Source organism: Limanda limanda, chromosome 17 (genome assembly GCF_963576545.1).
Source record: "Limanda limanda chromosome 17, fLimLim1.1, whole genome shotgun sequence".
NCBI classification, from domain to species: domain Eukaryota; kingdom Metazoa; phylum Chordata; class Actinopteri; order Pleuronectiformes; family Pleuronectidae; genus Limanda; species Limanda limanda.
In genome coordinates, this window is record NC_083652.1 from 10,177,303 (window position 1) to 10,321,481 (window position 144,179).

Genomic DNA, 144,179 nt, shown 5'->3' on the forward strand with positions numbered 1-144,179 from the left:
AACTGCACATTTTCTCGGAGCCAAACATCCAAGTCAACGTTGGCCACAAATGAGGGGTCAACCTAAAGAAAAAGACATGATCTCCAAAGGGCTGGTGAAGACGGAGGATGAAAGATTTATATGCGGGACTGAGCCCATGATTTACAGTCCTGTCTGGGTTTCGAACTTTGTCTGTCCTGTCAAGCGCCGCGCAGCTAAATCCCTCACGATGAAACACGGCCACATCACACTGCCAGCGCCGATTGTTTGTTGCGTCTCGAAGATCAGAGCACGACCTTAATGATCCGCACGACGCCGAGAGTCGGATTACCGGGCTACTTGAGTCAACCACTGTAGAGGCTGGCTGCATGTTATATTTTGATTGTGTGGGCAGGAGCTGATACCCTCTCGCCCCCCCTCCCTCTCCCCTCACAGACCCTGACGCCAGCAGCAGGACACTCTGGGGGGTGCAGGAGGCGGCATTCAGCCAAACAGCAACGCCACACCGCGCTGCAATTTGTCTTCTTCCTCCCCTGGACACACCTCATGAAAACAAATGAACTCTCACCTTTGTTGCCACAGCCAGGAAGCGAGCAACATTGTTAGAGGCAACAATTCATTGTAGGATGCCCGGGTTGTTATGGGCTCTTGAGCACCGCTCCCCCAGGGGGCGGGTCCGGACCCCTCTTCACTTGTGATTGGATTCAACTAAAATTGGCCGCAGTGAGAAAAAAAAAATAAAAGTGAATGAGACCGCTGATGTCTCGAGATGTTAGGCCTGTAGGGTTTGTGGACTACATAAAAGACGGTTACACGAAGCAAGTGTTGGAAATTCACTTGAGGGTCAGAGGCCAGATGCTACATAAGCACTCCTGCTCCACAAAGATCGTAAAGCACTAGGTGGCCTATTGATTTCGCAGTCTTTATCAATGTTTCCATGTGGCCGGTGGCCGACACACCGCGGGATAGACACTTTTGTCATCTTTGTGTATGTTTCTACCGCAGAGGAGAAACAATGATTGTCAGCGCCTCATCTATCCATTTCTGTCACGGAGTAAAAATGTGTCATTTTAATTTTTTTGTCTTACTCGTTTACAACGGTGATTTAACAGATCTTTTTCTCCCTGCTCGCCGACAGCACAGTAAAGAATAATAAATACACCGTGGGTAAAATGTAAATCGATATCCAGCATCTGTATGGGAACAAAACGGTTACAAGGGCTTTATTGGCTAATTTCAGTTTATTATACTTTGGGTTTTATCTCCATAGCCTTGGTCATCATCTCTGTCACTTATGATAACATTGTCCGCACTGTTAATTGCGGAAAACGTGGCAACAGAGCGACAACAAACAATGACAGGAGAGGAACCATGAGCCGTCAGGTTCAATAAAAGTCTCGCGGGTTGTAAAGCAAGACGACAGATTATCTGGGCCACTTTATGTTGGAGGTAAAAGGGAAAGTAAGAGCACTTTATGTTGCTCATAACATTTCATTGCAAATCAAAATTGTGAGTGCACAACCATGGTAAGTATAGTCGATGTAGATCTTTACATGTTTGGTGTTAATTGTTAAATTTGTCTTATATCTTCCACATGTAGTTTGCATAACCTTTTTATTTGTAGAAGCCTTTCGTGTGTTTTTATTCCACTGATATGATGCCACCAGTGTCACAGTAGTTACTCTCTTATGCAATTATCCAAAGCAACAGCAGCTTCCTCACAACTATTTTATTTTTAATCCATGTGACTTAACCTCTATAAAATGGTCCTTGATTTCTCAGAGACTAATGTGGGAATCTTATAAAAAAATGACATCTTGGGGGTTGGTATCAATGAGTGTCTGCAATTACATACAGCTCCAAATAAAAATCGTGATCTAGTGGATTTAAATGGCGTTTAGGTAGATGTACACACTCTACTGAGTCCAGTTCTAGTTAAATTAAGTCATCAGTTAATTAATGTAATTGATTTTCCAGATCCAATCTACAGAGTCATAACCGGTAGAAATAATATACAAACATGTCAAATGATGTTCTAAGCTGTAAAAAACAGAATCCTTCTTTGAGATTTGTGTGTAACTGTTGGGCTACATTTGCTTCTCCATTGATTTGTTCTGCGTTAAGCTACGACATAATGTCAAAGCTCACAATGGATGCCTTTTTTTATTATATAGTCAGCTGTGAAGACACAGAGAGGTCAGTGAGGGTCTCAGTGTTCCAATATTTCCATCCATAGTGGATTAAATGTGGTGTCAGACTTCTATCAGCGAATCAGTTCACTCGGCAGCTTGAGCTCATCTCAGCGTTGTCTGAAACCGAATGAGTTCAATAACCCAAGTTCATATTCAGGTTAATTATGTCTGCGTCTGTAAATAAATGCAGGGAGTGGCCTCCGTAACCTGCAGCTGCTGCACCTACTCAATGTGATTGACTTCCAGTGTAGGCTTTGGGGATTAGGTTGACCCAGTAGATGAGTAGATGAGCCGAGTCTGTATACTTCTGTGGTGCATGTATACGGGGGGGAGCTCAATTTACTGAAAACTTCAACGCTGTCATAATTATGCAGCGATTAAATGGCATGACTTCCTTTCTCACCAGCAGCCTCGCAATCAGTTTCTGTTTTGTACTCGCAAATCACAATGTCATTGCTTTTTTTTCCCCCATCACCCGCTCTGCATCTCGTTATATCTTTTCATTACAAGCCATGAAAGGGTGTATGAAAACAACATTATGCACATTTCACTGTAATGGTTGTGTTTAGGTAAACTGCACTGAATTAATGAACTCGCAGAAGTGAATGTACAATATAGTTCTACCCCTTGGAAATTATAGATGTGGTCTTAAATCTTCCAATTGTTTTATATAACTGTGTTTTTACTTTAAATATTTGTCACTATTTCTAATCTCTAATTACTCAGATGAATGTATTTTTCATTTAAATGTTGCTAGGTCCTGTTTTTACCTTACATTGTGATATTCTTGATTGTTTTCATTGTTGTAATGCAAAAGTTCTTTAATACCCTTTTAGTCAGGGGAAATTGTAGAGTATGCCCCTGATGTATTTGTTGTTGTTGCTTTTTGAAATAAAATTATACACTTTAAGAAAACTGTCCATTTCAAATCTACAGTATACGGAGACAGGCACATAAACGTGCATTACATCACACCAGCTTCACTTTGTATCACTCTGTGAATGTATCGAAGGTGAATGTCTGAGTAAAAGTGCACCACAGCAAAATAATTGTGTTTTCTGTAGATTTCATTACATAGATCTCTCTGATAGTTGTCTCCTTGACCCTGTCGCAATTCTATATAAGTAATGGATATGCTCTGAGTCCCATTAAGACAGCAGATAAGGTGCTGAGGGTTCCACTGCTATCGGCTTCTAATCCTCCTCTCCTTTTGTTGTGAGGTAGCTACACTGCCGGCTCGGTAACAGAAGTGGATAGATTAAGAGTGACAGTAAGTGGTTCGTGAATGTCTAATATGTTATCTGTCCAAGCCTTACAATTATAGTTTTGTTGGTTAAATAGTGTGCTCGAGTAAAACAGGTGATGATTTTGTCAATTTGTTTAAAAATTGGAAATTTGAATGCGTTTGATTTATAACTGAAAGAAGTAAATTATCTTTAAGAAAGGAGGATAACGTTGAGGAAACACAGCAAGTTTTATTAAGGAAGTCTGAATAGAATAAGGAGAGATGACTCAGCACATTTATTTAAATCAAACGAAGACAAGCTGTGATGCTGTTTACCAAGGAGGTTACGTTTCCTCTGTTGGCTGCATTGTGAACAAGATTTCACAAAAACTGTTGTACGTATCAGTACGAGTCTCGATTGAAAGATGCACTATGAGTCAGGAAAGAACTGATTGAATTATAGCGCATATCCTGATCACAAGGCGGATCCAGGACTTTTCTTAATTCCACTTTCTTTAACGCAGCATTTTTCAACAACAAGAGCAGAGACTCACAAGCAGGAATCAGGAAAAACTCAATGTTCAAATCAAAACAGTCTCAGTTTCAATGCAGGCAGAGTTCATACACAAGAATTTAGTCAGCAGTGTTGAGGGTACAGGAAATCCACAGGCAAAAAAAAACAAACACAAAATCCCCAAACAAACCAAAACAAGGCAGCAAAACTTTTAGGGCATTAGCTGTCTTGGAAACGGCAACAAACAATGGTGTGACACAAGGAGTGACTGCTGGAAAGCTCAACACACAGTACATGGCCAATGTGGCAGGGAAGTGTGTGTGAGAAGGTTTATATATACTGGGCGACGGATTGGGTGATTAGGTGGAGGTGTGGTGAGTGACGTGGCGGGAATCTGCCCAATGGGAGGAAGTGAAGCTGGAGTCCATGAAGAGAGGAAGTGTTAAACTATGATGGTGATGGTGTTTGATATCATCCACTGAAGAGGTTATGTTTTCGCCCCAGTCCATTTATTTATTGGTTGGTTTGTATGGGGGTTCATTCGTGAGCAAGATTATGCAAAAACTACCATGACACTCAGTGGAAGCCTATTTTGATGAAAAAAAGGCATATTGAGGATATGAATGAGTGGGTGCTTCTGGTGCAATTTGATGTGCTCCACTGAGTGCCATTTTAGTTTTTCGATTGAATCGTCTAAATAAGACAACAATGCTACTCTATAAAATTGCATTTTTCTTACAGTAAAAATTCCACTGTGTCTTTGAAGTTGTTTGTTTCCTCTCATCAGTACCAGTTTATTTTATTGGTTGGTGATGTATTTGAGATATTGACAGAAGAATAGTTTCAGTTTTCCAAAAACCTGAGGAAGAGAAATCAAGGAAACCAAGAAAAACAAAGGCAGGCTCCCTTGAGTCTCCATCACCTTGATTGTAGATGCAGACTTCTCGCGGTGCTTTCTATGAGTCAAGTCTTTAACCCCACAGTCTAATCAACTTGTTGACTGAAAAGCGGCTATTTGCGACTCTGAGAGTTACAAATACACCTCCCTTCGTTGCGAATGTGCGTTTTTGAAAAAAAAACAGAATGATTTTCCTCGGGCTAAAAAAAAAATCGCACTCGTGACTAACATGGGTTTGAAAAGAGCACGCAGGGTAAACACATTCAGATATTTTGCTTCGCTCTGTCTCGTCCCCTCGCCTCGGAGTCGGAATGAATGGGATTGGAGGCAGAGGAGTGGAAGGTCAGTGGTAGTGAGCGTGCAGGTGTGCATGTGTCAGAAGTTAATAGAGGCAACGGTGGCTCTGTAACAGATTACAGCGGCTCTGTCAAAAGAAGACGGGAAGGCAAGGCCCGCAGCCCATTCATCACCAGCGCTGTCTTCTCCTCAGCCTCTGTCTCCTTAAGCCATGTGATAAAGGTGCATGTCAGCTCCTCTCTGCTGCTCAACTGCATCCGGGCTCCTGCACAATCCATACATAGAGGATCGGGTGCCTTCACAGCTTGACACTGTAGCAATAGGAATACTAACACAGCTGTCTGGCTGCTCGAGTCATGTATGCTGGAGCGGGACTGCTTCATATACACGGGACTTTAACTCTCGAAAGCACTTTACTCGTTTTAATACCTTGAAGTTGCTGCAAATGTGCACAGACTTATTTATAGAGCACCTAATATTGAACTCAGCAATCTTTATTTCACTATGGGAGATTATATACGCCTGAGCTTAAAGTATAGAAAATCCCCCAATCAGCTCTAGCCTCAAATACACAGACACCGTTTTTCTCTATGGTTTTCTCATGGCATTAAAATCAGAACTATAACTTCATTCACACTAACAACCACTTGCAAGTCATTTCTGTTTGACCTAGATTGCAACATCAGCGGATATATCCCCCCCATTAGTGACACAGGCTTATGTTTGCTCCCAGCTGGATGTGTAGGTGGCTGTTGGCGGAGTCATTTCATGAAAGAACAGCCATTCAATCGCACCATGTTTCCATTTTAAGTGTCGCACTAGCATATATTGAGTACAGGAAAAAACACTGTTGTGCTTTTTCTATTATGCTCTGTGTTGGAAAAGTGTTTGCACAAATGTGGAAATACTGTATCTCCTTAAAATAGTGAGTCGCAACAAAGCCAATATGTAGAATCAACCAATAATATCAACAACACAATCTGTGACTTTGTGTAAACCAGCTTTTGTTCTGTCTATGATGCTCAAGATGTTTTCTTATCTCAGATTCCTAATTTGATTTCACCGCTTGAGGAAAAACTACCGTGACCTCCCATGTGATCGCTTGCAACAATGGAGATGCATACATGTTTTATCTTTTAACAAGATAAATTGTTCCAAGATAAAACACAAAGAACCTCTTGTGTTTTCTAAGAAACTGTTATAGCTTCTAGAGAAAGAATTATATTCCATAAATCATGGAGGAGGGGGTGTTCGGTGTGTCGCAGCGCTGATGGCGGAATAACAAGCCCACATAATAACTGTGCCTACCACTTCTTTATAATTCCACGCTCCCTCATTTGTAAAGGTCTTGACATTAATCAGGGAGTTCAGGGTGTTTTGATATTTAGCAGCGAGCGATAACACCGGGAAAACATGAAAACCTTGCTCAGTGGCGGTGCCCTCAAACTGTATATGGTGTTTCTTTTATCATCAATTGTAAAGCGTTTTATCTAAAAGCTGAGGCGCTGTTTGATATTTTCAACATCAGTGTTTGAACATTCGAAATGTTCAGAGAGTTTTTGTATTTTATTGTTTCACCTCTTTTAATTAGTGGCTCTGTGACACGTTTACTTTGCAGCAAACATCTATCAGCTAATCCCAGAAATCTCTGTCTGTCTCTGAATTTGATGTAGTTAGACACACTATTTGTTCAATAGTCTTTGCCTGAACAGTAGACTAGCCCTGTGTAGCAGAATAGCAGCGTCTGTGACTCATCAACGAAAGTGATGTTGTCACTGCAACAGCACACTGACGACAGCAGCAACTAGAAATGATTTGCCAATTCGATGTTCAGCATACTGAGTCGGACTTCACCTAACTTTGTACAAATAAGTGAATAGCTTTTTTAGCTGCAGCTGTGCCAAGACATCATGCTCAATTTTTGCAGGTCACTTTTACAGTTTTGGAAGGAAAGCTGCAATCGGCATCACCACAGTCCAGGCAATCCGCCCATTCCACATAGACATGTAGAGAACGGCCACTGCTCTAGTTTGTAGAACAGCAATATATGTGTGAGCCGTCCAGTCTTTGATTAACGTTTCAAAAATATCAAAAAAGAATCTTTGGAGCTGCTTTAAATCCATGCTATGAAAAGGGTCTATAAATAACATGAACAGCTTTATTGTATACGTCAAAGGAATATTAATAGCCATTGATTAGCACACACTGCAGCTCCCTACACACAGGTCTTCCTTAAAAATACGGCTATAACATGCGCCCACACTGTTTAAATTGCTCGGTGCTTTGATTAAGTGCACGGAAAAAACAATCAATACCGTCCAACTTTGCTGTTTAAAAATTGAGATCGCCCATTCCGACACATAATTTCCACAGCCATTTATTGACCGAGGCCTTTAAAATGATTACAAGATGACCAACACGCCACAGACCCTGTTTGGTCTGTTTAACGAATGCATCTATTTGTTTTAATCCTCAGTTGCTGCCTTTGCGTGATGTCTTTCCATTAAGTCTGAGAAACGTGGACATTAAGTTTGGTGCATTTCGGGAATCATTAAAAGACATGTGTCACGGCTCCGGTGAATAAGTAGTGCTGAATTGATTAACAGAAAATAATGAAGCTATCTTTATAACAGGATAAAGAGGGAGTGGAGGCAGGAGGAGCAGCACGATCTAATATTTCAAAAGAACAACAGTGTCTGGCATAAAGGCAGACGGCGATATGATGCTCACACCTCATAATGAAACTTTACTTTTCATTCTACAGTCCATTTCATCTTCAACCCCTCCACTCTGTCCCAGGTCCTTGAGGTGCGCTAGATGAAATGTTCCCCCAGAGTGAATAAATCTCGGGCAGAAACCTGGTTAGGCCTGCGTTCATTTTGCAGTCAGTTCCCTTCTGTGCCTCCAACACAAGAGGGGTACTTCTGTTAACAACCCTGCCAGCTGAAATCTAATCCTTGGAAGTCGGCTCTGAATTGATATTCCCTCCTCCACCTTACAACACATAGTCATAGAAATGGAGCTCATATCAAAGTAGTGAGTGCAATAGAGACATTAGAGGAGAGGCGAGGTGTACTGTCCTCCAGAGACGGCAGTTTTTTGGGACTGATGGGGATTAAGCTTGAGGAAACTATTTCTATGATGATGGAGATCAAGCAGATTGCATGAATTATTAATCACGGGCATTTTGTCCCTGATACCCCGAGGAAGAGGCAGCTATTGCTAACGCAATCCACATCTCATTTATTTGATGGAGAGTTATTAAAGTATATACTTGAAATCAAACTCTTAGTGCAAGGAGGGAAACATGAAAATAATGACTGTCACAGCTCCGGCATCAGATGATATGGCTTTGAGAAAACTGTGATTTATTACTGTCTTTGGCTAAAATAATACAACATATTTGTTGGTGTTTGGCTTGATTTATGCAGAACTCAGAACAGTAAACAGCGGCATCCTTGGGGTCCTTCATGGACAACTGGGACTCAAACCTCTATAGCGATGATTCCCAGCATGTCCCACCTTGGCTCTCCAGGTACCACCAATATGGTCAATGGTGTGTAGACCTGTTCTCCAGGGTCCAACAGGAGGCAAATTTGTTTCTTATAAGATTATACTTGGTTGTTGTTTATTGTCGGCCACAGCTACAGTTTGCAAAGGGGGTAACATAACAGCAGAACAGTTTCTGAGAATTGAGAGTTACGGTTACCATATCTAGTTGCCTAACCCTACCCTTAACCGCTGAGCCAAAACCTTTGAGGGTCATCCCTAAATACTTTAAACAGGAGGCGGGGTATACCCTGGACAGATTGCCAGTCCATTGCAGAACCAGAAGAGAGAAACAACCATCCAAGCTCACATTCACACCTATAGGCAGTGTAGTCTCTAACTAAACTAACCTGCATGTCTTTGGACTGTGGGAGGAAGCTGCACCTCCCAGAGGAAAACCCACGCAGACACAGGGAGAACGTGCAAACTCCACACAGAACCTGCACCACTATTTCATCCTCCCTGACGAGGATGCAGATCTAAAAGCAACGGCATTGGCTATGTGGACGGGTGAACACCATACAGGGATTGGCTATCCTTGATTCAGTGTGGATGAGTGACTATGTGGTCTGTGTGTTTAATTCACAACAGAATTAGGGGTTGGGTCGCTGGATGTTTATTGAAGGATTGGGCCGGGTCTGGGTTTGATCTTGAGCCTATTGTGGGTGAGGGGTTGTCTCTGGTACTGAGCACTGCAGAAGTGGACAAGGACTCTCTACCATATCAGCCTACATGGCATCTTTTAAGATTGGTAGGAGAGAAAAGACACGAAATCAACAAAATCAGTGAATGAATGTCCCTGTAAAATGTAATCTGTGTTGAATGTCTTCTGTCTGGACCAATGTGCTGCAACAATTGACCGACTCTGCAAACCCCAGAGCCCCGGCTCTAGTATGGCTGGAGGGCAAAATTAATTAAAATTGAACAGAAACCATTCAGCAACAAGATGACAAAGCAGGTAACTTCAAAGTCCTTCAATCAAAGCAGCATTCTGCTTCTGATGATACAGGCATTCAGATCATCTCTCTTGAGAATTGTTGCTGTTTTCAATCATTTTACCGTTGCCGTTACAAATGCACTTTATCTAGATACACACTTGTGTTTATTGTGGAAAAAATAAAATAACCCAGAGCATGAGAGCAAACCTTGGCTGCATCTCTGCTGCAAAACATATCTGAAAACCATTAAATAAAAATTGCTGCCGTCTCAGGGAATTATCGTCATCCTGCATAAACTGTGTGGAACTATATACAGGCTGTAGTTTTCTTCCATATTCATTAATATAATAGCCTTGAGAGGAGTATTAATGTGAACCAAACATCCAATCATAGTGGCCCAGCTTGCTTTTGTTGATAAAAGCCTGTGCCACATTACAGTGTGATGTAAACTCGCTGCAATCAAATTTTGTTTTTTTACCTCGCTGCCGGGGGCACGTCGGGCCTAAAATTTGCCAAGGAAACATCACCGCAACTCAAAGCTTTGCACTCCAGAGTAAAGAGCTGTTTTCTGTCGGCGAGAGAGACTTTTGGTGCTCTCCCTCCAGTGGGGATGCGGATGGTGCCCTCAGCACTCGTCTGTGATGGGGGGAGCTGATGAAGAAGTACAATGCCATGGCCAGCGGTCAGCAGTGTTTATGAGAAGTGTCATCACAGCTGACAGCCTTCCCGCTCTATGATTTATACACTTCCAATTGCTACAGGCACCTGCCGAGAAGTAACAACTCGCCGGCGGAGGAGTGTGGGATTGTTTCAAGCGAGAGGAGTGTCCTTGATGCCAGCAGACGTAATGACATCGTTTGATGTGTGGAATTCAACACCTGGAATACTGTGCAAACATTTGCCTGGGACATATTTCAAACTCGTCCATCATCTGACGACGATGCTGTCTTATTTACAACTGGTCATTCTCCTGCACTCATTTTTTGATTCGAGTTACATTGCCATCGCTCATAAGAAAAGACATCCCCTCATGTTCCAGCAGGCTGAATATTTGTTACATTTCAGATGGAACTTGATACAGACATGCTGGTGAGTAAAATTGGTTCTAATTTGTCTCTCCTTTTACATTACAGTGTGAGTCAAACCAAACCCGGTCATAAATACTCTTTTCTGAATTTTTGTGCCGCCCATTAGGAGGTTGATTCATCTCAGCATCCCTTTCATATGACACCTCCTCCTGCGGTTTGATGTGGCACTAGGGATTAAATAACACACCTACTGACTCTATAACACTGTCTATGACACAGACCAGTATCATTTTCATTTTTGAAAGCCATCTTTAATTGAAATCTTTGTTTGTCATAGTGGGTGCCATGGGTGGCAACCCATAAAATCGGCACTGACGCAAGCAGAGCTTTGAAATTATTATATAATTAGGTATTAAATAGGTGATATATCCTGTTCCTGGTTCTTTGAATAGTTGAATTCACACATTTCCGTCTCATTTTTCTATTAAAATGACACATTTTTGTTCTTGCAAAGCGCAGATAAGACTAATTGGACAGTTGAGTGGCGCGTGAATTGATGGAATGTCTTGTGTTGCTTTTCATTCAGAACGTGGCGTGAATGGATAAGGGTTTCCTCTGCAGCTTCTCAAGAGTTCCCTGTGACCTTCACCAGGCTTCAGAATAATGTTTATGTTTTTCTTCTTCTTCTCACTTTCAATTTGTGAGGGCATTCAGTGAGTGTTCCATTGACTTCACCCACACATGCAAAGTACAGGTATTAAGGTCAGGTATTTAATTTCCCACTATGTTACTATGACATCTAAATTCAGCAGTGGTTGGTTGGATTTGATTGATTAAAGGTCTTTAGAAGTTTCTGATGTTGCAAGAAATATTGAAATTATGCCCTAATCACTGATTTGATATGTGGGGATCATACATTTATTAATAATGATCATTAACAGCTGCATAAGAGGGGGTTCAAATAATTTTTGGATCCGTTTCTGCTTGGAACAAATTAATTCCTGTTAAAATAAGCTGATTAGCAAATTTTGATATTTACCCAAAAATATTTTTCTTTCGCTTCTGACAGTTTGTATTTTGCAGGGAAGCCTTCAATGCCCAAGACACTGTGGGGACAAAAAGCACAAGGGGATATCTTTGAAAATGTAATGCAAATATATGCAAATGTATGTATATTTCATGTTTCTTTACATTTAGATTCAAGTAATTTGTGCACATCACCCTCAGTGATTCCAGACACTTGGGAAGATTGCAGAGGTCTGTAAAATAAATCTGTATGTGTACATGTGTTTTCTCCATATTGTGGTCTTATAATAACCGAGAGAAAAACAACAACACAGCTTCTTGGGGGACAGTGCTGACAAGTTTAGGGCTCTCTGTTTTTCCACCATGTCCCTGTTTGGCGATAAGAACTCGGTTTATCCTGGAAGAAATGGAAAAACCCAGCCAGCATCTTTATCTCTCGACATAGTGGATAAACTTAACCTCTGTCCGAGTGTTATCAAACTCCAGTGAGCAGGAACATATTTCTTGTCCATGTGAACATTTACCCTCTGGTCCTCTCTGAATGGAGAGGTAGGGCTTCTGGTATCCCCAATCTCACATCTGGACAAATGTTCCCTTAGTACCCAACATGTCCTGCCTATGATAAATCCTTTAAATTACTCTACGCTTGTTCACTCAAGAAAAAAACCTTGCAGTTTTCCATTTGCACGGAAAAGAAATATCACTGAAATGTGGTGCAAGCATTCGTCCAGAGCAGCAACATACATACAAATAGCTACAGGCAGATGGAAAAAAACAACAACACAGACATATACACCTTCAACTCATCAACACTGAATAATTTGAAAAGTCTACTTTAAAGGCAAAGAGACGGAGGATTTCAAACTCCAGCAGAGTAATTAAGACATGACGGTTAAAACTCATCTGGGTAAAAGCTTAAAAAGGTACATCAGGGAAAAATAAGAACATACTAGACCCAGTGAAACGCTAATGACTTGTAATAGGGTTTAGGAACAATTTAACCATCGGTGGATCTGCGTCTCCGGGGACCGATTTTCTATTAAACAGTCTCAGGGCTGCCACAGTTAAAGCTTCATCACCCATCAGTGTTCACCGGAATGAGAGGAGCACAGAGGTTCTAGCTTTAAACCCTGATTAAGAAGTAACGTGAGGAGGGTCAGGGCACATTGATTTGACGTCATCCCAGAGAAAGCACGTCTTCACTTTGTATTTTTCATGCCCAACCACTCTGTGTAACATGGAGGAACGGCAGTGAGGAGGAGGTGTTGAGAAGGCTGAGCTTCGGGTTGATGATGAAAGCACCCAGGGGTAGACTTCAGTCTGATGCCTGCAATAAACACTCACCCTCTTGTTTTTTGGTGTGTTTTTTTCCGGACATCTAACGCAATCTGTAAAACTAAATCCAAGTCCAGAAGAGCAGAACAATTGTGCACATACCCGCTCCGCATGTCAGTTATTGGTAAATCAGGTGGAGAATCGGAGAGAGGCTGCCTCCGCTATTCTTTCCTTGCATTAAAATATGCAGCGCTCTTCACGGCTGATCTCCGCCCCTGTCTCTCAGAAAACGACGGCCATGTTCACATTCAAACAGATAAGAAGATGTGTCACTTCGGTGACAGCTGCACCATGATCTTTCCAGTGAACTGTATAAACACATATTAAACTGGATCATCATCATATGGTTATTATTATGAGTTTTTTAAATGTAAGCCAAGACTTTATCTTCAAACCCTATGCAACAAACGGAAAAAATAAGCAATGATTTTATGCACAATAATGCTTTGAACTAAATGCTAATGTCAGAATGCCAACTTGTTCACAAAGAGATACATTATGGGACAGTCAAACTAAATTTAGCCAATAAATGTTGAGACATTTGACAAAAAAATTTAAATTTAAATGGATAAAAATAGTCAGAAGAATGTGTTGTCAGACCTCTCATGCTTGAAATGTTTACTGCAGCAGCAGAACATAGGGTTTTAGTGTCTATTCTCCAAATTCATCACTCCTCCAGATATAATTACATGATATAATAAGAAGTGATGAGCAAATATCTTTAACTCCCCTGTCGCAGCCTGCAGGTGGATGCTGGGGGGGGTGTAGGGGCTGAATCGACAGGCAGCCACGCTGACGCAGGGCAGCAGAGGCATCGACAGGCAAAGGGAGCGATGGGAAATCTTTGCAGCTTAAATACGACCGCCAAATTAGGAGAGCGTTAGGCATGTCACATGATTAGAAAATTGCACCTTGCGTGGAAAGCTTGAACAAACTCACAGGCATCGCTACACTCATTATGTAAAATGAATGGAGGCATCGACCCATCAACTAGGTTGGTATTTCATTGGATAAGTGAAAACGTTGACCTGATGGTGGTGCTGGAGGAAAGGTTAAGGGTGGTCATCATGATTATCCCTACACATTAAATTAAAGTCTCATAATTTTCAAGGTGTTTCAGTCTGGACCAAATAAAAAAAAAATCATTATAGTTCCACTCCAGTAGCTTATTAGTCCCTGTGAAACTCTTCTTTGTTCCTCAAAATTTAAAATCAAAAAAGGATTGTCATGAAAAAAATTCCTCCTCATGGCCTTTAAATGTTTTGGACGCCTCCCGTCTCCCCAAGCTCACAGCTCACCTTTAGTGGAGAAGCCTTTTCCAGCTAAAGAGCCCCACCCACAAGCTGATATGATCTGTTTCTTAGGTTTGTGACATCACAAACCTTGGCTGTCTGACTCTTTTCCGATTCTCATTTGTTTGTGACTCAACGGGCATGTTAACATGTTTAAAAACTCAAACTTTGCAGTAGAACTTTGACCTCAACTTGTACAGGAACTAGAAAAACCTTTTATATATCTAATATATATTCTAACCTGCTGGGTGCTGAACCTGTGGAAACAGCAGGGTGCCAGGTGGTCGAGAAAAAATGATTATCCAAGGTTAAGATTCAATATTACCGAGACATAATTTAGGAAGTGGGTCATCACAGGGTTACACAGTGTGCTATTACAGAAACATTTGATTTGAAGCAGCTGATTTGACCGGTGACACCACACCTCATCGCACCGGAAAGCATTATTATTACCACTGTGCTTTACAAGCCGGCTTTGTGCCGACTGCTGGGCGAGACGCAGATTATATGGAGAGCGCAGAATGCACAGTGTCTGCCTCTGTTGCCATTAAAACAGAAATATATGTTGAAATTGTTGAGAAGTATGAAAAAGTATATAATTAAGCAGAGGGTTTATGGCTCATTTAATTACTGTGTCCACAATAATTACAACGTAATCCAAACCGAGCTGAATGGATGTTTGTGTGGAATTCAATTATAAGCAATGGTTTAAGCTTGTATGAATACCACTCTGCCTCCGGTGATACCAACCATTACGAGCAGCCGAACAGATCTCTTTAAATAAATTGAGATTTGTATAGACTCAAGAGCATCTTTCAAAAAAAGCATATTTGCACATTAATAAATGTAAGGGTTAATGGACAAGTTGACTGGCCCTATAGCTACAAATCATTACTATGTGGAGGGGGTAAAAAAGAGATTTACATTTGCATGACCAGCAGAATGCAGATGCATTTCTCTGCCAGCGCTATTAGGTGAGTTCTCCATTCCCTGCACACGGCCGGTGAACAGTGTGGCATTCTAATTTGGTCATTTCAGGGGTTTGGTGTACACTCAGTGCAGCTCAAGCCCCCAAGTCAAGAGTCTGCATGTCTCATCTGCTGCAGGAGTCGAGAGCACGGGTATGATTTGTTTGTGAAACACATCATAAAACCAATTGGAGGTGGTGGCAAGGCGGAATTGGTAACGCCTGACACCGACTGTCCTCTCGGTGAAACCTTTTAGTGTTCGACTCAAAGGAATGATGGTGACATATTGTGTCATTCCCACTTGCATGAACCTAAACGTGAACCCGGGGTCAATTTATTAAAGCATCACGTGCAGTTCCTCCGCAGCCATAATGACCCTGTGGCCTGTTGACAGTCTACAGATGGTGCACGGTAACAAAACAATCAGGTTCAAGAGTGACACAGCCATACTGAGGTGATGAGGCATAAAAGGACGACCCTTATTTATTTGCTCAATAGAAAGGGTGGCTTTTTACACATTAAAATCATATATCAGGTATAATCCAATTACTTTTCAGTGCATTGTTTTGTTAGTCTTCAAATTTCGTATCTCACTACATAACAATGTGGACGGATTCCACGTAGCACTCGCTCATGCACCCACACAGACACAGAGAAATAAAATGCAAAAACGTGCACGCAAAACCACACACAGACGCACAACCACACAAAGACGACCCTTTTCCAAACATAGCTGCCAAATCTGATTCACTGGCTTTGTATTATACAGAGAGCACATCCTTGTAATTACATATATCTTAGTCACAAGATATGCAAATGATTCTTACTGGAAGGTTGTTTTTTTTTAAACACTGAGGAAAGACGGTTTGATACGAAGCCAATAGTGGAAGGCAATCTCTTGTTCCCTTTTATAAAGTCTCCAGTCATTTTTACGGATCATTCAGATATGTTAAAACTACACACTGAAAAATGTTACATTTTATAAGTATTCATGCTGTGCCAAGTTTCTGATGTGCTCTGCTGCGTATTTGTTTATGTCTTGGAGACAGAATATGTGATTTATAGTTAGACTGGTGGGGGTGGCAGCGAGGGAAGCTGTTATGTTCTTCCTTTGCTGCGTGTCGTGCGCCGCTGCTGTTCTCTCCAGCTTGCTGTACGTTCACCCCGATATGCACCCTCAGGCGGTATGCCTTTCATTATTTCTTTTCAAACTTTCATCTGAAGTCTCTGAGGGATAAGCCCTCTTGATTCCTGACACAGTCAATGAAAAACAAGCCTCATATACAGGGAGGCTTACAGCCAGAGAGGCAGTGCTCAGCCCTCCCCGCGCCTCTCTGTGTGAAACTGTACAGTGGTTTACACAACAAGTGGATGCTTCCTTGTTTTGACCATTTTGTGTAATTGCAGAAACTAATTATCCTTTTAAATATTTAATGAAAACGTTTTGTTCAATCGAGAGTCCGAAAATGTCTCCAAAATTGCCAAATGCAACATTATCGTGATGGAAAAGCGATATGAACATTTCAGCAATGTAGCTTCAGATTGAATGTTGAACTGAACCGATTGATGATAGCATCCACCTCACTGGAGCTATCCAGGTTTTGGCTGCTTTTATCTGTTTGGGTTTACCAGGCCACACATAGACAGTTGAGTCTCCCGGCTGTTATTGCCCTGCTGCTTCCAGGCTATTTTCAGCCAACGAAATAAGGCACACCTGTATTGCCCAGCACTAGAACTCAGCAATGTAGGCTACAGTAAACAAATGGCTGGGGAAGAAATGTGAAAATCTTGCATGCTGAGTAATTTAATGTAATAACTGTATTGTTGTTGGACACAGTGTACACGCTTCGTTCTATTAACTTCTGATTATACAATTGATGCTAATGCAGTCTGGACAGTTTTTCAGTAAACAATGTGTTGATTATGTTCATGCTTTACAAAGATTACTGCTGTGTGGTAGACGGTGGCTGTCATTTTAACACGTGGTTATCAGCGGGATCAGTGATGTGCTGAGCTCGTTTTGGAAAAAAAGCTGCTATCTCGACTCGATAACTTTTAAAAACTGTATGTCTTGAAAGGATCAGTGTGTAGAAATTGGTGGTGAAGTTTCATGTTGCAGCTGAATGCCCCTCACCTCACCCCCCCCACCCCCTCCAAATGTGAAAGAGAACCTGTGGTAGCCGTGGTCATAAAAACTCAAAAGGTACCGTGAAAAACATGGCTGCCTCCGTGAATAAGACCCGCTCCTGATGTAAATATTAAGTATTTAAATATAAAGGGCTCATTTGTGCTTTTTAGATGAAAAACACTAGTGAAGACATCACAAGGATTGTTTTCTAGTCAATTTCTGCCACTATATCCCAGTTTCACCCAAATCTTACACACTGAACTTTTAAACAGTGAACGTGAGTCCCCCCCCCGGGATTTCTATGCTCTTGTAATGACGCACATCCGCCCCATTCTCCTCCCCAGCTTACTTTTGTCAGCAGTTTCATTACTTTGCACTTTGCCACTAAGCAGGTGGAGCTAATCTATCTAGTTTGCCCTTCAGTTATGGTTTACTGTCCGGGGACTGGACGCAAGTGTCTCAAATAATCCCTTAATTAGGCAATGATGGACTATTCATTTAGTATGCAAAGCTGCAAATCTCCCCGTCCACTGAGTGGAGCCCTCTGCAGTCATACGGAGGCCAACGCTAATGATCTCAGCAAGTGGCAGCAATCCGTTGGAGCGCCGCAGCAAGTGCACATTAATCTTGCAGGTGATCCAGTTGATGAATGACCCTGGCCCAGAAGCCCTGGCAGATCCCACCTTAATTATGCTGAGGGAGCCACACCTGGCAGGCACCGGGGGGACGTCTTGCTAACTCAGGAACAACGACTCAAGGGAAGGTCTGCGGTCCACAGGCTGCTCGCTCTGTGCTGCTCCGGCCAGAGCTTTAACGCCTCGGGAGAAGTGAGCCTCTGCAGCTCCGTGGAGGACGTTTTAGCTGGGACTGACTACCGAAGCACAAGTTGTGGAAAGGGCAAATGGATGTCATCAGCAGAGACACTTCTCCACTGATAGATCATTAGTGGAAGATGATTTTTTTGGGGCAGCTCTAAGAGAAACCCATCCCAGACATTGTTCCTTTTGCCTGTGACGCTGCCTCTGATAGAACATTTTCACCACTGATCTAATTGTACCCCATTATTTGGCTGTGGGCTGACATGTTTAGAGAAAAAGGCACGGCAGGCCAAGTGTTGCATCAGTCTAACATCAACGCCCTAAAGATAGAACACTGGCACAAAGGCAGGATGAGTTGAAGGAGAGAGAATTTGATCAAAACGCATGAGTAAACAATGAGAGGAAAAAAGTGAAAAACATCAAATCCTCAGCAAAGTATTTGATAAGACATTAGACAGTCCTCATCGACAGTATTATTAATATTTAAAGTGATACATTTAAATAGTTGATAGAGGCAGAAAAAAAATCAGGTAGGGAGCTTGTGTTCTTTTAAATATTCACGATGTAAAGTAGTGCCATAGCATAGGGTGTTATAGTTTGTCACTAAGCCAAAATTGGAAATGTCTTGGAAAGAGATTTAGCTCCAAAAGAGATTTCGCTCATTTTCTTTTGTTAGGAAAAACCAATTTAGCTTCTGGCCCTCGTGACAACAAAGTGGTTTTCTATAAACCTGATTCAGACATAGGAAAATCCAGGCATCCTTGTGATTATTCCGACAGTGAGAAAGTCTGCGTTTAATGCATTCTGCAGTTACCGTGTTACAGGGCGTTCGAGTGGCCTCTCACTGATCCTATGGGGAAAACCTGATCCATGTGCACTCCGAGGCCGCCTTGATTTACACCGTCTTCATTTTCCCTCCAGTAATGGTCGACTGGCCCTCGTGTCCTCATATGATGCTATTGAGCATATGACCCATTCATGGAGGTTATTGGATTCTCTGGAACTTCAAACTCCAGTCGGTATAATTTGTCCCTTTTCGTGCAGCAAAGCCATTGTGAATTATCCAGGAGCAAATTCGTGAATTCTCATTATGTCAAGTTTTGAAATGAGGATCAATAGGGATTCAGGCTTTGTTTTATTCATATAGGTGGACCATGGAAATCCTTTCTACCTATCTATCTATCTATCTATCTATCTATCTATCTATCTATCTATCTATCTATCTATCTATCTATCTATCTATCTATCTATCTATCTATCTATCTATCTATCTATCTATCTATCTATCTATCTATCTATCTATCTATCTATCTATCTATCTATCTATCTATCTATCTATCTATCTATCTATCTATCTATCTATCTATCTATCTATCTATCTATCTATCTATCTATCTATCTATCTATCTATCCTATCTATCCTTCTATCTATCTCTCTCTTTTTAGAGAATCAATGCAACACAGTCCAAGTCGCTGTATCACAAACATCCCACAAATTGATATAACTGCATCCACGTACAATAAAGTTAGGATCCAAAAGGTCAGCTGGAAATAGGACAAAGCCCAAAGGAGTTCTCTTAAGGGCCAACGGAATTTAATACACATCCATCACTTTTTATCATCTAATTAGTCCGCAGTGTGGCAGCCTGGTCAACATTGTAGGGAAGCAGATGTATTGATCAGGTAAGGGATAGTATCTATCATTTCAGCTCAGCATCGACGGCACCATTTGAAACCAGCCTGGGACAATGCAGTCACAGCCAAGAGCGATGAGAATCATGAAGGCCACTCGAAATACAGAGGCCGCTTGTTTGTTCCCCTCGGTTAGGCCATCGGCTAACAGACTCATTCTGCTGGGATAATTAACACGACAAGAGGATGGAAAATTGTCTCCTAATAGTGTCGCCTTAGTTTGAAGTAACAATCTGAGTTAAAATCTGGACGTGGCTGTAACGGTTGAAGGATACTGTAGGTACCTGACGAGAAACACTGTAAAAATCCGCAAATACATGTTGGCTTGTGGTTGATTGAGATCACAGTCCAAAATATGAATAGTCTTTTATAATGTTTTTCTATAGACAACTAAAAACGCTCCTGTCCTTTGTAGAGCACAAAATAAAGGACATTTTTTTTGTTTTATCTCATGCAGGTTATTTTTTTGGGAAAGATTGAGGTGCATAACTTCAGAAAAAAAACACCTACATCCATAATTTTATGTACTAGTGCAGTGTCTGCTCTAAACATGCCTGCTGGATGATGATGTTGGTTACAACCTTCTTTCTGAAACTGTAATAGTGACCTGCAGTAATTTGAGTGACAGCAAGTAAAGACCGGCTGCAGGACTCAGTCCAACAGAAACCTGAAGCTGCACCACCGCTGCTGCACTTTGGCTTAACTGGTGCAGCGTCCATCGACGAGTCCCATCCAGGCAGGTAGGCTTTAGTACAAGTGTAAATCCTGCTTTAACCCAGAGGGACTGCTCAAAAAACTAAAGCCAAGATGCAACAGGAAGCAGATGCGCGAACAGGATACCATACATTTTGTCTTTAAGATAAGGCCAATGATTCAACCAGAAGGATCAACAGCAAATTCCATACTGCCAAAGAGCATGTGATATGATAAAGTGTTTCCAAAGGTAAGCTTGCAAGACATTTCCTTCAGAGAGATGAAGGTTGTGGGTTAAATCTGTGTCTGGTGTTGGAGACACATCCATGTGCTGTTTCCAGACTTTCCAAGGATTGCATCAACACAACTGTAAAAGATTGGTCAGGGTAGAATTGATTGATTGATCCTCAAGACGTGTCCTCCACATCCAGCTGAACAAGGCTGCCCCTCTTGGCCACATCTGGAGCACTGTTTGAAATAAGACAGGGCTTGTCGACCTGTTCTGATGTATTTGGTTTCGGGAACGCAAATTGTCAAGGTAGCCCCTGAATTGGGACACCGCCCCGTATCATATCTACGGAGATCAAAAAAAAAATATACAAAATTACACTGTCAATCCCAGCATCATAAGTCATTCTGACAGTTGACCCTGGTGAGCTGTGCTGGCAACTTCAGAGATTCAAAAACAGCTTTGGAGCAATAATAGGTGAACATGACAGATAACTTATTGGGCTTCAAACAGCCTACTCAGGAAGTTTTTGCATCGACGCAGCAATCACATCAAGAAGAGAGCGAACAGTGTAACTATCCAGTGTGGAATATGTGCATGTTCTGCTTAATAAGCTCCTAGACAGTTTTTTTTATTGAATGCGAGTAGTGACATTTTCATTGCATGACTATTTACATATGATGACCGAGGATCAAACCCTAATTTACAAAATGATCTCATCGGTGCAAACGATTGTTGTTACGAATCACATTCATATGTAACTGTAGATTACATAGGAGCAAGCTTAACACTTAATGAAATAAATAGCCCCAACAATAAGCATGACATTGGTATTACTTTTAATGACCCAGTTTCTTCCAGGTTGGGTTTTGATTTCATCCGAGAGAACAGCAACCCCACACCATTTCAATCTCTGTTTACTGTGAGGCAAATTATTTGTGAAGCTAATTTGGGCCTTTGCACAAAAACGTGTTCAGTCTTAAAAGTATGTTTGTCAAAGACTGATAAAACATTTGAAGAGCAACCACGACCAAAACCAGTCTAAATTCCACTTTCTTGTCAAACTCTGCAATTTCCCCACAGCTGTCACTGCACCTTGTTGCACATAAATATAAAATGATGACATTTACTCAGTGAGGGAGCAGACATTACAACTTCCTTATTGTGGTAAATCTGTCATTTTGAATAACACATGTCCAGGCGTGACTCAATTTTCTTTTCCAGTTTCATTCCACTGGCTTTTCAAATTTCTGTTGGGATGAAGCTCATATCAAGCGACCACAATCCAAATTATTCAGACCAATATGAGCTCAAGTCAAATGGATGGTGTCACGGTGTCAAACGCCTTTAGATCACGTGATAATTAAATGTGAAACAGGGTGATGACCTGAGCATATATGTTTAATTCCAGGGTTGTAGCTCAGTGTTATGAGCTCAAAGCCCAGTGTATCCCCAACTCCCTCACTGCCATTACTCATGACTTACTAAATTATTTACAACAAACATGTTGTATCCCACAATTCAAACACTCCTCCACATTTGGCAACCAAATTAATAACTGCACAACAAATCACTCCACAACCTGGACAGTCTATTTAGATATGACAAATATTTAGGAATGTGAATAGGAAAAAAGGGAAACTTGAAATCTAGTTTCTCTATTTGTCTGAGAACAATGTTGAATACAAACTGAAAAATACTATAATTGTATGATTGTGTTAGTTAGGGCATTAAATACTCAGGACATTTTACCTTACTACTTTTTGTCTGAAAATGAAATGGTTACATAGTGTTTTATTACAGAGTAAATATAAAACTTGAAATTCCCTTCATTAGCTGAGGCCGTTTTTGTCATCAGAGGCGTCCAAACACTCATTAAAATGTAGAGTACACACCCGTGATGTACAGCTGCAGAGTGGCAGACATATTTGCACACTGTGTTTGTGTTTATACATCTCAGGTTCTGTTTATATCCAGGGCCTCGGGCTACAAGTCTCTGGATGCATGGAATTCATGTCTCTGCTGGGTCCATTTTGTTGTTCAGTTTGCCTTCACATATGCATTAACCAGATTTCTGTTTATATTTGGTTTGCTAACAAAAGCCAAATGCCTTCCAAAGACGTCCGTGTGATTCTGATCCAACAGCACTTGCCAGGTCCGGAAATAAAGCATGGGAGTAATTGGGCTGGTGGATGTAAAGGTAGTTGTGCTGCCATGAATATGCAGCTCCCGTTCTGGGTTTTTATAGAAATACATTTTTTGCTCTCCCGAGATCCCTGTGCTCTGCGATCCTTACATATTTAAAGGATAAATCTGTTAGCACTCCTTCTACTTGTGGCCGAATATAAGAAATATTCATCCCTTGTCTTCCTGCTCAAATTCTTCAAAGTAATTCATGAGGAAAATGCCTTCAAGTATCACTGGGAGGGAATTTTTAATGAATTCTGTTATCTTCATTAAATGCAGACAACAAAACTGTAGACTCAACTGAACCTGATCCAGCCCGATATGATGTTGCCCAGATTCATGTATCCAAACAGTTGTATTATTATCATTTATCTATTACTGTAAATAGGACTTTTCTCAGCTGCCTTTTTATGACTAGAGGTTGCAGAATTTAAACTGATGCAAAAACCAGTGAAATACTGATTCTTACTTTGTGTGCTGATTGCTGTATTTGCTCCTAAAGGAATCTCTTTCTTATATTGTATTTTGTCCCATTTCTAATTGTCCGTGGTCCCTCGACTGGTGACGGTCGCTTGCATCCATTCTGCCACCTTCTGTTAAATTACAGCCTGATATATAATCTCTGTCGTCTGCCCCAGTGGAGCAACAGCACTGGCCGCCGCACTGTGACTCAAATTACACTGTATCAGTCCAGACGGCTGTACCTGCCAAAACCTCCCCACAATGTCCGTTCGTCTTAGCTCCAGCAGACAGTTTCAGACTGTGGCAGGGTTCAGAATCAGGTCAGTTCATATTAGAAGACCCAAATCTCAAGGTGATGAAGCGGCGCCAGAGCTGGACCTATCATGAGACACTTCCTGGGGCTTGATGTGCAGAATGGAGAATTTTTGCACTGATACCACAGTAGCTTTATGTGATGTGCATTTTATAAAATGGAATAAGTATGGAAACATATTTTACATTTCTCAGTGTTTTAGTGTAAAACCGGCTTCTGAATCCTTTGTTTTGCATGTTATAATGCCGTTGAAAGAGCTATGTAATTGTATAGTCACCTCCACTGAGGAGATTATGTTTTTGTCTGTGTTTTTCCAGCAGGATTATGCAGAAACTACTGGTGCAGATCTGGATCAGGGGCCAGATCCAGGAACATCTTCATTGATTTTCCAGAGAATAGCTAATCGATCTCGAAGAAAACATAATTCAGACATGTTTAGGGCACTGATTTTCAGAGTGTGTGACTGTTTTAAAAAGTAGAAATTCCTGAAAACTTGCATTATCTATGGTATAAGACTGTTTCTGATGTTACATTGTTTTTGCAAATGTATTAGAATCTGTTGATTGAATTTGACTTATCTTTGTAATAGTCTATTTGTGATATATAGAAACAGGGGAGAAAGTAAATGGCATTCGTGTGCATCGAAACATTGCAGTCCACATATGTCGGGAGAGTATAAAAGACAAACACAATGTCCGGCATCACAATACAGTGGGCTCGGCCTGGGAGATGATATTTAATACCAGTTAGATGAATAATTTTGCATCAACAGAGAGGGGATTTCGTCAGGATTGAAAATCATAATTGCAGTGGAAGTGCAGACGCATTGGATAGCTGAGACACATTTTTAATTCCAGGTGTAATATGGATAATTCATATCAGAATAGAATCTAGACGCGCGGTGAATGTTAATGCGAGCTGCAAAGAGGGCCGGCTCGTCTGCGTCTGGCTCCGACTCTCATCCTGATGAACACTGAATATGTGTTGGCAGACTGTGACTGGAGAGGTTAGCTTGCACCATCGTTACGTGAAACAAGTAGATGGGAGACTCATCTTTAACCTCCCGCAGTGAGAGTATTACTCTTGGCTTACTTGGCCTGAGAGACCTTGTCATTTTGGATTCTTCATCTTGACTTTAATCCTGTGAAAACCTGTTGCCCGCAGGTAGGACAGAAAATACCTTTTGATTTTGGCCTGTTTGACACAAGCAGTTTGTCTGTTTAACGCCGCAGCTGCCTGGACTCACAATAAACCTCAGCAAAGTCAATTTTCCTGAGTGACTTCTCATTTGTGAATGTAAATAGACACATTCTGAGCACTCGGCTTCCAGGGGGACGGAGAATATCTGGGCAATTTATGAACAGCTCAGATAACACACACACAACAAAGGGGAGATAAAAACGGGTCAATACATTTGCTCGGTTGCTGTTATAATAGTTTATCATCAGCTTTGTGCCGCAGCAGCCGTCTGAATACCACTTCACTCGCGTTGTTAGCACTGAAACATTCTGCTGCGACCGCTCCGTGGCTGCAGCGTCCGAGCATGCACAGGGATCTCTTGCAGGGTGACTCTTGGACAGGCAGGCAGGAAGTCCAGGAACACTGGGAAATTTACAAACGGGGCAGTTTGCGTTGGAGAGCTCTCCCTTTCTCCGAGTGGCAATTTACGAACACAATTTCAACAAAGCCATCGAGCTCTCCTACGCTCTCTTGACTGCCAAACACCCGGCAACCATTGTGCTCCAAGCACTTGTCCACACTCTCCTCCCCCTCACCCAGTCACCTGCGTCGCATACGTGGAGGTCTGGATTTCCAATGACTCGATATTTCCAATTGATTGAGAAATAAAGTTGGAACAAAAATCAGGACTAAATACTAAATAAACAAATGCAGGCATGTAAACTGGGTTGTGGATGGAGTTTTTACCGAAGAAGATTTAAATGGACAGACATAGTGCATCCTGTCGTTTAGACATATCACTTCTCCAAACACATCTCTTATTTGTCTGTAAGATTGACATGATTGTTTGATTTGTTTCTGTTGTGAATAAGGCAGTACACCCTGCATAAAATCACGATAAATCCAGGATATCCAATATAGTCTTTGTATCTCTCATTGAAAGACAGTTTTAGAATTGTTGGCAATGCACTGTTTGAATGCAGAAGAGCTACCTCGCTGTGTTGTTTTCTTTTAGTCACATTCAAACACTCTAAAGATGACTTGGTCAGAAGACAGATTTGGTCAAATAGGATCTACTTTGGGTCCAAAAATATAAGACCACTTCTGAATAGGAACTAGCCATAAATGGGCAGTGAATGGAAAAGTGGTATTGCACATTTAAACACAAATGTTTGCTATATTTCAAAGACACAACTTGAAATACACAACGGTGGCTCGCTGTTCTGAGAGCGAACAACGGCAAATTATTTGTGACCCAGTACTTAGTGGGACGCCGGCTCTCTGGCGTGTTGGAGGTGTGTGATGAATGGGCTTCTGTAATACGGGGAGACATTTCGATGGCGTGCAATTTCAAATTCCTCATATTGCGGCAACAAAGTGTACAAGTTAAGGTCTAGTGAATATTCTCATCAGTAATTACAGTCTGCACCCATGTATAATAAATTCAGTGTATAATACGCCCCATCCTCAGCATATTGTCGGAACACAGGATTGTTTTCTGGATGTGCTCTCTTGCGTTCCGACCCTTAACCAACATGAGCCTTTATTTTAGTTTTCCTTTAAAGCCTCACTGCTCATTATCCAGTTCAATTCTTTTTTATTATAATCTCGATAAACTTATTTTTGTGTGTTTTATATAAAAATTAACTTATGTAATGCTCCACAGAAAACCAGCAGGGTGCAGACATGAGCTTTCTCAAAAAAAAAACATCATCTCCATCAAAAATAATCTTGGAGATGGAGTTTTGTAGTGAACTTTAAGCAATAAGAAACATTCCACAATGAGATCAGCTCTTATACATTCAAGCTGTGTGATCCCCAGTCTGCGTAATAGTCACAGGGATGAGAGGGAGAAGCAGCTTTCTCTCTCACACACACACACACACACACTCACACACACACACACACACACACACACACACACACACACACACACACACACACACACACACACACGCACACACACACACTCACATCTGAGATTTGGAAAACTGACGTTCATAGCCCTTACTCGTGCACACATTGAGGGGGGAGGTGGGTGTACACACTAGTTGTACTGTGTGGCTCTACAGTGCTTCAGTTGAGATGAGCTCGCCCAGCCGATGCGCACGTCGTAGCACCCTGCCAGTGTGAGAAAGGCGCAAGGACGCGAGCAGCAGCCCCGGGAGGCATCGTGAAGAGTGGATGCTTTTGTGCGAAGGCTGCTGTAGGATTTTGTTTACGCACAAACTAACCAGAGAGACGCGTAAAGGATCGTGCGTATCGTTGGGGAGATTCCGTGGATTTGTAGCCTGTGTGATTGGATGAGAATCGCCGACTGGACTGGACTGGACTTCGGAGCTGAGCGGCTGATGGGAAGAAGCCCACTTTAAAATAACGCTCTTCTTTTCTTCTTTGTTCCTCTTCTTCATAAAATGTCAGGATTTCGTCCATCACCCTCTGTCCACTTCAAGCCATGGGCTGCTCATTTGGAAGGACGCCAGACCTCCAGCCTCTCAAATCTGCAAGTTCAGTCCAATAAATTGTGACATTGTCTGTCAGCTTTTGGAATAAAAAAATCGATCCTGGGGAAAGGGAACGCGGCATTCTTCCCGGAATCTTAACGATCAATTTATCCCCCGTCGCCACATCCTTATAAATATGCGATTCGCTTGGATTTGCTTTGGTCCAGCTTCACGCGTTCGTAGCTGGACCGGCGCTGATAGTGACTGATTATTGCCGTTGGATTTTTTGTCAATGCAAGACTCGGGGTGGAAACATGTCTGGCCACTTCTTTGAGAGGATCACTGCTATCAGAGATGGCATTTTGGTCCAGCACTTCGGTTTTCACCTCTAAAGTGCCCCGGAAAATCTTATTCATGTTCACCCTCTCCCTCTCTGTCACCTACTTGTTCTACAGCTTGATGAGCTGCTACAACTCGCTGCAGTTCCCCCTGCAAGAGAACTACGCGTACCAGGGCAGGCTGGTGACGGAGGAGACAACTTTTGTGACATTGAGGGAGAAACTTTACTCCGCTTCCCAGGGCCTGGCCGAGTTCACGGAGGCCGAGGGGACCACCGCGGTCTCCGCCGTGAGGGATCATGCCGAGGCCGAACAGAGGACCGTGGAGTGGATTAGGACGCAGGCGGCTCCGACTAAATCCGCGGCGGCTGCTGCTGCTGCTGCGTATCACACCACCGCGCTGGAGAGGGAGCACCAGGAATTCAGCACCACGGACAGCGAACTCAGGGTGAACTGCACCTCGGATTACGGGGAGAAGAAACTTCCCCAAGCCATCATCATCGGGGTGAAGAAGGGGGGGACCCGAGCCCTGCTGGAGGCGCTGCGGGTGCACCCGGACGTCAGAGCCGTGGGGAACGAGCCGCACTTCTTTGACAGGAACTACGAGAAGGGGCTGGACTGGTACAAGTGAGTTTACCATTCCCTCTCTGATCTAGTTATTCAAGGACGACTTCTGCTTTTACGTGCAAGTGTCGTGCGCATGTTTTTTGTTGTTGCGAGATTTACCACCAATCACGTGGACTTTACTCTCCTGGTTGAATATTTCCCAAAGTATGCCCTTGTGTTTGGGATTTTTTTACTAGATATAATTAATCTAAACTAAGGTTAGGAAATCAGCTTCCACGATGGATCTGAATCCCCTGTGAATTGAGATAATCAATCAGTCAGCTTCAATCCTTCTCTCAAGGTTGTCAAAGTTAATGCGTAGTGTTGTCATGCAAACTCTGCAAGTCAGTCTGCAGCTGTAAAAGGAAAAGGAAGTAAAAGGAAACCAAGCCGCAACAACAACAACAAATCTGAATCTCCCTGATGCAAGACATTTTCAGTCTCCGCAAGTTGATTTTCAAACACAAATATGAGGCAATGACAGAATCTAACTGGGGCAACAATAATAAATAAAATAAAGTGTACAATTACAGTTCTAGAAAGTGGTTACAGTTGTAAAAATGCCAACAGAATTGACAGTGACTCTCCAGATAATTATATAACTCTGATCTGACCCTGTGATCATTTTAATTATCTAGCAAAACAGTTGAGTAAAATTAGTAGTATTAAAATGTTGTGTGCAACGTTTTTTTGTAATTAATTCTATAGTTTAGCCGCTTAATTCGAAATCCATCTTTCCTATATTATAAGGTGTATATTTATTATACATTGTACCCCATGTGAAGATGCGCCTTTGTATTAAACAGTATTTCTTCTTTGAGGAAATATTACACTTTCCTTCAGAACTGTTTATCAGGTCGCGTGTACCGGACAAACACACACAGACATGAGTAACGATATTAAGTATTTTTGACTTGATTTCACACTTCAGGCTTTATCTTGCTGAAAAATGAAAGTAGACGATACATTGTGAGACAAAGCTTATGTGACATTGGTCCTTTTTAGATGTTTCTTTGGCTTATTATTCTGTTGATTATTCCTCAGTATCTTTCACACATTCATAGGAAAAGCATTCTTCTGTAAGAATATCGCTTCTGTCCATCTGACACAGATTGGACTTCAATCATTATGTTACACACGTAGGTGCTTAAAGAAGAACTAGTAAGGTCTTCGTTTCCTGGTGTTTGCTTTTTCTCCTAACAGTGACGTTTTGTTCTCTGTTTTCTTGAGAGAAAAAAAAGTTTGATCTCAGCTTTACCCCTGGCTCTCAGGGGAGGTTGAATTGTTGACACTGGTTCGCATGTGTGTGACGGTTGACTTTCACTTTGAGTCCAGGTTGATTAGCCAGAGAAGAACCTGTTCATCATTGACCTGTTTACGGGAGGAGAAAAATCAATTTGAGGGTTCATTCATGGTCAGTTGGTCATGGCTCAGTTGGGCGTTGTTCTCACATAATGATGTTTGACCAGGGGAATTCAGGATTTTCTAATGGAGTCAATGAGCTGATGAGAATGACTGACTGGCTGATTCAAAGTCCCCTTCTGTTGCTCCGCAGAACCGGGTCTGTTACGCCCCGTGTTTGGGTTGCGGAGCATCTGCTTTCATCTTGCTGCATAGACGTGGGAGCTCTCGGCTGTTAATTTAGCCTGTGTTAATGCAAGCTGTTTCATTACGCTCACGGTGAAAGGCTCATTAGACAGGAGTATGACATGCTTACATAAATAATAGTAAGTGTGCTTGTGTGTTTGAGGGCCCCCGAGCCAAACAAACCCCTAAAAGAGCCTTAATTTTACATCTGTCTTTGTCCTGTGTGCAATGTTCACCTCCGAATGTGTTCAGGGAGGAAACAAAGATACAGGCAGCATTTGTCACAAGTGGGGAGGATACACCAGGCTGAGATCTGTGCGTGTTTTCATGGTCGAAAGTGAAAATTGAAATGGTGAAAAATAAGTTCAGCCACCGTTTCTGATGAACTGATATAAATATTCACTTGTTTGTTTGTGTCAAAATGACACATTTTGCAGTATCACTCTCCTCTCTCTGCGATGCTCTGTCTAATGTGCACTTAATGGACGTGAAAGCGTTCAACCGTTTGACATTGCAGTTGAACGGGACCAGTAATCTAATACAATGTGATTCCTGGATTCTTAGTAGCCTCATGCAAGTGCTGGTGTTATTCCACCGTACAGACAGAAATAATTTACTATCTATTCTTCACTTATTCAGGCTTACTGATCTTAAGGAAGAATTGGGATGACAGTTTCGAGATTTGGGACTTGCTATAGCATTTTTTTATGATAACTCTGGAAGAAAGGAAACATCATAAATTAAGCTCCATTTGAGTCTGATGCTTTGAAGTGAGAATTTACAAGTACACATGTACAGTCTACATGTTCCCCAGCTCGCCCGGAGCCTTTGCTGCTGCAGTGCACTGTGAGGTTCAGTGAAGGTCAGAGGTAGTGGCCTCACTAGCTTTCCCTGGGGAGTTGTACACTAGATGCCTCTTGCTGACACATATCATAAAGGGTCAGGTCCTGTAAGGATGCTGCAATTATCCTGGCAAATGTTTGAAAGGGTCAAATGTCGTGACGGTAAAGAAAATATGTGCTGTTTTATGTAGGCAACATGAACCCTCACATATTCCACAGCAACGACACCGGAAGTTAAATCAGCCACCAGACTGCTGCTGAAGTCTACACAGGTGGGAACTTGTAGGTCTTTCTACATGCACTCCTGACAGATTCATCCTAATAGCACTTCATCAAGTAAAAAAAAAAAAAAAGATACTTATAACTTGAAATGTAATATACCTTCATGAGTGATAACTTCATAAAATACCTTCATAAAAATGATATAATGCAAATTAAATGTGGTCTTATTAGTAGGCTGAAACAAATTAATCTGACAATGATTTTTCATTCAGTTAAAGTCAAACATAAAAGATGTATAGCAAAAAAAAGAATCCTAATTTTTTTCAAATATTGTTTTCTTCTTGATTATTGTGTTATTATAGTTATGTATTTTTTCCTGTCAAATGACCAATTAATTAAATAATAATTTCATATCTAGTTAATAGAGAAATTCTTCTGATCCATTCTTTTGCAGCTGTCATTCAATACATCACTTTACCAAAAAACGACATATCCTTTATTGTGACTCTTTTCATGTAATCGTGTAAATAGCACGATGCTGTATTTACAGTAACAGTGGGTTGATCTTCATGCTACAAAATATGTAAATGTTCATTTTAACATAGTCCGAGCAAACATAGATCGACCTACTAACATTAAAGTAGGAAATCTGTGATTTATAATGCAGAATGAAGTCCAAGATCTACGACCACTGGGAAAATGATGCCAGACGTTTGGATCCTACAATTTTCCCATTCCCAAGAGGAAGTTTTTGCTTTTTTCTGTTGAGTAAGACCTACATGTTTCCTTTTTTAAGGATGTGGCTTGAAGATTATAGCTTCCTGTATAGACGCAGAAATCCACATCAATAAACATATTTTCCTAAATCCGGCACACATCTAATATTCACATCAGCACTGCCGGTTGAATGTTGGTCTGGTGTGAGCCCCCAAAGACGGCCCCAAATGGGTGATTGGTGCTCTCTTCCTGTTTTTAGCACTCTTGGACAGTTTCTCCAGTGTGTTTTGGGGTTACTTGAACAAGCAATTAGCAATGTAGTGCCATCATTACCATACACAGAGGACTTTCATCAGCCAATTGGCGCTTCTAATGTTGCCTCCATTTCTCAGCAAAGAGGATGAGCCACCACCGCAAGGATTTAACTCATCTGTTCTCTTGAGCCGGCATCAACCCGGTGCAGATGCCCGTCCTGGAATAGGAAACATTTGATGCATGATGACCAATACAGCAACTCCAGCTCCCTGCCAGTTTTCAGATACTTTCGAGGGAAGATAGCTGGCCAAATAGATTGAGCTCAAGAATGTCATTGATTGTCAGTCATATATGAAGATTTACGTTTTCTGTGGGTGAGCGTTGTCAGCAGGAAATCATGCTAGTTAGGGACTGGCCCTAATGAGGGCCTATTAGTGAGGATGACTACTTGGTATTTCCAGCATCTCTGCAGAATGCCAGACAAATGATGTTTACGTTAGCGCCAACAAATAGGGTTTTAACAGGGTGACCTCCAGAGCAAGAATCTAGAAAAAAAGAGGCGTCTGAAAACGCTTGTCAGGGTCATGGAGAAAACATGGCGTGATTGATTACAGTTGAATCTTCTTGGCAGAGCTGTTATTTTCTGATTTAGAAACGGTTAAAATGTTAATTACAAAATAGGAAAATAAAAAAGGTATTTTCTGAGCACTTTGAAGTTTGAGTTGACTGGAAGATTAACAGTGGCAGTATCTGCCTTCTTACTTGTTAAAAATAACACCATTTTGAAAAGTGTCAGACTGTCCGTTTTAGATTAATTCGAGTTGAAAAGCGTGTGTGACGAGTTCAAATAATACAGCAGGAGGCTTGAGGGTTCTCATCTATTGAGGCTCAATGGAATTCTGCTCTGCATTGATGTGTGAACTGGACAGTCAGTAAAATGGAAACCGTTATATCTGTCTTTTCACAAGGAATGAGAATGGCTTCTTTCACACTGAGAGAACCTGGATTTGTAATGAGGAATATTCTATGTAATGAAGGTATTAGTTAAATACGTCATTAAGTTATTTTAATTATAGTGGATATGTCCTAAAACATCTTAAGATTATATCAGTTAAAGCTACAATTCAAGATAAAGAACAATGCATTTGGGGTTAGATGTATAAATATTCTAACATTAGGATTTCAGTATCCATATCTGCGAGGGTGCAAATTCAAGTGTTAGAGATACAGTTGCATCAACACAGAACAGAATTTCATCAAGAGTCTGTGTGGCAGTGAATCACAGATCTTAAAATTTCTAGCAATTCTTCCTCTGTGTTGTTGTAACTGGTGAGTGTGTGTGTGTGTGTGACTGTGGGTGTGTGTGTGTGTGTGTGTGGCTACATTCAGCTCACCGCCTTGATTTTACGAGCCCTTGTGACACCCTGTGACTACAATATTGCTTAATAATTCAATTATTTGACACATCAACCTCTCTGATTTTATGGCTGGAACAGCTTCTCTTTGGCTTGGCTACTGATGTCAGATGATGATGATGATGATGCTACTCACAGTGGATTTTGGCGAAAAAAACACCTCGTGCAATGTCGTGCTTGGCAATAAAACCAAAGACAGCAGTGACCGCATGAACAGCTCGTTGTACAGAAAACTGATGATCACTGAGTTGGTGTTTTGTATTTATGAATGTTCTTATAGGCCATGTTGGGCCCAGAAGGGTTTTTTTCCCCACCCCTGTTGTAGATGTATATTAAAAACACTGGTAGCTGTCCTGAACAATGTATGGCTCCGTCAGCCTATTGCTTACACCCAGCAGCTGCCACCTTTCGTAAAACCGAGTTTCATCCCAGACTGTATGGATCCCACCCATTGTAAAAGGATTTGTTGCCAAGCTCACCTGTTTATGAGGTGATACATCATTTACCAAAATCATAGCCCCACAGTCGGTGCTTGGCCAAATTACATTAAAAGCACATTTCATGAAGAAAAATCCAACACAGAAGCAAATCCTGATCCAAAGATTTTTAGTTTTAGTTGTTTAACTTTCATCAGACAAAACCCTGAACTTGACTTGCCTGATTTACAAATTGCAATAAAAACTAATCCAGCGAGGCCTGCATGTGCATACCGTTCCTTTCTCTATCCCCCTGAAAGGCCATCTGAACATAAATCAGCTAACTGTGAACCAGAACCAAAGTATTCCTGAGGTTTGCAAGCTCTAATATCTCTGTGTTATTAAAATGACACTTTAACCCCCTACGCAATAAAAGCTGAGGAGATGTGCCTATAAATCTTTGGGAACAGGGTTCTTACTCTTTTCAAGGCTGCGTCCCCGTGCAGAGAAACAAATCGGCGATAGCTTCCAGCTCCATGGTGATTAGTCCCAGCCGACTTTGTTTTTATCCCAGCATACACTGAAATTGGTTTTGTTTTGTTACTAGCTGCTTTCCTATCATCTTTTCTTGATGCTTCATAAGACGTGGCATTTTCAAAGGATGTCACGTAATGAGCTTTGCCATTTCCAAGGACTTTTCTCTTTGTGTTAGTCTGATCTCATCAATAGATCCTAAATGGCTTCAGAACTTTTCCCTCCGCCGAGGCCATGCAAGAAAGTCAGTTCACAACTCATGTCACCTCATCAAAAAGATCGTTTTTGTAGTGCCAAAAAAAAAATTTCTCAGCTCCTTTTTTCAACATATTAAAGTCTACTCATGGAGGCAGTGCCAGGGTATCATGTCTGATTTAGCTGCCGTCGGACACTGAAGGAACAGTGTGTGCTGCTGCACAGTCTCAACTAACTGCAACCTCCAGTCGTACGACAGGACCTGGTGACAGGAGGTGGGTGAAGTAGACATGGATCCGCTGCCGGGCCCAGCAGCAGAAAGTCTAAATCCAGCGCTTATCCCTTGTTTAGCCCTGCTTTCCCACTCTCAGCTGCTCCATGGACAGCTTAGCCCCTGACTCTTGCCACCTGACTGGGAGCCTGTGACTCCACTCAGTGGGGAGATGGAAAAGACCAAGGTGGGCCAGATCCCTATGTAGGCAGGATGCCATCCCTTCCAGCTGGGCCTGTGTGCTGCTGCAGTGCCTCCCTGTCCTGCACCTTCCCAACATGGCAGAATCTGCCTACGCCTGATAAGAATGTGCCAAGACTCACAAGGACGCACCTCTGAGTGCTCTGATGCCAGTGCCGCAGTTGAGGAATTAAACTTTTTAATTAGCAGCATACCCCTGCGCTGTCAAGACAGTGGACCGCTTCACTTAGGTCTCTCTCATTGCTCACCCCTCCTTCCACTTGATTAAACTCCCAAACATCGTGGAGCTCTGAGATTCCAGCAACCACAGGAGCAATCATGTTTATTTCTTGTTTGAGAATCTCCTGTATGCAGCATCTTCTATGTAGCATAGCACTGAAAATGTACTTATTATATCCGACAGCTCGATAGGGTTTAGCATTTTACTCCAGCTCAGCCTCTTTATCTCTCTCACACACACCCACACACACAACCATACACCCTATAAATCAATGTATTGATCAGTAGTGCACTTCCACGTTATTACTGTCCCCCGTCTTGAATCAACAGAACAATGGAGTCATCCACCCGTTGTGTAAGAAGACTCCTTGTAAACATGCCATCGTCTGTGCAGCTCATATTTACACAGCACATCCACATATTTTTCACTTGATGTCATTTCAGTTACATTGTTTAATAGTACTAAATAATATAATATAATATGGAGCCTGAATTATATGGCTTCTATGATTAATGTGAAAAATATATATTTATATATTGTATTTAAAATATATACAGTGGTGAATGGTTTAATAATTGCAGGGCATTTCTGGATGTGCTGGTGCCCAGGGCCACATATTAATTAGAAACCCAGTGGGGATTGACCTTTTCATTAAAAGTTTTTTAAAAACAGTTCTTTATTTTGTATTCATTTATTTCATTTTAATTTGAACTTTAATCCGTTTCCATTCTTTTGGAGATTTGCGGAATATCCGTGTCATTTCGGTTTCAGTTTCAAGTTTTACTTTTTATGTGGAAGTTTACACAGGATCAACAGGATGATGAAAAACAGGTCAGCTGAGCAGTGCAATAATTAATAGATAATTGAGATAATAATGTATCATCCTGTTTCCTTTAGGGAATTAGGTGTAGATAGAAAATATGTATGTATATGTTCTAGCACTCATGTTTATAGTGTCAAAATTAAGCTACAGCCCGGAGCGAGTTATCTTAACTTAGCATAAAATCTGAGCACGGAGAAAAGCTAGCCAATCTTAGTATTTACCATTTTATTCAAGTTTTGACAACAATTTGTCATAGCAACTCATTGGATATGCTGGGAGGTGGATATTTTTCACCTGCCTTTGGAAAGAGTCCGGCTAGCAGTTTACCCCTAATTCCAGCCTTTGTGCTAAGCTATCTAGCATCTTGCTCTAGGTAAATAAATGGTATCAATCCTCACATTTGTTTCTTATTAACAAAATCTAGTTACCTATGTTGATGGAGGGTTGGATGAAGTTTTGGGTGAACTATTCCTTAATTTTTTAACCCACTTATGTGAACCTGTAAATGATGCCGTGTCAGGGTGGATATCAAATGGAACATCTTATTTGTCAGTATGAACATTTTGACATTTATGTTCATTAAAAAAAAACATTTCCTTATTGTGGCACTAAATATGAACAGCAAAACGCTGGCAGGGCTGAACTGGCAGAACTGTCCCAATTAAAACCACTTCTTTCTACAGATAGCCCACAGACAGGCTTTTAAAGAATATTAACATCGTCCCATTTTGAATTCTTTAAATCTCAGGTGAAAACCCTCTTTGTAGTTCACTGTAGACTCGGATTTTAACAAGTGCAGCCACGAAGCTGCAACTATCCCAGCACAGCTAATTAGTGTTACTACTACAGTCCTCACCAGGTTTGTTATTTTATGCAGCAAATATCCCAATACGCTGGATCAACACCTACTGTAGAGCTCAGTGTTGAATAACCTTTCAGGAGGTTTTTCCTTTCACTCGTGTTTTGTTTTGCCTGAATAGAGACTCGTTTTTTTCTCTCTCTCCATTTCATTTCAGGATTACAGGTTAGTTTGATCTTGTTCTTGCGATCTGTATTGTAACGTGAGAATTATGGAAGGAGAAACGTGGCTCTATCCTTTTTGCATAAGGACAAAAAAAATATACCCTCTTGAGCAGTTAATGGGTGTAGCCAATTTCATCCTGCCTTTGGTCCTGCTCAGAATTCATGTGCATTCCTCCTCTTTCACACACATTCATCTCTTTCTCTTGCCCTGCTGTAGCCATACTCTGATGCTCTCAAGTGGAAGTCTATTTTACTTATGATAAGAATTTAATTCACTGTTTTTTTACCCCACTTTCATTGCTGTAAAGTGGCCGTGGGTTATGGTCCGCCATCAAGGCTCATATCCACTTTATTTTTGTGTCCATCAAAAGAGCCACATAAAATTCAGAGCAGCCCTCTCCTCCACTGTGGCTGGGATAGAAGGGAGGACTTGTGCTTGTGTTTTTGTTCCGCGACATGGACAGATTGTCTGAAAATGAAAGACACTGCTTCATCTGTTAAATAATTTATTTTGGACCCAAAATAAAGTATAAGCTAAAGTCATTTTATGCTCAAAGGAATCATCTCTCCCAAAAGATCATTTGCATGCAACAGAATTGCCGTGATGTGCTTCTAGTCTGGAGGAACAATGATTCTGTTCGGCAGAATGCTGGTTTACAGACGTCTTTTAAATCTCTGCAAATAAGACTACCTCGGGACAAATGCGCATGTCAATCATACTTGTCAAGATTCCAATTCTCCTTCCTCATCTCCTGAAGCAGTTACACTGCTCATGCTCCTTATTGGCTGCGAGGGATGGGGTCTCATGACACAAGCTGATGCATTTGTTCAGTCAAAGGGAAAACCCTGACAGGAATGGTCACAGAGCCAAGATACAGGGACTGCTGGGAGTTCGTTTCAAATGTGTGTCCAGGAGCTGATCGGTGCTTCTATAGTGTGCTATGCCGAGGGATGGGGAGAATGGAAAGGTTGGGTTTTCCCACCAGTATAGGCGGCATTATCATATGAGCATTACAGAGCAGATATATGCAGCAGTATGCAGGATATTGTTTTCCATCTAATGAAGAAAATGCTATTTTGTCAAGGCACAGAAATTTGCATGCTGTGCAAATTAGGCCAGTTCTTCAGGATTCTCCTTTTTCACCAATTACCTTCTTTTTCAAGGACTTGACACAAACAATAAGTTGGAACCATCCATAGAGTTGATCCTTGGACTCAAACCCATCTCTTGCTCCTTAAACCCATCTCAGGCGACACCCTGACAGCCTGACTTAATTCAATTATGGCTGCGTGATGCGTTGAGACTGGAGGTGCGAGCTAATTCCTCTGTTTACACCCGTGAGTCACTGTCACAAACAAAGACAAACACACTTATTGGCTTCCAGGATCTTGTTTGCTGTAATTGTCCCATTGCCTTTGAAGTTTCTCATCGCTTTATGTTGTTTACTTATTCATGCTCTTTCTCTCCCTCAAAGCACCATGGGGTATTCCATTGGAATAATTTTAGCACAGTGTGAAACAATGCGTGAGTTCACTATTAGACGTGTAAACTGCACTCAGAAACACTTCGTTCATGCAGCGGAGACGCTGCTGTGCTGGACCCGACTGGCGCTCGGAAGAGCGACTCTTCAATCAGCTAAAGCCGGATTTCATAACCGTGTTCAAAAACATACTGCTGCTGTCTCTGCCACCAGCACTCGGGTTCGTTAAGTTGTAAGTCCTTAGCACAAGCTGTGGCATTTGCCAAACTCCCGTGAGATTCGGATTAAGCCAGTGAAATGCAAAAAGGACGGTTTTAGGGATTATGCTAATTGCTAATTGCTGTATCAGGAAGTGATTGTTTTTCCTGGATAATTTGGATTACGCGTTAGAGATTTAAGAGAGAGTCGACGTGTTCTGCTTTTATAATCAGGATGTTACTTCCTCTCAATTATAAAGCCAACTCTTCCCATGTGGGGCCTTTGAAATGTGTGATACTTCTCTATATTGTATATTGTCGGTATTGTCTGTATTGTACCTAAACACAATTAAATCACTTTTTGTTGAAGTAGTTCTCAAAATACAGCGTAAGTGCTTCCCCAGGGATGATGGGAAAATCTTTTTATCATGGTTTCATAAAGCCCATGTTTACTTAAGTTATCCCAAAATATAAAACCCACACTAATGCAATATTCTTTGAAAGAACTTAAATTGTGAGCAGATATTTTTAGAAATAAAAAAACTGAGTTGGAATCATATATTAAACACTAATATTATTATTTTTTGACATCATGGTAACAGCTCTGCTTGCTGCCAAAGCCCTCCGTTGGCAGCCAACAGATACTGATGGAAACAGACACTTCTTCTCTTTCCAATTTTATCAGTTTCTTAAATGTTTATTTTGGACATTAACATCAGTAACTACATTTTTCATGGGTATTAGAATTTGATCGGTGCAGTCATAGACCCGATGGAATCCCGGCGAGCTGGTTGGTCCGCTTGAGTATGGTGAAGGTGATGGAGAAGTTTAGAATATATAAAAAAAATTCTTGAAGTTTGATTCTTCTGAAGTTAACATATGACAAACCTTGCATAGCCAACCTTGACACAACCCTGTAAACAAATGAACTGAAGGCTTGAGATAAGAGACTCGTTATTGGAATATCGCTGTGCGTTTTTTGTACAAATTCTTTAAAAAAAAGTTTGCATTTTGTGTACAAGTGGTCAAGGTCTGAATCGTAGCTGTAACCTTTGACTATACCTGAAAAAGCCAGACTGCACTATTTTAGCATTGCACTCTATAACATTACTGGAATCACAAAATTCTCAAGATCAATGCAGAAGAACCACAGACCTTGTATTTTTTTTTCAATACTTTCTTCTTCCTTGCCAAAACCTTGCACTTACATCGCTTCATTAATTTGTTAAAATTGTATAAATCCACCTTAAAGCACCAATATGTACATTTTTACCACTAGATGTTACCAAAGTGAGATCAGTTTTTGTTTAACACTTGAAACGTGAAGTGTTAAACAAGATGTGAAAAGATCTGAAAACTCCTTTGAGTCATGAAATAATTTCCTGAAATAACCACCAAAAACATCTTGATTTCTTCTGTCATTTTATAAAAAAACTGAATAATTTAAAAAGCTTATGTCAACCCTATGAACTATACTGTGGAAACATCACTATTGATTTATGCCTTCGGACCCTTCTGACCCCTTCTGTTGACCTTTACCATTTCTCCTCTGTGACTAAGGAACTATGACTTTGAGACAAAAAGCGTTTGCTGAAAATCTAAAAGCAAAATACTTTGTTTCTGAATGTCTTACTCATGAATACAGAAAGATTAATACACGCAGTAAAAACTTAGGAGAACACTCAGTGTGTATACAATTATCTGTGAGGGAAAAAACTGTAAAAACATGCCAGGATTCTTTCAGACAATTAGGATCCTTGACTTCTTTTGGGGTCTCTCTTCATACCGTATGTCGACAGCATCTCTTTTTTCATTCACGTGCATTTTAAGTATTCACAGGGTGAATCTTCCAATAGCCGCTTTCTTCTCTCATCGACCTCTAGTTTGTTTCATGTCTACACAACGGGAAGAGGGAGAATCTTAAGTATGAATTGATTTTTGAATGAGCATACATTTATTTTTTAACACCTGCAGAACACTGGGGCTGTGCTCTGCAGCAAACAGGCCGTCCTAACTGGTTTGAGGAATGGACGAGGACATGCTCTCTGTCTTTGGACTCAAGGTCACTTCGCCATCACACCCTTAAGCTGTATCCTCTGGTCTTTATAAAGGACCAACTTACCATGAAAGTGTATCTGGGCCGAGGTGAGAAGGTAGCTGCTGTGACTAATGGGTTTATGTAATTCAATTTATTGCTCCAGCCGCTGCATCATATGAGACATGCTGGTCACTGTAAGATTGAGGTTTCTTCATGAAAGAAAGAGAGATTAACCCCCTCTACAAAAGGGCAGAATGCACCCTCATGTCATGCTGGATTTTCGTGCCGAGATAGCTGGATGTATAAATCTGCAGAACTAAATGAATATAGGTTGGTGGTGAAATGGGGCTCTCAAGCTTATTTCGTACAAGCCTTCTAATCAGCGTCACGCTGGGACTATGCTCGCTGGGCTGGGAATCAGTAATAAATGAGGGCTTTGTCAACATGTCCACTGTGGGATGCAGGGAAGCAGTGTCAATGTGTCAGCCCAAAAGCACTCCAGCATATTTGTCCAAGTAAAATGTTTAGTATTCAAGCGCTATCTTTTTCATCTATTATGCATGTGTATGGATTGAGGATGGCATTCTGTTTTCACCCTCAGCATATTGTATTAATTCCTCCTTAATATCATTATGTCGGCTGCGTGTCAGACCGCATCTGCCTCTTAGCGCATTGTCTCCCGTCGGCGTTTTTTTTACAAATTCCTGATTCCTGAATCTGTACAACACAAAAGAAGGTGCTCGTGTGTCGCAGTTCGGAGCAGATAGGTTTCCTCTTAAATTTGTAAGACGCCTAATTTTTACCGTAATAAACACGTACACTCTGCACATTGGGTAAACTCAACCGAGGCTTCAGGGTTTAGGAAATTAATGTGCCGTGATAATTAGTTAAGCAACGGAGGAATGCCAGAGGATGGAATTTCACACCTTGAGTTTGGTAATATACGGCATAATTTACTTGGTTGTAATGTGCATATGTTGCTTCATGTTATTTCATGGTCCGGGAGTTGTACTGTCACGTCTGAACAGATGGATCATCACAGAGAGGCACAATGGCAGCCACTTGTTACAAAAGGACTCTGTTTGTGGAGTTATTTTTACATTGTGTTTGAGTGCACGCGTCGTGTGCAGCACTGACATGATAATTGGAGACTCTCATGTCAAAGTAAGTGTTTAATAGGATGTTTCCTACGGATCACTTTCAGATTTTCTGTTGATTTCATTGAGAAATACTTGCAGTATCTTCTTCATGGTTAGAGTCTTGGCATCACATATTTTCAGCTTCAGCATTCCCAGAGAACATTCGTGCTTTCCGACAAGCGGATATGACGATGCAATCCAAAAAACATCTGAACAGCAAAGCCCAGCCATCAGGACGTTCATCTCTTCATTTTCCTTGCTGCATTTTGGACGGCGCTGAATGCGGTGCCGGTCTTCGTGGCACGGCAGCGCGGCGTCTTTTTACCCCGCCAGCTAGCTGATTGCTCGTAATTGCTTTCACCTGGCTTCCCAGGTGTAAACCACTTCCTGATTACATGTTCAGAGCGGAAAAACCAGCGGGCCTTCGGGTCCGGAGGCTTGGAACGAGAACTAACCACTCATCTTAAATACTCATCTACTTCCAATCCCATCCACTCTAATTGCTCTCCAACAATTCAGCAAATGTTCTCTTTTAAAAGCATGGTTTAGAATTACATTAGTGCATGATTGCAGCTCATACAGTGAACATCATATTTATATTTTATATATAAAGGTCGGGGAAACAAGAAAAAAGAAGTGTTCATGAAAATATATATGTGCTAGTCTATTCTGTAGTTCACATGCTTCTGGTATATAATGAGACGGTGGGGTGGCAGACACATCACTGAGGCTAACCCCCTGCCCTTGATAAGTGCTAACCCACAGAGTCAAACATGGCCCTTTTCCCTCCATGACCTCATTGCTATTGTTCCCTGAGTCATTCATTTCAACTTCATAAAAAAAACCCACAACAATGTCCGTCGATTTTTCTGTCGTTTTTTTCTAAAGCACCAGAGATATTGTGCAGTGGAAATGAATGTCATCATCCAGCCTCCTGTTGCTCACTTAAAGAGAGAGAGAGGGGAGGCTGGAGTCCTTCTGCAGCGGCAGCCTGTTCGGTTTCATCTTCCCACATCTTCTCTCTGCACAATACTCACTCTTGTTCATGGTGAACCCCAATTTTAATTTTGAGAAAATTAAAGGGGAAAGTTGGCTACTTGTTCATCATGGAATTCATACCTTTCTCTTTTTAATATTATTTTAAAAAATCATTAAAAATGTGACAAACGATTTTCACCTCACTCTTATTCAGGATGACCCCCACTGTCTGCATGTCAAGTTTCAGAAGATTTTACTGGAGAACATTTTAGGAAATTAAAGGGAAATTTGTCAGGAATTGCTCTTGAAAAATGTCTCTTTTTATCGCCCCCCCTCCCCCTTTTTAATATCTTTAAAAAGAGAGGGGGCAGCCCTTGGAGCAATGAGCATGTCAAACTGGAGGAAGTGTAGGGGGACAGTAAAGAGTTTGCAGTGTGGTTGATAGGGAAGATATACAATTTAAAAATGAATTATATGAAACTTCACAGTCTCCTGAAATATGCAGACAAACATGATATTACCGCAGAGTTAGAGGCACACTGCTTTTGACATGTGGTCATGTACGGAAAAGTGGATAAATGATGGATAGTTGGGTTTCCATCTAAGTAAATCTCACATTTTAACCTCATTTCCAGAAATATAAATGTCAATTGATTTTCATTCACTGTTCAAATAACTATACTATAAATAATACAACCCTACTTCATGCATTAATATAACATTACGGAAGGTAACCGTGTCTGTATCGCTCCACACAGATCTGATTTGTCACTATTGTCTCTTCAGTTGAGCAGAAGCTTCAGTTAACAGTCAGCTCCCAATGCTCCGTGTTACATCATGATATATTTGCCAGGTATGTTGCAGTTTGTCTCATTTTGCTTTTATTGATTCATCAACTTTTCCACCTCAGCCAACATTTCCACTCACTCACTCACTTTTTATTCACAAAATTGTGCATGAAAAAAAATATATGGAAAATCACTAAGAGAAACAGATTTTTATTTCCTCCTTTTTTATTTTATTTTATTACAGTGTAAATGATGCCTGTCTATGGTTGACTAAGTGTCCCCACTTCCTGTGGAGTTTGTTTTTCTCTTCTCTGCAACCAACCGACCAATCAAAACTGGGTCCATTAAGACTCTTCTCATCCAATAACATCTGGTCGACAATCTTCAGGGAAAAACACTGTTACAGGAAATTAGACACTAACTTCAGAAGACTATAAACTCAACTGTAAAGGCAATATTCACTGAAATTAAGTAGTTACATATCAAACAGGAGGAAGTCAAATAATGGCCAGGGCTTGGTCTACATGTGGGCTGCTAGCAAATACATGTTGTGCTTTAATTTAATAAATTTGACAGTATAATCTTGACATTTTCAACAATAAGTGTAAAAGACATACGTATACTGTGCGACTGCATGATACACATCTTAATCAAAGTATTTTCCTAGACTAGGTTACTAGCTAGTTTCTGTTCTTTCCTGCAGTAAAGTAGATTGAAACACGTACCCAGTGGTGCACCAGTCTCTGGTGCGTCAGGCTAATAAGACAATAAAAGGTGTATGCAAACATTGTGAGTTGACAGACAGGTCAAGCAGATGTGTGTAGGAATCAATGGACTGTTTGGCTAGTTGGGGCGCCGCACCGGCAGCCTTTGTTTGCCTATAGTGACACAGCTCAGGGGAAGTACAGTTGCTGGGTTCACGCACGCCCACGGTGGCAATAGAGTCTGTGAGGAGAGAGGTTGTGGAGCAGATGGCGAGTGTGTGACGACTGTAGGCCTTTTTTTCCAAAGCACACATTTTGTCACAGTGGGAGAGGTCCAGGTGTTCCTGTTAGCATTATCCCTGCTCGTTTCAATTCAAGAGTCCCTGTAAATAATCGCATTATTTACACCAACAGCAAAATGTCTTCCAGGAAACCAAAGTCGACACAACCGAAATACTGAGCTCTGTGTCATTTTTTGGATTCAGGGAGAATGTAGTTGAGAATTGATAAATACACAATAAACTGTTGCCAGGCTTTTATAATTCTATGTATATTGTGGTATTTTAAACTATTTTAGGGGAGGATAAAAGTTCACCCCCATGTTAAAGTTACATCTGAGAAACTGCTGCTTCAACAACCAGTAGACGACACAACTTAATCAATAGTTTAACCTGCACAATGCTTCACACAGATTAAATCCTTTTCACATTGGCACTGCTCCATGCTCAGTGTCCAATCAAGCCAAGGCTTTCTGCAGTCAGTGTTGGCTCCTTTCTGATTTTGTAGTTTAAATTGCCCCTTTTTTGCTTTTGGGTTTTTTCCTCTTTCCTTCAACGTGTTATATATTGTAAGCAGTTGAAACTTCTGCTAAGTTATGAAGGTCAAAATTAACTTTACAAGCATCTACACCTTCAAGAAATGTATAAATCTGCCTGCTTACCAGTTAGTGGGGCTCAAAAGATACCAATGTTACACTGGCTACATTGCTGTTAGAGCACATTCACACATACTTGAATGCAGGTAAATGTCACGGGTCAAAATTCCCCAGAGTTCACCTTGCCACAGACCACCTCTACATTTGCGTATGTCCCCTTGAGATTATAAAATGATCACAAAGCCCCCAACCCGGGTCCCGACAGCATGCATCAGGTATCCACACTCTAATGAGTATGGGCCGACACTTTGCATTTAAATTGGTGCTAAATAGCAAATAGCAACATGCTATCGAGCAGAACTTAGACAGTAAACATTGAATGTGCTGAGCAGCAGCAGCATGTTAGCTCTTGTACACGGTTTGACGACAGAAGAGATGATACAATCCAGCTGCTCGATATAAAAACCTCGAGTTGTTGTAGAGGAAGGGAATAAAAGAGGTTTTGTGTTACATGATATCAAACCTCACAGCATTTTCAAAGGATTAGCAAACAGCTGCTTCTGTTGTACTGACAAATGATGGCGGACTTCTGTGCTGGCTTCCTCTGCATGAGAGAAGCATCTGGGTGTGATTTCAGCCTCCCCCTGTTTTGGTGTTGTGGTTTGTTTGTTTCGGAGCAAGTTCAGTGCCATAGCTGGCCTCTTTATTACCACATTCCCTAATGCCTTGATTTAATGCACTCTCAGAGGTCAGAAATTGTGCTGGCAGCCACAGACCACTTCCTACAACGCTGCCTCATTAATAACGGCAAATAAATCAAGGCACACTGTGAATTTCCCCACTTGCATATCGGCGCGTTAGGGAGCGCTATGGGGACATCTTTATTACATAGAGGAAGTATATCACCAAACACTCATCTGTTTACACCTCAATCCCGAGTCCAGAACATGTGGTCCATGTCCAAATTAATTAAAGTTACTATTCCCCGTGGGACACTCACATTTGCATACCATTAGAAATTCTCAGAGGGGCCTCAAAGTGATTTGTGGGAGATTCATAAGACCATATAATGTTGACTCACTGAGCAAACTCCTCAAAAAACTATTATTAGTCCTTTTCTAATGAACACGTACAAACATACACATATCAGGAATGTAATGTATGGTTTGAACACACAAACCAACATGTGAGTAAATCACTACCGTTTGAAGCTGAGTGTGTGATTCAGGTTTGTTACATGTGTGGAATGAAATGTGAAATGAGTCGCTGGGGGAGCGGTGCCTCTGCGGGAGCCTGAGTTCTGCACATACAGATTTTGTTTCATCGTCCAATAAAACAGACGTGGTCAGACAGAACATGTTTTTTCTTCTTAATAACTCATGTTTATCTTAATTTTACCCTCCATTTTCAATTTAACCCAGCAAGCACCTTTCGTTTTACTCAACTGCAAATAGTTAGTTCAAAACCTTCATGTGTCTTTTGAGATAAAACGTTGAATGATTCCAAACATCTTCTCCTGCTGGCTGTAACAGTCGGTTTATTTGTGGCACACTATTTTTAAATGATTATATAGAGAAGCTGTGTCCTGCTGTTTCTTTCAAATGAGTGAAATGACTGAAAATGTGCCACCAGACGATTTCAGGAAAAGAGTCTTGAGAATGACGAAATGCTCACTGTTTTCATAACTGACCCGAATCGGACCAGGAAGCCAGTTTGGACTAGTTCTAGCTGTGGCTGCAAAGACCAACATTTTTTAAGGAAGAAATGTACAGCAAACGTTGAATAACCGAGATGAAGGTGTGCATGTGCGAGTACGAGATAGGTTGCGTATTTTAGTTCTAAATTCATCGGGGAGGTAAACCTCTTGGCAAGGTTTCTCTCAGGCCGTTTGCTTTAACAGAAGCGCCTGAGATTGGATAAATAAATAAATAAATAAGAGCATGAAGATGGAAAAAAAAACATGCACAGGACACCGGCTCTATGCTTACACAGTCATCTATATTGTTTATGTGCCATTAATCTCATGCAGCAGTCTCCCTTCACTTTTCACATGAAAGCATAAATTGCTTCAGGCTACTCTCATGCAACAATGATTCATACTGTCTGCACTGTAACAGAGGGGGGGGGGGCTCCATATTCATGGAAGACTCCCCGAGAGTTTAAGAATCAGCCTGGAAGAGGCAAAAAAGATAAAATAATGCATAGGACACCACTGTTCACGCTTGGAGACATTTTATTATGCATAATCATGATGATGTGGAAATGCATTCAGCCTAGAGTAGAATGTTAACTCTTGCTTCTTCTAGAAATTAAGCAGAAGTAATCAAAGACTCTGCATTAATTACATACATGAACAAAGGAATCTAGTTAATGGTGATAAACACCATCAAAGTTCCAGGAGGAACTCAACGCAAATAAGGTCCTTGGAGAATAACAGTGCACACGTGTTTGTGTATCCACGTGTGTGCTGGCATGAGGTCAATGTCCTCCATGTGGGAAGTGCATGCTCGTGTGGTGATTCATGTTATTCTCAAGGAAAAGCAAACATGCTCCTCTGCCCGCCCGGCTGAATAATCAACATCATTAGCCATTCTATATGTTCTTCTCCCCCCCCCTCTCGCTATTAAAAACGAACACACGCGCTATAGCTGCAAAACTTGGCAACAGTGTCTTTATCTTGATTTGCCTGGCAGCCAATGGGACGTCTCAGCGGGGGCGGGCATTCTCTCAGATGTTAAGAGGTATGAATTATGCAGAAAGCAGCCTTTTCAATATTTATCACTATATGTTATATTCTTTATTGCATAGGGTGGAACAATCGTGATTGTTCGTGTTCGTGATTGAATCGTGTCATATTTGAAGGAGCTATTGTTGAGACAAAGTTACCGGTTTGTTTTTTAACCTCCAAAAGAGTGTCCAGGTAGCAGCTTTCACTCGATCTCATTACAACCCTGCAGTCAACTTAAGTGGATTGCTAAGAATACAGCCGGGAGAGCGGAGAGTGAACTGATCTCATGTTTTCACGTTCCACGCTCAACTGAATTATGCACCGGAGCATTGTTTATCCATCAAACCAGGCCCCGTTCCAGTGATCCACTCACAGAGAATCCAGAATTAATTGGCAACACCAAAGTGGCTACACCACGGCAAACAGACAACTTTTTCTTCCTCTGTCCACGATGCAAATCATTTCCTGTGAAGGGGGGCCGGGGGAAAGCAGGGTTCGGTCTCTTTTTGAATGTCTCATCCCTCCTTGGTTCTTCTGGCAAAACTCAGTTGCTCTGCGGAGTGTTTAACCTCTCCACCCCTAGTTCCCCAAAGAGTCTGGCAGGAATATCCTGACTGAAATTAATGCAATGGTGGGCAACAACTGAGGAGGTAAATGAAGGATTGTGAGTGACGGTCAGATAATTGGGGTCCGCTGCAGCTCTCCATCCTCCCTCTGATCCTTGGACAGGGAGGATGGGAGTCGGGAAAGGGGGGGGGGGGGGCTTACTCAGCAGAGGAAACCATTTGAAGTAAAGTAGGGACACTCTCTCTCTCTTCTACCTTCTGCTGTTATAATAGCCTTTTAGTACACTCTTAAGTGACTCGCTCAGATACGTTTCATGTGGCGAACCTGTTTCAAAAGTTGGTGTGCTATCAGCGGCCCTCGTGAAGAGCGCTCTTCCCGTTCGAGGGCAAGCAGGCGGGGGGGGGGGGGGGCAGGGGACAGGGGACGGGCTGCTAAGTGGTGCACCTTGGCGAGAGCCGTGTTTACCCATGAGCACTCAACACAGTGACACATGCTTTCACTTTGACTAATAAATCATTGAAGGTCTGATGTGCATCGATGGGAATGCGGTGTCAGTTTTGATACTTGATTAGCATTTCTGTCACTTCGCCTTACGTTTAACATAACTCCAGCTGTGCAACTCAATCCGCGCTGCCCATGGGCATGACTACCACGAGCCATTCGTCAAAGTGACAGCCTGTCGTGGCCACACGTCGGCAAATGTGCAATTCCACCGGATATTTGAAAGAAACAAGATGCGTTTTGAGAGATATTTGCACACTGCGTGCAACAATTAGAGTCCCAACAGATTCTTCTCATCATACTTAGTGGCATATACATCTCGGCAATTTTAGCATTTATGCTTTATTCCTTGTTTTATTGTTTTTCGCATGTGGGTGCGTATGTTTCCGAACTGCGCATGCGAATTTTAGAAATAAATTTGACGATATGTACATATGTATGTGTCGATATAAGAAACCAATGGGAGTGAAACAGAAATGTCTATCATATCACCCAAGGGTAGGACATGGTTTAAACCAATAATTTCAGCGGTGTGTGATGCACCTCCATACCACCGGCTGTGCCCAGATGGTTCCTTGCCATCGAAATAATCTAATCAAACACCGAGAAGATTGATGCATGTTGATGTAGCTTACATCCCTCCTTTATCGTTTGCTGACACACATATAAATCACAGTAATGTGTTGTTTGTATAAATTGCGCTTTTTGATGGAAGCAGTCATTTTTTGAAAAGGGAACTGCTGCTGCAACCTATTGAGTTCTTGGCTGAGGGATTGTGGATTTCATGATAGATTATATACGGAGCTGAACTTTGTTAATCTCACACTTCTGCTTTATTGTCGGACACATGATGCTTAGTTGGTTTATGTAAGTGTCATAGTGCAAATAGCTTATAGGCTTAAATTAAAGGAATGTTGCTGCACGTTGAGTGACTGAGACCATGGCAGGTTTGACACTGCTTTTATGCAACACTTGTGCCTCGATGTTATTGTGGAAATCAATGCAGCATTAAATGTAGGAATGATTTTGCTGGTCACCTCCTCCACCTTATTTCTAGAAACTGTCACATATACTACTGAGCACAATAAACAACACAAGGTAGCCCTTTATCTGTTTAAATAATAAAGATAACTGATAGTAGGCAAGTACACATAATACTGTCCCAATGGTTGCTTTAAAAAGGAATAACAACATTAAAATTCAAGATTCAAGATTCAAGATTTTTATTGTCAAATGCACAGAGATAACATGAAGCAGTCGCTGGCAATGAAATACCTGGGTCACAGGCTCTCTTTAAGCAATGCTAAGTAATTTCAACCCAAAAAAATAAAATAAAAATAGAAATAGTATAAAATATAATAAAATAAAATATCAATAGAATAGATCAATAAAATGTCAATAAAATGGTTTATCTGATCAGTTTACTACAGGCACATCAGAATAAGCCTTTCTGGCTATGCTACCGTTCTGATGTATGAACTGCTCGTGAAGCAGTTGTGATCCTCTGCAGATCAGGCAGATGTATTCAGAAATGCATCTTACGAGGTCTTTTTTAATGTACCGCATGGGGACATGACAGCATTGTGCCGTTCGTGCAGATTTCTAGCAGAGCCTGTTTGCTGCGAGCATGTTCCACCACATCTCCGAGGTGTTGTGTTGAGTTTATCTGGGGGCTGCGCAGGCAGGCGGTCCGGGGCTGAAGTGAAGTCGAGTTCATGTCCCTTTTAGCATTTTAAGACAGTGTGTCATCCTGCTTTAAGTAACCATCAGCCGGTTGGACACTTTGGCCTTGAAGGGATGAATATAGTCCACGGCGTTGTTTAGGTGAGCTGTGGTGTTTGGATGGTTAATCGATACTATGGAGCCTGACACGTGTATCCTGCACCATTAAATGCATCACACAGCCCTGCGTACATGTTTATTTTGGTTGATCGCGTCATTTTTTCAGTAAAGGACACGGCGCCACAGTCCCTGAAGATCAGCTGTTTCTACTAACGCTCGCGACACGTTAAAAGTTGCGATCGCACGCCCTGCGCGCTCTAGAGATTCAGTAGCTGTTGAACCTTTTAACCCTGCACTGCATGTTTTACCCCCATGCTTTATTTATACACCGTATGACTCACTGATTACAGTGAGCTGTTTGCTTACCCAGTAATCGGGAAAATTGTGGAGTGTATGATATTTAGTCGCATGCAGTATGTGGTTCACAACTCCCCTTAGAATATTATGTAAACAGTGTGCCTCTGTACAGATATGGGAATTACCGTCCTGCGTTAGGGTGTGTGAACCTACGCTCAGCTCAGGCCTCCCCATCTGTCAAACTCTGCTGTTCCAAAACAGTCGAAAGGTGACAAATCCATCTGTGAAGCTTAAACTTTAACGTAGTGATTCTAACCGTGAAATCCCTAATAACCACGGGACATCTCTCTCTAAAGCAGCGTTTAATCACACCGTCATCATTTTTGAACGATTCTGTGTTCAACTTCTGTGAAGAGTCCAGAACAGTTTGAGTCAAAAGTGATGATACAAGACGCTCTCACTTCTGACCCAATTTATATTTAAAAAGTCCCATGTTGTTTTTGAAAAAAAAAATTTCTTTAGACTTTTTGAGGGATCAGAGTAAATGTGGCTTTGACCTTGGGATTCAACTGGAGTTTAATTGAGGTAAGTGCTGGGGCCACATTTTCATGCACAATGTGAATATGCTAATGAGACAATATGTTAATATCCACCTTCATTCTTGTCCTCATTCATCCTGGCTGCAGTGATACCTGTCTGCTGTAATGCCCGCTGCATCCCTGATAGGAGCCTGCACACCCGCTCACTGTTAACAGCGACTCTGTCCGTGCAGAGTCAGACGTGGGACGCACTAAAAACCTGTCCAAGTCATCACCGGCTTCTGTTTCCTGTTAAACACAGAGCGGTGCCGAATCGTTACCGCCCCAAGGAGGTTGTGTTTTCATCTGCAATTGTTTCTCAGCAGGATCACGCAAAAAACACTCAACTGCTTTGCAGGGAATTTTGTGGAGGGGTGTGTCATGACCCAAGGATAGAACCCTCTAAGCTCTGTTTGAGATCCAGATTTTTCAACACTTTCAATAATTCAAAAGTATTTATGGGTCTTCACCTGGCGAATTGGTTCTATAAGGAGAATGTTGGCCTTTGGCGGCGGTACACTCTGCCGAGTACATTGTCCTTTTAGTGGAGTCTTGGCGATATAGAACCAACGAGAAACTGTCCTCAGTTGAAGAAAATACTAAACAATTGCTATAAACACAGTAAATCAGGAGAGTTGAAGATTATTATTATCATTATAAATAGATAAGGACCCATTGCCACACATGAAAAAAAGGTATATTCTAATATTGTACTCTTCGTAAACAGTTGGATGTAAAGTTAAATTATGAGAAGTCTGATTCTTCAAAATTGCACTCTCCATTGTTTAGATCACAGAAAAAGTCTCAACTTTCACTGAAACCTTATTACTGTTAAGTCTTCATTAACACAGTACAACTATTACTCATTCTTTTATTTTCAAAGCATCTGGTTGATGCTGTAAATGTGTTGATCATCGGGATGACTTTGATTCAGAGTCGTTTGAATTTTCCCGGAGCAAAAAAAAAGAAGAAATTCCTCTTTGAAATGCTGAGAGGATCAACGTGTGAGGCGTAGTTTTCCATGGCAACAGTAAACCCACTTTTTCACTCTCGTGGCCATCTAATCAGAATCAGCTCTCGACGCTGAACAACAGATTAGCTAAAGAACTACCCTTGAATCAAGGGAAGTAATGAGTTTCTCTGCTTGCGACATTACCGAGCTGAAGAATGTTCATGTAATTTGCCACTGTGTGATGGTGGGTAAATGTGTATGAATGCAAATGTGCTGAAATTCCAAGGAATCGCTTCCAATGTACACTCAACCGAGTCAATCCAGACACCTGTAAATTGTTGTGCAGTCGAATTTAATTTTCACATCATGGTGTGAAAATTGAGGGGATGGCATTCATCAGTATTTTGGAATCCTTGGGGAGAGCATTACATTATATACGTACTTATTACTACTGCCTGAGCCAAATTAATCGTTGGGACTAGACTTGAAACTCTTTAGTAAACATATTTACGCTTCTGTGGGCAAACCAAGGTCTTGTTTTGTTTATAAAAACCAGGGTTTTCCTTTCAAATGCTTATGAATCACCCAAAAATAAAATAAATCTTAAGGCCATCTTTAGTACAAATAATCAACAATCCTGTAGAAAACTCAAATGTGGCTCTCAAATAAACCTAAGTATTGTCTATTATCTCACCATAGTAACATTAAATCTGTTTACTGCAGTAATCAATGTTTGCACATAATTCAATTTAATGGCATTGGAACTAAAGAATCGTTGTTTGACAATCATTTTTACAATGGGTCTACAACTGAAGTCTGTTTTCTTCCATCTGTTACACGTTTCCACATTGATTTTTGTTTGACGCTGCAAGCCCTGGTGAAGGTGTTAACACGAGTCTATGTCATAGACGTATTGCAGGCTCTTCAAAAGTGATGATTTACTGAGTTTGCAGGACAAGCGATCTCAGAAATCGGTCGTATTTGAGTTGTTCACAATGTCCGTGTGTCAGTTTTAACAGGACCGACGGGAAATGTTGTTGTCGCTGACTGCTTACGTCAATATGAAGGTCATGGCCGAATTATTTAAGGAGGCTTTCAAGTGTAATTAAGAGCCAGTTTGAAACTGTATTTGTATGTTAGCAATGACTGATAAATTATTCATTAAACATTAATCCTCCTGGGATTAACATGTTATCTTAGACTATACTACAATAAAGTATTGATTAATACAATATCTCTGCAATGCATGTTTGAATGTATTTGCACACACCGACTGGTTAATGTGACTGAATTAAGATTGCAACATGAGGTTCACTTTTAATTAGTGCAGTTTGTTAATTAGCTTCACACCAAATTCATGATCATCAAAGCACCAATTTCAGCACCATTCTTTTAAAAAATATACGAAATGCTCTGTAGAAACCCTGCGTTCCTCAGCACTATTACCACCATCTACTGACATGATGTATAAGAACATTTTATCTCGGCTTTGATGGTTCAGTCAAGCTTTTACTTACATGAATCAGTCTACAGCTACTGGTAAAAAATACCACAAAAATACCATAAAATATTTCATTTTATTCAAGGAGAATTAAAAATTAATAAATAAGACTATTAACTCCAGAAAACAAAGAGGGACTAAATAGGGGGGAATGTTTCTTACATAACAGCATAAGGCAATTATTTGTGTAAGCTTGTGTTGTTGTTTATCTAACTACCGTTTGTAATAACTTAGTACAGTGGGGACAAGTCTGGGTTTTCCTCTGTTTCCCTCCGAGAGAGAGTCTGGTTATATTTCACCAATGCCGGTCCTGATCCTTGCTTTCAGGCTCATGGCCTACATTATATTGAACAAAGTAAATCTTCTGTCTTCCTCTCTCAGGGGCTCGGAATCAAGAACATAATGGCTACACAAAGAAATGGTTTTGAAGGCGGGAAAAAAAAGATGCTCTTGGGTACGGTGTCCTCTTGTGGCAGCTTCTGTCTGCATTGTAATGATATCTTCGTGTGTCCTCGTTTTGGACACTGGGATGGATCTGCACGGCAAAACACTCCTTTTAAATTGTGGCCACGTTTGTGAAGACGGAGCCTGTGAAGTGGGTCCGTCTCAGATGGAATCGTGACGCAGAGTGGGGTCCGTTGGTGGAAAGTGTTTGCGAGGCTTCAGGCCCCAATTGAAGCTTTCAAATCTTCTGCTTGGAACAAAGATTCACCAGAAAACATCACAGACGTGGCTGAATCTTTGTGTGTAACAGCAGCTTTGTGGGATCTGAGCTCTATGCGCACGATTGTTGCATCATTATTCTGAAACTCAAGCAAATTTACACAACTAGTTGGAATTTATGTCAAATTTAAGTAAGAATTGGCAGAATTCTTCCTTTACTTAGTCAGTTAACAATCCATGAAATAAAACACATCAGCTGGCAAACGTTGCTAAAGAGTTTAATGCTAACTGGTTTCTTTTAAACCATTAGGATAACGACACACTCTGTATCCGTGGCTTCTCCATATGGCTCTCGACTGTGGCGCCAATAATAGCATTTTAGAGCTAGCAGCTGTACATCTGCCCTGCTGTATCAGGATCTGACAGGTTTAGTGGCACAGCTGTATTAACCCGGGCGCTGAGGGAAAGAGCTGAGTCTGCCAGGCCCCCAGTCCCATTTTTCCAGGCGGAGCTCACACCGGACAAAGCCCCGCGCTTTGATCTGTTGAGTGAGTTGTGCTCCAACGTCTTAACTGCGGCTGACTTCCCTCCTCTGTCTGCTCTGTAGTTCAGATGCAGTGTGCTTATATTGAAGGGGAACCAAAGGGAAGCAGAGAAATCTCAGTTGAGGAAATGTTCGACTTGTAACTGTAAATGCCTATTCCCATATCATTGATTTAAACACAGGTATTTCATGCTTTGGTTATTAACATCTGCTTTAACAGTGAAGGTGAAAAACAAATATTTAGCCTCTTATTAGCTCAGCGAGATGCAAACATATTATGAAGTCATTCGTATTGCTCACTTCATCCGGGCCAAACGTCCTTTTAAAATGTTCATAAAACTGCAGTTTTAATGCTTGAACTTTGAAAATTGTACAGCTCGGTTTACATCTCTGCCGTAAGTGGCACCTAATGATGTTAATGCCTTTTCGGTGAGAGGACATGCCAAGCATCACGGTGACTCATCTCCATTTCAGTGAGGCCACTTTGCACCAAGAATTCAATAACTGCATATTTTCCTTCCTGTTTTTGAATTGGTGAAAAATTTAAATTTCAAGCTACACAAACAGTCAGTGCTTTCCCTGGAGGTCACCGGCTGTTCAAAGTTTGGTTCAATGTCGGTTCTGCAAATGGAAGCAAAGTCAAAGCGGAGCAGATGAAGGAAATGTCCATCCCCCCCCCCCCCCCATCTTCACACTCTTGTCCTTTATCATTTTTAATGGAGTATAATTTCATTATTGAATAATTCCTTTCCGAGGACACCACAGCTATAGAGTTGCAATGCTAATTTGGTTACTGTTAACGGTATTGAAGGTCATATATATTTGGAGTAATTGTTACTCAAAGTCTGTGTAATTATATCTTTGAATAGCCAATTAAAATCCTTGTTAGGGGTTGAGATATTCCTTTATTTACCTTCTCTCTGTGGACTTCCTGGCTCTTGTCATTTCTTACAGCTTTGCAAATCGAACCCTGCTGCACGCAACCGCACACGCACAGACACACAGACACACACATACACACACGTCAGCTCCACCACCTCCACCGTTCCCGTGTCTACTCATGCTGTTTTAATAAGAGATAGCACAGATATTAGAGAAAAGACAATACTGTGTGTTTGCACTCCCCCATACCGAGGTAATGGCCTGGGGAAGCTGATTAAATATCACAGGAGCTTCTGTCCATCCAGCTTAATCTGGACAATACAGTAAGTGGGTGATTCTATTCCGTGGCGTTCACACCAGCCTCTACCAGAGAATGGAATTAGCCACACTTCCCACATACTCAACTGTTTTCTTTCTCTGCGATTTTCCTTACATTGTCTCTTTTGCACACGGTAATTACACTATTTCAATTGTGGAAGTGTTAACATCGCACTTTGTGTTATTTATAGATGTGCAGCCAATAAACACCCAGGGCTTCAGGAAGAAGCCTCCAAATGCGTCAGTGCCTGCACCTACAGTACTATCAGCAGTGAGAATCCAGTCCCCAGGTGGAGCTGTGAGGAGGTGGGAGGGGGAAGTGTGGATTCCTTTTTTCTTTTAATCTTTCTGTGTTTCAGAACTGAATTTAGTGACAGGTTGACATTAAAGGCCAGTGAACAGACAGCAATATAACAAGAAAGCACATCTAGGCTCAATAATAAATAATGCTGTGCAGTCCAGTCAAACACAAGCCCTGCTTTTTAGAGGGTGATTGGCTGTATCATGAGCCATAACTAGAAGCTGTGAGTGAAATTCACAGTAATACTTTGCAATATTATGCAAGTTTATTCAAAAACACCACGAATCATATATTTGTATGGATTGAATCTGACTTGGACATGTGAAATATGTTTCATAGATGATCCACTGTATTGGATTGCCTTATATTTAAAGCTACTGACTGTGTCCACCTCTGTGTACTTTAATTAAAAGGTGCAGTGTTCTATTTGCCTGTCTTTATTAAAAAATAACTGCACTGCATATGCACTGACCCATACCACACTGACTATACAGTGACCCAGGGGGTTCTCCAGAGATGCCACACTCTGCACGGCCCCTTGATGCTATAGAAAGAGCGAGAAGGCTGCGGATGATCCTCTCTCATTTCAGTGCACTCAGCACGCTGGGCCATAATGCCTTGAGTGGTAGCCGGAGCTACATGACATCACTCAGTGCAGCCACTCTCCAGTTCTCGTTTCGCCTCTTTTTTCCAGGGTAAAAAGAAAAAAAAAATACTGAAAGAGAAAAAGGTGGAAGAAAGGTTTTGGCATGAGGACGTGGGGGGGGAGAGAAAACAGGCAAAAGCTCGCCCCGGGGCAGAGCGCACCAGAGACGTCTCTCTGGTACACACTAATCTGGCCACCCACTAGTCGTGACCCGTGTATTCCCAGCGTGTGCTGTGTGCTGGCGGACAAGCCCACCCGTCCATCACTGTCGCACGCCGCACTAATGAGTGCCAGAGGGCACAGGGTCAATGACTAAGCTGATTTGCCTGCTGATAAGTGATTGCCAAGAGGTGCAGAAGCGGAAAAACTGAAAAGAAGAAGTCTTCCCCCTGCACTCAACAGGACAGCGCTCTGTTCCCCTTCCCCTGAATAAAAAGGAAGAGATGGTGAAAATAATCGCCGATCCTGGCCGTGTTCCATATTCTTACCAGAAAGACGCCCTAGGAACTAAACTCGGCATTACACAAAACGACTGCTAATATTAAATTGTCATCGTTTAGATCAGGGTGTTACAATTGGTGTAATCACACCCCAGACATTTTTTTTAACCTTAAGTGTTTTGTGCATTCAAGACCCAACTTGGTAATATCAGCAGGCCATCCACACAGGTAAGAAATAACAGGCACCGCCACTAATTTGCATGTGATTATGCAGCTGTTACTGTAGAGAAGAGAGCGCAGCTATAATGGTCTAACTTTTAGCATGTAATTACCTATCAATTTACTCTCTGTAATCTGAGATGCTATAGTGAGCGCTGTGCGGCAGAATTAAATTAAGAAAGAGGGCTGTTGACTTGATGCATGCGCTTGTTCTTTGTTCACATCTCTCCACTGCTCATATTTGTCTTTTTAATGAAGTGTGTTTTTCAGCCTTATATTGAGTTCTGAAGGTGCTCAGGTATGACTCCTACCGCTCCTTTCATGATGTATTGGACTCCACACTCTGTCGGAGGCAACATCTAAAACTCCAGTGGATAAAACGGATGAGGAAGAATTTTTTTTTTAAATAAATAGAAACGAGGGGTAATTATCCTATACCTGGTGACGCTGAAAAGCCTTTTATTTTCCCCTCGTTGCGTTCTATGGATAGCTTCTAATCATCGTGTTTCCAGCTTATCTTGCTCTCTTTTAACTTCACCAAAAGCAGCATCAGGCTTTTGATGGCTATAATCCTCCTGAAATGAACCCCGAAGTCAAGAGAGAGAGAGACGGAAGCCTGGAGTATATGAAATTTCACACTTCAGGTGGGATTCAGCCTTCAGTCCACTTATGCAAACAATGTTTGCTTTGTACTTGCAGATACACACTTGAGGCCTTTATTTTGGCAGCAGCCCGGGTATTGGCAGCTCTCAGGGAGACTGGCAGTGGCCCTAATCAATCAGGTCGTTCTGTGTCAGGGTGGAGACGGCCGAGCCCGGAGGCAAGCGTGTCCGTCAGGGAGCAAGGCAGCCGTCCCAAGCCACAGCACCGTACCGGCACCGCCCCCATAGATGTGCATAAATGAAAAGGTTGTTTTAATTAGTCGGCTCCTCCGTGAAGTTTATTCAATTTTTCGCAGCCGTTTAGCACCATTAGGAGGGGGTTAAATAATGCATCAGGTGCACACATACAGAAGAGGAGGTTTTTGTGCTTCCACTCTGAGGATCTGCAAATATCTCTGAAAGATTTAGCAGCTCGCTCTGAAGCTCTCACATCAGAAACGGGCTCAACCCGGTTCAGAGGCCACTCGTGCAGACAACGCTTTTATAAGTTTACATAGTTTTTTCGAATGTTGGTGGAGTGTAAGTGAATGATACTTGTTCAAATTCAATTTAAATGTAAAATGAAAAGGCAAACTGACAAAAAGTGGTTCGTAGTGGAGAGCCACTGAGCAGCCTGCTTTTAAAATGGACACTTGAACTATGCAGAATATGCAGTAAAGGTTGAGGACTCATATTGGACTTGTTTTAAGATCATTGGACCTAATGTTATAGAAGTAAATAACAAAATTAGACAAATGTAAGAGTATCAATTAAACACGTCTTAGCCGTAGCTGTGAAAAGTAACACACAAACTACACTTTCACACCCACACACTCATAGATATCAGTTCCTCAACAACACCAGATTTCATTCTATCAAGTTGAAAGATGCTTTTTTATCTTGGAAAGCAGCGAAAATGTTGGCTACACCCCTGATCTTGAGCGACACCATGATTTAATGGATTCCTCCCTGACCCATAACACATTGACATAAAAATACTTTTCTGCTCCAACATATTAAATGTTATTTGTCGCTATATATAAATCATAAGAGTAGAAGAAGACATTTAAACACACTTATCACACACATACTAACCAGATTATAACCCACTGACATTATTCAGCTACAGATTATTCGGCCTTCGTTGTAGAAAATTCAGAAATCCCTTTAAAACTCTTCTTGGATTCAGAAAAACCCACAAACAAGGTCCAGGGCAAACTGCAGCACGAGGGTCTTGGTTAAGAACTGGATTAATAATTTAAGTATGAAACTACCATAGGGTGTATACGATTCTCGATTTTAGACATACAGCCATCGCTTCATAAACTGCTGTAATGCCCTTTTTTTTTCTTCTGGAGACACGTTGCAGTGTGCATGTGCTGTCGCCAGCCCATGAATGATGCACGTACACATGTAGAGCTGCAGGGGCTCTGGAAGGCTGACCCTGCGTCGCCTCACTCTAAGGACTGGGAGAAGACAAACGGTGGCAGCCTGCGACCGTGTTGACATTTTAGAGTAAGTGATCCACAACAAACGTCTGGCAACGGTGCGTTACGTTACACGGGAAGTCTGATGCATCAGCGGCGTCCAACAGGAGTCACTTGGACCATGCCAGCGGAGGTGACGCCTCACCAAGACGCACGAGCCGGCTTTCCATTTCTCCCTGCATGAACGAGCCTGTTTAAATATGGCTTCGGGTTGATAAGTGGCAGCTTCCCAAGATGGAAATACACTCCCATGTCCTGCGCACAACAAACACACGGCCGTAGTCTCACACTGCCATGATGGTGAATTAATGCTCGACTGGTGCTCAGACTACACTGTGTACCCCACCTGCTGAGTGTTTGGTAATCAGTGTTTAGGACTGGAGGATGAGAGCCATTAAATGGAGTATAATAGCTTTGAAACAAGACATCACTGCGCTCCTTCTGCTGCTAAAGAAAAAAGCCGGTTAATGTGGATGTGACCTCGAGAATTTGTTCCGGCTCTATAGACTCCTGCAGGATAAACAGCTCCACCGCCTAAAGGGCAAAGGACGCTCCACAGACTGAAGAGTTAAGGGCGAAACCTTTGCTCTTTACAACACGGTGGTGCTACATCATCACCCTCTCCCGTGGCCTATTTATCATTTGGTGAATTTGCACTGTGCACAGTCCTGCTGCATTAGCTATTAGCAGTTGGAATGTAACTAAGGATGTGGATGTGTTTATTACCACAGCTGAGGAAGTTCTGTTTTAACCCCTGCACATTTGTTGTTGGTTGACTTGTTTGTTGAACAAGCTTTTACAAAAATTACTTTACGGATGTAACCAAACCTGATGGAAGGATGTGGTGTGGGTCAAAGATCAGAGGATGGATCCATTTTAACCTTCTTTAAAGGTTCAGTGTGTAAGATTAAGGTGAAAGCAATCTATTGGCAGAAATTGAATATAAAATAATATAGTAAACTAGTGTTTCATATAAATTGTATGAATTGTTGTTTTTTTTAACTAGAATGGGCCTTTTATATTTAAATACTTTATATGAACATTTGGAGCAGCTCCTCTCTACGGAGGCCGCAATATTTTCTACATCCAGACTGGACAAACCAAACGGCTTTTTAGTTTTTACGATAACTGGAGGCTACCACAGGTTTTCTGTCATGCTTGGAAGCGAGGGGTGAAGTGAAGGGTGTTCAGCTGAAAGATGCAACCTCACCAGGAGATGTCACTAAATTCTACTCACTGAACCTTTAACTTTGCTAGATCGGGCATTTTTCCATTTTTTCCTTGATCTCGGAGAATAATTAATGGATCCTGATGAAAAATCAGCCTTGTTTCGGGGAGAGATATATTATAAGTGTGTTATAAGGGGCTCCATGAAGGAACAGTTGGGCCTTGGCAGAGGTATGGCATCTACTAAGTGCCATTCTAGTTGATTATTTGAGTAAAGAATATCATTGAAGACTCTCAAGAAAGATGCTTTTCTCCGTGACACACAGAGCTAAACTGAATGTCTCGGTTTTCGTTCGGTTGGCTGGACAACAAAGACATTTGAAGGTGTCACATTTGGCTCTGGGAAATCTCAATGGGTATTTTCCACTATTTTCCTGACATTTTAGAGAACAGAAGATAAAAAAAAATGACTGAATAAAAAGGATATTTTGTTGCAGTGCTACAAGCGGGAGGTAATTTCTAATCATGATGATAATGGGGCAAGATCTAGAGTTATGAGAGGCGTCTTTTTTTCAAAACATGCATATTTATCTTATTTATCTGCAATGATAATGTAATATATGCCTTTAAAAAGCGAGCTGTACCGATTCCATGACTTTATATGTGTGTCGCGTCTGTGTGTTCAGCTTTGACTGAGTTATGAAAAGAAACAGTGTGAAGGGAGTGGCAAACATTTTTTTTCACCTTCTCCGTGCACCACCCCAGGCAACGGTGCCGTAGGCAGTTGCCTATGTTGATTATAACACAAAGCACCACTGGGTCCTCAAGCTGAGACGCCTCATGAATATGAAAGCCTGACTTCCTAAATTATACTTAGTATGTAGCATTTATCCTCTGGGAGAGGAAGCATTCACATATTGTATTTTCTTGAAAAGCTTCAGGTAGGATCATGATAATAAGAATAATGTTGGCATTTTGGAATAACATGGAATACTATTCCTTCTCAGGCATTCAATCACAATGAAACAGAAGATGTTTTCCACGGAGCACCATTCCCATTATAGTGGAAAACTCTGATTCTTTGCAGATTATTAGACTAACTGGCTTTAATTGAAAACTTGAGTATCTTCTAATTGTAATTTCAAGCTGTTAACAAATTTCAATGGGAAGATAAAATGAGGCTTCAGGTAGCAGCTTGTGAGTCTGGTCTCAGTTATCTTGGTGTGTGAAAAGAAATGTTATATTGTCTGCCTCCATGCATACAAATACAAGCAACACAGGACATTATCCTGCCAGAGGTCCAGAAATACTAATTACCTGCTGTTTACCGGGCTTTGTACACCCCACCTTTCTTGGGACAATCAATAATTACCCACAAAGGCTGTGGGAATGAAATCACCCTGATAACCATTAGCATGAAACTGGAGGAAGTTCATTAGCGATTCTGCGGGCATAGTGTGTAATATCCAATATCGGAGACAACTAGCTCTGTTATCCCTTTGTCTTTTGTTCTCATCCTGTGCGGAAGGCTCACGACTTGGTATTCTGTGACAACTCATTACAGCCTCACACAACATGCAGTCTAATATATTGCCTCATAATAGCACGATAAGCTGTTTTTTATGCATTTGTTTTTATGCCGTTTGCACATGCTCCCTCACAAATTTCCTGTTTTGAATACTCAAACTGATGCAGCAACTCTCTGTGACCTAAAATGACATGATTTATCTCAGGAGTCACATCCGAACAATTTGCCGAACGTGGAGGTGATTTAATGCCTGGGAAAGTACTAACAGTGTTAAGGTGAGACCGGTTATTTCTATAGCTCACAATTATCCCTCTGCCGTACATGTGTCTATATTATGTTTCCACATCAGAATTATCACCCTTTTTACGAGTGCATTCAAATGCATTTGCAGTCGTTTCAATGGATTACTAACTAGACACATTGTACATTGTGTAAATTATGGAGGGAACTGGGCTTTTAGCCTATTCAAATCAATGCAATCTTATTTGAATATCAACAACTCACAACGTACAATTTCTCAAGGCACTTGCGAGGTGGAGAACTTACAATGATAAAGAGATCAGTTTCCACAGTGAACAAACAGCTGGTATCAGTGGAGAGAAAAAATAGTTCAACTCTTAACAGGTAGAAACGTCCAACAGGACCCGACTTTGGGTGAGGGACTGGTGCTGGTGAGAGGAGAGAAATGGTGGAGAGAGGTAGTTGGAAAGGAGGGGAGAGAAAAGAGAGAACATGAACAGTTGTGTTGTGTAACTGTTGTATTTATCTTTCAGTCAAACTGTAGCCACATTTGACCAATAATTGAATCATTGTGGGCATCTGTTGCAAAATGATTGAATTTCGTCAAACCAAGAGTCATTTGTCCCGGCCTGTGCACTGTGAAGTCTTTACTTTCTTATGTCGAAACATCTTGTGCGTCACCAGGGCCGGCTCTTATCTGCTGCATGCTCTGACATTAACACACTGCGTGACTGGCTCTCTGTGCTGGTGCACTGGAGAGCTCCGTTCAAGCAGCAATAGATGACACAAAGGGACCTCGCATGCAGAATATAAATAAATGAAGAGATATGTTAAAAATTAACTATCTCTGCCTTCCCCCCCCTCGACTGACCATGTGCCTCAAACTGCAGCTACAGCTTTCGGTGTAGGAGAAGTCGGCCGGTACCAAGGACTCAGTCGTTCTTACCCGACTATAACGACAGCAAACAGATTAGAATTCTGTACATCGGACACAAGGGACACTTTCTGATTCTGTTTTTGATTTATTGTTTGGTCAGAAGTAAACCTTTTTATTCTCTAAAAAGTGGACCCTCAGATTTTCTCTGTCGAACACACTTGTTTATCGGCTGTTTGTGCTGCATTTACAGTCCGGACGGAGAACAACTATTTATATCTCGTATAACCCACTGCCGTCTTTTAATTAGTTTGTGGAGGCACATTTACATTTGCTGAATATTTATTCTGAATTGCATCCTATTAAAGCTTGTCAAAATATCTTATCAGTTAGAGTAATTATATGCACACGCTGCTTATTAAATCAATAATAGGGCACAAGTGAAACAACACACACGCACACATTTGAAAACACTGGCAGATTTGACCGATATTCATGGTCCTCAGATGATGAATCCAACCGACATTCTCTTGTGAAATATATGTCAACAGTTATTTAATGAAATAATGTAAACATAAATAACATTTGTTGCAGAAATGTCGTCTTGAATTGCAAACGGTTGAGTTTTTTAACGTAGCGCCACCATCAGGTAAATTTCTGGTGCCTTCAATATTTTGCATCTGACCAAACATTAGATACTTTCATTACATTCTTATTTGTCTCAACTGTATTTTCTTATGCTGATTAACAAACAAGCATAGCTTAATATTGATCATTGTATCTGTTATTATTCTGAGCATGTTCCCATTCATTAGTGCAAACATGCGGACATGCAAACATTACTATTTCGCTTAAAGCTTCACTGAGCCGAGGTATACGACATGATTGGCCAGCTGAGAAGCTATACACCCCCACCCCCACACTATGAATGTCGTCCAGAAGAAACCTACACATTTTCAAATACAACATTATCCCCATATTTATATGATTATTTGTCTATACAAAACAATTACACTTTTTGTGAGAAACTCTTTCATCAACTTTTATCTTTGTGTTCATTCATCGATGAGTGTGGAGAGTAAAACTAAAGCATTAAACTGTTACAAAGTAAAAAGTTCCTGCCTTATAGTTGCAGAAAGATTCAGTACCAAACATTAAGTCGGTGAACATACAGTTTCTAGTGTTATATTCATCAGACTGTACTGATACAATTTGAATTCAAACAGGAGCATGTACAAACTTTGACTTATATGCTAATCTCTGTATCTACTTTCTAAATGCAGTTCATGTAAAGTGTTAAATGTGTAGAACAGTTGCTACATCACCACAGAGGGATCTTAATTCATCAAAGCAAATGGCTTTTCTTTATCATCCTCCGAAGGGATATTTAAAAGAGTTTACTTCATTAAAGAAAAGTTTAGGATGATATAATTATTTAAATTCTCGGTAAATGTATCCACTACGTTCAAACATTTATTGAGCAAGATAGTCTTCAATAATACACACTGTGCTTTAGATTTGCAGTGAAACGTTCTTGAAAGTCATCAGGGGGTTTTAAGTACCAACATTTGTACACAGGTTGCTTCGCTCAGTGCACAATTTAGCGGCAGCCCTTTTATTCAAGAGTTTATTGCAACGTATCACAAACCTGCGAGTTGTAAAAACTTGCTTTGGAACAGTTGCCAAATGTCACAACAAAAAAGTAACAACCCTTGTTAAATGTGGTAATAAATACTGGAATTAAATATTTGACTTACAGCTCAAGGTATGAAAAGTAGACATACATAACAAAAGGTCAACAATAAGATTTTCTGTTGTATAATCAGTGATGATGGTGGCGATGGTGCTCTAGTAATTAAGTAACCAGCAATTTCATGGGTTTCAGTGAGGATTAAAATAATTCTTGCAGGAAACATAAAACATACATTTCTTTCCGCTTCTACGTTTCAAAGTGAAGAAAAGATACGAATTCACAGTGTGTGCCGGGGGAAGCCTCTCTTCACTCACAGCAAATCTGTGTCTTTCAACTTTTCTTCTTTGCCGTCTCTGCAGTAAATCAAATGAGCCCACTTCTCTTTTTCGCCTCTCCCGAGACATATTTCGTTTCAGTTTTCTGAAAATCACACAGTTTAGTTAACGGTTTGAGGGTGTTGTTTACTGAGGTAGAAACACTGCTTTGGGAGGAAACCTGCTATGGAACAAATAGAACGGAATTTAAGCCTGAATGCCTCTTTTTTTTCTCCGCTTCTAGGTCTTTAAATTTTGCTTTCACGTCGCCCAGATAACTTTGTTTGAATCGTGCTGTTATCTTTAATGGCTGTACGCGATGACCACGGATAACCTTTAAACGTGCTTGTCCCCGTCTGGTTGGACACTTGATGGGAGACGAAAAGTGTCTCCAGAACAGAGGCGATGTTAAAGTGCTCGCCGTACCCTTGCAGTGACACTATCTCAAGTGAGACTCGGTGCAAGTGGACACGAGCAGAGAGCAGAAAACAGCGAAAAAGAAAGATAACATTGATCAAGGAGAAAAATAGCGTCCTCCTCCAGCGTCATTCATCATCACCTCGCTGTGCTACTTAAACTCCAGACTGTCCTGGAATATGTAACACCGATTATTGTTAAGAATACGACTTTTTTCAAACATTCCGGCTCTATGAAACCAGGGTAATTAAGTGATTATATCTGTTTATTACAACATCTCCTTTATTTCACCGTCACTGCAGGCCCGCTGCAGACATTAGAATAATGGAAACACACACGTGGTGCACATCGTGATGAAGTCTGGCAGTGAGCACAGTGTAATTTTTTCTTGTAGGGCAATGTAGGGCATCAGAGTGAAGGGTCTGGTGATGCCAGAATAAAATCCAATAATTACTCAGTTCTTCTTCAGAATAGAAAGAGCGAATAATCCTCTGATTGAACTTTTGTATCGTCCTTCTTTCGTGATGAAGTTTGAAGCAAAGCCGTCAAAGTGAATGAAAATGCAAAGTGTGTGGATATTCATTAAGATAATTATAGTAATAGAGATCATATTTGTGATGCATTCTTATTATGGGAAATACACTTTATGTATTAGTGCTGCGAGGATAAGAGTTGTTGGCTATTGACTTTGTTTAATGGATAAACCATCTGTAAACTTCTTTTTTTAAAGATGTTAAAACTTGTAAAAGATGCATTTTTGACGTTAAGCACGTATCGATGGGGGATGCTCAACCATTACCAACACAAACCTAAAGAAATACCAGTACTGACCCGGAGTGTTTCCATCCCATTAAGCATACTGTACATCAGACTTGAGCGCTGAACAAACCTTGGCTTTTAGCGCCTTTTCACCCCCGAGCGTATTGCTTTCAATGGCAAAACACACGTTCTCTCTTTAAAAAAAAAAAAAAGACTCGTTCTTATTCAGTGGATATTTTGAGCCCTTCTCCGCAGCATCTGTAAAAAGCTTCCCTGTCCTGTTACAACTAAAACAGCGCAATAAATAAGTAAAAGCAAATACTGGTTTGCCCGGTTCTACCACCTCGTCTTGAGTAAAACTACTCTGGTGCGTCCAGTGTTTTTCGAGGTGCGACAATTCAGGAAGATCTTTCCTGCTTTGACAGGGTTTACTTTAAGACTAGCTTTAAGTAGAAGCAAAAATTGTTTGCTTGCTAAGTTCTACTCTGTGTTTGTCCATCGAGTCTCCTTCTCCCACCCGGATTAGCTGGAAATCTATGTGCCAGTTTAGAGAGGGGTTAGCCCTACTTGACAGTTTTTCCTATCTCTCTAAAATGACAAATGCCGTCAACGAATCTAGAGGCTATAGTCATAGTGTTTGGCTTGCAGTTTCCCAGGTAATTAAAATGGGAGGGCAGCTCCCTCCCTAATGTCAGAGGGATTTCATTATCAGCTTTGCAAGGTGCGAGGAAAAGAGTCTCGGCGCGCCTCAGTCTTAACCGTTCATATCTGCCTCCTCAGACTCTGGCTTGAGTTGCAGTTTTAGACAAGGTTGCCATCCCTGGGCCCACGGCTGGATCATTAGAAGGTCAGAGGCACACACACAAAAAGGAAGAGACAGATTGTGCAGCCACCTCTCAACAGGGCTCATCTCGTCTCGTTTTCAGCACAGTGGGATGCTTTCACAGTGCTGCGCCCGGGAAAGTGACATGGCGAACACTGACAACTTGGAATGTTCATAAAACGCAGCGCGAGCCGGTGTTCCATCCCGCCCCAGCAGAAAAATATTACTTTTGAGATGCAAATTTTTCATTAAGCGCAATCGGACCTCATATTCCTGACAGTTTGTCACACGGCTGAGGACTGCTCCCAAAGCTGCCTGCAGCCTAACGATGCTGCTGTTAATGAGACACAGTTTGATGACGCGCTACTTAACGTCCACTCAATACGTGCAAGCTACCGTATGTTTAATATGCAGAGAGCTGGTATTGGATAAGGTGAACACAAGCATGGATCAATACACTTTTCAGAGCTTCTCATCTTTCGCATTTACATAACCACATCAACAGCTTCAGGTTTACCTTAAGGAGGAAGTGAGGAATGCAACATGTTCTGTCATATAATGCTCAGGGGAGCTTCATGTGAAGGGACTGTCCTTCCTTAATTATTTAAAAAGAAATATGCAAAATATCTTCCCTTGTTTTTCTGTTTTCTTGTCATTTGTTAAGTTTGATAGCTGTCGAGTGACATTGGAAGTAAATTGAATTTTACTGTATGGTGCTCAGGGCACAACAATAACATGTATTATATAACAAATTATAGCAGCAATTACTTTTTGTAGAAACAATGCATGGACCTAATACTTTCTAGCAAAGACAGACAGAAATAAAAACTGCACACAGCTCACTATGTGTTTTGTTGCAAAAATATCTAAGTCTTGCAAAAATCAAATCAAACCTTCCTCCATGGTTAAAAACCACAAGATCGAAAGCCGTTCAGACAACAAATCTGTGTTTAGGTTTAAAACATTTTTAACCTTGTGTTTTGTCAATTGTGTTTAGACGCTGACTATGAAACTTTCGTCTGTCATTAAAGTTTTTGGAACAGGTTTTGATTTACTGTGTGTTTTTGGCATCTGACAAAGGTGCTCCAGAGAAATGGAAAACAGAGACACTTGTTTTCATCTTTTTATATGTGGTCTAAAAAAATCAAATGATAAAATGCATCAGACCTTTCATGAGAATGTCTTTTTTATTTATTTTTTTAAAATTTTATTTTTGAGTAAAGGAATGGAGACCTGACAGAGTGTTCAGTTACTTTGGATAACATGTGTCAGCAGGAAAAATGTCCTGTAATGTCACAAAATTGATCGACTCAAACTCTGAGTGACTGCTTTGTATTCCAATGGATGAAAAAAACATTTCCTTTTACACTTCCCTCTGAGAGATTGACAGAAGCTGTGACTCAGCCTCAGTCAAAGAAAACATACGGTGCATGTTATCCCTCTCCTTTTTGCTGTCCCAAATCCGGCACACTTATTCACACACATGCTGCTTGCTACCAGGAATACACCTCGCACTTAGTAATGACTTGTAACATACTCGAGTAATGCTTTTTCCCTGCCGGCCAACTGCTAGCGACGGCTGTGGTCGTTGTAACTTACACCGCAGGTGTCTGGATCTCAGTTAAGCTAAGTAGTGACTCTCTGTGTGAGGCGTGCACATCCCAATGCACCGTATTACATGGTGACTGTGCCCAACACCAAAGCTGAGAGTCATCCTCAAAACTGCTACATCACAGAAGGAGAAAAAAAAGAAGAAGCGGTGCTCCCTTCATCTACAGCTTTGGGGAATAATTAAACCTGCTGCATATGTCGGAACTGAGTATTTAATTATATCAATTGTACACTGCAAGGCATTCCTCCTTCTGGCTAACTTGAGGTTTAGACAAAATTAGCCCTTATGATCCAGTGTTCAGCAGTCGCCGTGTGTGTTATTTTCATGTGTGTATCCTGAGTTCAAGGAGCCGGAGATTTAATTGGTATTCAGGAAGTGCTGTCTTTTGTTTCCCATCAATTTTTCATACCCGCTGTCCTCGTCTGCTTTTAACTCAGGACGGGAATTAGACCCTTTGTTAGATCTGCCTCCCACATACTGTCCAAAATGAGTGACCCACTTTGGGTCTTAGAAAATAAGGGTTTCTGGGGACATAGAAGGGAGGGTGGACAAAAAACGATCACCTCTGCCTCTTCTCGATCCAGTTTCTATCCCTCTAACCCTGATTTTCTTCCCCCGATCGTCTTATAGTTTTTTTTGCTCCCTCCGTCTTGCTTTTAGTTTTATGTGACAAACGCCCTCTCCACCTCTCACTCTCTCCGCGCTTACAAAGCTTTTAAACATTGATAGCGCCTGCAGAGGGCATTGATGGCCACATGGGAGGAGAGCTGGTGACCTCAGGTGATTTTGAGCACCTGGCTCTCACAGGAGACATGCAAGGAGCCGCTGTGCAGTTTCTCCTTTGCTTTTAGACAGACGTGCGCCGCAGACCCACTTTCCCTGTGACTGCTGATGAATTCTTTTTGTTCTCACCAGTCCCAGATGTGCCTTTGATCACTGCGTCTATTTTTACAGTCACCAAGAAATAAAACTAATAGAACACATAAGAGACTAGTATTTTTTTGCGGTATGGAAATCTGGAGGAAAAGTGTTTCTTACTCTGTGTACGTCAGGCTCATCTCAGATGTTTGACATCGGCCCTGTAAATTAGTGATGGTATTTTCATCTGTACTTCCTGTGTCTGGTTGCTGTCAGAGGCTGTTTGAAGCTTTACAGACAGCACATCACTGTGTAATGGAAACGACAGGCAAACAGCACACAGCTTATTCAGGATTTCCATCGTAGTCACAGCGCATTTAGAAATCATGGAGTCGTTCCTTGGCACACAGTTTTTTTTTCTGCCCATAGCAGATTTTATGTATCAGGCACAAAAATCACATGCCTCTGCTCGCTGCGGTGTTCGGTGAAGAATGCGATGACTCTTTGTTTTCCAAAACCTAATGCGGCTTCATATTTCCAAGGATGCATTTAGTCATACCTCATTTGGTTTGAGGACACTTAACATGCTCAATTAGTTTGTCTGTTTTTGCCGTCATTCATTTTAATAATGATTACTGTCGGTTCATTCTCAAATCAAATAATTACGGCAAACATGGCACAACCTTTTTTGCGAATTGATGATCGTCTTTTATCTTGCATATTTTCCAATGCACTGTTGTAGCTGCACATCGCGGCCGACTGTCTCCACGTATATGTGCTGATAAACAGTGATTCAGATGTCAAACCTGCCTGTGCTCACTGTGCTAAAGCAGCAGAGGCATATCTGAGTGGTCAAGCTTGGCATTAGTTTCCCAAATTCCATGATTTTGTTTGGTTTTAAAGGATTACACGGCTCAGCGCTGCACTAAAATTTCCAGATTTTGCATTTATAATGATTGATATTTACTGCCTCTTTTTTTAATCTGCTTTTTAATGTCTGTTAATCTATTGAGGTTATGTATCACTGGCAAAAAAATCAACCCCCCCCCCAAAAAACTGCTTAGCAGTGCCCTGAAAAATAAAACCTGCATGCGACTGTCAAACAAATCCTGTTTTTAAATGGGAAAGGGAAGCCATTCTTCGTGCTACGTCTCCTGCTATCTGTCCAGACAGGAATAATATCTAAGATTAATGAAACACTGATAGTAACCATAGGTGATTTTGGCTGAAAAGGGTAAGCTATCATTTCATGACTCAGCCGCATCGGCACACCCATTCCTTTTACAAAGAGACAAGATTATTCCCATCATAATTCAGCTTTGAGAGAAATGATAGTGTTTTCCTTTTGGCCTCTGGAATAAAATTCCTACCCAGAGTAAATGTAAATATATATTTCATACGTATCCTTCATCGCCACACTCATAAATACGCTCATGAAGGTTTATAATTCAACTGCGATCCATAAAATGCCTTTTCTGAGCTATTGCTCATTAATGGTTTGTGAAAAATTCCTAGTGTTAGCATTTAAGCAGCAGTTAGCAATTAAGGGCAATGTTGAGACAGACGCTGCAAATTAGCTCCAGGCTATCAATGCTATGATATGTGGCTTCTGCTGAATCAATGCATAGTCTTTGCTTATGTCCCTGTTAAAATAAAGTAAAATTGCATATTGATCAAAGCTTCTTATTAACATAACTCATTAAATAAATATGTAATTTATTGTTTTTTAAAAGATGGTTCATGTATCAAGCTGATACTTAAGCTCTGCTGACTTTAAACAACTGTAAATGTTTTCATAAAATGATTCCTTGCCAGTAGAGGTGTTGTTTAATATTGAATTTTATAGTGCGTAAATTATTAGTGCCTGTTTTTTCTGAGGTCCCGTGGGTCATTACTGCCTTCTTTACCTTTACTGCTGAAAAAGCAGGACTTTTCCCACAACAGCTGTAATATTCTCTCATTCAGCCGAGCTAATTTGTTGTGGAGTCGTATTATTAAACCATTGTGTTTTTACCGATTTGCATTTGTTAGCCTACATTTTGAGTGTATAAGCACTAAACCGTGAATGTAAAAAGTTCATAGTAACAGATGCCTAATTAAAATTTATGTAAGTTTCTGTGGTATATGTGTGGTCAAATGAAACCCACAGGAATGCTTATTTCACTGTTTCAGGTCATGTTGTTTTTCACCATTTTATGATCCCAAAGGAAGTTTTTTTTTTTTTGTTTTACAGTGTACCTTCATATGAGGGTCGGCCTCACTCAGTGACACGAGTGCCATAAAAGTTTATGAAAGTGGACAACTTATTTTTTTTGTACACTTTATAAAAATGGAGACTCAATGTGTAACAGCGTTTTTAATATTGATTACGTATAAATATATATATATATATATCCCTCCCTGATCTACTACACATTTGTAAATTGCATTTTCTATTTTCTTTCAGACACGTTATATTTTCAGCTTTCAGCCACGTCAGCTGCATTTTTCATGCCGCTCATAATACATGTATCTTTCAATCTGTTTTTGTTTTCTTTCTTTCTCATCATGCCTTTTTTTCCCCCCTTCAATACACAGATGGCCCCGGTATGATCCTTTCCTATTGTTACCATGGTAACCACACTGTGAAGTTGCAAACTTATCCCTCGCTATGGTGTTGGTGGATATGAGGCTTAAAAAGGTTTATATACTGTTTATACAGGATATGTGTTTACCTTGTTTTAAAAACAAACAAATATTTGTCACGCTTTTTATCATTTCATCACGTTGTTTCATTTCTGCCCAGATGAAGTGATGAGAGTTTTAAAGTGTTTCTAGTTTGAAACTTGATAATGGACGAGTCCAGATGAAGCAGAAAAATAAAATATCCCTGCAGCTTTATACACTTTAGACGAGGTCTCACAGTAGAGCTGTAACACGATCACGAAATTAGGAGATGCATTCAGAAGAGGCAGCATTGTTTTTTCTGGTGAAAGTAAAAAGAAGAATATTTCAACATAATCCAGATGGATGGGTTGTTATTGTGCATTAAATTGCTACGAGGAAGACAAATATCACGCCTCGTAAACAAGAAATATGGTGGCAGTAACCGATATTGGATAAATCCATATTAATGTCACTGACTTTTGACCTTTGGGCTTGGACTGCTTCACCTGAATTGAACTGCAGTACGTCTCAGTTGTGACTCTGATACAGAAAATCTGCTTTTCCTCATTGGAGGCACAAATTCATTAGGTTTTGTTTTATATTTCAGCAGCCTGACATGCAGAAGTCAGCAGACCTAACATATGCATGCACACCTTTTCCTTTCATCACCTTGTGGTCTATATATATATATATTCTCATCCATAGGTGTCAGATTATTCATGTATTGCAATTAGTGGGTTGATGGAAATGGCAGGGAACCACATGTTCTCAGTTCAAAGGTTGTAAAAGAGGATGTTAAGAGGTTTTAATGTTAGAATAAAACATCAGAGAAGCTACAGTTAACCACAACTTGAAGTTCAACATCCGTAAACAAATACGTCAGTGCTTACAAGCCTTGAGAAAGTGTGTGTGCGTGCAGGAGGAGCACTTCCACTCTCCTCCTCCCGCTATAGTAATAGTAATGCGTAGGAGATACAGTATTTTTCCCTGCAATTGCATCCTCTCAAAGGGACGCATTGTTTTGCTTGAATAGCCTTTGTCTTTGTGTCTCAATTGCTATGTGAACAATCCATTACTTGGTCAAATACACTGTTTTAGAGGAGAGGAGAAACCATCCATATTTAATGATATTGTTTGTTTCCAACTTTTCTTCCCTCCAGAGTCCCATCCCGGCGAGTGTATTGTATGTATGGCATCAGATCATCCAAATTTAAGTGTGTGTTTTTATGCGTCAACCTCCAAAGTCCTTTGCTTTTATGCGGCTGAGTGATTAACCTGTTAAACTCCAGGCGGAGCGGGACGACTGCCTCACAAAGCCGACAAAAGTCATCGGTAATTCAGTTTCTGGTGCGGCTGAATGCTGCAGGCTGCAGATTAATGTTGCATTCTTTGTTTAGCTGTAGAGACTACACTTCATAAACTCTGGTATTGCACAGGGAACATCAGGTTTTATAACATACGGTAACAGCCTCCGGAGCATCAGGGACCCTTAAGAGTAAAAGACAAATTCCTGCAGGAGCCGACGCAAAGACAATCATGAATAAAATATGCAAAAAGACGCAGTCGTATATAAAACATTCAAGCCTACATAAAATTAAAAATCATTGACAATGATTTGCGTTTCAACTCAAGAGGGAAGAAGCTGAGAAAATAAGGCAATCAAGTACATTAACAGAAAGAATTGAGAAAAAGTGTGGAAAATTAAGCTTGGTTTAATCAATAAGAACACTTCAGTTAAATATCCACCACTTTCTACCCAATCACTCCAAACATACCAAATTTATTTACGACTTTCCTCTAATCTCCAATTGTGACTTATTATCCAATCAGTTCAAATTTCAGAAAGGCAGCGTCCCCTCAGTGTTTTAGCTTCAGCAGCTTTTCCCAGCCTTTGGGGAGCTAATACCAAAACTGAAACAAACTGTTTGTCACTGTCACTCCAGTCCTTTTCACTTGTCCTGTCTTCTACCCCAAAGCAATCGCTTCAACTGCAACTGATGCCAAAGTTCTGAATAGTTTGATTGAATTAAGCTTTTCAATTAGTCTCTCCTGAATAAATTACCACAGCAGCGGCGGCATAATGTCACAGAAGCATAAATATGTGATCACCGCTATGGGATTCATTATCTGAGAACTGCGCGGAACAGGAACAGAGGGTCCATGTTACACTGGCCTCGCTGCTCTTTACAAATTGTATAAATTCCATTCGCTGTTGCTGTGTCTATGTTAGCGATGTTAGCATTACATTTTAAACTTGAGCAAAGGTTAATGGAGTGCACGGAGGAGAACAGGAACAAAGTGAAAATGAACGTGCTGCCTGGCTTGGATTTTGATTCCCGATAACAAGGTTCATAGCGTATCATCTTTCTGCTAAAGTCAATGAAATAGAAGCTTCATTGATAGAGATGTGAGATTATTTATTAATGATTGAATCAACCAGCGTGCTGTTGATATATTAGTTGATATATTAGTCCTCCACTCTCGTGTTTTATGTCCTTAAACTGTCATTTCTGTACTGGGAGACAAGGACATAACCGAAGCTACGGGTACATTTAATGGCAAAGATAGAATATTCAAAAGGCCATGCAAGGTACTTTTTTTTCTTTCTATAAAGGCCACATGTTGAGCAGAATGAAGGACATCATCAAGTTAGGGGGTAAAATGTGGCCTGGACATCGGCCCAGAAGTCATGAGATCAACCCTCGCTCTGGTATGTACATGCTGCAACTGTAAGAGGCGCTATACAGATCTAGCAGTCGACAATCTTGGAGGCAGCAAAGGTCAGACACTTTGATTCGAGCTAAGTGATGTCATGTGCCAGGTCTGCACAACTCCACACGCTGAAGCTCAGCCTTCACAGCCACTTTAACTCCGCAGCAGACTAATTGCTATGAAATGGAAGTGACCCGCTAACCTAACGTGTCTCGTATCCGTCTGTGGGATATTTGTCTTTAATTGGCTGCGATGAAGTTTTTAGGCCTCGATTTACTCTGTATTTTAGATGACATTTAACTGCGTTGACAGACACTTATTCGCAAAGCTTTCACGAGGCCGCCCTATCACGACGGCGATCACAACACTTCTGCCTTTGCGGGTAATAGCCCCGCAATCTTTTTTGTGCAACCTTTGAAAGCTCGCCGCTCGAGGTGAATGGCAGCAGTTTTTGTTTTTTTTATACATGATTTATGCTAATGTTAAAGTACAACAAGTAGTGGATCTAAGTGCAGGGGAGAACAGAAACACAGGATAACCTACTGGGGGGAAAAAGGCAGGAATATCAGACTGTGGCCCCTCGGATATACAAGACAGGCGGAGGGACAATATGTGGAAACACATGGTTGTAAGTCAGAGGCAGATATCTCGCCTTTTTTCATCAGCTCATGACGGATTTAAAAAAATACGCTGGGTTCGTAATTGTTATGCGGAATGAATAGGCTATTTCAGTCCATCTCTTTGTGTGAAGATCGAGTGCTATTCACTATAGAAATCCTCAGCTTGTTGATTAGTCTCAGTTGGCTCTGACTCTAATGACTGTGGGACTCTGACAGGTACAGTCGATACGGTGAAATAACTAGGTGTAGGGAGGAAATGTAACGTGCACAGCTTGTGCAAAAGCAAACCTCTCTTGCGCTGTGTACGAGAGAAGATGCAGCTCTTAGGCTCTGTGAGAGGCAGTCGGCTGATTAGTAGAGCAGCGGTGGCCTTGGTCTTGTTAATTAATTTTTTGGTTGTTTTTGTGGGCAGATTTTTTTTTAGGAAAATATAATTAGATCGATCTATTGTTCAACTCAATATTAACTGTATCTCAGCACCTGTCTGTTTCACTGCCTGTGATTTGTCTATTTAATGTTTGAACATGTCTCGTTATGTCATTCAGTGTCTTTGTTATAGAATCTGTTTTGATGTGATGCGTTATAAAGTATAAATAAAAGTGCAATTCGTAAGTAAGTTTATAAAGTGTGTAGTGCATAACACACATGCGTGTTAGTGTGTGTGTGTGTGTGTGAGGTTGGGTTATTTCTCATGGGAGTCAGTTGTTTCGGTCCTTGGCAGTGTGGGGTAAACAGAGCTCAGTGGTCAATTTGTCTTTAGTGTATGAAGTCTTCTGTCATCGCCTTAGTTTTGAGGTCCAGGTTGTTATGGCGACACCCATAGACTGTGTAAAAAGACAGACGACATGACAGCTCAACAACAGTGTGGCCAAATCATCTCTATAGCCCCTTAGTGTCTCGTTGCGGTTAACGTTTATCAATGTAGTCATTTGATATGCGAACTGATGTTAATCCTGATCAGCAGGGACAGCAGACTTGATGTGAGACAGAATGTCTCTGTAAGGTTGAAGATGTTGGTGAATACCTCTGTACTCGTCTGCAGACTGAAGATGGTCCGGCTGCTCTGCTGAAGTCTATTCTGAGCAGGGTGGATCTGACCTGGTATTGATGTAGGTTTATGGACTGGCTCTTCACTGGTAGTGAATGATGTTTGCTGACCTCTCCGTTTTAAAAGCAGAAAAGAGCAAAGGCCCTGGTTTAGTGTGTCTGGAAGAGTGTCTCTACCCGGAGGTTGTCCTTGTGGCCAGCCATTGTTCCCTTCCACATGCGGCAGGGGTTGTTGTCATTGAAGTGCTCTTCTTTGTGATGTTCAGACCTGTGCTAAGCCCCTCCTCGGTCGCCCTTCTGCTTCTTTGTGAACCTGACTGTCTCCAGTGTCTGTACCTTCCTGTTCAGCCATAGTTTCAACTTGGGAAACTCACATTTGGAAAAAGCTAATGAAGGCACTCCCTCGGTAGGTAAAAAAGGTCCATGGTTCAACATCAAATACTCTATAGCGGGTGAGTTGTTTGCCAATGACACTGGTGTCAGTACTCCAGCTGTTCTCCTCTGCCACTGCTCTTACAGACTTCGGTCCAACCTGTCGATAGGGGCCTGCCAGCTCTCATGCACTGGCTCAAACCACGTCTCTATTGTAATAATCACAGTGCAGTTCAGGCCGGGAAAAGTCACCACCTGATAAGTTACTTAGTGTAACAAAACAGGCCTGTAGGAGCTAGCCTGAAGCTTAGCTTGTACTCCTGCACTCTCCCCCTCCCCCTTCTGTCCCCTGAACCCTAATGGACTGCATCGTCTGCCCTGGGTAATTTGTTGGTTGAGTTTGGGAAAGTGTTGGACCTTGTAGACTTAAGATGTATGGTGACAAATGATGTGACAAGAAAAAATCAGTAAATTCATTTTTTTTTGTATCACTGAGGATATAAAACTCTACGTCCAATCCTACATTCATGTTGTGATACTATTATTGAATTCTGATCAAATGTATGAGGTCAACATCCTTATATTCAAAATGGTTATATGTTTACATTGTTGTCTTTCAGTAGAGAAGACACAGCTAAATTACTTTGAAGCAGATATGAAAAAGAGTGTCAGCACAGCTGTTAATTATTTTGCCCTCAAAGGCATTGCCCACGTGGTGGTGTCGAAGCCGCGTGTTCAGCAAATTCGGGAAAAGCTCATGGCAATTGAAACAAAACAGTCACAAGTAGCTTAGTAGTAACAAGCTCGCCAACAACTGCGTGTGTCCTGGCAAATGATGTATTGAATTCAAATCAAATTTAGAGGTCACTGGAACAATATTTATTTATTTATTTTGACAAAGTCTGGTTTTACAACAGTAAAGGATGTGCCATGTCCATGATGAAGTGTTATGAAAGACTACTGTATTTGAGGTTGTTTGTTATTATGCTCTTATTGCTATTATGCTCCTGAAACTGAATGCTCAGGGACATGGATATATTAGTGTGAGGGGAACTGATGTTTCTTTATGAAAAATACACCAAAATAGCAGCTGATGAGTCTGTCAGCTGTGGGGCGAGGGGGTCTTTCTGGGCTGAATGAGCTTCTGTTGTTTTTCTTGTCTTGCTGCTTTAGATAAAATTGCCAAAAAGAACAACAATGATGTGTCCTCTCCTGACAGGTATTCAAAAGCACCTCGAAACAACTTCTATTACAGAAAGCATTGTTGGCTTTCAGGGTCTGAACACTGCTCATTTCGGCTGAGATGCGGTGTCAGTGTCGTAGGCAGATTTCGGCGCAGGGTAATGTGTATGCAGCCCACAGCCATGGGCTTCTCTGTCGTGGTCAGGCCAAATGACAGCCAGACGGGGATTCTTTGTCAGTCAGCCCACAGCAGAAGAAGAATGTCTGGGGCCAGGAAACATGCAACGGAAAAACACAGCAATAGAGCGTTGTGTCGTCAAAACAACACAAAATGCAAAGTGAAAGGGATGTTTGTGCAAAGTGCCTTGACGAGAACTGTTTTTGTAATATTTAATGTATTTTTTCTTTTACAAACGGGTTGAAGTTACTAGGGTTTAGACAGAAAGTAATCCATTTGAACACTGGCTAAACCTTGTCCCCAAATGTGATTGTCCAGTAATAGCTTGAAAATACAACGAAGCACAGTAAGCCTGTCACGCTCAGGATTTTGAGCATGAGGGGGGATTTTTGTGTCAGTTGTTTTCATAGATATAGGGTAATATATTTGTTGCATAGTGCAGTATGCAAAGACACCCTCATCGAAAATTCTACAGACGGAACCTTCGTTTCACGGATCAAAATGACCGCTAAGCCACTCAAACTGGGGATGTCCGGTCATCCCCAAACATGTCAAAAAGTCACCCAGCCATAGAATTATGTATTCCTACTTATGACGGGTAAAACTGATCTTCTAGCATCAATCATCCTTTCAGTCATCTAAGGTCTTGGTTGTTAGAGTCTGTTTAGTTTTACTAATATGAATTGTTGGACGACTGGTTAGCCCTGTTGCCCTGCAGTAAGGAAGCTGCCGGCCAGGTCGGGGTCTTTCTGTGTGGAGTTTGCATGGTTGCCTGACGAGGGTGTAGCTCACCTCTTGCCCACAGTCAGCTGGGATTGGCTCTAGCTGCCTCTGCGACCTTCAAAAAGATAAGTGGTATTGATAATGGATGAATGGATTAAAAAGGCCAATTATTTCCATTTTATGCAGTAAATCAAATTATATTTGTAGAATCCAGCTGTGGTGCGGAAACGAAAAGCCAGACAGGTGTTTCAAATGCAAAAGCTTGTTATTTTTTAAATGAATGTGGACTTGTTTGTATTTCATTTCCCCAACATATCTCAATATTAAATCAAATATGCAGACCGTAGCTGCTTAATAGTTCTATCAGCTTCTTTTAGGAGCCTGTGGTGCTCCATCAGATTGCACTGAACATCTGTTGCGAGAGTAACAAGGAAATATCCTGGGTACACTCAGCTGCTAAATACTTATCAGATCAACATAATAACTGTCTGTTTGATTACTAGCATGTCAGGGACATCAACAAAAAAACACAGTCTATGCTGACAAAATTATCCTTGGAGGGGTAGACACGTGTTACTCACTCTAATTACCTGGGAGCAGTTAGAATGTGTCATGAACTGAGAAGTATTCGCCTCACGTCAACACTTCAACAATTTTAAGACTTCCTGGTATTGCTAGTGCCCTTTGTTTTTTTGTCCCAGGATACCGTTTTGAAATTTATATGGATTTCAACTGTGCCGGGTAGAAAACAAGCTCAGTTTCTGTCTAGCAAGCTATTTCCCTCAGTAGAGTAAATCAAACCCAACACTTTTTTCCTGCTTTGCTGCTCTTAAGCAACATTAATAATTACAGGCTTTATTGGGAATGCATGACAACTTGGTCATGAGAGGGACTGTGCTTGTCACACGCTGTGCACTAAGTCATCATGATTACAGAGCTGTCCAACAGGGAGTTGTACCATATCTTTATCAATAATATACGTCTTTCTCTCAGACTTCATCATCCTGTCCCAGAAATGTCGGAAGCAGCTGCGTCTGTTTCCTCTTCTGTCTTTCCAGGTTAGACAAAAAAAATTAAAATACGCCTCTTGGCAAAAATGACATTATCATGAAGGTACCCCATCATTCTTGGTCATTTGAGCCAAATACAAACAGGGTGAATACATCTGCTGGCTTATCTCTACTCCCTCTGACAGGCCTGAGGCTGGTCACTTCAGGTTGTTTTGTTTGAGACGTCAACATCCTTAACTGTGAGAAATAATGGAACATCCAGCAAGAGAATAAAGCATCTTTTAATAGCCGTCTGTCTCGCTGAGGTAAAAGACAATGTGCAGACCATTTATAATGAGGCAATCATCAGGTGGACCCCGTGATATTATTGTCTCTTATAATATGCCCGGAAAATCTCCAGGCTCAGAAAACCTCCCCCCCACAGTAGCAAAACACTGCTTGTGCTTGTTACAACCCAAAAAAATAAATAAACGACAACGCATTACATGCTTCTGCAGTGTCTGAATGTTAACGTGAGTCATGCAAATTGCCACAGATTTTTGCACACAACATTCAGCCGGGTTTGTAAAGATTAGTGGTGCCTGTTGACTTAAAAACGCACATTTCAAACTTGATCATGTGAACAACTGAGCGGAGGATTAATTGAGGGGAAAATTCTTTCCGACAGGCTTTTAACTGCCATGCTCTGATATAAAAACTGTCCATTAAGAACATTAATAACTCCACGGCCGTTTCAGTTCATCTGAGATTATCCCTTTGGAAGTCGCTCTCAGCTTCCTCATTTCTCAAAGATACAAGTAGTGTGAGAGGCCAAGAGTTTGTCATTTCCACTTTAAACCATGTTGTGGGAAAGATGAGTGTGGTGTGTAATATTAATTATGTCAACATCTGCTCAGAGATACTGCAGCAAGTGACAAGAATGAATGCACTAGGAATGCAATTATACAAATAGGGTAAAAAAAAAAACAAGACAAACCCAAGCATATAATGTGCATTGTATCAAGATGAAGAACATTGTGGAATATAATTTAAAGTATTGCCTGTATTTTAATTGTTCAAGTTCAGGATACTTGGACATTCTATTCTAAAACTGTTGCCGTTCATCTACTGCTGAAATAGCCTCCACTCTCCTGTGAAGTGGTTTCCATGAGATTTACGAACCTGGCTGAAAGGATTTGCTCCGGTTCCAACATGAGAGTGTTAGTGAGGTCTGACATTGTTGAGCGATAAGACAGTCGGCAGATCCAGTTCATCCCAAAGGTGTTTGCAGAGGTTGAAGCTTGAGATCTTTGAATCCGCCGGTCAAGTTCCTCTGCACCAGACCTGGGAACCCGTTTCTTCAAGGATCAGTCTTTTGCAACCTCATCTTCAAGGAAATTACTTTGATACATTTGTACTTCCTGCTCCACTGAGTAAAGTACTTGCTTTGTGAATGTTTTTTTGATATTTGAGGCAGGAGCTGTACTGTCCTCTGGTCTTTTGGGAGGTGATCAGGGGTTGGAAGGATGGTGGATACCTGATTCTGCATCGTGAGAGGTTGCCTAGACACAAACCTTTAAAAATCCTACCCAGATCATAATGTACCACACTCACTACGTTTACATGATTGCATAAACCAGGATCTCAAGCATGCGCAAAGACGTCATCTCCAGTTGTTGTCTAGCTTCCAGAGTTACATGCGCGCGTTGTCCGATATACAGCCAAATCCGATCTACTTATCTGGGGGTGGTTATCCGACTTCAGTCGGACACAAGAAATCTAGATTTGTGGAGTTACATGAAATGGATCTTCGATTGAAACCGGACAACGCCAGAAATCGGGTTTCAATCGGACACATGTAACCGCAGTGACTGATATTTGCTGAATGAATGTTATGAATCAATTAGGATTAAAGTCCATAACTTGCAGGAAGAAATTCACACCCAGAATATAAAACATGTGTAATCTATTGGAGGGTATCATTGTCATATTCTGCAATTTAGGGAATAAAAATATACACTATAGCTATATGAATAACACAATCAACACAATCAACTGATCTCCCAGTAATGGTTTATTCAAAAACAAAAAGACAGGTGCAACACCCGATTAATGTGAAATGAAATAGCAGCCCGATATCCCTGCCCTCATTTTCGCACTTCACACCAAAGCCACATTTAGACAAAATTTTACTGGAGCATATACAGTAATCATGTGTCACTTCAACAAACAAACTGTTTTCCTCACTGACACTTGAATGAGCTGATAAAGTCACTGGAGACAGCCTCTGGCTTAGTTATTTCGAGCTTTCTTCACATGTTTATTGCTTTAACATCTTGAAGAAAAAAAAAATCACACGTGAAATAACTGATATCTGAATTGGCAGTGTAAGATCACAGCTTGTGTTCGTCATCCTTGTTTGCAGCTTTTGTAAAACCTCAACCTTTTAGATTTCCACCATCCCATCATGAGTATCTATCGCTTGTAAGTACAAGAGTCATTAGGTGATTCATTTATTGTATAGCTTTACACACCCTGGTGTCGGATTCGATTAATGAGAAGAGATTAGTAGTGGGATTAGGTTCTTCAAACACCATCGTTATGCTGACTTCATTTTTTCAGTGTTAAAGGCAAAAATGGATTTAAATTACTATATTGAATATGTTCTGTTAACAAAACTGTTATTTATAAAATAAATGTTTTAACATATTGGGTACAAGCTTAATTTAATAAATGCAGTAATATTACCTTTCAGTGTTTAGTTTTTTTCTTGCATAACCCTGGGAGAAGCAATAAAAAGCTGCAATGCAGTTTGCTCGGCCAAATCATCTGATCACAGCGCTTAATTGAATACTGATGTGAAATGCACACAGCTCGAGATACAGCAGAGCAGCATTTACACATAATTAAAACATGCTACTCAGCCCATATGGACAGTTTGCTTTCACTCATTTATCCCCTGTGGGGGGAGCGTGTCTACTTTAAGTCTTGGTTGTAGATCAGGGATTTTCATCTTCAGCACTAGGTTAGAATCAGCATCAGAAAATAAGCAGAAAGATGCAGTGTTTGAGCAGCGTTATAATCAGGCAGACTTTAACGAAGTGGACTTCTAAGAAATATTCCATCAGAAAATGAAATCAAGGCCTTTCCCCTCTGGCTGTGAGGAATATTCAGATACGATCAATCTACAGACATTTGCTCAGTAGCAGAGGTTCAGAAACACACTGATAATTTACATTTTAACACACTAAATATTGACAAACATGGTTCAAGGACAACAGGAACTTTTATTCGACAGACCATGGAGTCTATACGGTGCTTTGCATGCATTTATCAGTTAATAAGCAAGCGCATGGGGACAGTGGTGTGCACAATATGTCTCCCAGTGCATTATCCAGTCAGCAGATTTACTTTGGCAGACATGTGGGCCAAGTGAACAGCCAAGCTTCAGCACGGAGGCCAAATTACCAAAACTAAACCTGTTGGGAATATCTGCTGTGGCTAAAACGTGAACTTCCTGCAGAAATTTAAATTCCGTCCCTCATCCGGTGGAAACTAGTAAACTATACAGTGTAGCTTTGTGAGCACAGACGCTACCAAAGGCACTGTTGAGCCTGTTGAGGTACAGTATGGATTACCACAATCGTGCCCCCCCTCAGGTGCAGGAGGTGCAGCTGCGGTAGGTTTGCGAGGTGGCTTCCTGAGCATCAACCATATGTTGCCTGAAGCCGTAATGGTTTCCACGGTGCCACAGTGACACCACATACTACATGGCCCCCTCAGCTGTTTGCTCTTATCTTGGCTGTATGGAGGTATGGCTGAAACATATGTGCCGATTGCCCAAATGTATCAGCGAAGCCGTTTCTCAGCCAACTCTGCCAGTAAATTGTCTCATGTGGCCAACCATACTATTTTTTAGACCCGACATTACAGAGAACACACCACTTGTTTTAGTTTCCTCTCCTCAGACTCGCTGTCAGCGGAAATGCGTCCTCACGATGCTCACAGCACTTTGTGCGAGCGATCAAGTGTGACCGCTTCAGCTAAGAAGTTAATCATCGCCTATATTTTGAAATTCATTCTATTTCTCCACATGGCCTCTCCTAAACCATCTACACTGAATGACAAAGCATCTTGATTCATATTCACAAAACCATGTTGATATGTCAGTAATGTACATTAAACAATGGACATTTTTGGACATTTTTCCTTTCTATTTCAAAATGGCTCAGAAATGAAACCTACATCAAATGACAGCAGTGTAGTGACTGTACATCTTATACTACCACAAGAATATGTTTGTTTTTTTTCTGTTAAGGGCAGCGGACATCACACCCTTGTCTTCTAAATTAATTGCAAATAGCTGTGAGACACTGAAGCACTCTGTCATTTCATTAAATCACTTGAAAAACCATGTGCATGAAGACGACTACACTTCCGTCAGTGGATTTTGTTTTTAGTACCTGGTTGTTATCCACAGGGCAGCTATCCAAAGTATTTTGTCTTTTGAGTTCATTTAAATTCAAATATATTTGCGTGACGATTTGGATTTAGGAACATTTACTTCTTCTGCAGCAGTAAGATGAATGAAAGTAGTTTAAGTTAAATGAGTCATTTCATTCTTTTTTCAGGAGTTCATAAAATGGTTTTATTGGCGTTACTTTCAGCATAACTTTTTAATTGAATTTTAATTGATCTCTCTTCAAATCCTAGAATAGAACCGAACATATGATGATGACAAAAGAAAAAGAGCCTTTGGAGATTAAGGTTTATTATTTGGTTTTATTCTATCTATAAACATTTGACACATTTCTCTTTAAGCTCTCCCTTTGGCAGCCTGGATTACACAAGTTAATCTGTATATCTCTAAAACATTATCCTGCATTTGTCATGTGTGTTTATGGCGTGTTCACTTGCTGCGTGAAACCACCTCTGTCGGGGAGATTAAGTGTGTGAGCAGGGGTTTACTGGAAGTGCTCAAACAGGCTGCTCGTGGCTGAGGGCTATACCATGATCCGTTCAAGGATTACAGCCTTGTATCTTCTCCCATCTTGCGTATTGAAAAGCAGCGAGATGTTCAATGACTTGCAGCAGCCATTTCACAGCTGAGGTGTTGTCTGTCCATTTCCTCGACGATAAAGAATATCTTCCTGTAGGTTTTGGGGCTGTAACCAGCGTAAGTACTGCAGAATACTGACACGGTAAAGAGGTTGGAGGTTCCCGCCGAGTCTCTCAGTGCATTACGTGGAGAGCTTTGCCCGGTGTCTTTGAGTTAGAGAGAGCAGGAGGGCACTTGCCGCACTTTGATCCTGAAAACATTAAATATGCATGACAGAAACCAACAAAACTCCGATGCCATCATTCGTCTATAAAGAGTGATTTAATGGAGTGGCTGTGTTTTCCCTGACATCAGGTTTAACCCACTCGCTGAGTCGGGTCCTTTCCATGGTGTCTCTAATGCCTTCGGTCTATTCCAGTTATGAATCTGAACGAGGAGAAGAAACCCTCTGGGATTGGGGTGTTAGATTAAATCTAACAGTGATTAAATAACTAACCATTATATGGTTGTAGCAAATTAATTTCCCCTGTGTCGTGTCATGCCTGACTAACACAGTGACACCTGTGGAGCCGACTGTGAGCGGCTGATATTAGCTGAAGCGTTAGAACGAAACAGCTAACCTGACCTAGTCTGGCCTCTGCAAAAATGTCAAAGTAAAAATGGAAGACCCCCTGAGACCAAAACAAGACAGGATGGTGAGTTATGTACCTTTTTGCATCCCCAACAGTGACACCATCAAAACAGAAGCAACCTAGAAAGGCTTTTTGTCCGATATAAAGGAAAACACACAATTCCTCCATGAAAAAACATGCCCTGTGCTTTGCGCTGTCTGCAGAAGTAAATATAACTGTCACTCAGCTCATTTAAGCATGATGTAAGTATGGCAGCTGTGGCTATTAAGCTTGTGTGAAATGAAAACATGCTTAAGGCACTCTGAACTGGTCAGAGCTGACGTTTATATGGTGAGCAAATGGAATATCTGCCAAGAAATTAGCTTTTCTAGCTGGAAAAAAATAGGAGGAAAAAAACTGCAGCTTTTGTGCACACACGATGCTCGGAGATAAATATATTATAAATGATAGCTCATATGGCAGGTGAACTATTTTAGCTTTTAGCTGTTTTCCCCTCCCAGCAGACTCTCTGAATTGAGCAATCTCTGCCGGCTAAAGCACAATTTGGATTAGCAAAAGCCCCGCTGATAGGTCAGCTTAGCCCGTAATGGAGCAGCTTAGACCTTGTCTGCATGATTATAACATTCTCAGCAGCCTATTTCCTTGCATCCAGATGTTACAGTGCAAACATCGATGCCTCGCTGTAAGCTCCAAACAAATTTGGATCACAGGGACACAAAGTTATGCACGTTCTTTTAAAACGTATCTTTGCGTATAGGACATATTTTTACAAGGAATTTAATTACAATTGTACCTTTGACTAAATGTACAAATTTGTTTGTTAATGTAGAACATTTCAAGCTGTGCTGATCTCTCAACCGATTGATTGTTAAGGTTATTATCTTCGCTGTTTCATCTCTTTGCAGCATAATGTCAACTTTAACAAAACTTCTTTAACAAGACATATCCTCTGCGACAATTCATTTAGAAATGCTATCAAATTTGGATTGCCTTTTCAGTTAATTGATATTTAGCAGCTCAGTCCTGTTGCACACTCGGCATTTAAATATCACGGATATCTCTCGTTCCCCAAACTTCTCAAATCTGTCAGCTGTCATTTATTTTACCGTTTGGTTTGTTGCTGCACATTAAATAAGAGCTCCATCTTTACAGTTGAATCACAGTAACCCCTTCCCCCTTGTAGAAACAACCAGTGTATGTGTGTAGACTTGACTGCACTCACCTGCGTCAATTGAATCCAAGGGTGTATTGTTAATAATTGTACAATGTGATACCCAGCAGCTTTTGCAGCAAAATCAATAAACTGGTTCAATACATGTTTAAAGGTTTAAAAGGTCCATAAGCGAAGTTCTCATTGATGGGAATCAGTTGAAAAGAAGATTACTCGAAAAATCAATAGTTTACTTTTTTTTTTCTTCTTTCAAATGACAGTCCAAGTGTTTGTGTGAACTGTTGTGTGTTCAGCCATTTTAAAACACGAGGTCTAGCTGAAGAAGAAACCCTTCTTATAGCAGGTTTAACTGTCACTCTTTAAGGAAGAGCCCTGACTTCACTTGGACTTCATCATCAACTCATAATATGTTCCCAGCACATCGCAACAGGACATCCTGCAGCTGTGTGAATTACAGAACATCCAAGAACAATGGATGGATGCTTAGTATAATTGGTTGACGCTGCAGAAGCTCATCGGAGTAATCTGTCGCAACCAATTAAGTTCCTGATAAAGATGGCAGGTCCTTTTTTCATAGGCCAAGTTACTTTTTCTTATTAAAGCATATAATTAATTTGGGATCAGACATAACTTTAATGTCTCTATGAGCCTACCTCCACCAGGGCCCAACAGTCCACCTATGAAACAACATTTTACTTTTTTTATCTGCACCAAATTGCCCACACTCCTAAATATCAGACCCATAAATATGCCTTCTGCTTAATCCTGCGAACAAATATGCAAACAAGCATATTTTCATCAAGATTGCTCACGACAAACTGGGTAAACATAACCTATAAAAGAATGAGGGGAAAAAACTGTATAATTTATTTGAAGACAATTTTATTTTAAAATTGTTACAAAGGTATGGTAGTCACTTCTTAGTTAATATTAGAGCTTATCTGTTCCACCAGTGAGAGACCTGGCACTTAAATGCTTGAATCCTTAAACCTGTCACGAATGCCTTATATGATTTAGACAATCTGCATGGATGAACAAAGTTGGGCAATTATATTAATTATATTGTATTATATTAGTTAACCTTGATCCATTCAGAAATATGCGGAATTTAAAAAGCTCCTGTTTTTTCAAAAAAATCAGCACCGATAGGTTTCATCCCAGTGTCAGTTTTATACCACACATTAGACGTTTTCTTAATTTCTACCGATGACACGTTCCCAGCCCTTTCTCTTCTAACGCCTTAGCCAACATTAATATTTCACGGGGAGTGTAGTTGGACGGGCCGACCTGCCCAGACGACCTACCACTGCTGCTGGAAAGAATTTAACTTGTGCCACAGTGTTTGACTGGTTGGCTTTCTACTGTGCCTTTACTCCAGAATACACATTTCTATCCATGTGAGGGATTTTTGTGCAAAGAAATAGAGACAGGAAAATGGGTAAAATTCACATACAGAGGTAATAGATACACTCTTTCATGCCTCCTCTTTTCCCTCTCTTTTCTTTCTCTCTTATCGCCTGTCATGGGGATGCGGGAAATATTCCAGAAAATACCCAGAGCCTAGATGACATTTAAAAGTATTAACCTGCAGTGCTCGGCGAGGATGACAGTAGCGAGAATAACAGCCTGACAATTTACTGACAGCATCATAATATTATATAGTAAGTTATCGCACAAGATGTACACCATTGTAAAAATGTATTACACAGTTAACAAAGGGCTTTTGGTGCCGTATCGTAAAGATGATTGTGGATCGCCTGAAATCATCTAAAAGGAATCAGGCGGCTGGTCACCCGACAGAATACACCCTCATCCCTCCCCATGGGAAAAGTAAAATAATTTCCGTTTGTCACGGCAAACTGCTGACCATACACAGCTCCTTTTTTTAAAATTAATTTTAAAGACCTTGAAGTTGCACCGACATTCTAATAAGGGGATCAATACACTTTCCGCTGGTATTCTGTGTCGATGTGCTGCTGTTGCACATGTGCCCCATTATAACGAGGGGGTCAAACGTGAGTCACGACGCACCGGTGGCACTTCTGCTGACGGACATACTCCTGCAGTGGGACGGCACAAGAATTATGATTCAATAATTTTTTTTATGCAGTTATTAGTCCACTGCTGTCCTTCATTAAATCACCCTAATAAGTAGATTTAGAAAGAAATTAAACAGGGAAGAGCAGGGAGAGTGGAGTTAAAGGCCTATAGTGGTAATGATCCTAATTGATGCATAACAACGAGGTGACGTACAGACCATTAGTAAATCTTCCTTCTTCCTTATTCTTTTTTGCCAGACATGCAAGCAGCTAGAAATGATCATGATTTTACCTCGTGTTCACTGGCTCAGGAATAAAGAGAGTTACATGCTGGAGGCAGCTCATTGTTGGAAGTAAAACATGTAACTGCAGCCTGCAGACCGTATAGATAAATGACTCTTGAATCATAATATATCCCAGAGCCTATTTATATGAATTCAAAGTTATGGCTTGACAAGTTCACTCAGCAAGGCAACACTTGTAGTTTGATCATTTTATGAATATTTATGGCTGCGGTTTATCTTTGTTAACTAATTCCTGACGATAAAATACCTGCCGAGCTTCAGCTGGAGCCACTGTGAGCTCTCATCTGTGAAAAATGCTCTTAAACTTTTATTTTATTTTCTTGCATTGAGCTTTTGATATTGTTATCTTTGTGAGTCTAACAACAAAATGGCTTTTTTAACCCAAACATGTTCCTCTTGAGGTTGGTATATTAACAAATTAATTTAAATTTAAGTTACAAGTTACATAAACCCCATAATAACTACATAGTCAGAATAAGTCAAAACTCCTAAAATCTGTATAGAGCAGTGATAGTTTTACTGTTCCACAGGCAGTAAAAGACATTTCCTAACAGTTTTAGGACATAACTTTTTCGGCAATATGAGAAATGCTGGAAATAACAAGTTTGCCTGCCGTAACTTCTCACTGATATTCATCCTGACATTTTGTGAATCACCTTAAATTTCTTGAAAAGGAGAAAGCTGTCAAGTTTCAGCTGATTCACTGTAGTGTGTAGTTCTTTATCTATTACTGTGTATATGCACTAATGTGTCGCATAGAAAAAGGGAAAGAGTTTGTGCAGCCTCTTCCTTTGTGTCACACTGACCTACAGCTCCGTAATGAAGTGTACTTACAAATTGAGGAAAGAAGTGGCTGTGATAGGTAATTTCTGGGAAGGTTCATGTTTAGGCGTTTAACAGATTGGGCTGCCAAAAAACAACCTCATGCAGTCATATATATATATATATGTGTTAAAAAGAGTCAGACAGCCTCACCTTGCTGAACACTACATAGTACACCAACACAGGACTGTATAAGATAACAATATACTACATTTTCCTTTTATTTATTTCTTTTTGTTGCAGAGAATGAAACATTTTCTCTTCTTTGCTGTGACCTGTTTTATTCCAGCAGCTTCTGATTTCATCTTCTGCACCCACACGATTATTGATTCATTGTCAGACATTCTATGACTGCAGGCTTGGTGCATGGAGCGTAATTGGAAATTAAAAACACCAGGAATGCTCTTATTAAAAAATGACAATTTTGAATTTTACACACACTTTGTTCTGGGCTTGTTACCTCAGGTGAACCTCAGTACCAGTATGCCTTGCAAAATCAAACAAATATGTCACAAGATCATCATTGAGCCGGGCATTTGCGTAAAATGCTGCTTCATTCAATGCAGTCAGATACATGCTTTTTTTATACATAGGTTTTATATGAGGTCAGCTTCGGTGAGATGATTGGATTCTGCAGGAAACCGAACATATTTCTGAGGCTAGGAAATCTATCATGTTCAAACTGTCATATTAATTGGTTCTGCTTAACTGAGCCGGATCTGCAACATTTTCCGGATGTAAATTTTAGCCTTTGACTCTGACGTATTCAGGTGTGACTTCCAATTATGGAAGATGCAGAGATGGATGGAAAAACTTGATACAAAGCTTTGTATGTTTAAACTAATATCATATTGCATTAGTAGACACAGCACATTAAACAATACGCAGTGTTCATGTTGTATTTTCAGGTCAAAGTTTTTTCCGTTGAAAGTGGCGAGGTCTTGTTTTTCTGAGAGAGCTGCTGCGGCGGACCAGCACATCACCACCGCTTGTTTTTGTAGTGGCAACATCAATAACAGAATATTGAGGGCAATTGTGATCAAATTGGATGAGTGTAGCCTGAAGTGCACGCATCAGCACATCCAAAGGCAACTAAACACACAAGCAAATAACAATAAAAGAAGCAAATCATCTTCCGGAGCTCCGGCAGACTGCTGCTGTTTTGTCCCAGCAACGATAAGCAACTAGGAAAGATTATTATTTTATATGTAGGGTCTGTACTGTATATTTAGGTCTGTGAGGAGGAACCAGTGCCTCTTAATAGTCACACTATTCAAAAACTAGACACACTAGAGTGGAACACAGCGATGTCCTTTGAGTCTTTGATTTGAGATAAGATTGCATCGATTCCTCCATGGACTTGAAAACAGTTAAAAATAGACTAACTCTCGGGCTCGTATATACAGTGTTGCAGACTAATGATGGAGGGTGATGCAGCATTCCAAACATCCTCGCGGTTTCCCTCGTCGCCACGTTTTATGTCCAAAGGGCATCCGCACACAGGCTCAGATCTCGACACGGCACAGTCTGGTGATTCGGGGAGAGCGGTACCTGGCGATGCCCAGGGTTGGAAGCGGGACAGTCTTCAGGGGATCCCAAGAAGAGAGCTGGGAATGAAGTTTTTGATCGGGACCAGCTGTCATTTCTGTCCTCAGCTACTCTGCGAAAGCCTACAGTCCTGCAGCAGTGAACGTATAATGGGCTTATTTAGAGTGGGGAGGCTGTGTTGTGATTTTAATTAAGCCCACCATTTTATTCTTCTTGTCATGCAGACATGGTTTGCTTGTCAGTAGAACTAACTGAATTTAGGAGACACCAACGGTAATAAAGTTGATTAATGACTTTTTTTTAGAGGATAATTTGGCATATACCCAACCACCAGGCCCAATGTGTTATATTTAATTAGTGAGGAGTTTTCAAGGTGAGCCTGTGTAGATGAGACGATAGACTCTGTGGTTGTTCGATAAAATGTAACCAAGTTTTTTTTGGTGCCTAAACCTAACAAAGATAAATCCACAACCCTAGCTGTGTGATATCATTGTATCCAACTGATTTACACCGAAGGCCGAGCGAGGAACAGAAACAAACTGTGGAAATATCTCTCATTAGAAGAGATCTAAACTTGGGCAGAGAATGTTGTGTTCACGTAGGATCAGACGGCTCAAAGAGTCGAGAACTCTAAAAAAGGTTATTTTTAAAAGGTCCTGAAGACTCCATGTTCATTTTTACCTGAAAGGTTGTTCTTGTGAAAATGCAAATGTTATGTGGTGGTCTCACTGGAGCGAAGGCAGAAGTAGCTTCAGGTTTTCATATTTGTAAGTGTGAGGCAGTTTAACAGCAACACAAACAAGACAACCCTGTCTCATGCAAATTGCATCAATATTCCACTGAAAGGCAACAGCAAATACGTTTTCTGAAACATTATTGTAACTGGACCATGTTTTATATAAATGTAATTTTCGACAATAACCAACTGTTCCAAGGGGCTGAGAATACCAGACTAAAGCTTTACAGCACGGTTTTGTCAGTATTGCACTGATCATATTGATACTATATTATAAAGTGTTATATTACACACATATCATTTTTAGTTATAATTGTAATCAAGTGTATGTCATAAATTTGTTTAAAGGAGAGTATATGGAGAAGTAATGTGTTGAGTGAGCAGTGTCACAGCGAGTTGGTTTTAATATTTGAATTTCCAACAGAGCTTTACGATCTTTTATTCAGTTACTGGATGTTTAAATAAAGGCAGAATTGAATCAGTAAGTTATAATGAAACATGATATAACGCTCCTGTTTCACGTTCGGGATTAAATGAGAAATGATGGAAATCATTATAACGAGCGCCTCCATGGAGCCTATCTGACTGACAACGGAAATAAAGGTTCATCTGAAGAAGAAATATGCAACACCGGATTTAACCTACAGCAGGTGTATGTATATTACAGAACTCGGGCCACTGGTTGCTCCGGGGCGAGACCAATTATAGGATCCTTTCACCGCACTCGGGTGAAAAGGTCAGATTGAGATCGAGGAATAACAAAAACAAACGTAACCCTCCACCATTACTGGAGCCTGATCTGATCACTGAGAAGGGCAAGCTACTCTGTATTTGTTTTTCCTCCTAAGAGTTGCACCTTAACTGTGACAAAAACAATGCCTCCCACTCCACAACAGACCCGCGAGGACCCTTTGCTCTGCCCCGTAGGCTTGTTTTCCTGTGTGCCAAACAAGAACGCATCCACTTGTTGTGAGCAGACTGAAGAATGACTCATTTGACCTCCCATTTTTTCTTTCCCTTTTATTGCATTTATTTATTTCTCCGCTGCTCAGTAAACCCATGTTTTTTGTTCTTTGTGCTGCTGCTGCAATCACAGACTTGTCACTCAGGGTGGAATAATGGGATTATTCATTGCAAAACTGACCACACATCTCTCACTTCAAATGTCCTGACTGACTATTGTTGACGAATAGCCGCTCACACCATCAACTGATGTTTGCATTTGCATTCGGACTCAGAGTTCCACTGAAATACAATTACCATTTGTTTTTCCTCTTTGTCGGCCGCCCGCACTGAGATTTACGGCCTCGTTCTATTGAGAAAATCTTCTCTGAGGGCGTTTTCACACCTGAAAGTCTGGAGCAAGGCTCATGGCTTTGTTCAGTTGAAAACATTTGATCTCTTCAGTTTTAAATTCATGTTGCAATTTAGGGAGCAGATTTGAGACTCTTCAATGACATGGATACGTCCTGTTGCATCACCTGAATGGGCTGCATCCACTTACACTTGACATTGATTGGTTGGTAGACAGGCGTGTCTGATGTTGGCGTTTTGTCATTTTTACACTATTATAAAATACGTTTTATGAATAAAAGCAGTTGAAAGATTAATGAGCCGGTTCACTTTGTTAATACCGTTGCCACTGAAATATAATTTTTTTAATACTACCAGTTAAATGAAAATCCCCATAGTTCAAACTTTATATCGTCCAAGGCAAAGACTTTGAACAGTCCTGTGTGCAGCTTCCGCTTCTTTTTCTTCTGTTCTCTAAAGCTGTCTCGGTCTCAATTGGTCCAAAAAGTCCAAACTATCCCAAAAAGTGTTTTCACACTGCAAACGATTCCAATCATATAGTCAATTTGGTCCGGACTGAGACCCCCTTCTTTGTTGGACCTAATATTTGATCTCACACTCGTTTTATGGTTTGGACTGAACTCAAAGTCGTAGGTCGGTGAGAAAGTGCCCTAAAGTCCTGAAACAGTTTTTTGTTTGGAGGGGGGGGGGGGGGTTAGGGTTACACCATTACTTTTTTGCAAAGAATAGTCTTCATAAAATGGATGATTGATGGTTTCATCTTTAAACATCTCCTTCATTTAATTAAAATAAGATATATCTCCACAAGAGCAGAGAGATTCTTGCACCTTCGTGACAGAAGCATTACTCCGTGTTACTGAGTCATCGATGACAGGACACAAAAGACGAGACGTTTCATTATTTCTCACTTCCGAATCATCATATCATTTTTTAAAGGAACTACTTAGAGGATCAGTGCGGTTTTAGTCACGCCCACATCTCTGGCACTGTCTTCAAAACGTGCTCTCCGAGGACTCAGAAGCTTATTATGAGTGGACTCCTTTAGAATAATTGATTGTATTTGACATGACATGGAGGGAGCCTGGCGGATTGATACTCGGCAGTCGGGCCGTGATCAATCCAAATGAGAGACTGGGGGAGCTTTTATTTCTCTGCCAGAGTTTATTAGAAACAACTAAGCTCCTCTGGAGAAACTCGATTCCTCCAGAAACAGCTTGGACCTATTAGCATCCGAGAATGTAAATTAGTGTGATCCCTCACCTCATCATGCCTCAAAATATTCCCCCTGCACTAGTTTGACAGAGCATAATGAAACATTGAGTTAAATGCCTGGGCATGTTCCAGCACACTTGGCATGAAGAGTTATGATTATCTGCGAAGATTGGTTTCCGTCTTAACAAACACAAAAATTTGCTGCGATTTGGTTCACCGCCCGTTCGGAATGACAAATCAGCCCTTAGAGACGACTGGGCATCTCTGGATCGGAAGTTTGGCGTGGCTGGGTGTGAAATGGACGTCGATTCAACCGGTTTTAAATAGCGCTTATCTGTATTATTTCATATTTGACGGATTCGGGGTAAAAGTTGTGGCTGTTTTTAATGGAGCTGGCTTTTATCTGTATTTTTGCGAATTATATAACGCTAATGAAAATGCATCCTGATATTTAAAAGGAAGATTGTAACTTTTTTTCTGAGCAGTGATGAATCCCAGTCATGTTCCGCACGAGATATGATATGAATATTTGTGTATAATTCCCAATATCCCTAAATGCTGCAATCCTCTTGTAGGCATACTGCCGCAGGTTTCCCACGGTGGAGATCATTAAAAGTTACTCCAAGCTCGAAGCGCCTGCGTCTTCACACTTCCTTTTGCTATGTAAATAAAGCTTTGAACATGAGTGGAAATGCCAGAGAGTAGGGTAGTAAACAGCAGATGGTTTGCCAGGGCTCTTTAGCGCTTCAGATTTTATTTACCTACCCACCTGAATGACCTGTGTTCAGCTGAGCAGCTGATGCGAAGAAAAACAAAAGCGAGAGTTAACTTGTTTTTCCGGCTCCGCAAGACTACAAGGCCAGAGGAGTCATTTGCCACGCACGGAGAAATCTGCTTGTTTATCAGCATTTTGATTTTGTTTTATCCCGCCTCGCCCTCCCACAGAGATTTTAGATGCAGATGATCCATGACTGATTCCCAATCAAAACCACCAGAAGTATTTGGCTTGTGCGTTTCCCATTGTTTTATAATTAAACGTGTGATGATTAGCATCCAGCTCAATGAGGGCATTAGCTTGTTATGTGCGCATCTTCAAAAAGGTAACCTTGAACATTGCACATCTGTCCTGTCAATTGGATATGCTCCAAAGATGCACAACGCATTAACAGTGAGATGCCGCCGCTCATGTCCATAAAGTAGGATAGTGGTTGTTTCAAGGTGATTCGTGGTGGTGTATTTGAGCATCTCGTTTATTACCGTACATGGTGATGCTGCGCCGTCGGACCACCAACCACACTCTGTTGTTAAGTGGCAGACGGAGGCTGAAGTCCTTGAAAGGTTACAAAAATCTTTATCCATTCATTATTGTGAGGGAGGAAGTGTAGAATAAGATGGAATATAATGAAAACGAATACTCTTTCAAGTCGCCATGCTATCTGTAGATATGTTTAATATCCCATTACAGGCCCACAAGTAACCACAGTTCTAAACTGTCGAGGGACAAACATAATCCAGAGGGAAATTACCCATCAGGAAGGCAATACTGTTACTGAGATGCAATTACCAGGCCACTTGTGAGACTTTCAGCCCGGAATCCATGGGTGCATGCCTGTGAGGGTGGTCGATATGTGCATAACAGCTCTTATGTTTTGCAGAGTAAATTGGATTCTTTGCTGGAGAACAGTTAATTTAGAAGATGTCCAAGATGCAAATGATTGATGTGACTATATCGTTACAACCATAGGTCTGTGTTGCAGGGCAGCCAAATGGGAAAATATATATTGCAGGGAGAGGGAGATAGGTTTTATTCAAAAATGATGGAGAATTTTCTGCAGCTAAGTCTCCGGGCTGGAATGGTGGAGATTTTGGATGGCTGTTTCCTTTTTTAATACGTTCATTTCAAACCAAACATTACTTAATTTGGAAGGAAATAAACCGTCTGAGTGCTTTGATTCTACCTCCCTTTACATTATATTGTGGAGCTCCTGCGCTCGTATTTGTTAGTAGTTAAATAAATGACGTGTTTCGCAGAGGATTTAATGTACCAATTTAGCACGGAATCGCATAGCCTACAAACAAAGAAAACAGCACGGATTGCAATGAACATCAGTGTAAACATTTGATAAGGATTTGCTTGAGGCAAATGCTATGCTTTATTACTGATACAAAAATAGAGACTGTGGAAACAAGACGTGCCTCTGTGCATATAATGTACTTGCCTCTCCACCGTCGTTCCCTACAACTCATTCTCAGAGGCCGAGCTGAACATAATATTTGTGGCAATGGCAAATGACTTCCCGTTATCCCCAAGATAAATTTCTCAGAGCGGGGACATTTCTATTGTACTACAAATTATCACCTTGAATCTGATAATTAATCACTCCTGCCTTAAATGAACTGCCCCGAACCATAAATGCAGTGCAGAACGGAGAAGAAAGGAGCTGCGCGCACCCATTGCAGGGGAAGCTGCCTGCACAGAGTGTGAGCCTAGCATGCATAATAAATGTATGACAAAACAATACCCCAGGCACCCCGGTATTAATGATATGCAGTGAACTCATTATTAAAGTTCCAAAACAGCTCCTGGAGTAACACAGATGGAGTCAATTAAGCAATGAGCACACTTGCTTGCCTGCCGTTTCATCTTCTTTCTTTTATCTCTCGCATATTACTCCACGGATGTAATTAGCTGTATGTTTCTCCTTGCAACATAATGTCCGGTGATAATAATCGTTATTTTCACTTGTAATTTCAAATAATGCACTGCTTAATAAATGTACCAGATTTGCTTGCACCGTTGTCTTTGTGTATTCCGCTTGCACCGCGAGAGGTGCTCTGGATAACACTGTGCTAAGCTGCTCTTTTCCTTCTGCTGTCTGTGTTCCCAGAGACCTGATGCCTTCGACGCTGGAGGGGCAGATCACCATGGAGAAGACACCCAGCTACTTTGTGACTAACCATGCCCCGAAGCGCATCCATACTATGGCCAGGGACATCAAGCTTATTATAGTGGTGCGTAATCCGGTCACCAGAGCCATTTCAGACTACACGCAGACGTTGTCCAAGAAACCGGAGATTCCCACCTTCGAGGTTCTGGCTTTTAAGAACCGGACGCTGGGTCTCATCGACGCCTCGTGGAGTGCGTTGCGTATAGGAATATATGCGCTCCACCTGGAGAGCTGGATGCAGTACTTCCCTCTCTCCCAGATGCACTTTGTCAGCGGGGAGCGGCTGATCGTGGATCCCGCGGGTGAGATGGCCAAAGTCCAAGACTTCTTGGGACTGAAGCGGATTGTCACGGACAAACACTTTTACTTCAATAAAACTAAAGGATTTCCCTGTCTGAAGAAGCCCGAGGACAGCAGCACTCCCAGATGCCTTGGCAAGTCCAAAGGGAGAACTCACCCTAAAATTGACGCGGACCTGATTCGGCGGCTGCACAAGTTCTACAAACCCTTTAACATGATGTTCTACCAAATGACCGGACAGAACTTTGAATGGGAGCTGGAGGACGACAGAGAATCCCGCAGCTCTCAGGACTAGTAGACTGGCGCAGCCACACCACCAGCCTTCTCACTACAACGTCTCTTGTCCTGCTTCGTCTACAGAGGGAGTGCTTGAGCACGCCAATCCGTCATGGCTGTCTTTGCAGTGTCTGTACCCATTAGCCAGTTTACTGACATGCTTTTTCTCTCCCTTCAACACTAATGGTCATGATGGACAAATCATTATTGTACATACTAAACATAAAATATATTTATATTTGTGAAAAGGAGATGATTTATTCCTTTTGTTTTCAAAGCATAGAGCTGATATAAAAATCATGTTGACTATGGCAATGCATGCGATGAGTTAAGTGTCCTTACCTCATGAGACCTAAGGGTAAACTCTGCCCATTTCTTTTCCCTTTACTTTTCCTGCGGTTTCTTGCCCTCACACCCACTCACCAGCATTCAGTACAGAAGATGTTCTATTTCAGTGTCTAAGGCCAATAAGAGCTTTGTATTTTTTCTTTCAACACTGTCCAGCTGCTTTAGAAGAGAGAGAAATAAGACATATAGTCGAATAATCCTTTGACATGTGCTCATCTTTTCAGCCATCCATATTTTGAGTGACAATCCTTATTTCCTTTTGTCAGTCTAAGTTTACCAAAGTGTTAATTTACTCCGTTTCAGCGTTCTAGTTCCTCTGCACTCATTAATTGCACACATATTCAATAAGGGAGCTGATGTACAGTGGCCGTCATCCAATAATTGGATTGTTTCACTGCATAGTGGAACATTAGCATACTGATGACCACGCACTCAGTTGTGGCGCAGTATCAGTGGTTTTGGCATAATTTGACAAGTGAATCCATGTACGACAAATACCAAGGATTCACTGTGCATCCTGACACAAAAACCAAACTATTTCCCATTCCCAAAATGCACCTAAAACATCAGCTAACTCTCTCACTTGAGTTTTTGCCCCGTGACCCTCCGCTTGTCGATGTAATACATGTCAATGAGGGTGAAGAGCATCGGCAGAGGAGCGAGAAGAGATTTGTTCACAAACATCTGCTGCGACGTGGTCTTCTGTCATTAGAGATTAATGGCGTGTTAAATAAAAAGCGTCGCTGCCGGAACAGTGTCAATGTCAGAGAGAATTTGCTGTTGCGGAAAACCCTACATACATGCCCAGGTAAATTACCAAGTAATTACTGTATGTGCTTAACTTGAGTGAGCTGATGTCTGCCAGGGAAACGTGCTGTAACTAGAAGTTTACTACCAAACACTTGTGATCGGCAGGACTATCTGGGCAGATGCTTGTGCTGAAGATAACAGGGTTTTGCTGTGAAATGCTCTTTAACATTTACATGCAATGAAATATCAACATGACCCCATTATCTCTGCTTTATTTTTGTTTTGTTTCAATTTTTTTGCATAACTCGCTGTGCGTCTGTGTGTTGTCTCTGGACTTTTCATCAATTGAGACAATCAATACAATCAATGAGTCAATAAATACAGTCTGCTACACATCACTGGTTGCTACAGCTATGATGCATTGCTCTGTTAATCCTCCCTGTTCTCTGGTCATGGACGGCTGGATTGGTTCACTCTCTGCAGACCTCTCTTTCACCCGGGGGAGGCCGGCACCAGCAGCTACTTACACAGAGCAATTGATTCAATCAAAGTAAGCACTATACTGCCCTTTGTAGCGCCAAGCCTGAACACTTACCTTGGAGTCTTACTATCCCAAGTCACAACTTCCACTTTAAGGCCCTTTTATTTTTCATTTTTCGAGAGCAGCCATCCCTTGGTGTTTTCTTGACAATCTCAGTATCTCTGCACTTTTTCCTCCTCTCCCTCTCTTTCTTTCCCTCTCTCCACACACGTCATCCTCCGAGTCGATGTAGTATATGTGGGAAGCTGCAGCTCTCTGTATGAAGACAAGCAAACTGCAAGCAACACTCGCTAATGCTCAAATGAAAATCTTCCAGATCGCCTCTTTATATGTACTAAGTGTCAGTTATGTCACTGTCTATTGCCAAATGAGGAAACACAATGGGGATTGAGCTGTATGAAAGCATTGTAATATTAATATATATGCAATATTTGCATGTGGTTCACTGATCATAAGCTAATACTTCCCTGCAGTGAAGCATTGAAAGCATTTATCTGGAGAAAAACCTGACTTTTCCTATGCAGAGTCACAGCAAATGCAATGTGTTTATCAGTGGAGCTTGGCACTTACCGCTATCGTTCAACAGTCATTTCTGGCATTTTCCGTCAGTAGGTCAGTTTGAAATATTGCAGGCAGTAATGGAACAAGAAGGAGCAGCCACAGTGAGCTGTTAGATGAAGAGCTGCAGGCGACAGGCTGCACACCTCCAGCTTCTCAGCAAGAAGCAGACCAACTCCTTTCACTTCGCCCTGCATGCTCACAGACTCGTGCTGTGTGCAGCACAGAATCAGATCATGGTTGCTCACAGAACAGTGGAAAAAAGGCCATGCTACTTTATTAAAGTGACAGGGGTTTTCTTGCTGCCCACAGAATTCTGGGACCTGTAGTATTAAACCACCGGCATCTACAGGTGTCGCCAAATCAACCTTGTCTGAATCTTCGAAATCTTCGAGTTTGCCACAAAAAGCCTTTATCATTACTTATTTATTCGTACATGAATAATCAACCCCTCCAAACCAGAGATTCACTCCTCAGAGTCGAGATGCTCAAAGAAACCGCACAAGGCCCCCTGCAGTGCTATTTGGACAGATGAGGACTATGTTCATCTATGAATATGCACTTGTACCGTCATTTGCAATTCCAGAATCACATGCATGAGGGAATTCCTTTCCAAAGTTAAAACTTTGCTCCTGCTACTCATTAAAAGAGACACACACATACACTTTCCTTTGTCCCTCTTGCTTGTTTTAGGTCCAGGCAAAGCACTGTGATATTATCCTGCGAGAGCTACGACACATGAAAGACATGCTAAGCTGTCCTTCATCTGTTCCTCCCGGTGGGGGTCACACTGTGTTTTGTCGTTGCTCGCAGCATCAAGCGTAGGAGACTGTGATGATAAACGAGCTTCGCCCGCTCATCAAACTGTCACGTAAGTGCCGTTGTTTTAAGAAAACCGGTTACAAATTCACATTTATCATTCGTTACAGACAATGTGGCAAAGAGCTGAAACAGTTTTCACGGTATGAAAAGGTCACCCGTGTGAGCGTGGGACCAATTTGCACTGGTAGAGAGTACGTGTTTTTTAGTTGATGGGTATTATCTGTGCGTGAGAGTTGCTATAAAGTGTTTTATTTCACTTTGCATTTATACGATCTATAATTATATACTGCTGAAAGGAATAATGAAAGGGTTCGGCAAAAAAAATTCAGTGTGAAGCAAAACAAGAGTGAATAGTTTTCCTACGGAAGCATGTTTGCAAAAAAAACGTTGGGAGTAATGAACTCTGCATTATGACCAACTAATTGGTTTTCACTTCATTTGAGTGAATGATTGCCGGCTGTGTAAAGAGGCATGATGGTGTCAACTCCCACAACTAACTTTTCTCTACTCCACTGTGAATTAGTCTGTAAGTGTTCTCTTTTTAAAGCCCGCTGACTTCCAAATTCCCCCCCAAAAAAACAGGTGCCCACTGCTGAGGCTTTAAATCCTGCAAAAGAACAATGCGTGTTTGTTGACAGTTCACATACAGTAAGAGTTTATAAGCAGCTGTGAATCGCTCCAAAACAAATATCCACAAAATGGAATAAGCGCAAAATGAGATGCGACTGTGCGCCCTCCCTGCATGCTCATCTTTTTCAACTCGTAATAAATTCATCCGTTTATCCATACAGCAATTGCATCTGCATGGAAATGTATCGATGGCAGCTTTACCTGCGGCCGATCACCAAATTAAGAAGGAAGCACAATCCCCTCCTCACTTAGTGCAGTCACCTTTTTCCCTCTAATTCTGCTATTGTCTTCATGTGTGAAGACGTGTGAGACGGGTCGGAGAACGAGGACAATGCATGCACCGGTTGCCAAGGACAACCTGCACGCCGAGGACTGAACATATTGAGATTCACAACCGAGACATAAACGTTTATCTCTGCTTCTTCTGCTCGACTCCTCATTTCCACATCCGCTGCATTTCCCCATGAATCTTAAACTGGTTCAAGTGTTGACCTGCTTTGTGGAGCGGAGACGATGCTCCATCCAAATTCAGAGTTGAAACAGGGACTGTTGCCATTACACCGTTCCCCATCAACAGGAGGGAAATCATTATAGTAAATGTCTTCACTTTTTAAATTTCCCGATGAACCCAGCTCCCTACGTTGCTTGCAGACCAGAGTCACGTACAGGAGTCATCATCTCATCTGATGCTCTTTCCCCCGAATCAGGAACTTCCCCTTCAACCACCTCAGGAGAGGAAAAGCAGCCTCTCATAAATTGTGACTCAGAAGCCAATCTTCTGCTCTGTGCTGTTAGGTCGATTTCACATCCGTCGCCACTCTCCGAGACCGTCCTCGTCTCGCACGAAATCCCGTGTGAAGTTTTTACTACGCCGGAAGATCTGATTCATGCAGTGTGTGTCTTTGCAAATCCTCAAGTGCTCCCTCTGATCAGCATAATTGCTACTTCTGATATTCAGGATGAAAAGGAAGTCGTCCAAGATGACCAACACATCTCGATAGCCAGCGTTTTTTGCAGAAATACAGGTTCGTTCATTGAAACATTGTTATTACGCCATTCACACCCTTCTTGTGTTGTTTTCTGGGAATTCAGTTTTCTGTGTTCTGTTAATTAAGGAGATGCCGTGTGATCAAAAGAGCAAAAATGGAGGGGGGGGGGGGGAATGACACTGAGCATCACTGCACACAGTTATCATCTAATCACCAATTAAACAGTAATCACTGAAAGATAAACAAGTTGATAATGTAGACCAATAAATTAAGCATTAATAATTGATGTATGTTTAACGAAATCGGCAGAAAATCACATTTTCCTCAAACTGTGCTGCTATGGTAATGTGCAGTAATCCAGTGGTAACAGAATTACATTAACCCAGTAGTTGTCCACGTTACATCATCCTCCTGAAGCCATACAAGACAAAAAACAACTCTCTCTGTCCGTGACACACACACACACACACACACACACACACACAATAGTGCTTTAAATCCACTTTTTTTGTGAGACGTGAACGACACAAGCTAAAAGACAGCTATCATGCATGGCTGCTGTGTTTATTCCTAAGAGCGAAACTGGTCTCCAGGTTAATCAGAGAGCAAATGACTGCAATCAACTAGCTGATAGGGGGGGAAACCAGCAGTGTATCACACTGGTCAGAGGCAAGGGATTCAAACACAGACACTGAGGCAGGATCAGGCTCAGAATCAGTCTCAAGTCCATACGATTGCAGAGGTATCAAAAAACATCAGACTGGAAGTAGCATGATCAAATGCTACATGATAACAAGTCATTGACAGAGCAATGATACAAATTAAGTGCTTGAACTCTAAACAAAAAGTGGAGAGTACAAAAACGAAACCAATACTAAAAAGAAAAAAAATGTATTTATTATTATGCAAATTAAGGCTCATTGACACTGAAGGTGGCCTCCTCAATAGAATCCGTGGTTGAAATGGAAATAGAAAAAAATAGACCTCACTCTATTGAGGAAAAGAGAAAACCTCTCTATCCTCTTGGTACTTTATTCAGGTCCTCCAGGGCCGGTGCGTCCTGCAGGCCTGTGATCCTCCCTGACAGTTAACAAGCCACACCTCGCTCTGTGTCTGCCTGGCACCGAGTGCCACACGCTAACTATCAAGGAGGAGGATCAAAAGGATGATCAAAAACCTAGAGGACACCGGCACTCGGGGAGCAGTATCGAGTTTCTAGGCTTCGGGCCAAAACAGGGGCTTGTCGTGACGCCCCGGCGCTCGACTGGCAGAAAAGCTCCTGCAAGGTGGTCCTCCGTCACCTTGGATCCAGGACCTTTGTACAGCCGAGTGGAAGCACCAGGCAAAGCAGCCTCCTTTTTCGAGTACTCCGGGAAACACAAGAGCACGGCTGAAATGGAAACTAGAGCGAGCTCAAAGGCTTGGTGTGAGGACATTTTTTTGTGTACAGGTTTTTTTTTCATGTTCACTGTAAACACCTGCTCGAAAAGGATCAGATCCCTTCATGTAGGACATTCAACATTCTGATGAATATTAAAAATAAAGTCTGATAATGATGAGCCCTCAGCAGGCAGGATGAGTAGGCCCGAGGCAAATATGGAATAGTTGCAGCCAGTCTGAGCCTTTTAATTAACGAGAGACTTCGGAGTTGGCTGACGGAGAGTGATACATTTATGAGCTGTGGTGTTAACAGCTAGAAGAGAAACAACCAGACATCAATGTCATAGAATAGCCAACTTTAAGGCTGCTTGTGTTAAAAAGAGCAGAGATACAGAATGAATGTTGTCATGCGACTCATTTTAATCAGGTCGAGGAATATCAGGGTTATTTCTGATGAACCCATTCTCAAAAAGACGAGGAAATGTTGTTTAAGTGATTGTTAAAATCACTAGACAGGTTTACATAACAAAACAATACTCCGATATTAACCTAATGAAGACAATACTCATTAGCATTTTCTGATTACCTTACCCAAAATGAGGTCATGCTTGGAGTAAGTGATAATTAAAACATGTGGGTAACAAACTTAGTCGTATAATGAAGGCATGTCTCACTATAATGTCCTATTGGATTTTTCAGAGCATTTTCACATCCTTTCATAACATACAAGAATTACTAACTGATTTATGACGCATGGGTTTGAATGTACACGGTAAAAGTATGTCGACATGAGTCATATTCAGACAATGTTCTCCTTTAAGCAAATACATGTAAACATCTGGATCTTATTAATGTCTTTTTGTTGTTGTCCATGTAAACATAGTCACTGATATTTCTAGTGTCAAATCAAGTTTTATAAAGAAAATTTTAAAGTAGAAAATATTCTTTGAATAGAAGCATAATTGGAACAGAAATCACATTTTTATTATTAATGTTTGCCATGGAAATAATAAAAAATAAAACACTTTAAAGGTGTGAAAATACAGGCTTAATAGCTTCTACAAAAGCAGGAAAATAAGAGTTATTGTTTTTATTTTTTCATAGAGATGTTAAGATTACAGTCAAGGTTTCAGTTAATTTTGACACAACAAAAGCAGTATCTTCTGGAGACCTGTGAACTTCAATTAACAGAGAAAAAATAACTCAGTGGCACTTGACCCTTTAAAATTGTCCAAGCTTTTTCACTTTTTTCTTTAAAGAATTCATTTTTCCTTTCTTTAAAATCTTGTCATTATAATCACTCACAAAGTTTTCCTCCTCTTCTGTCTGTTCCCGTCTCACGGCATCGCCGCCGCTCAGCTGCTGCTCGGCCTTAGTGTCTGAATCATTTGCATGAACACGCACACACAAACACACACACACACACAAACACACACACAAGCTGAGATGAGACAGATGTGGATGACACCACATCATAAAACGGAAAAAAAACTAAAAAAAAGGATGCAAAACATGATGTCGACGTGGAAAGACAATGACATTCAAATGCTTTTTGAAGAGAAGAGGCATTTGCAGTGTGCTGGAAACAAAAATATGTGATGTTAGCAGCCATAAATACGCCTCCTCTGTCCAGATGTCACCTGAATGATCCCAACATTTTACTGATGTTGGGAACATCTGTGACTCAGACATTCTCCCGCTGCGTTTCTTCATTTGTCATCTTTGTCTGAAAACTGCTTTGGGTACCTGGTAATAACATATGTCCTGTGTGGGGTTACTAGTATTGGACTGCTCGAAGTGCAGGTGTGAACTCATTCAAGCCAAGAGCAAGGAAGGAGATCTGATCACGTGTATGCAAGGGCGTAGGATTATATAGGGACGGTAGGGTCCCGACCCTACCAAAATCCAGCCTCTACTGTGTAGTCCCTACCAATAATACACCCGCTGTCCGTATTGTTTAGGCAATAATTATAGTACACAAAGGGTTAAAAATCAGTCTCTGCTAGAAGTCCCGCCTCTAAACAACTATCGCGCTTTGATTGGCTGTAGCGGTTTCCCGCAAACCTATATTCAACCTGATTGGCCGTCCCCGCTGTCACTCCATCTGCTTGTTAAAAAAAAAAAAGCTACCGGCAACTTGCTAGTCCCAGACAGGAGGAGCAACAGGACGCCTCAGTGCATAGCTAATATCTGCATCTGCGAGTGTAAGTTCTGCCTTCGGTCACGTCAGCGAGACGGATTTTAATATCAGTGATGTCATTTGCAGTAACACTTATATTTGTGGGTGTTTTATGCTTGTGCGTGCGCGCGCTGTGCGTGCATGTGTGCGTGTGTGTGTGTGTGTAGGATGTCGAAGAAACGAAAACTGGACATAATAGACTTCTTTAGAAGTCAACGTGTAAGTTAATTAAAAGGTTATATATTTTAGAGCCATAACAATACTGATATTGATTATTAGTCAGCATAGGCTATAATGCCAAAGAGATCCGCATTTTAAGGTATAGGCCTACCATTATTTTCATGTTTTATTTGTGTGGAAAGGGAGCAATGGTTTAAAAAAATTTTTTGGGGATAAATAAACATTAATTAAATTTAATAACCTTTATTTTCCTTCAAGGTTTCCCTCTCATTTACAGTAACAACAAGCACATTGCAGATGCTCATGTGATTTTTCAATTATCAATTATCATTGCGAATACAAAAAAAACCTATCAACTTTAGGAAGCACTTTCATATCCCACGGACCCCACCAATGTCCAAATCAAACCTACTCCCTTGCGTGTATGATACTGACACTCGAGACACGTGGATGGATTCTAGTACATTTTGATCGGACCACCCGAGATAGATTAAATAATACAAGGTATGGACCGGGCCTTAGTTTGGCAACACTATGATCATCTGCCCACAGCGTATTATTGATGTGTCTGCTGAGTGAATTCTTGTCTGTGTCTCAGCTTCAGCTAACTGCCTCCATCCTCCTCCTGGTTCAGCCTCCTCCTTTGCTCTGCTCTGATCTGGGACCAAGAAAATCTGAATCCTCTGCCACCCGCTCCCTCACAGAGACTTTCTAAAATCTCTGGTACCCCGTCCTGCTCACCTGACTCCCTCGTGAGAAACTTCATATCAGATCTGCAGCCCGCCATTCCAAACATTCAAGTTTGTTGCAATAAATCTTTAAAACCCCCTGCTGGCTGTTTTGTGTGAGGTCTGCGTTTCAGCACTTTTTTAACAATTATTCAGAGATATTTTTCGTGTTGAATTAATATTTCAAACAATTAGATTAACTTAAAGAGGTCAAACCACAATGCAAATTTATTACAGGGATCTTTTTTATATTTTCTCGTGCAGCATGAAGGTCTGCTGGGTCTTCTCAGCAATACCAGACATGCAATTTAGAGGGAGATATTTTAAATTCATTTTATCTTATTGACCTAATAAATTCATTCAATTGCATGCAGTCATAAATAAAATTGTAAGAAACCCAAGTTCCTAACAAGACGTTGGAACCTTGAGAGGTCCTCAAGATTTGGAGGGGGAATTGGTTGGTCTTAATAAAAGGAAACACAAGAAAAGGTAAACATCTGTATCTTTGGCAACATTCCGGTTTCTTGTGAAAACTGTAAAGCACACGCCGGCTACTGCCTGACACTAATATGAATTTTCGTTGCAGTTTGACTTTGAAGTGCTGTTCAAAATGAAGAATTGATACATAAATCTACCCATAGAGTCTTCTCTAAGTACTGCCTGACTCCCTGCCAATTAATAACCCAGCGCAATTTTCTGCAGAGACATATTTCATGTGCATGAATCACGCCTGAAAATACTGCAGGGACCCGCTGATAGTTTAGCTCTTCAAGACGGCGAGAAAACAGGCAACCTCGAGTCAGCTATCAAAGATGCAAGAAAAGCCTCGAAATATGGAACGAGAAACTGCAATTTCCATCAGATTTCTGACATTCAGACTCAGAAATACACACATTCTTTCTCTACTGGGGTCGGATTAACGCTTAAAAATTCAAGGCGATAAAGGTTATTCAATTCAAATCCTAACGGCTCCTTTATTGGCTGTGACCTCCAGCAGTGGAGGAGCGCTCAGGCGCGGGCCATCTGGTCAAGGGCTTCACCAACAGATGTATTATTTTTCAAATCAATACCTCCGCATCCCAGAAAGTCCCGCTATGAAGGAAGACTAATTTCGTTATCAATCCATGCAGGTAATGATCTCATTAATTCACTGTTGATTCATTTTCAGCTGAGTGGATATTAACCTTTTGCCAGTAGTCATTAATTTTCAGCGGGAGAGGTGTGGTGTGTTGTGATTGGGGCGACGTAAACAAAACAATTACCGTCAGAGGTCTTTCATGATGTCCAGCTGACTCCTTACACCCGGATAATCGATTTATTGATCACGCTCCACCACCAGAACGGCCCTAATCTCTCGCCCGGCACAGGGTGTGTTTGGGCCCCGGACGTGACGAGGGGGATTATTCCTGTTGTTCTGTGTAGCCATGCATGTGTTTCCAGGACAATTTTCATGCTCTGAATAACTTTGTGGCAGCCAATTAGGGATCACTGTGCAGCACCTGGCCACCGCTCACACTTTGCCTCGGACGACATGCAAAGGACTCAAACAGCCGGAATTATTTATTATTGTAAAGTTTTAATCCTCCTATTCACAGTCACTTCTTATATCAGTCATGGGCTACTGGCCAAATCAGTTGTGATGGGAGTTTTTCCATTATTTTTTCATATATTGTGCGTTATTCAAAATCATATTTATCATAGCATTTGAATGACGATTCCATGGCGATTCATATTATTTATGATACTTACATTTATCAGTCTTGTTTTCTCAATTTATGTTCACGTTTATTTTATTGAAGAACTTAATTTTACACTTATTCTGCTTGAATTTATTTATTATCACATAGTTGCTCTATTAATTCCCAGACCTCCCATGAGCAGCGTATTCCAGCACTTCCTGGGGGATCTGCAGGCGCTTGAAGGCCAAATGGGATATGTAGTCCTTCCAGCGATTTCTGGGTCTACCCCGGGGTCTCCTACCGGTTGGTTGTGCGTAAACCCCTAAAGTAAGCCACCCAGGAGGCACCGAACCGAACCACCTCTACTTTCCCCTTCGGTCAAGAAGGAGCAGCGGTACTACCCTGAACTCTTCACCCCATCAAGACTGAGCCCAGCCGCCCGACGGAGAAAAAAACGAATTTGCACCGCTTGTAGTGACCACCTCGTCCTTTAACTCACTTCCCAGAGCTTCTGACTGCAGGTGAGGGTCGGAACATAGATTGACGGGTAAATCGAAAGCTTTTCCTTTGCGGCTCAGCTCCTTCTTTACCACCGCTGTTAGTATAAGACCCAGAGATATTTGAGAACAGCATCCCCCCCCCCTTTCCAACCCGGAGAGAGGATGGTTCTTGAATCTTGAAATTATTATCCTTTTTTTCTTACCTCCTGAGAATAAAATCCTTCTGTAAAAACGAAACTATCAGAGGGTAACATATCAATCACTAAGCTTCCTCTTTAAGTTCCACAACTACAGTTTGTGTTTATCCGAGACATTGACACCAGCTCTCCTCTTTTTTTGTATGTTAAGCTTTTGCAACTCAGTCCAGTAATCCAGTAAAGGCTCCTTTAATCCTAAAAAAATTGCGTTCAAGTTCTGCCAAACTGATGTTCACCGTCGCTGCATCTGTGCCAGCAACCGGTGGCTTGTACATGCAAGGGATTTTTTCTCGAACAGATCACAGTGGACAAAGTTATAAAAAGTTCCTTTCGTGCCCGTCGAGTCGATTCAACTCCAATGTTTACGATCAAATGACTACACACCCACGCTGTGCTCGTAACTCAACCTGAATTTGATTATTGGATAATATACCGGGGAACGAGGTGAGTTACATTTACTGTGTTTTGCGTTGATAGGCCTCCACAGCAGAGTATCACACTCATTAATTTTTACTGACTGCTGTGAAAGGCGGCTACGACAGGAGTCCAGTAAATCCTCCACCAAACAAGGAGTTTTACAGAAACAAGACAAGTGGAGAGGAGAGGTGTATAAAAGCGAATGTGCTCAGAATGGTAAGACCTGATGTGGTGCAGTGACGGCTCGGAGAGGGAAGATGAGATTTTCCATCGAAACTGGTTATTGAACAAAAAAGGGATGAAGCAAATAAAAAGGTATCATTCGTGTCACTCTGGAGCGTAGATTGTCAAGAATTCTGCAAAACACCGGGGAGATAAAGAACACTGTGTCTCAGTTTACATCAAAATGGAAAAGAATGAGATGCCAGTGTTTGGTTGAAAGAAGAAATACTTCTTTGCGTAGGCAGAAGAAAGAAGTGAGTGTGTTTCTTTACAGCGAGACTAAAGGGAGCCAGAAACTTTCACACTTCGGGGACTCAGCACGCACTCGTCCATTGTCTGGCACTAATAAGGGGATTGTGTGTGTGTGTGCGGGGAATAAGTGTCAAAAGTGCATGCATTCATTTTAGTAGTTTTTTTTCCCCTGCTGTCTTAAAAAGAGAAAGGAAATATTTCAGAAAATCCCGGCCAATGCAAAACATACATATAGTGTGGATTCATGAAAATACACTATAATTGTGTCAAACATATTTTTTATATTAGTGTATAATAAACCCTGGAATCAGTTAAAGGAGGTGCACAGAAAGATAACAATAGTGAAGCGTAAAAATATTGAATACAAGTAAGACAATGGTGAGAGTAATAGAGGTATACAGACCCATTTATAGGGGATCAGGAATTATATAATATACGTTGTTCTCGTGTTCAATCTAAACTTAGTCATGCAGTACAAGAGAGCTGACAGCTGCATCCTTTCATCATGTTTGATTGCTCGTCCTTCCATCTGGTCATGACAACAGTTTACATTTCCCATCAACATAAATTCCCCGCCACCCTAAATGTTACTAAATGATATACTATCCACTCCCGCAGCCCTGCGCTACCTCTGTCAGCCCGAAGATAAAGTTTGAAGGAGTGCATTTGACCCGACATGTGGCGAGCGTAAATCTTCAGCCGGCGGGGAAAGCATCACGGGCCTGAATGCAAATAAGAGCAGAAACATGATTTTAGGGCCCGAGAGGGGCAGAGACGTCAGGGCTGACGGGCAGTATATCTCACACCAGGCGGCTGCGGCGATGATCTTAAAGTGAATTTATTCTCCCACTTTAAACCAGGACTTGTTACGTCTTTTATTATTTAGGATGTTCGAACCTTTGTTCAGTCAAGACTTATTATCCTGCTCTCTGGTCTCAAAAATGAAGTTTTAACGTTCACTCATCCTGACGAGCTTGTTCGACTGCATTGACTCTCTGCCGAGACAACAATTACAAATGCATGCTGCATGGCCAAAGATGATGAAAACCATCAGAGCATTATCTTATTTAAGATATCGCATATAATACATATTTAAAGCTGATCTGCTGAAGTGAAATGTTGTATAACACTTAATCCATTTTGTATTTGGTGTTATGGTGTAGCCAAACACATGCGGCTTCTAATAAATCACCCAGGTTACGACCGTTTCATTATGTGCTTTGGTGTAATTTAAGAGGACATTAGATTTCAGTCACTATGAGCCTCCTTATTCCAAGGCCTTTGAAGTAGAAACAGAAAGAGAAAAATAAGCAACTTGAAGAAAGCTGGACAGAAAAGTCTTTAACACCAAAGAGCTCAATTGTAAGACACATATCCTGTTCCTTCCCAAAATGAGCTGATCATGTGATGAGCACTGATCAAGTTCGTGACAGTGATCAAACTAAACTCTGCTCCCAGTCAACACAGAATCACCTGCAGGTAAGAGTAGATACTATTTGTGTTGGGTTAGTCTATCTCTAATGTGAAGCAGGATGAATTCCAAGAGATCTGGCGGGATCAGCTGACTCTTATGAGTTGTATAACTTAACACATTTGTGTAATAGAAGTATATTGGCATATTTTAATAGAAGCAGTATAGTTAACACAATTTAGAATAAAAGTCACCAAAGTTGTTTTATCCAATTTAATTGATGATTCAATACAAACATATTTTTTATCTCTAAGTGGAATTATGGCTCTTTCCTCGCACATTTTATTTGAGGGTAGGTTCTATCTAAATATTTAAATAACTTTTTTAACAAGATGGTTCGCAAAGTGGAGAGACCTGCACTGTTAACCTTTACCGTGCTTTTACAGTTAAATACCACAAGTGTGTAAAGTGCAGGGGACAACATGTAATTTACTGTAAGTGGGTGTGTTATTGAAAATGACAGTAACTTACTAGTTAAGACATTTGCAGTTATGATGTTAGAACTGTGGTAATACGAACCAAACAAGAAAAATCTGCTCTCACCATTTTTTTCCCCCATCAGCTCTGTTAACATCATCATCATTTGCTTAATTTCTTAGTTTTTGGCCTCTACTCGTGTTGTTGTTGTGAGTGTGTGTGAAATGCACATGAAATGAAAATTTTATTTGTTTTCATTTGGAACGATACGGAGCAAATAATGCCTCTGATTTAATCTTTTAGTGGGTGGCAACATGTCAATATGTTTGTTCACTGGACTGAGTCTGGTGCAGCCGCTGCATCCTGATGCTGACAATGCATAAATGATGTAGGACTCAAAGTCATGTCAGGTTCTCGCCTCGAGCAAATCCGGTTCCTAAGCAAAACAGTGCAGACCAATGTTAGAGTGAAAGAAAATATGGTCAGTGCATGAAAACATCATTAGTCTCTGAGAGATAACCGTACTGCGACGTCTCAGAAACACATGCTGAGTTATATTGAGACGATTGTTACTGGGTTAAGTGAATGATGATGTGAGGTAACAAAGGAAGGAGAAATGGGGAACAAAGGAAAACTATAAACGCAGGATATACAGTATAAAGACAACTTCAAATATCGAGCGGTTTTATGCGTGTGTGTTTCTTGGATACGTCCTGTTGGGAATAAGGTTTAGTGTAATGAGCCTTCATGGGATTACACAGCAGCATGGAGGTATTCCCAGCCTGCTGTCCGTGCTGCAAAAACAACAAGCGATATGTTAAAGTCTTCCAACAAATAAGACCTTCTGCTGTCTGACGGAAACGCCAATTTGTGTATCACAGAGCGGAAACCAGCTCTCAAAGAGCGTGTTTACAATCAAGAAAGAGGATTTAAGTCACGGGAGATGCACACGGATGCTGCAAACACACTGATTAGACTTTTTTTCTTAAGAGAACCGAAATGGTACGAAGCATTAAGAGCAACTGAGACCGTTTCGGGGGCTTAAAGATAAATCGTTTTATTTTAATAAAGAACCTTAAATTCTATTAGAATAACCTTTGTTCCTGAAAATTGTTTGGACCCTCTACCTTCGTTTGAGTAGCGAAAAAAATAAGGGCTTATCATTTAATTGAATAGGGAATTGACGGCAGCAGAAATCATTGCGTAGGGTAGGATGAGGGACGCAAAAATAAACTGCATCCCATACAGATCGAACAGGAAAAGAGAGCAGGTGGGGATTCACTGTGGAGGAATGGAGCCAAGTTCATGTGGTCCACAGCTGGTGGAGACTCCACCGAGGCAGATTCATATGTGGATGAGTGGCCAGAGGGTTTTCTCAGTATCACTACAGTATGTGTGCCTCCCTGATTCTAATTTAGATGCATGGTTTTCGGTTGTCACAGTCATTGATCTGAGGAGATCTGCAAATCACAGGCCAAGGGAGCTAAAAATATTAATTCTGAGCATAAACCCACTTTGGTGTTTCATCTATACAGTTTATCCTTGAAGGGCTGTGGGGGGGGGGTTCGAGCCTTGACAAGCTGCCAGCGAATCACAAACATATTTGTTACATATTCACAACTTTACCAATAATTTAAAGTCTGGAAAATATAGAAAAAAACACACAGACTTTGGGAAAACATTCAAACCTATAACAAAGAAAGACCCCGACCAAATTGGGATTTGAACCCTTACCTCTGTGGCGTGCCGACATGCAAACAAGACACACAGCGAAGCACCTCCGCGTCTAAACTGAGACCAAATTCATTTTGAGAGCATCTGTCTGTAGTGAACTGAATATAGCTCACCGCTAAGAGCGAATGTCCAAAGGCATTTACAGTGTTGTGACTTGATTCAAATGGAAGCCCGAGGCCATGCACGAACAAAGCTAAAACATTTTGAAACCATTTCGGCTCCTAAAAAAATAAAGAACCCTTCAACACCACACATTCAGATGTCCTTTTATTTTTACGACCTATTTATTTTTTTACAACGGCTAAACAAACCAACTTGATGGCTGATGCTATATGTTGTATACAGGTAAAATAAATATATACATCTGTTATTACATATACACCTAAACACAACAGATGGCCAACATGCAGTTTCTCACCTTTCTATTTAAACCCTGACTCCCTGACTGGAGAGTCTAATTTTAAAAAGTGTTTCATTTGGCTCAGACTCAAACCCCATGAATCCTCCGTCAGACACGTGCAACACATCCACATCCTGCAGTTTGCTGCCTATTATTGTCAGAGTCGTCATTATAGCATGAAAAATTCCCCTTCGCTAAGAAGAAGAAGTCCACTAGATGGATAGCGTTTAAATATTAACATGCATAACCCAAAGACAGAGCCCCATCTGCTTTCATTAATACTAAATGCTAAATCATTTGACCACACTAACTGGTTTAGATTGCAATATATTCTACTGAATTATGGATGAGAAAAAACAATAAAAACACTGAAGAAAGAATGCAGACGTTGGTGCATTAGGTTGAGGAATAAAACAGATTATTTATTTTTTTAGCATGAGTAACAGTGATGTTAGCGGTGGAAGTGTGAATCAGAGTACATGGATGTCTGAATGTTTAATTTGTCCCGGAGCATAAATCAAATGTTTGCGAATGAAGCCCAAACAGTCCCTCTGTGGTTTATGAGGCTTAGAGATGCGAGTGCGGAGCTTCTCCAGACACAGAGAATAAAGTGTCCCGCGGATACAAGAATTGGTTTGTACTGTTACAAAATATTACATTTGATTTCCAGGCGGGGGTTTATCTGCCTCACAAATCATGGCTACGATGAGCGACAGAGGATAACTCATCCAATTTCACTGGGAGAAGAGTTCGCTCTTTGGATGACATAAAAAAAATAATTTATAAATCAACTTTCATCGGCTGCATTGCGCTGCAGATGACGAGGTCAAAAGATGGCAGAGAAGTCTTAATTAAAAGTCACTGGCGATACGACCGAAATTCAGTCTGTCCGGTCATTTCTTTAGTGACAAAGAATCATTACATTAGATGTCAGAGTGGATCAATATCCTGACAGGGTGCGGTGCTCTCATTCCCGTCCTCCTCGCCCCAACCTGTGCATCGACTGCAAACCTTAAGCAACAAGAAGGATGAGGTCAAAGATTTGTTCAAATCAGCACCTCCGTCCCCGCAGCCAAGACAGGAGGAATCCCTCTTCGTTTGTTGCGGCAGACTGTTCCAGCGAGGCATCATTAAATTCCTTCTCACTGCTTATTGTGCATAATTCATGTTCAGCCATTGAAATATAAATGTTGCTGTGTTGCAGAAACTCTGCAAGAGCGAGGCACAAGACGAGGGGCTGGAATCGGGCCCCGAGTGGGACTGCAGGTTCAAGGAAGAGCACACGGTGAGGGCTCCTTCGGATGGCTGCGCATCGCCTGCAGCCAAATCAATTTTGAGAGACACACAGGGAACAGATAAACATTTAATTGCTCATTATGAGCAACATTTTCTGATTTGGATTACACCAGTAAAGTAAGAAATTAAATTCACAGCAGTGCTTCATGGCAATGCATTGAAAAGTGAAATGTGTTACAGTCGTTTTATCATTTGCTGAGACCTGCCGATGATTAGCAACCCTGAAAACACATGTTGTCAATACACATTCAGTGTCTGCTTTTTGTTTGTCTCTTCATTTTAAGTAAAACAGATATCACTGGCAGAAATTCAAGTGAAGGTTAAAAATGATTTTGCCAAACCAGGGAGCAGAACACTAAATATTGCACAATCTGACCGTGAACGATGTTCTGACCCGAGGAGAAACAATATCCAAATACTAAACTCTGGGAAAAACACTGGTTGCAAATTCACTTCAGAACAATGAGAGACTGCAGTGAAAGAACAAATACTAAACCTCTTGACACACACAACACATGTCACATAAATGTTCTGAAAAAACCCTGGGTTGTGTTCACTTACAGTGTCATTTTAATATTCAGCTTCAATTGATTTGTGGCTGCAGTACACTGTGGTGCCTCTTTCTATGCTTGCAGTTAGTGCAGTGTTGAACTGGACTGCATTATACTAGAACGACTTAAATATTCTGCCTGGTATTCAGTGGTCTGTAAAAAGAAGTAGACTTGAGCCTCCTGCACATTACATATTAAAGTCTGGCACTCTACGTACCCACACTTCACCCTGCTGCCTAATACTGGGCTGAGGAATAAAACATGAGTCGCACATTCGTGTTATTCTCTCTTGATTTTGACATTTTCCAATTAGTTCTGTTCCAAGTGTAACTTCACCCCCAAGTTTAGCCTCTCCCAGCAAATTCAAAACATGCCTGAAGAAATAAGTGCAAGGTGGCATGGCTAGGACTCGGATACCTACCCCGATCCTACACACACAGACACATATGTAGACATCATAGACACACACACACACGAAATACAAATTAGCTTGCTAAAGTTAACTAGTTTATCATAGCTAACTTCTTCCTCAGTTATCTGGGTTGAGGGACAACTCCAGGAGAAGCCTACACACTTTTGCAACAGAAATGTTGTATGAAATAGAGGCACTTTGCATCCACATTTTCTGAGCATAGCTTTCCAGATGCATGCTGGGTGGTGTTTTCAAATATATCTAAACATCATGATGTAGAGACGTCAAATGGTTGCCTCTCTACATAAGCATCGGCACTCCAAGTTGCAAAACGTGAATTTGGTAATGATTTTGACATTAAAACTAACAGTGCACAATATAATATAATTTAGTTTCCAGCAACAAAAAAAAAGGACAATTAAGGAGACAGTGTTCCTTTACTGATGTGTCATATTTCCATGCTACTGTTTAGGGTGCATTGTGCACCACAGAGATCAATGTTGTCCTGCCTTTGTCACATGGATCCGTCTCCTCCGGCTCTTCCTTATGTTTGGCTTCTCCTCTCCTCGCACTGGTCCCTGCAGAATGATTCACTGGCCCTTCTCTCTCCCACCTCCGCCCCAAATCCTTCTTCTAAGTTGGCCTGTTTTCAACCCTCCCAAACATTATAAGTCAGGAAGCGCTGGTGATCGCCATCCAGCGCAGAAGCATCATTTATAGAAGCCTAACATTAACCAGCTGTTGACGCTTTCCTGCAGTAAATGAAAAAAAAGTGCCCCCCACAGTAATGTCCTGGGGGTTTATCTTCACAGCGAGAGGTGAACGAAAAGATTTTAGAGATTTTTTTTTATCACAGACCAATATTGGACAAGCTCTTGTGTGCTTTCAGTGTGTGTGTGTGTGTGTGTGTGTGTGTGTGTGTGTGTGTGTGTGTGCCTGGAGCGGTCACTTGGCCGTTGCCTTGAGAGCAGGTTACTTCCTAAGCAACGGTATTAATGAGGGGAGTGCAGGTTGGTGTATTTGAACCTACATATGGCCCTCGTTTATTTTACCTTTCCTGTAACAGCACTGTATGGAAAATGTATGTAAAGAATAATATACCAGGAGACTAACAGCAGGGTAATTACAGGATAATGAATGCACCTGCATTCTGCCCACAATGTCAGAAAAAAAAAGGAGTCACAATAAGCTGGAAATCACCGCTGCTCATCCCAGGAGTGCATTCAGTCACGCTGTAGGAAGCAGACACAGGGAGCTTTATACAGCGCTGGCCGGTTTGTGTTGTAACAGATTCAGCTGGGCAGCTGTCAGTCAAAACAGCATTTTTTCAGTGTGTTGCCTCAGCACCGTTACTTGCACCGATGTATTGGTCGGGTGAACGTTTTTCGGCTCCCAAAGAATCCATTCGTCTATTGCAGCATTTAAGTATTGATGAATAGATTGCCAAAGGGTGACCAAATCCCATTCGCTGCACAGCAGAAACACAGTGCAATATTAGCAAAGAACAATGCAATAAAACCATATCGACAAAGATATTTGGTTTAATTTAAAGCGCTGCGTCTTGTTGGTGTCCAGCTTGCTGACTTAAGAGGTGTACTAAATCTTTACATCACTACTATAAATATACAGCTCTACTAGGCATTCCGATATTAAACCCACCTCTTGTGAGAATATGGCTTTTATAACCATCTGACATAAACACACTAGTAAAACTATAACTATAACGCATGTATCTTGACTTGTACTATGATGCGATAATAAAACACATAAAAATAACTAACGATTTTTTTCTGTACGTACATAGAGATTTTTCTTTTAACCACTTTTCTGCACAAGGAGGACACAATATTTGTTTTTCAGTTCTTAACGTTTGAAAAGTGAACAGTATATTATGTGAAGTCACTCTTGTAAAATTAAGGATTGAAGCTTTTTCTGGAGACTGAAGGGCAGACGTGTTTACTGTCAATACTGAATGTATCAGGGAGACTGAAGAATAAGGGTGTACAGATAATACTTTACAGTTGTGTTGCCTTGACCAAAAAAAACTGTCCAACAAAACAAGGAACAAATCGCAACTATGTCTTCAAAATGTTTTTCACTGTGTGCAGTGACAATAGATTGTATTAAAAGATGTAAATTGCATTTCCTCCCAGTTTCCACAGATTAAGCAAAATGCTCCGGATATGAACGCCACCATAATGTGCATTAGAAGCTAGAGTCTGTGGTGTAGCGTTCGGTGGATGGAGCAGCGGTAACAAGGTCCTATCAATACAAGCACTTGGCCATCACGAGTCAGTCTCAGCTGCCAATCATGATGAACCGCCCGGTTTAATCGCATCAAATGACTAACTAGAAAACTGAAAAATGAGCACCAAACATCAGTGATAAGAAATACCTTTAATGGCAGAAATCATCTCTATGAAAAATTATTGTTTTGATTTATTAAGACTTTTTATTTTTGCTCCTTGTCCAATTCACTGACATGGATGAGGCAGAATTTAGGACCTATTCTGCAGCCAGCCACCAGTTGATGATCATGCTTTAGATTCACTTTAGGAGAGCAATTACGACATCAATCATTATATATTGTCGATGATTAAATACCTACCAAATGTTTGCATATCATTAGATTATACGTGAATATTCCAATATATGTTTTCCTTGGCTCATCTCACCAAACCACTGACTGTCATCAAACATTAGAGTGCACTCTTGTGGAGATATTTCAAACATTCTTCCAGTTGCTACTTATTTATTTTACAGAAACTGTGGATTGTGGATAATCTTCCCCTCACCTGACACTGGTCTCATTCTGGGAAAAAGATATGAGACAATACATTGTAAGTAAAATGTCGGCGCAGGAGGACCCAAAGGTTCAGGTGAAAACAAAGTGTCCTTAAATGCAGACTGATTTCAATACATAGACAAATAAGGACAGAAGAAAGAAAATCCGGATCCATGAATAAAAATCGAAATAATCTAAACACAGAGAAACACGAGGAAAAACCAACAAGGAACCAGACGAACAAGACACGGGAAGCACAAGACTTATATACGCAGGGGAGGCAGGGATGATTGAACACAGGTGAAACACATATGGAACAGATGCAGACCATCACAAGGGCATGAAAACAAGACAAAGGCACTAGGGGCGAAATTTCAAAGTAAAACAGGAAACAGAGAAAACAGGGTAAATGACCACATCAATAAAAAAAAGGCACACAGCACAAAATCTGGTCCAAAAAATTCCAGCGGCAGAATCATGACAAAAAGAGCTAAGTTATGAAATAGAACTAAGCCCTTAAAATCCCCATAAATAATTACTCCTTAAGAACAAACATGGGTATACTGTATTTAGGATGTGTGTGTCCCTTCCGCCTCTTTCAAGTCGATTTGATTTTAGAAAAGAAACTTAAATTAATTAATTTTAATGTAACACTACCACCCAAATCCAAAGCCTTAAAGTTACTGTCTGCACACTAATCCTGTGATCGCAGCATGAAAACTGTTAATTATTCGATAGGAATTATTCAACCACCAGCACATAGGCTGGAGAAAGAGCCAAATCACTGTGGCTTTTTAAATCGATGCATATTTCTCTGAGCGCAGGCGAAGCGGCGGCAGCGGCCTTCATAATGGGATGTGAGATATGGGCAGGTTGTGTGGCCTACTGTGCACATTCTGCAGCTTAATTTGCAGCAAACATATAGATCATGCAGAAGCAAATTACAACATGTACAACCTATGACCCTATGGATCTGTCTAATAGCGTGAAAGGCAGCATCATTACCCTTGAGAACTGTCACAGCCAAATCAACCCACTGCTGAGAAATTGAGTGTTTGGCTTTGTACAGGAGGCATAGTGCGCTATTCATGTTTAATGTCCCATTGATTTAATCTCTGTCACTGAAGTGTTTTTTTCTTTTCGATCTAAGCAGTTCCCACTTACTCCTGTTATATTTCCTGATATATACTGTGGCTAATCCATTTTTCTCCCACCCAAAGTGGACTGACAGCCCTGTTCTGTCTTACACTGCACGACTCTAAGAAAAAAAACACTTTCTATTCTTTCAGGCTGTAGCCTAGTATTCTTCCTGCACCATGACACAATGATGGTTGAGAGAGTGAATTGGTTTTGTAGCAGTGTGATGGACATTTTCCCAATCTGTCAAAATGAGGAAAAGAACAAAAAATTCCAGCGGATCTTTTTCGAACATGTAAATACAAATATGACAAAAAATATCAAATGCAAAAAAAGTAACAATTAGTGACTGTTTCTGCTCTGGTTCAGAAGTATCTTTGGTCGTGAACACAGCATGGATGCCTCGAGGTTTTGTCTAGCTCTACCTTTTTGTGGTGATGATATTTTGTATGTATTTCATTCTTTGCAGTGTTTTCTCTGCATTTTATCTGAATCCGACTTAATGTCATAATTTGTTGTTCTCAGTGAAACGCATCAGCAACAGCAGCGTTGAACCTCTCAGGGGGAACTGTAACTATAGCAAGATGCTTCCAGACAGCAAATCTCCCCAGAGGCTAACACCCTATCTTGCCATATGTTATCGGAGAAAGTGAAAGAAAAATCCTGAATCCACCGTTTTATCAAGATCTGCTCTGAAACTTTCACGGGTCCTTCCTTGGGTCATGCCTCATCCGCGATTCCCTGGGGAATTGGAATGAAACTTCAAAAATTACAGTATCTCACAATGTTCAGGAGAGTGAAGGAAAGGTCCTGGATCCACCGCCTGATCTGTAACAACACCAACATTTTGTGGGTTCTTCCTTGATTCGTATCACATCCTTCTATTTCGTGGTGATCCGCTCAATAGTTTTTGTGTGATGCTGCTAAATAACAAAATAAGAGCCAGGATCTGTTTTGTTGATAGTAGGTTTTGTAACCAACTACATTTATATTAGCCCTGCATGCTGATGTTAGCATTTAGCTCAAATCCCTGCTGTGTTTATACAGCCTCAGTGCCGCTATCCAGGCTTTAGAGTCGGATGCATTCACCATGAGTTGGCAAAGACCTACATTTTAATGCTTTAAAGGGAAAACATACATGTTTAAATAAGGGAGGAGACTCATTTTAAACCATGATTTGGATTGAAATATATATAAATCACTGCAGCAAAGATTTGTAAGGCTGTCGATAAAGCGCTTTCAATTTTGTTGTACTCTCCTTTATGCTGCACTGTTACACTCCACTGACCTCCGAAGAGACGGTTGCATTCAGGAGACTTCGTTGGCAAACATCTCTTTCTCGACAGAAGCATTCTGACAGAAGAAAGTTAAATCTGCTTTTCATTCCATAGAAAAGGGAGAGAAAACTGAACTGAATGTTTATTAAACCAAATTGCAGCCTGGGCAGCAAAGAAATACAGTACACCCCAAGTCCGAGCAGAACTCGTGTCTCCTGAATAAATTATTCTTTCCAGATGGAATTTATCAGGACACTTATTTAAGGCCACATCCCATTTCAAGAGCTCCGATTGCAGTTTCCTGTCAGGTCATACAAACAAAGCTTTCAAGAGATAAGAATTATTTTCTTTCAGGTAGAAGGGAAATGAAATACAGTCTCTGAAACACAATAATGCTGTCATCATCTATGTCACATCAAAATACAATGCACCAATTTCAATTATATGCTTTAAAGGTTTGACGTCTAACTGTATATTTAGCTTATTCTTTCCCCTTCGTCCCCTCATGTGCTGCAGGAAACAGCTCTGTTTAACCGCCTCACGTTTTCCTGCTTTAACATTAAGAACGCATTAGATCATTTCATTTTCCCGGTTTCCTGCGATCGCAAGGAGATCGGCTGGGAAAATACTGGGACACAGTGAATTAGGACTGACCTTGTCCTGGACAATATTTCAAAGTTATTGAGCCGGGCTGGTGATGACAGTTGAGAAATGCTGGCCTACTCCAGTGAGGATATATCATTGGCTAAAATTGTCTTCATATTGACCTCCTTGAAAGGAATGAGCTCATTCTCGCAGTGGCCAGGGCGGGGTTCCCAGAGAAGTGGGGAGGGATGCGAGAGCACCTAGAAACAGCTGGAGGGGTGTGTATGAGTGTGTGTGTGCAAAAGTACATTGAATATGTGGATGTTTATGTCCCAAAATCAAGAAAAAACATTGCACTTCTGTAACTACTCACACATTTGTCCCATCCTTATATTTTGCCTTTTATCCATACCAAAATAAATCTTCAGAAGAAGTCAATCAGAAAAAAGAGACATGAAATATAGTGTATATTTTTTTTGCTTAAGTTGTTGAAAGATGTGTTTTAGGAAACATTGGACATTTAGGCTAAAAACGTGGTCTAAATGATGTTGTTTCGAGTCAAACCTGAATGTCAGGGCTTACGGACACTTAGATGAAACCACAAGAGCAGAATGAAGGCATTTTATGTTGTTTTTTGTTTGAAGATCAGTCACCGTTTACTTCAATTGTATTGGATTTGGCTGCAACGCTGTTTACCCCTGAAACTCCAAAAGTGGAAGTTTTGTGGACTCAAACACTTCACCATCCCCTCCGTTGGGATAGTGGTGATGTTTTGGTGAACTATCCCTTTAAGTAAAGACCTTCAATGTTTTGTCGGTACTTGTTTGCTAATTGCAGTTTGCAGCAGGACACACAAGGTTTGTCATCAGTCGACAGTTGGCCTTTGAAGCTCATTGTTTTTAGCGCTGAGACAATTTCCCCTTCTTTAGAGACCCCTTTAATCAACAGTGTGGCATTTGCAAGTGGGGGAACACAGGAGGAGGAATCCTGCGCTTTGCAGGGCATCACACGTTGCTTTCACCTAAGAATCAAAAATAATTGCAGCGCAGTTGCTAAAGAAGTCTAACAGTTCATCAACGGCCCCCTGCTTTCTCCTCGCCACGCTGTGAAAGGATCTATATGACCTTAAAGCAAACTCAGCGTATTAAAAGTCCTGCTACCCAACATTTTCACTTATATATTGTGAACAATATGAGAAAACATCTGTACTTCAACGCCTGGATTATTTTTGTCCCACGTGAAGTAAAATATCAACATTTCGGGAGGATCCTATACAATGTGGAGCCAAATAAAGTCATGCAAGCTAAGGGACCCTATACGAAAATAACAAGCTCTCTCCTCTGTCAGCTCAGACAATATTATATTTTTCAGGAACAAACCATGGGAACTATGGGAACCCCAGCTCAGATCTGAATTCATCACACAAGCATGTTGTGCAGTCAGTGCGGAGCCATACTACATTGTTTTTATCCTTGACAGAGAAGGTAATTGTCATAGTTCTCTCCCCTTTTCCCTGTGTTCTCCTCCATTCTTTCCACCCTCCCTTTTCCTACCAGTCTGTGGATTCCAGATCGTCCTCTATTGCTTCTGCTGCTTCTCCTGTGAACCAGGTCTCTATCCACACTAATCACCTGCAATCAACTACACAGTGCAGTGTAAATACCTGGTCCTGACTTCCACTCTTTGCCAGTGTGTTCAGTGTAAAAAACATTACAGGCGCTTGGCCGATTTTCTTCTCTTTACTATTTTTGAAAGCAACCATTGCCAGAGTTCTTTGATCCTCAAGCGATCCTACGTTTTCTTTGCTGTAAGCCTCAGCCAAAAAGCCAAGCCCTGCACCTTAGGTCTCCCCAGGGCCCAAAGATTTCCTACAGCTGGATTACTGCATTCAGTCTTTGTTGCAAGTTCAAATAAACACATCCTGTGTTTTATCTTGAGCTGTTGTTGTCCTGTACTCGGGTTACAAACAAATTGTTTGATTTTGTTGATTTAAAGAGCATAACAGTAATATTTACACAGTGTATAATCAAATAATAGTTTGCAAATGCATCCATGTACTTTAAAAAAATCTAAATCTAAATGTCTAAATGTAGAATTTTGTAATGAATGGAGAGCATCATGTTGTCACTACCCAACATTTGAGTCCATACTTGTATAATTAATTATATAATTAAGTTAGTAATTATATTTAGAGCAGTGTCTGTCTTGATTGGTCTGTGATAGTTCTGGGTGCAGCTTTCTTTCTAAAGCTGTAAAAGTGACTTGCTGTAATTGAGAATTTAAGATTCAATCCACAGAATCCTGGAGCTGCATCACCTCTGCTGCACAAACAACTGTTCACCTGTTTATTCAATGTTCAGTGAAGCTCGACTCTGCACGCAGGACCTCAAACTGGAGAATCAGTTGTCGTTCATGTTGTCATGATGGTCAACTTCATTTACATCAATGGATCTCGATGTGTGTTTAATTCAAAGTTAATTTATATTGAACAAAGTACTTGTCAAAATCACAGAGATCCCCTCACTTAACCTCTTTGGGCCCCTTAACAATACACATTCCAAGCTGATAAGATGAATGTTCTCGAAAATCACAGAAACCAACTGAGCTGAGAAAGAAAAAGGAGAAAAAGGAGATTTCCTTGCTCATAAGATGTTATACTTGGTTGAATATTCTACTACTTTGATCGCTAATTTAGTATTACTGAAGCCAGCTCAGTTCTGCCGTTTCTCGTGGCCTGCGGCTCTGCTCCACTGCCCTGCTGATGGGAGGGGGTGAAGACTTTCTGTCCTGATTCTCTGCAGTACAGCAGGGATGTTGTTTCTCCTCATTGCTCCGCACTACTGATCTTTATTAAATACAACCTCAAGACACCGGGCAGAAGGACTGCAGCTCCAGATAAAAGCTCTTCCTTCAAGGGGGGATAAGGGAGATTTAGATTTTACTTATTTAAACGTCAACACGCAAATAACAAAAAACTAGAGGTTAAATAAAAATGAGGAAGGTTTGCAGAAGCACTTAAAGAGCAAAACAAAATGATTGATGGGCACTCATTTCCGTGTTACCCTTGATTTTCAGTCTATAGCTTTAGGTCGTAAATAATAATGAGGATCAGTGGTTTAGTGCAGGATTAGGATTTGTACGCAAACACAGTATTGCTGTCTTTTTTTTTCAGTGGACACTGAGTTCACTTCTCAAGTGATACTGATGCAGATATAAATGTCCAATTACCCTGTAATTAAGAGAAATTACACATAAAGGAGATCTTGAGTTGTTGAGCTGAGTGCTGCACCAATGACAAGAGTGGAAACAAAAAGCAGTTAACCGATAATGTGTTAATGACTGACATAATGGTAATGGGCACGTTTTTTCCTCTGATGGATAATAATGCTTGAACATTATATTCACCCAGAACACCGAGTAAATTCTGTCACTATTAGCAGGACAGGAAATACACATTGCATATGATTTTCATATTCCTCAAAACATGCAATGAGCAATTGTTCCCAGAGTCCTCTCCATTATTAGAGTTCTCCACTCGTTTATATCGGTTTTTCTTTTGATGTGCATAGAATGATAGATCTCAACTCTGACAGTAAGGAGCAATAAGGGAACAAACCATGGGGTTTATGAAATGACAATAGACACGTAGAATCATGTATATTATGACATGAGCTATGCTAGAAAATGTAAAGATATCTGACAGCACTCCTGTACTCTGACTTTGCATGTGTGTGTGAATGTGTGTGTATGCACAAAATAACTCAACAACACATGGACACATTTTCACCAAACTTGGTGAAAAAGTTACTTGGAAGGTTCCAAGACTCAAATAATAAGAAACGACGCGCATGCAGGGTATGCATCTCCCTTCTATGATTTTCATTCTGCTTTGTGTATTTGAAAATAGATTGGTTTTGCGTATGTCTAAACCTCTGCATGCTAAACAACAATGTTGCTAAACCAAGTTCTTATGGTATTTTTAAAAAAAGTTCATTATGAAAGTGAGAAATAAATAAGAAACATGTTAAGAGGGAATATCTTAGGTAAAAAAATAAAAATAAACGCAGAGGATAATAATGATGTATAAAACAAAACACCCGGTTCTCTATATGTTGCTTATCTCTTAAAGATTCATATTACAGCTGAGTCCAGTAGAGGCTGCATTTGTACATCCAGCCGAATTATCCAACAGCATGTAACTTTTAGAAGGTCAACCATATGTTATATTTTGTGAAATGTATCAGTCATGTGCTGTACACCCACACAGCGCCTACTGCAGGTGATAGCCTCTTCTATTCCTGCACACATCCTAATGATTTTTGATTTAAATTCAAAACTGAGTTTGTTCAGCTGCTTGTGTCAATACTGAGCCTAAAGTCTGTGATGTACAGGGGCTGTCATGCAAAATCCACAGTAAATCCATGGGTCCAATTAAGATACACCAAAGACACCGCTTGTCCGGCTTTGTTTTTGATGAGAGAGAATTTGGAAGGAAAGTGCCGAACCAAACCCTGAATCCTAATCTAAAGATAAAGGCTGAGTTGTTACTGTTTAACAACATTTTGTGGCATCTGTACACACTTTAAATAAACACACACAACCTCAAACATTAAGGACACACAATTTGCTGATCTTCCATAACACAAGATGTGACATGCATAACATTAAAATCACTCTACACGACTTCAGACATGAAGGCAGGCAATTTACTGTTCCATAATTTTTCACACTCTTGATCTTGAATTCATGTTTGTGCTGGCTGGGAGGTAATTCACCTTACAGCTGTCGACGTACTTTCGGAAGATAGCCTCCAGCTTGATTGCTAACGACATCTCCATTTCTGTCAAAACTTTTTTTGTTTGCATCTATGTGATCCTTGACTGTGTGCTTCTGCTCGGTGCCTGTTCTACATCCGCATCCACAGCCAGCACATCCTTTTACGTTTGCTCCTTCAGTTCTTCCTCCTCCGCCTGTCTGTTAGGATTCGGGATGCTGCTGCCCTGCTCGGTGCAACTGTCAGCCAGTTCAGGGAATCCTTCGGCCTCCATACATTCACGGTGAAGAGTTTGATCAGAATGAATTTGGATTGGATTTATTGAAGCAAACCCAAGCTCTAACCAATTCTAAAGAGGGTCAATGGTACGTTTTGGAAGACACCACATTATCTAGCTTGCATACTAATGTCCCTTCCTTCTCAAATTGTGTATTGTAGGATGTAAATGACAAGGACTTGTGCAGTCAAACTCCAGTATGGTTCCTCGGCATGAGTCAGGACAATCCTTGGCTCAACCCATCCTCAGTTTGGATTGTTGTGGAAGGGAGTGTGGTCAGGGATCAACTGGCAAACCTATCTCAGGCCTTTTGTCTCCTTTTCAGACTCATTTATGCTCGGACTCTGAAAAGTTATGCTACTGCTCCACCTATAAAGTGCTTTGTTTTAAATGCTGCACTATGTATGCTGTTTTGATACTGTTTAAAGTGTATGCTTTATGCTATCTGGACTTTGTCCATCCGTCCCATTCTCGTTGACGCTATGACCCTGTTCAGTACTGCCCAAAATAAACAGCAGCCTTATACATGTATTCTGCTTACCTGAGGAACAAATAAGTAAAACATTATTTTTTTTCCCCCTGAAGTGCTTTTCAATTCAAGGCCAGACTCTCTCAATAGATAAATGAGTGGAAACTCTCCAAAACGTTAAATATAAGGATGATAGAAACTTTAGAAACAGTGATTCAAAGGATGAAGGATGCTACAGCAGTAGCCTTAAGTAATGGCCTGACTCAAGGCGATGGCTTTGTATTTTACTGGTATCACTGCGAAGATGGAGACTCATTGTTACTCCTTATTATATTGTAAATAATATGGTGGGTATGTCTTGATTACCTCAATATCTAAGATCAACAAAGTTAAGTAAAAACCCACTAGAAGAATTTACTTTTTTGGGACTTACTGGGTGTAGCCTTTATATTTGGAAAATAACTAACTTCATCCAACTTTTCTTTAACTTTAACAGATGCATTGGGGCATGTAAGTTAATTTAGCTATTTAAAAAAACTAAAATGTTCCCAAGCTGTATGATAAGGTAGCTTGAATGATATATCAAACATATTTGACGTTGCAAATGTCTAACTAGTATTTTAGAATTGTTATAACCATAAGCTTATTATTTTCCATTAATACCTATAGGGGTAAGATATCTGCTCATCAGTCCCTTTTATATCTATGTAATCTTACGTTCTGCTGCTGCAATAAACATTTGAAATGGGAGTTGTCTGACTGAAAGAGTAAGTCCATTGCAATTAGTGACTTTACTTGATTTGCAGTATTTCAGCATATAGGGTGACATATGGACATTTACCAGCAGTCATATAAAATAATACGGAATTATTGGCAGTGACAGAGAAGCCTGTCGACGCTGCCTGACAGACTGACAGCCTGCCCGCCATCATTTCTTTATTATAGTTATTTCTGCCTTTTTGAAAAAGAGATTGAAAGATGGAATATCATATGATTATAAAACAAAGCATAAAATACAGTATGGTTATGTGACTAACAGTGTTGAGCCAGCGCCGTCACAGTAAGCTCGTGAACAATGTGGCTTTGAAGGACCTTGAAAATAATGAATGTCCCAATATCATCAACATAGAGCGGAGATATAAAACCTTTGTTTGGAGCCTGCTTGTGGAGCTCATTCAAACGTGTGCTGATATTGAATTTGATCGAACTGAAGAACACAATTCAACTATTTACCCTCTGTCAATGGCTTCAATCGTATTTCTGCTAAGGGAAAAACTCAGGCATCTCCTGATCACTGATGCGGAGCCGCGTGGCCCTGAAAACCTCGTAGTTTTCCACCAACGCATCTGATTTGCAGTTACAACACATAACGGGACATTATCCTGCTGTGTCTGTGGTAAGAATGTTGCTTTATTTTTATTATGTCCAATTCCAGCAAAACTGCCGCGTATTGGCACATTTCAGGAAATCATAACCTTTATGGGTCCTCCTGTTGTGTATTTCCAATCGTTTTCTTCGTTAAGGTTGCAAAATATTTTGTGTTAATCACCTGAAATTAAGGATGGAGCATATATGTTATCAGATAAGTTGAGAAATGGGGGAGGGAAATGGCTGTTTGTTCAATCTGTCTATCAAGGGAGAGGCTGTTCCAAAGTTTGTGAGCACAGATGGCAAACACAGTCCCGTTTGAATTATAACGTTGTCCTCGGAACAACCCGACCCTGTTGAAAGGACCGCAGAGAATTAGTTTTTTTTGGAAATTCAGGAGCTCATGCAGGACCTCCCGTTGCTGTCAGGTATCCAAAGGTTTGACAAATAACTTCATACATTATTGGCAGTAAACTGCTAATCAGAATGTGTGATGGAAAGTTTGACAAGCTCTGTAAAGCTTTTCTGTTCCAGTTCTTTCTCGGATTTTTCTTTGGCTCAGTAAAAATGAATGATATCACCTAAACGCCTGGAGACAGGGTTTTGTAGGTAGAGGTGATTTTCAAATTTTAGGGTGTAGTAGGAGTAGTATAGAATTTGGTGAGCTGACTCTCAATATTTACTGTATGTTTTACTCAATTTAAGCAATTTACTTTGGTTTTAATCCAGGATATCATGGTCACGTACATCACAAATATGGAATTCTTGATAAATCCTTAGTTCTTTGTTATTGTTATTCAAGGTTTAGATATTTTCCATACTTACGCTTAATATCTAGTTGTGCAGATTTGTTAACTATTGTGTTATGTAAAGCCTAATGTTCTTAACTTAAAAATCAACAGCAGTTGTTTCTGCAAATAGTTGTATATCTATTGATACTGAGACAACTCTGGCCGTTCCCTGCGTTACCGCTCTACAAAAGTTTGAAGGAGTTTAAGGTTTTAAATCCCAGGTCTCACGAGATGTCAGATTGTTCTGTGTGGCAAGAGAGAGACCATATCAGGATAAGTTAAATTTGATTTGTTGCAGTGATCGGTGAAGCAAGAGGGTGTGTTCAATTAAATATTTGACTTGTATCTTTGAAACGGGGTCCCAGGGCTGCAGGCCGTCATCCACCCCGATCCTCTGCAGGAAAAAAATATCTTATAATGAGAAGAAAGAAAATACTTTTTTCTTATTGTTTCTATGCTTCACGTGGCAGCAGAATCTACTGTCTCACTTCCACTTTTATCAGAGAAGTGAGTTATTTAGGCTTCAGACCAGAGGATTTGGGGGGGGGATGACTAAAGACCTTGAACATGAAGTGAATTTCATAGCACGGCTAGAAAAAAAATCACATCCAGTGTGTGCATCATGGTTAAAGGGCTTTGGCTGATACAGCAACAAAAAAGACATGCTAGATGTTTGCTGCAAGTTCAATGTTTTTTTTGGTGGATACAATTGCAGATGCTACACCATCCGCGCTGTAAATAATACAACTATACCACTTGAATACCATGTAGAATAACACTGCGCAAATATGCCAGATGGCTTAAGATATTTTAACGTGCATGACAGCAATATTAAAAGCCTAAAGAACAGTGTCTGAATGGATGATGAGCCAAAAGGCATTTTTATGCATCCCAAAGATGATTCTATAACACTTTGGAATCTTGTGGATAAATGAGCTGTGATTTTTCATATTAAAATACTTTGCTGAGGAAAGTGAACTCGTGGAAACGGAGCAGCAGCTGTGCCAGGTCAGGAGGAAGCAGAAGTCACTGAGAGTCAGTGGATTTCTACACCTGCTGTAGAAGATACTTCAGCCTACAGTCGCTTCTTGAAATGGCTATTATCATTTTTGCATTTCTGCTAACAGGTGGGATAAATGGAGAGCACCAACTGCACGTGGAGCTTCTCTACTCTACAGGTCATAATCCTGCACCCGTGGACAAAAATGTTCATACCTTGCATATACATTTACATAGAGCGCTCCTTTGACACACGCCTGCAGATGGTACATCAGTCATGTGAACGACACAATGAGAAAAAAATGATTGATTTTAGACACAGCTTTACTTGTGCATTCAAGCGATTTTATAACCTCCTTGAATTTGCTCCTATTCCAAAGCCTTCAGTATTTTGACGTTCAACAGGCTTATTTCAATTACACAACTTTCCAATGGTCTCAGCTCACACATCCCACTACATCTTGAATTGCAGGTATAGTTCTGCAGAGTTAAGTGTTGACTACAGGATATTTTTTGTGTATGCAGACATTTACAATTGAACACTCTGACAATTTAAATCCAATTTGAGACACAGTACGAACCACCTTTCGTCTTTCATTTGAACAGGGCAGAAATTATTTGTCACCGTAAAAAAGGGAAAAATAAATAAATTGTGTCAAGTAAAATAAGCTCTCGTTTCTCATATGAGATGTCCCAGTGTCAACTGAAAGAGTAATGACTGCAGTATAATGAGGACAAATTGATGGATTGTGGTGGAACGCAGCTTTTTGAATAGTTCAACTTTAATGCCCTATTGAGGGGAGAGAATGGAAACAGATTGGGGGGGAATTGACATATTATTTATATTTTCTGTGTGTGGTGTCAGTATAAATGACAATAATACTATTAAATAAATGACACTTTAAAGCTCTGACATCTTGGCATTAGCATATAATACTGCTGCATAACTGCTGCACTTAATAGAATTATTGATTTCACTTCCATTGGCTTTTATTTCAAAGACCTGTCATCAGATCACAAAATTATGACCTCGCTATGAGTTTGTTTAAGAAAATGTTTAACTCTTGATGGTAAAGAGCCAAATTCGAGATTTTTTCAGTGCACAGTTTAATTCTAACCACTGGTCTTTGAGTCAAAACTATTTGACCAAAACAGCAACACGAATACTTCTTTGTCTCAAGTGTGCGAGTCTGTTCATTAACACCTGATACTGCAACCAGTGTTGCTCCTTGAGGCTTTTCAGGTGGTGCAGTACACACACTCATATTATTTGCTCTTTATCATTTGAGGCTTCATTGAAAACAATCTAATTACTAATTTTAATTAGGATCCTTGGGTTATAGTTTCATATTATCATAATATTCATCATGTCCACTGTTAAACATTTGAATCTGATTCATACAAAAAAACTGATTATTTTGTTTTCATTATTAACAAGGTTTTGTTGAAAAATAGTCAAGTTATTCTACTTGTACTTAGTGTCTCAATGTTTTTACCATCACTGAAAGTAAAAGTGATAAACACATGTTTCTTTATCGCGCATTATTTGGTGTCCTTACTGGAATGTCTGAGATTTCATTTTTTGTTGTTGTATGTACTAGCCAACTAATTCCTTATGCAGATATTTCCAATGCATTTAAGTAAATCTAAGTTTTTGGATTCCAGCAAAATGGACACAGTGGCATTATTTGTAATGTTAGATTGCAAAGCTGATGTGAAAACCTGTGCACATTCCAGCTGTTTGTTTAACTGTGCTGAACCCTATCCTGCAGCTGTAAGGAACAGCATGCTGACCGGTTCACTGCATCGCTTTATTGAAAGGAATAAACTAATCCACAAAGTCCACGGGTACAATTTGTTGTGGGAGTGGTTGAAGTTTACAGAGAGTCACATTGAGCGGCATTGTGTCCACTGCGAAAATGAATGCAATCTCCTGTGAGACAGTCAGTGCTTGGCTGTAACCACTAATTTCCCCCTATCGTGCCACGAGTGTGTCGGCCTCTAATGTGATGAAAGCAGCCGAGTGCAGAGCACTGTATCACTCTGGCAGCGTGCCAGAGATAACACTGTGAGGCCGGCTGAGACACTTACCCCTACTGGAGAATCTCTCAGGAGTCAAACACACCCTGTCTTTCTGCATGGAGACAGTGGGGCCATGCTGATAACCCCTGAGAGTTCAGCACTGCTGCATATTTTGAATAAAAATTTGAAAACACAGCAGCTGAAGCCGTCGATTCCTGCATGTGTTGGAACTTCCTGCCAGGGGTTCTTCCAGGCCCAGGGAGCTTCACCCCGAGGGCCACAGTTCATCCAGCCCAGGTGTGTGACTTGCTGATTTGTGCAAACATGAACTACACTGATGAGGTGCTTCTGACCTACAGCGGTTTTCAAATACTGAAGATCATAAACATAACAGGAGCTGGGGAATAGACATTTTCCGTTGTTTAATGAGTATAAACTGATCTCCTTCACAGGGGAGCCAAACCATTTTCTCTAATAGGGCAATTTGAAACCTTTAAAAGGCTCTAACTTACCTGGAGTGGAAATTTAACTATGACAGTTGCTTTGGAATAGTGTAGTGAGATTTAGGGCACTTTCACACATATCTTTTTGTATCCAGGCCCTTTGCTCTTTCCAGTTTCATCCAAACTGAAATAATGGATCTGAAGGGTGTCTCAGACCGGGGTTGTTAGGGGGTCTAGGTCCAGATCAAACTCAACCATAGTTTGGTTTGTTATAGTGTGATAACACTTTTTCACAGGAGGACAAGACGGCAGATCCAGCACAGCTTTCATGTCACACACAATTTGTGGTTGGCTCTATTACATAGTTAATTTCTGTAGATCGTATACCCTGCAGGATTATGTAATGCTTAACAGTACAACATAAACACAACACTCTGAATGCTGAATATTTAATTAAATTTAGTTTTCTGCTGAAAGCAGTGCGACACTAAAAAGGAAAGATTTATTTGCTCATTACATTTGGAAACCACACATTCAAAATGACTCTATTTACAGATAATTAATTCGAACACAAGCTACAGCCCTATTAGCATTATTATCAAATTTCTCCAGAATACACAACCAGGCATTATATTGTCTTATGAATGTAAATGGAGCAATATTTGTTGTTGCGTATAACTTGCAGCTCAATAACTCTGATTACCCCAATTAGATGTGGGAGGAGATGTCAGTTGACAGATCCGGACCACATAGAGAGAAGTAGGACAAAAGTGTGCCTCAACAAAATGATGTCTGTTGAGTGTCAACCCCCAATTATACGCGTCAAGATGGCTTCGCTGTGCGAGATTCAATGGGAAATAACACCTGTGAGTCACAGTATGTGATGTAATGATGTATTGCTTCATATTATATAGACTTTTTAATTAATTAGTAGATGCAAACTTCCTTCTTACTCCCACAATGTTATTATGTTTGTTAAACCACTGCAGGTAATAAAATCACACTTTTACATATTATGTTGTAAGTGTTGCCAGGTCAACCAGAACTGAAATCTTAAGATATTACAAGTCTGGGTGCTTTGCCACCTTTCTACTGAACTACTGTCTTCTTTTTATGGTTTATTTAAAATATAGGAATAAATATAATGGTGTCAACCAATACAAGAATGTTTAATAGTTCAGCTCCTATAAACAATAAAATAGTCAAAATCTGAGATTTTTCTCACTAATCTAAGCTTTTCTGCATAATATGCACAAACTCCACTCATCTGCAATATACCTGTTCAGCTCTTGATTAAGACCTTCAGCTCTCTTTCCCTTTGGAGCTCCTCTGGAATGGAGGCGCTGCTATTTTCTAATCCAAAAGAATATGATTATGCAAGTGTGCTTTGTTCCCTTTGCTTTGCTGCTAGTTAATTTGTATGCAGCCACTTTCATTGCTTGCCCCTAGGAGAGCAGAGGTCCACATAATGTTTATTCCAAGAGCTCGGCTTTGAATATTTCAAAGAGACGCAACACAACTCAAAGAAAATCCAGATCAGTACAGATGGATTAATCAATGCTTTGGTATTTTCACAAGTTCAAAGAGGGAAACTTGTTCGCCAGACGCACTATGGGTGGAAGCGGTATTATCTCCGGCTTCTCCGGAGCTACAGTCTACGCATCAGGTATTGACATTTTTATAGACTCCTCTGTATTGATTTGCGCAAAATGTGGGGAGTTTAATTGAAGAAAGAAATCATAATAAAAAAGGAAAGGCAGTCTGCCCTAAAGCTTCTCTCTCCATCCAGAACTCAAACATGGACATGTGTCTCCTCTTGTACGCATCGTCCTCGGAGACTCATCTCTTCTGATTAACTGAGTTCATGTGCTTAATTATGCATGTAATATGTTGTCAGTGGAATTGGGGTCTAAAGTGTGTGATCCAGCTTTTCCCCTGTCATCAGTACATTGTTAGATGTATTAATGGCTTTAATAGGAACTCTTTCTAATATTTACATGGGAATGCTTATGAATTATAGGATTCAAACGGGACGAACTTCGAATAACCATGCGAACAGCTCTATGTGCAGCAGCGGTGGTGCAGCTTCCCGGTTCAACCAATGAAAAGGCCAACCAGCATCACAACGGGCCAAGCAAACAGACCATTGTAGACGAGCATAGAAAAGACACTGAGCTTGTTTTGGGAAATTACGGTGAGGTAGAATTGAAAATTTCAATCACATTTGGTTATTTGTTTTTTAAATAGGTGATTTGATTGGACTACACATATCTTTCCTGTTGCTCTCTGATTAACTTGACCTTTAAACTATTCATATTCTTGAAGCATGACATTTTTTTCCCCTCAACATTTACTGAATCATTATGTGACAATCCTGTGCCTCTAATTTGATATGGCTCCCACACAATAACCTAACAACAGTGTTTCAGTAGAAAAAAGGGTCCATTTATTTCTCAAAAAATAAAGTTTTCATGTGCAGTATCATGTGCATTTAAGCCATTTCAAAGTATATGACATCCTCAGAACTTATGAATCTCCAAAACAAGACTGTGGTGCACTGAGGGGAGGAGACAGATTTGGTACTCTGAACACGTCATACTGGAGCACAACAAGGCTGCCGAGCCTGAATGCTTAATTTGCGGCCAGTGGGATGCTTTATCCAGAGATATAAACAAGTGCAGGCCCTATTGCATGCACCGTCACGTGGGCAGAGCATGAGCTGAATTATTAAACAGTATATGGAGCCTCCTAGTTAACCCCCAGAGCCAGATTCCAAGCATTCATTCAAGAAAGACTCCAGACCTTGAAAATCAAGTTGTGCATAACAATTGAAATCATAACTCCAAGGATCTGGGCCGAGCAACGCATCAACTTTTTCATTATCTTTGAGTCGTAGCATCACAGCAACAATGCCCTGTGAATTCCAATGACCTGCACTAAAAAACTGAAAAGCCACTATTAATAAGACAAGATGTTCATATCAGCACCCGTTTAAATGATCTCATGCAACTAGAAATGTAACAAGTTCATTAGATGCTCCAACCAAAGCTTTTCTTATCAGTGCATTGTGTGCTTATTGTAGGGGGAGGCTGACAGGGCTGACAGGGTCTTTGCATAATGATACACAAGCCTTTTGGCGTCTTAACAACCTGTCTCTCACTAAAACAAGGTTTAAAACCATACTTGTCTTTTTGAGTCCATAATTAATACAATTCATTAAACCAGGTGAATAAGTATTTAGAGTTTATAAAATATAAATACACAAGGGTAGAAACTTGGGGGCTTTTATTCTAATTCATTTAAATTCATACACCTCAATAATATGTTGCAAATGTTTCTTTCTGTGGAAAGGTATTCTTCCTCTGACCGTGAGCATTATCTAGTGCCAATATGAAGCGTGCCTTCACCTTTGATCGCTTTGCTTTACACCGGCATAGTCTGCAGCATGACGCTGAATACCAGTGGTTAAAGATAACAGGAGGATAGGGGTGCATAACAATGCAGCTGTGGGAGAATAAGATGTTGAGCGTCCACTGCAAGACTGTAACCAAGCAGAAACACACAGATCTTGTGTAGATGGAGTCTGAAATCTCTGCCGTGGCGCCAGTGAGCAGACCGGTAGAACAAACGCTGATCAGGTAGGCGACAGGTTGCCTGGATACAAGCATACAGCATACAGTTCCCTAAAAAGCATAGGAAAAAGCAAGAGCAGGATTCAATTTACCCGAGCCTATACTGAATGATACTAGTGTGTAGTAGAACTGTATAACCTGGCGACGAGTGGAGGGAAGACCAGGGTTCTTATACTGCTTCGGATGAATAGTGAAATTTAGCTGCAGGCGTGCCAAGGACCTGCAGAGGGACGCCATGAAGCCCAGACCTGCCAAGATAATCTCACACAGGCTGAGTCAGAAATCACCCACTCACTCACTAACCCCTACTTTACCATAAATAGAACACATTATATTTCAACCTGTCACTCTCTAAATTGGCCTCATTAAAAGTTTAAAAAAGACACAATAAATTGAGGATTTACAAAAAGGCGTCCTAAAGGTCCCCTTATACACACACACCAGTGACAGTCCCAACATTTTGCACAGCATTCATACAAGTTTTTAATATTGGCAACTTAAATAAAATGACCCCAAACATCTCTAAACCTGCAAATTAGAAGTTATCTCCTTGTGAAGCACTTAGTCACTAGTGTCTAGGTGCTCTTTAATTAACTGCCTGCTTATGCAGTCTCCAAACATTTTATCACTTAGCACAGGTGTCAGAGAGGGAACTCTCCTCCACAGTATTGGAGGAAAGAAACACAACCAAAGTCGTTTTTACAGAAATGTGTCCTTACCACACTTTCTGGGGTTCAAGCAGGTAGATGGAAACGAAAGCAGTTGTCATTTCTGGGTCATTTTGTTGAGCCAACGAGGAAACAGATAAAGTCTCGATTAGAGAGAGCATCCATCACACTCTGTCATTCCTCAAACGTTATTACATCACAGGCTCAGGCTATTTCTGAGGAACAAGGTGTTCAGTCCATAATACAATAAATTATACAGCCTGCAGATCACATGGAAGGAGGTTGTGTCGTGTCTGTATCGCAAAACGAGTCGTGTTTTAAATGAAAGTGCAAATTGATTCAATTTGCAAAATTTTCACCAGATTTTAACTGGATCGTAACAGTGACATCTACACAGGAAAATTAAACATCAGACCGAAATGTCTTTAACGTATGCTGCATCAGCTCATTGTGCTTAAAGTGATGGACATAATAATAATGAGTACAACATTACTGGATAGGGGTCGACCGATAAGGTTATTTTCAGGGCTGATACCGATTATTAGTAATAAGGGAGACGTATATCCGATTTATAAAACTAGCATACATACGTGGTTTTTCAGTCGATTTTGATGCTGGTAGGTGTGAGGTCTAATAACTCAGTGGGCTGGACATCGCTTGAGACTACAGAGTGGTGACTATAGACCGAGAGGAGGTGGATGCATTGGAGCCAAAGTTGCACATTTTGAAATCAGTTGATATTTTTGACAAACGGATAAAAAAACTATAGATGCAGATCATCTAAAAAAACGCCAAATATCGGCCCTGGAAGGGTTGGCTGACGGGAAGGTGGTCTGCTCTGCAATCTGGCTCTGCAGGACACCATTCACAACAATGTCCCCTGCCAGCGGTGGAGTGCGCTGGATTTCAGTCCAATCAAACCTCACCCACCAATTTTAATAATTGGCATTTCTTCAACCAGACAAAGAGGAAAAAATCAGCTCTGGTTGAATTTGGATTAAATTTAAACCCGATATCTTGCAGGGCACAGCGCTGGACACCACTGGCTCGACTGAAACATGGCAGCACAGCTCAGTGATCTTAGTCCTATCCATGTACTGCGGATGGACTGGATGTTAAATTTGGAACGTTAAAATCTTGTTTTGTGCGCACCGTGAGCCTGGATAATGCTGTTTGTTTGATTAGTGTGTTAGAATGTAACCAAGCTCTGTGTGTCAGATCTGGATTCACAAGGAAACTTTATTGTCCGTCATCAAATGTGAAGTAGAAGACAAGAGACAAACACAAGAGAGACTTTATTACAAATTCAAAACATGTTCCAAAAATCCACAGCAAAAAATATTTCATAGTGTTTTATGAGCTGTCCACAATTGGAAATAACAACAGGGGGAACTTGATATATTTATGATACAGAGGCTTGGGTGCATTAAGAAGGGTAAAATGGTCAAAATTTTATTCTGGGTCCACAAATTTAAATGTGGCTTTGATTTCCATATTAATGACCTACAGTGTATATATTGGAGGAAACTGCACATTCCCCTGTGTGACTGCAAGGTTGAAACAAGCGCAGTGGGGTGCACACTCAAAGTGGCTCTCAAGTGTAGAACCAGATGAAGTGGAGATGTTGTTGTTTTAGTTACTGTAGTGTATAAAGGCTTCGTAGATTCAACTTGTATGGTACAGATGAAAAGATATATTTGCAAAAAGATGATTATGGTCTACTTTGGAAATTATGTAATCTCATAAAATAAAAGCAACTGATCCGTAAAGAAAAATAAACAACACAGTATGCATTAAGGATATATATATATATGTTTGCTGGATGTGTAAATTGGCATTTCTGTTAAAATGTCAGCTATTACAAGTTTAAAAACTGTTATATGTCAGTGTTTTTGATTCACTTCCCTCTATGTAGCCAAAGGTATATTTATTTTATCTATATCATAACATTTTATAAACTGCATATTCTTATATATTATTACGAGTTTGGAGCTGAAGAATTTTTTCCATTACAACACTGAAACTACTTTTTATTAATACATTATAATACCTGTATTAATATTTAGCTTTCAAAACCAAAATCCCAAAGTGCTTTACAATAACGAAAGTTGCAAGAATAACAAATTACAACAATATTAAATAAACAAATTACATATGTAGGATGGAGCCTGACGATTCAAATCTTCAAAAACAAGCAGTAAAATCATTCATAAAAGTCCCAGGTAGTCAGTGGACAGCTGCAAGGATTGGTGGGATGTCATCACTCCTTTGTATGCGTTCAAATTATGTAGTTGGGTTTGGTTCTATTTATCACGTGATTTCGTTTTTCAAGTGTAACTGTTAACTTCCTATTTGCCTCAGCAATAAAAAAAAGCCATTCTTATTACAATGTCGTTTCATGCTTTATTGTATTTTGAGGGGAAACTATTGGTTTCAGAACCGTTTAGGTTCTATGACCATATTAAAAGGATCGATTCAGCACCTGTAGTGGAAAAAATGAGTTTCCCTTACTCATAATGTCACAGCGAAACATTCCACTGAGAAAACATCAATCTAGTAATTATCTATGGTTACAATCACAGACGTGTTAGTTGTAACCTATGGCTGTTGTTAATCAGTGGGAGATTGTTGGTGCCACGGTGATGTGAAAGTGCACATCTTAAAAGAGAATAATATGGAGAGAAAATCATCACTTATCTGGGTCCCCTGCTGTCCATAAAGAGCAAGTAATTCATTACTGTCACCCTGAAAGTACACAGCCCTGATTGCTAATGTGCGGACGCCATCACCATGCGTCTGCACAGAGCAAATATTCTCCAACAGCTGCACGTACGATTTGACAATAGAGGGGTTATTGTTCATGTAATTTATGTCTCAGTATTTTTGTCCTCACTTAAACCCATAAATTGCCTGTATTGACTGTTATGTATCGCTGTAATATTGTTTTCCAGGTTCTCTTTTGTGTGAGGCGCTCACGTATATTTGTTGTAAATCTAATAGTAGTGATAGGATCCTGAGGCATCTGCTCGCGGTCTCCTGACGTCAAGCACCGCTCTGACAGGCATGTAAAATATCTGTTTACATTATAGCTTTGACAACAGTGGGCTGACATCTCCATTTCCCCCAGTGACCACATGAAATAACCCTGTCAAAATATATTACAATCCATGCTTATGAGATTTTGCTCCTTTCAGTCACACAAGGTCATCGGGGTGGCGCTGCAGACGTGCTCGGCGGCGAGGAGCCCCCCCCCCCGGTGCAACTTTAATGACATGTGCGATCATGACGGTGAGTACAGTTTTTTCAAGGTGGGGTTGATGGAATAAAGAAATCTGTTTCTGCTGGAGACTGAGTGAGAATGCATGCACTTATTCATCCAACGCTGAAAAAAAAAGAAGAGAAGAAAAGGAAAAAAACAAAACCTTAACAGCATCTGACTCTGTGAGCTTTCAGTCGGCGTGTATTAGATTTATCACTCTCTTGTCCCTACACCTTGTTGATGCCTCCAGAGTATGACTACATTGGTATGGGAGCGGAGGCCTAAGCTGTGACTATGACATCTTTCTCGGTGCATTATCTTCACACTCAATCTCCTTGGGGTGGATGGAGTGCACGGAGGAAGTGCTTCCACCGCTTACGTCCTCACATGTAACCAGACATTGCTTTTAGGGGTCGGCTGTTAACAGGGTTGACAATGCTCTTTTATAGCCTTCAGATTGAATATTCCCAGAGTCTCCCGCTGCAGAGGCCATGTCATTACAGCTGATAGCTCCATTATTGTTTGAAAGAGTTGGCTGGACTTTTTTTATGTTTTGTATTTCCCACTGCACTTAATGGCCGTCAGTGTTCCTTACCTTTAGTCGACACACTTTCACAAGGACATTTTTGGTTATGGCTCTTTGTCCTCAGATCTCCATGTTCATGCATCCCGTATTACTTCACACATAAAATGCATGACTTTAGGAACAAGCTTTAGTTTTATATTTTGAGAAGGCAATAACTTAAGGAGATTTAAATATGGTATTAAGTTGAGCTTGGTCTATTTCAGCTTTATTTTTAGCTTTTTGACAATTTGAAACAAAGTTAAACCAACATCATGATGCAACAACTGTTTTGATGTTACAATACTGATACAATACAATTCGACAACATTTAATTTAGAGCTCAAAAGTCACTCATTAAATGTACTAAATTAGTAGATAATCATCTATTTCTAATGTTATTTCACATTCTTTTTCTTGGAATTAATTTGAAATTTGTTATTCATTTTTTTCAAAATGCCCTCTTTCAATGTATCTTATAGGGACTACTCACACTGACACTTTAATTCTATTCCAGGTTTGATTTAATAATTGTCATGACAGCGGTGTTGTTACCAGCGCCTTTCAACCAATCACGTGCCCTCCTGGCTTCTTATAGCAAGAGCAACAACAGCATAATTCTCTATCTACCACCTAGAGGTTTCTGTGGTGAACACCATTTATGAAAGCAGGTGTTCTATTAGTGATGTATGATGTACACGTTTAACGATGGAGTAGAAAATATGCCAAGTTGCTGTGACTTTCCCTGGTTCCCTTCTCTCGTCTGCAGCCACATTTCTTTCCCTGCTCAAAATAACTTCCTGAAGGAGGAGAGGAAAAGCTGCAGAGTCCAACCCTGGTTATCATGACTGTTGGTTTTGTCTCTAACCACCATCAGGGAATTCAGCCGAGTTGGTAGGTCTGAAGGCAAAAAGCACCTGGGGCTCAGGGATAGTAAGAAAATAAACAAAATTTCCCGAAAGCACGTGATACGACACATGGACTCATCAGCCGAGAGAAAATGACTTTTGCATTTATTTAATTTTATGAGACGGACAAAATAATGTCATATTATGATAGAGAAAA

General features: G+C 40.8%; 1 protein-coding gene across 1 annotated transcript; it reads left to right on the top strand.

The window, feature by feature from the left end:
* Nucleotides 1-27,740: 27,740 nt before the first annotated feature.
* Nucleotides 27,741-99,432, top strand: hs3st4 (heparan sulfate (glucosamine) 3-O-sulfotransferase 4). The gene is made up of 2 exons (XM_061090343.1): nucleotides 27,741-28,351; nucleotides 98,778-99,432. The coding sequence occupies exons 1-2, from the start codon at nucleotides 27,741-27,743 to the stop codon at nucleotides 99,430-99,432; spliced, it is 1,266 nt and encodes a 421-aa protein (XP_060946326.1).
* Nucleotides 99,433-144,179: the final 44,747 nt, after the last annotated feature.

Bases quoted from the DNA above. Each gene is read 5' to 3' on its own strand.
- hs3st4 (XM_061090343.1), top strand. From the start codon at position 27,741: ATGGCATTTTGGTCCAGCACTTCGGTTTTCACCTCTAAAGTGCCCCGG. The intron at 28,352-98,777 runs GTGAGTTTACCA...CTGTGTTCCCAG, and splicing joins AAGGGGCTGGACTGGTACAA to AGACCTGATGCCTTCGACGC.